The 144,179-nt window shown below is 40.9% G+C and overlaps 2 protein-coding genes across 6 annotated transcripts; one reads left to right on the forward strand and one right to left on the reverse strand.

Annotated features, from left to right (window-relative positions):
• Positions 1–4,090: 4,090 nt before the first annotated feature.
• dok7b (docking protein 7b) lies at positions 4,091–53,278 on the forward strand. 5 transcript variants are annotated; one of them, XM_072677100.1, is made up of 14 exons: positions 4,091–4,293; positions 4,430–4,475; positions 7,302–7,529; positions 13,887–14,087; positions 28,471–28,590; positions 38,075–38,182; positions 39,281–40,149; positions 44,648–44,696; positions 44,822–44,895; positions 49,943–50,012; positions 50,088–50,156; positions 50,370–50,450; positions 51,342–51,509; positions 52,243–53,278. In XM_072677100.1, exons 1-14 carry the CDS (start codon positions 4,240–4,242, stop codon positions 52,377–52,379), a joined length of 2,274 nt encoding a protein of 757 aa, XP_072533201.1. In that variant the 5' UTR covers positions 4,091–4,239; the 3' UTR covers positions 52,380–53,278. The 5 variants fall into 5 exon arrangements, with proteins under 5 accessions (XP_072533201.1, XP_072533203.1, XP_072533202.1 ...); XM_072677102.1 differs by having other exon boundaries at positions 52,253–53,278; XM_072677101.1 differs by having other exon boundaries at positions 50,373–50,450.
• A 2,281-nt stretch (positions 53,279–55,559) lies between these two features.
• On the reverse strand, positions 55,560–62,387 carry lrpap1 (low density lipoprotein receptor-related protein associated protein 1). The gene is made up of 8 exons (XM_072677105.1): positions 62,131–62,387; positions 61,159–61,303; positions 60,699–60,829; positions 58,589–58,709; positions 58,272–58,427; positions 58,069–58,151; positions 56,953–57,129; positions 55,560–56,140 (listed from the first exon to the last, which is right to left on the reverse strand). The coding sequence occupies exons 1-8, from the start codon at positions 62,290–62,292 to the stop codon at positions 56,072–56,074; spliced, it is 1,044 nt and encodes a 347-aa protein (XP_072533206.1). The 5' UTR covers positions 62,293–62,387; the 3' UTR covers positions 55,560–56,071.
• Positions 62,388–144,179: the final 81,792 nt, after the last annotated feature.

Genomic DNA, 144,179 nt, shown 5'->3' on the forward strand with positions numbered 1-144,179 from the left:
GATAACATGTCTGAAAATATGACGTGGTGCAGCAGGTAGTGTATCTGAGTCACACAGTTTTCGAAGGCTTGAGGTTGTGGGTTAGGTTCTTGCTGTGGTCTGTGTCTCTGAGCTGTGCTCTCTGGGTACTCCGGTTTCCTCCCACCTCCCAAAATCACACAGTAGGTGAATTGGCTATGCTAAATTGCACCTAGTTGTGTGTGTGTGTGTGTGTGTGTGTGTGTGTGTGTGTGTGTGTGTGTGTGTGTGTGTGCGCACGTGTGTGTGTGCGTGTATAAATGAGTGTGTGTGTGTGGTACCCTGCTATGGACTGGTGCCCTGTCCAAGGGGTTGTCATTCATTGTGCCTGATGATTCCAAGTAGGCTCCAGACCTACCCTGACCCTGAAGAAGTGAATCAGATGGATGGATGGATGTTACAATGGAACATTTCTATGTAGCATGGTGGTGCAGGGTGTAAGGGGTGTGTCACACAGCTGCAGGGGTCAGGGGTGGTGGGTTTGACCCTCGCTCTAGTCACTGTCTATGGTCTTAGTGGGTTTTTCGTCCGGGTGCACTGGTTTCTTCCCACCTCCCAAAAAACACACATGGTAGATGAACTGACTATGTTAAATTGTCCCTAGTAATAAGTGAGCGTGTGTGGTACCCTGCGATGGACTGGGGCTCTGTCCAGGGGATATTCCTGCATTGCACCCCATGATTTTGGGTAAGTTCTAGACCAACTGCGACTCAGAAAAACAAGCAATAACTGCAACATCTAAGGGTTGAACTGGAGATCTCATGCTTTGCTTGAATACCTTTCCTCACCAGCTTCATAGCAGAAGAGCAGAGGGACTGTCCAGCTTTGTTTGGCTTACCTAAACTGCCCTGGACCCTGGAAATTCTCTCCAAGCACACACACACACACACTCACATACTTCACAGAGACAATGATGGAGCACCCTTTTACAGCATCCGTAATGCTCATGGACACCCCGGTGATATCTCAGTGTGGTTCCATTGAGCCAGGTGTCACACTTTATCTGTGTTAATAAACGCCTATGAATTACTGTCTCTCTCACTGACTCTGGCCTGGGTTTGCTCACCAACTGAGGTCACTCCTGCCGCCGCCTGGGTTTTCATCGACTCCCTTTATTCGCACAGTTTCCACTGTAATAGCTGCTGAGCTGCAGTTACGCCTCGGTCACATCTCATTGAGCCGTGGACAAGAAGGTACCGCAGTCTGCCAGGACTTATAACGGGGGTAATTGAGAGACAGGGGTTAGAGAGAGGGAGGAAATAATGGTGGGAGTATGCAGAGGGAGCGTATGGACGGAATAACAGGATATCGGTGAGGGAAAGTGCAGATGGGGTAAAAGAAGAAAAGTGGTGAAAAATGCTGAAGGAGATAGGAGGAAGTGCTACCCTGTACATTTCTGTTCTCAGCAGTGCTTTGTCAGGTCTGCATGAGTAATGCACTAGCAGCTCGTTGTCCATAAATGGCCTTTTAGGCTCTGTTCTGCAACAGCACACTCTAACAGATGCTCTTACCCATAATAAATGAAGATAAAGTTCTTGAACCTTTGGAGAAACATTATGCTTAAACATGCTTTGTGAAATATAATAATATATACTCTTAAAATAAAAGGTGCTTCAAGGGGTTCTTTGAGTGATGCCATAGATGGACTGGCACCCAGTACTTCCAGGTAGGCTCCCGACTCGCCACAAGAAGTGTGTAGCCCAACATAGAACTGGAAGTTGGGTAGGCCCGCAATGTTGTATGCATGCCCAGAGAACATGCCCGTGTGGGGCCTGTATGGGTAGCCTAACTGGGAAGCAGAAAGTTTTGTCCATGGGTTGGCCCCACATATGGATGCCCAACAGGGTCCCACCAGGGTCAGTGATGGGACTAGAAGGGGTTAAACATGGGCCCCATATGGGTTGTACACTGTACATAGGGCCTAAATGGGACCCATGTGAGATTACGGTGGGCTGTAACGATGGTGCCCCTTTAGGAAGCCTAACTGGGTCCCAGTAATACATGTCCACATGTAAAAACGCATGTTCAAACCCACTCAGAGCCCCACATGAGCATGTTGGATGAGAGACAGCATGGGAGAGACTGTGTCGGGTGGGTGAGGGAGAATGTCAATGGTTATTTACAAAACCTGGGTACACTGTACATAGGGCCTAGATGGGACCCATTTGAGATCAAGGGGAGGCTGTACCGATGGGGCCTTTTTGGGAAGTTCAACTGGGTCCCAATAACAACACATGTACAAACCCACCTGAAACCCACCTAGCCCACTTTCCACCCATGTGAGACCCCCACATAAAGTACGTTGGCTGGATGTCATTAGTCATTACATGTCGAGATACTTTACCACATAATTGTGGTAATTAATGTCCATTCACAACATTACAACAGTGACATTAAATATGACTTACCATTAAATATGTATCTTTTTATGCAAAAACAAACAAATAAATAAATAAATATACAATAAAATACAAATTAGCTGATGGCTATTGTGTCTTTAAGGAAAGAGCCTAACCCCACTGCCCTCCAAGGGAACTTTTCCTGCAGTCAGTTATTGTAAGTTACTTTGGGCAAAAGTGTCAAATAAATGTAACTTCTAACTGGTTCTACTGAGGAGAAATCCAGAATTGCCCTCTGTAGTGGGCACTGATGCCTGCGGGACTAAAGTGAGACATCAGGGAGAGAAACTAATTTCCCCAGTGAGAGGTAGCGCTCTGTTAAGCCTCAGGGGCAAATTATTCAATAAAACCAGATGATTCTGCTGCATACGTGAACAGGTCTTCTCAGAGTCCTCTTAAAATTGCAGGTCACGTGGAGCCAGGAGACAGCAGCGCAGAGCAAGGTGTTGTAAAAGAGTGACCATCAACCAGTTTTTAGTAACGTCAGCCATATACAATACACTATCTGTCCAAATGTTTGTGGACACCCCTTCTAATGAATGCATTCAGCTACTTTAAGTTGCTCCCATTGCTGGCACAGATGTGCAAATGCACACACAGACACATGGTATTTCCAGTCCCTGTGAAGAGAAGCACTGCTAATAGAATAGGACGCACCGGAGCAGATAAACATGAACCGATCATATGCCTAATGCCAGGCGTGGGCTAGAGGGGTATAAAGCCCCTCAGGAATTCAGCTGTAGAGCAGTGGAATGATGGTGGTGCTCAATCCAACACTTTTTGGTGATCATCCAACATCCATTTATATTACATTTACATTTGTGGCATTTAGCTGACGCTCTTCTCCAGAGCAACTTAATAAAGTTACTCGTATTACAGAGGTGCAGTGTTAGGAGTCTTTCCCAAGGACCTGTTTTTGTGTAGCGCAACCTTGTAGCCCAGCCAAAATGGGAATCGAACCCTGGTCTTCCACATGGTGTAATAGCTCACTGGCAGCTAGTGGTTCTATCTGTTGCGCCACATTATTATTATGATGATGATGATGATGATGATGATTATTATTATTATTATTATTATTAGCAGTAGTATTATTATTAGTAGTAGTAGTAGTATTACTACATTTGTTATAATAATAACACAGTTACTGTGGGTCAGCAATTATGGGGGTCTTTTATTATAGTATCCCAGTTTTATCTACTAGGGAAATTCCTACTATAATAAAAGTCAAAGAAAATAATAAAGAGTTATTCTTAAAAATAATTAAAGACATTTATAGATATTATTACAACAAAAGCATGTTTTTTTTTTATTTAAGAATAAATATTTAACCAGTAAATACACACATTAAATCAGAAACAATGACAGACAGGCTCGTTCATACTGGCTCCCAAACACACCTCTGTCTGAAAACCTGGCCCAGTCAGTTCAGCGCATTCATATGAGAGCAGTGTCCTGCCCCTGGACTCCAATGTCTAGGAGCTTCTGGAATGTTCCCACTAATGGCTTTTCAGACTAAACACGGTGAAGCGTTTTTAATTTAATTTGCACTTTATAAACAGCCACCCTGACCACCCTGACCCCCGTCAACAACTGCGCAAACGTCTGGTGCCGTCGCCCTGCTGGGTGCGCGTGTGTGGGCGGCACATAGAGAGGGGCAGACACAGAGGTTAGCGGGTTAGCTAGCTAGCACACACGAGAGGACTATTAAAGCTATTTTGAAAGTGACCCTGCAGTAAGACCCTCACTCCCTCACTCTCTCTCACACACACACACACACACACACACTCGACTCGCGCACAGCTGTCGGGAACCATGACAGAAGATGACGGATACGGTTGTCGTAGAGGGCCAAGTGAGACTCCGAGAAGGGAAAAAGGTTTCTATGAGCTTCTTTTCACATATTCGAGTGTGTGTGTGTGTGTGTGTGTGTGTTGTGAAGTTCACCTTTGGGGAAGTGTCGCTGCTGGTGTCTGGAAGCGCTCAGTAGACTCTGTTGCTTTCTGCTCCCACAGTGGAAGAGCAGATGGGTGCTTCTTCGGAAACCGTCGCCGGTAGCAGGTGAGTTAGCTCGCCCACTTCAAACGCCAGGAAAGCGGCTCTTTTCAAACACTTCTGAACTTTGATGTCTGTGACGCCGGCGTTCTGTTCGCTGTCGTCACAATGCCTGAGATTCTGGAATCCTCGTGATGTCATAATGCCCCTAGATATACGCATATCGCTGCTCGCCAATGAAACACATGCGTCTCCATTTCTGTCCATGTGTAGTTTGTAGCTGCTCTGTACCCTGTGTGAATAATTCTGACTGGCAGAATAGAATAAATGATCTAAATGACTTGGAATGAACTAACATTTTGCCTTCTACTGTAAACTCACCATTTTGGAGATACATGTTTTTCATTTGACAGCGATGATCACTCCAAGTCAATGTAGACGAATCATATTCCAGCTCATTCTGGAGCATTTCTGTTGCTCCGCTCATCATGAGCTGTCCTACAATGTAAAGAACAACTGTCTGATTTAAAAAATACAAAAGTGGAGATAAAAGGCTTATGTGTGGCAGTGACAGCATATATGTTTGTTTGAATCCTCATGATGTCATAATGCCCATAAATATACGCATATCACTGCTCGCCAATGAAAAACATGCATCTCCATTTTTGTTTATTCGTAGTTTTCTCCATGGTTAAAATCCTGTGGCTGCTTCTGTACCCTGTGTAAATAATTTGGAGTGAATGGGCCAATAGAAATGCTGTAAATGACTTGGAATAAACTCTTATTTTACACTGACTTCCATTCAAAATCACCATTTTGGAGATAAATGATTTTCATTGGACAGTGACGATAGATGCTAAGGGCAAGTCAATGTAGACGGATCATATTCCAGGTCATATTGGAGCATTTCTGTTGCTCTGGTCACGAAGCGGTCCAACAATGTAAAGAACAACTGCCTGATTCGAAAAGTGAAAAATTACAAAAATGGAGATACAAGGCTTCTATGTGACAGTGACAGCATATATGTATGTGCGGTATATCCATCACAGTGCAGCAGTCTTGCAGGTGTGTTAAAGGTGTGCAACATTTAGGCAAAAAACATAAACAACGTAAAAACAATTAATGTAAAATGTGCACTGAAGAATTTCTTTATGCTCATATCTTCTATACTTCTACTTATTTAGACACGCTGTGATTGCTTGTATTCAGGGAATGTATCATTGCTGCTGTCCAATGAAAAACAGGCATCTCCATTTTTGTCTGTTTTTAGTTTTCTCCATGGTTTGAATCCTGTAGCTGCTCTGTACACTTTGTCGATAATGCTGAATGAGCAGACCAATAGAAATGCTCTAAATTACATGGACTAAGCTCTTATTTTACATTGACATTCATTTGAAGTTCTAACATGCTTGCCTTCTTCTGTGAAGTTGCTATTTTGGAGATGCATGTTTTATGCCAGTATGTTCTAAAATATAACATCTATGCATATAATTAATGATGTCTTTCTTATAACTCTGTAGTTATAAGTTGTAATGTCCAATAAATAGCATTTAGCAGTTGAGGAACGAAATACATCCAACAGAAATATTCATAACACTTATATACACTGTTAAAAGACATGCATACAATGGTAGACGTCATGAAAAAATCCCAGTACATTCATTCTGAATGTATTGTCCACGTGTCGAGAACAGAGAACAACTGCATGTATTAATATTAATTATTACTTTTTTTAATGTACGTTCCCTCAACTAACTTTCTACTAAAGCCAATCAACAGTGAATTAAGCATGTTTTATAGTCACATGGATTTTCTTTCCCCCCCCTCTCTCTCTCTCTCTCTCTCTCTCTCTCTGACTCACCCCGTCTCCAGTTGTTCAGAGGGATCACTCTCTTTATGCAGTGTTTGTTATGACAGCTGCTAGTCCATCCACACATACCGGTCCTGGTGGCCAGGTGCTGTAGGGCTGTGGTGGAGCCCACACACTGTACTGCACACACACACACACACACACACACACACACACACACACACACACACACACACACACAGAAATAAACCCTCAGCCTCACAGTGAGTGACTCAGACTCCACAGTGCTGAGAGAAAGTATCTGCATGTGCTAGCATACACAACGCATTTGTGGTGATCAGACACAGCCAAATTGCTCTCTTGTTACTACCCACAGAACACCACAGCATCACTACTGCAGTATAATACCCTCCTTCTTATAACTCTGGGTCAGAATAGCTGTGATGTTCAGTAAAGAGCATTAACACATTCAGTAGTTCAGCAAAGTTCACCCCCTCCTAATGAATGCATTTAGGTACTTTAAGTTGCACCCATTGTTGACACAGTTGTGCAAATGCACACAAATGCAGCTTGTCTAGCCCCTGTAGAGAAGTACTGGCAATAGAATAGACTCTCTGGAGCAGATAAACATGAACATATTGGTGTATAAAGCCCCCCAGCATTGAGCTGTGGAGCGATGAAACTGTGTTCTCTGGAATGATGGATGGTGCTCCATCCAGTACTTTTGGGATGAGTTGGGAAGTTGGGGATGAGGTAGTAATCACCCAACATCCTGACCACACTAACTGTCTTGTTGCTGAATGCCATCAAATCCTCACAGCAATGCTCCTCCAAAATCTAGTAGAAAGCCTTCTTCCCTGGACAGTAAATACAGCTACTCCAACAAAAGCAGAATAAACTCTTTTTTGATTTTGGAAGAAACAATGAATGAGCAAGTGTCCCAATACTTTTGTCCATATCATGTAATCTAAGCCACATATATTAAGTCTATTGTTCAGTGTAAATGTGTGTATTTTCTTAGTTGAGCTATGCTGAAATGAGTGGAATTCCCATTGAATGATATGTGTCCCTGTCTCCATCAGACTGCCTGTCTCTGCTGGTGTATAAGGACCGTTCTGAGAGGAGCAAAGGTCGGGAGAGGAGTCAGGCCACTCTGGGGGATATCTGTGGACTGGAGGCTCTGCAGGGCTTTGAGGGAATGAGCTACACCCTCACCATTCTCTGCCTTTCCCAATCTGTTTTACTGGGCTTCGACAGCAGGGAAAACCTCCTGGCCTGGGACACCCGCATTCGCTATAGCCTGGGAGAGGGTGAGAGCTGTGTTTGTGTGAAGGATGAGAAACTGATTAAATACTATAATGTTTATGACTGATGTTTAGACTGTGCCTCCTCCCCCTCAATCTGTTTACAGTTAATATCAATCTTCAGGTTAGCTTTCCTCGTAGCACATGACGTTCCCAGACTGGGAGGCTTTGGAAAATTGAGCGCTGAGCTTTTGCTGGGATTTGAACTTCTCATCTACTCAGACTTGATGAGTGGCAGTTAGACTGTAGGGCCGGTCTAGAGCTGTAAAATTACGCCGCATAAAATCACAGAGTACATTTACCTTTCCGTTCTTTCTTGGACACAGGAATATACATGGCTTCTCAGCTATAGAGAGGCACAACTGTCTAACTGTCTGTTTGCAAAGTAAAGATCATAAGTTTGAATCCCATCAAACACACAGGTCAGAAGTCTGAGAACAGGAAAGCCCCCCATGTGAATAAACAGTGTATTTAAATGTATTTTGGACTAAACTGAGATGCAGAAGTAAAAAATGCGAGGTAGGAGAACTTACGACTAAACTAATTTAAACTCCTAAAATGTTCTGTAATCTATTTATTTATCATTTAAATCGGCCTGACTTTAATGTTTTCACAGTGTGGTTAAAGGATTCTTTGCATTGGTGGAAAACCTGTTGATAGTGTTTTGTTTGAGCTCTTTTAAAATGGTTGGGTATATATTATTGGGCTGCAACAAATGACTATTTTGATAGTCAAAAAATCTATTGATTGTTGAAACAAATAATGGATTATTCGGATTATGAATCACCAATATTTCTTATGTAGCTATCGGCTTTTAATATGTTTGCTAATTACCAAAGAAGACAATACAGATAAATACCTTATTCAAATATTCACTTTTTCAATAAACTTTCTTGCTCAAATAAAAGATAATAAATCTCCAATATCTTTTTTCTGTCAAAATTATAAAGCAATAATGTGCAAATATCAGCATTAAAATATCACATTTCCCATCATTTTTCAGATCAGCAAAACAGGCCTTAGAACTGGCCTTTGTATTTCAACCAGTGACCAGATTTCTCTGCCTGTCTCCATACACTCAGCCCATCTCCATATGAGACTCTCACGCCTCACACTAATAGAACTCTGCTCTCCATTCGCACACCAGAGTGATGTTGTTCATGTGTGCCTGTGTTGCCTTATGGCTCTGATGGTTTTTCCACATGCTCCGTTCCTGTGACGGACAGACAGCTGTTGTCTGTGTGTAACCATTCCTAGTTAGTGCAAGAAACATGTGTGATGATATCACAAACCAATTGACTATTAGTTGATTAGTCGTTGCACCCCTAATATATCAACAAACAGGGTTATGCTGTTGTTACAATTCAAAGGACCCATTTACAGTACTGTATAAAACCATTACTGTACCATATGATTTGCAGATTACTTTAGCATGGACTGAAACCCTGGGCCTGGTTGCATAAAATAGCTTAAGGGAAGATTTCCTATCAGTGTGTTGCATAAAATCCCTCAGATGTTTCATTTATCTTAAAAGGAAACAGTGAGAGTTTTACTACAGTACCTAAGGGGGTGTTGCAGTAAAATTCCATTTCATCTCACAGCAGCAAAATGCAGCATTATCTGGAGCTGTAAAATTGCAGGTAAAGTGTGGTTATAATGTGTGGAATGGCCAAGGTTATCTTCCAGCTTGCCAACGATTTCAGAAATCAATGTCAAATCCATACTCTCTCTATAACTGTTCATCACAGACGGTCTCAGAAAACGTGTTTTTCTCCCCAGCACCCTTTAATTTAGGAATTATTTAATAGTAATCTCAAGGGATAATTCCACTTAAGGTCTTTCATTCAGCTGGGCACTGTCCCTGAGCTACTGCATGCCTGTTAAGGCTGCAAACAGAAAACACACACATAGGCCCTCTTACATACACAGCAAATATCAGACGTCGTGACGGCAGTGAGGTCCGTCTCAAGTCACACTCCTGAATGCCAGGCAAGGTTGGGTGTGATGCAACCACATCCTTCCGTGAAATGCTGGAGTTAAATATGGCCTCCTGAGGTGTCAGAAATCCAGTAGGAGCCCTAAAGCTTTTCCAGAACGTGCTTCCATCAGCCACTGTTTGATCAAGATGGCACGCTAGGTCTTATTCTTTTACACAGTGACAATCTGGACTTTCTTAAAGCCTCTAGGCACCAAGATGAAATGGTCGAGTGAGCATCACATTAAAAACTCACTCTACCATTTAGGATTATTTTAATTGCATGAAGCTTTTGGGAAACTGGGCATTGTTAGCTTATCCATAAGTCTGAGTCTGCTCGGTTCAAGTTTAAAGGGTCAAAAATGTGCATTTTCCTTGTATTTCCTGAAGGTCAGAAATAACTCCTTTCATTTGTTTTGATTAAATGGTGTGTTGCCTTTAAGGCTGATACACTATATAGCCAAAACTATGCAGACACCCATATTATTAATTGATTTCAGTTGTTTTAGCCACACTTGTTACTAAAAAGTGTATAAATCAAGCTCATTGGCTTTAAACTTGGCACTGCCACCTTTCCCAGTAGTCTGTTTGTGAAATACCATCGTGGTTAGAGCTGCCCTGGTCAACTGTAAGTGCTGCTATTGTGAACTGGAAGCATCTAGAAGCAACTGCAGCTTAGCCACAAAGTGGTAGACCACCCGAGCCGGCAGAGCAAGACAGGCCAAATGCCGAAGTGCATTAAAATGTTTTGTTCTTAGTTTCATCATTCAATACAGAGTTCCAAACTGCCTGTGGAAGAAACATCAGCACAAAAACTGTGATTTAAGAGCTTCGGCTTTCTATGACCAAGCAGACGAACACAAGCCGAAAGTCACTGCGCAGTGCCATGTGTTGAAAGGAGTGGGGTAAAGCTTGCTGGTACTGGATTCTGAAGCAGTGGGGCTGTCTTCTCTGGACTGGTTAATCATGCCTCACTGTCTGTCGGTCTGATGGACACATGTGGGATAAGTGGAAGCCAGGAGAACACTGCCTACCTGACTGCGCAGTAAAGTATGATGGAGGAAGGATAATTGTCTGGGGCTGTTTTTGAGGGTTGAACTTCCAACTCTGTGGCAACGGTTTGGGCAAAGAACCTTTACTGTTCCAGCATGACCATGCTCTTCTGCACAAAGCAAGGTTCACGTGTCCTGCACAGAGCCCTGACCTTAACTCCACTGAACCCTTTTGGAGGAACTGGAACGTCAAACGCAAGCCAGGCCTTCTTGTCCACCATCAGTACTTACGAATTCCCATAGACACTCTCAAAAACGGAATTCAACAGCATTTAACTCATTTGTGCAGGGAACACACTCTTACACTAGTGATTAGGGCAGATAGAACACACATCTGAAGCAATGGGAAGCCACCTCAGCTCCCGGGGAACAGTTGTGGGTTAGTTGCCTTGCTCAAGGGAACCTCAGCCATCAATGCCAGTCCTGGGGTTAGAAGTGACCTGCTAACCTTTAGGCCACGGCTGACCCCCAGTTGTTTTGTATCGTTTGGGATTTTGGCCAAAAGCTACTTTTCCACATGCTCCTAATTTTCCACAAATGTCCTGTCTGAGTCACTCTATATCGCAGCTTGGATGTTTCCGAGACCTGCTCGGAGTTACTCTACATTGCGGCATGGATGTTTCAGTGGAATACCTTGGGAATTACTCTACATTGCGGCTTGGATGTTTTCCCAAGCCTGCCATCGGAATTACTCTTCTTCATGACTTGTCATCTCAGTTTGGATGTTTTCCCAGGTCCATCTCCGGAGTGCCTTTATAACGCTGTTTGGATGTTTTTCACCACCTGAGTAACTCCTTATCCTGGCTTGGATGTTTCAGAGGCCTGCTGTTGAAGTTCCCCTACATCGTGGCTTGGATATTTCACAGGCACACCACTGCAGTAACTCTACATTGTGATTCGCATGTTTTCCTAGGCCCGTCTCTGGAGTGACTACATCGTGACTCGTGTTTTTTTAACTAGGCCCGCCTCTACAGTGACTCTTCATCGTGGCTTTATTAGTATTCCCAGCTGAGTGGAGGCGGTTATAACAGCAAAAAGGGCTTTACTCTGAATGGTTTTGAAATTTGGATGTCCAACAAGCTAATATTGGTGGGATTGTGTATCCTTATTTTTGGCCATATTGTGTACAATAAAAAGTGTACATTCTGATATCTCTAAAGTCAGTTGAGTTTAGTGCAGTTTGACACTAAGCTGAAAATGAGAATTGAGAGTTCAGTGAAATTGAACTTTGCTTCATGCAATATAATAAAATATGAGCTTTGTCTTAGTCTCAGCCCATTCTGACTATAAATGTCAGATACGCTCTCCTTCTCTGTTCCCGTTTGTGTGTGTCTTTGTTTGTGTTTTCCGCAGAGGCGGTGCTGGTAATCAGGGTGATAATAGATTGAGTTCTGCGAAGCACAGTGAAAATTCCCCACCCTGCTCGATCGCTCTCATCAGTCACTCGTCCTCCCGTGCGCTCTCTCTCTCTATGGGACAGTTTGCTAAGTCGCCTCAGATTGAGCTTGATTGATGAGTCAGTCACTATAGGATACTTCCGCTCATCTGTCTGTGCATGGGTGATAGTGGGTGAATGAATTTTGTGTGTGTGTGTTTGTGTGTGTGTGTGTGTGTGTGTGTGTGTGTGTGTGTGTTTGTGTATGTATTTGTGGAATGACAGACATGGGAATCCTTAAGAAATTAGGTTCATCATTGATTTGTGACTGCTGATAATGTCGCTTTCAAAGACTTCACATATTGATCATGCTTGGCTGATATTGACTGCTTGTCCCGAGTGTGATAAAAGCATCTCGAATCCTTCCAGGGCAGCGTTTACTTCTTTGCTCATCATTTCCATTAATGATTTATCCCGCTGTACTTACGAGAACTCATTAGTTTTTCATGCCTCTGGCTGCAGTTGGGCCTCTGGCTGCACATTCCTTTGTTCATCTCTTTATTTCATTACATTTCTGACAGTGCAGTTTATTCAACCCTGCTAAATATTAGCCTGCACACAGTTCACACCTTTGTAAATCTATCATTGGAGTTCAGTAATTATGTATATAAGCATAGGGTGCATTAGAGGTGGGCAGTGCGCTGATAGTTTAGCATTTTCATGATAAGTTAAATGCTTTTTGGAGCAACTGCATGTTTTATTACAAAGAGCATTTTACAATTACTTGGATGTAGCAAATTCTAAATAGGAAAAAAATTACTTTGAGGTTATGACATGATTTTTAATTATTATTTTTATGTATTTTCTGACCCTGTCAATGAATTTCATTTTTGTTTTAAATAATAATAATAATTATTATTATTATTTACACCAGACCACACTGTCATCTCACAAAAAGACCCACTGATCGAAATATCAACTGGATATTTAAATTTTTTTTTTAATAACTTTTTTAACTGAAAGTATTGAAGTCATTTAGTTGGAACCATGAAATGATTGAATTTCAAAACTCAGCTCTTAATAGAACTGTCCTGTAAACTGTTTCCTTAATGTCCACGTATGATTACTACAAAATGAATATATAATTACTCATGTTTGTGTGGCTTTATGTTCCAAAAGCAGTCATTATTCATATTCTTCACTGTTTAAGTTCCTACTTGTATTAAATATGTATGAGATCTGACCACCTCCGAATCTGGTTCGAGTGATCCGATCTCAGTGCGCCTTGGTGGTGTTTACACTTGGCTTTTCATGCGAACAAGTGAAATCGGAACGTGATCCGATCACCGAAAGCGTTGTTAATTCCAGGTGTAAACAGACTGTTTCTGTTACTTCAGCTTAAAGACAAGTATACGATAAGTGAGCTCTCTTGTGATTGGCTGTACTTTATTGTGCTCCATTCAGAAAGCACTCAGAGCTGAAACACTCCTGAGAACTGCAGCATTAGTTTGTTTTTTTTTACGCTAAATGATTTTGTCATTTTATGCCACTGATATAATGCTAATATGATATCATAATAAAGCAATTACATTCATTTAAAGAGCAATGAACTTGCTTGATCATTAAGAATATTTTATTAATGTAAAAAATCTTTGAAAATGTTTAATTATCCTAAATAAATTAAACATAAATTTTAAAAACATACTGGCTCAGTCATGGTAAAGGGCTATCCTTGCTAAATAAACACAACAGGCAATATTAAGGTCATATCCATGTATTGTACGATAAGTCCATAACATAATTATAGTTACAGGCCTATATGCATATTATCTTAAACTTTATTTCAATAAAACAGAAAATTCCATTTTAGAGTCCCTTTATAGAATCACTCAATCTACAGAAAAGATCATCAGTACAGGACCACACTGTCAGAGCTTGACTAAAAGTGGCTTCTCTCTCAGTCCACAGGTTTAATGTGAACATCCAGCCTGGCACCAAGCTAGAGAGTGGCCCAGCCATACTCCATTTGTGCAATAACCTGCTGGCCATCACCAGGGACGTCCATCCTTCAATTATGGGCCAGTGGAGACTGTCGGACCTAAGGCGGTACGGGGCAGTGCCCAATGGATTTGTCTTCGAGGGAGGGACTCGCTGTGGCTACTGTGAGTCCTTTTAAGTGTTTTCACTGAATCACTGCAGAACTGAATCAGGTATAGTAAGGATTACTGAACAGCTGAGTCCTGTGTGGTCTGTTATCAGATCAGAAAACTCATGCATAGAGTAGCCTGAACCTGCACTTTATGGGGAATTGGTATTTTTTGGCCCTGGGCTCCCAGGTATAACATTCATGAGGAACTTTTGGATGTTTTTTTAGGGTGAAACTGTGAAGGAACCTCTTAAGGTGCTTTGAGGAACCTTCAAGGAATGTTTTTCTTCAAAAACCCCATTGAAGATTCCTTAATGCACCATAGTTTCAAATTGAAGAACCTCCAAAAGTTCCTCGATAATCTGGTACTTTTAACAGAGTACATTCGGAAAGTGTAATTCACTGGAGCTGATAAACATGAACCTTTTGGCACCATGCTGCCTAATGCCAGGTGTGGGCTAGAGGGGTATAAAGCCCCCAGCATTGAGCTGTGGAGCAGTGAAAGAACTGTGTTCTCTAGAATGATGGATGGTGGTGCTTTCTCCAAAACTTTTGAGATGAGTTAGGGAGTTGGGGGTGATGAGGTGGGGTTGGTGATCATCCAACATCCTGACCTCACTAACGCTCTTGTCCCTGAATACAATCAAGTCCTCACAGCAAAGCTCCAAAATCTAATAGCAAGCCTTCTTACCTGGACAGTAGAGACAGTTACTCCAACAAAAGCAGAATGAACTCTTTTTAATTCCATTGATTTTGGAAGAAACAATAAATGAGCAGGCGTCCCAATACTTTTGCCCATATGGTGTTTGACAAAGGGGGCAGATGTGAAGGATATAGTCTCCTCACCACTCTCTCTTTTCCACTTGGTGTTAGTGACATTCCAAGTAGTGGAAGTAGCAGGAGGTGTGTGCCAATATTCAATGTGAAAATTAGACACCCTTCTCCACACACATGCACCCCCCCCCCTTGCTTTCACTGTAATCACACACACACACACACACACACACACAGTGTTTGATAATGTGTGATAGGGTACAGTGCAAAATCATTGCGTTAGCACTAGCAAAGCCCACCAGCTGCCTTTTTGGCATAACTGCCTGCAGCTGTTTCCTGTAGCCACAGTGGTCCCAAAAACGGACTTATATAAGCTGTGTCTCCCCTCCGCACCCAGCTGTTACACCGAGAACAATAGAATTTCCTTTTGATGAATCTTCTTAATTAATATGTTGCTGCTTATGAAGGTGGTATCTGACACATTTGGAGAATGCTCAGCTGTTGGAGGTGGCTATGCAGGGAACTCAGGGCAGTTTTATATGTTCAGGGTGTGTGTGGGTGTGTGTGCCTGGGTGTTAAGGGCAGCGAGCCAAATGGAGACTCTGGAACATGGAGCGAGAGGCAAATCGCACAGGGCGCCAAACACACGGCCTCGCAATGTGGTCAGGGACATGGTGAAGTCTTAGCGATGGCGTGACCATGGTTTCTCATTAAAACTGTAATAATAATATTATTATTAATAATAATAATACTAATAATTGTGCAGCCTCTTTCTGCAGGCTATTCTGTAAATGGAATGGAAATTGACTGACTGGCTGTTATTTTACTGGTTTAAATCTGCTAACAGTGGAGTTACAGCACAGTGGTGAAAGAGAAGCTTATAATGGTGTACAGTTTTGTGAAATTTTGGACACCCGATGAAAACCTTCGTTTTTTAAACATATTTAAATAATCAACATGTGATCTTCATTTGAACAGTTTAGAGAGATGGAGGTAATATAATTTTTGACAGCAAGGGTCTTCTCCCTGCACACTTTCCATAAAAATGAAACATGTGCAGTCTCTTTCTGATGGTAGATGCTGTGCTTTGTTTCTGCCCTTGGGCCAAACTTGGTAGGATGGCCAGACCTGGCCCTGCGGGCAGTTGTGTCACTTGTTTATACAGAAGTTTAGATACATTAAAAAAGACAACCTTTTCACGGGTTGTCCTCATTTTATCACATGACTGTAGAATCAGAGCTTTCTATGAGCTACCATGTTTCTATCAAGGCGTATATGAGCCACAAGGTTGATGAAATAGTCAGCATTTATTTAACCATTATTTGTTTAAAGTTAAATTTCTGATTTTGTCTAATTTTCTCCCCAATTTGGATCACCAACTACCCAACTCCCATCAAAAATAAACTTAAAACTGGAAAAACATGAAACATACCAAACCAGTGTCAAAGCCTCCATAAGGGCAGCATTGACGGCAATGTAAGTTGCCCATCTGTGGTAGGATTTTACACAAATATGACCCATATTGCAGGCAGTGGAGCATCAGCATGACTTTAAGATGCTATTTTAAGGTGAACATGCTACGTAATGTTTAAACTGGTGATCATATTTGTGGTTAATTGATGTACAGGCTACCAACCCCATGTTTAGAAGGTTACACAGATCAGTAGCTTGTGGCCTTGTAGTCCTTAGTGCTGCTAATGACGTTGTGTGGTTTGTGGACATATGAAAAAAGTCTGGAAATTAGTACTTTGTGTGAAATTACATTTTAATGCTGATCATTAGATTTCAGACACTAGTTTAGTAGAACATGTGGTTTTCTTCAGATACTCATTTACAGCTGAATGCAGCTGTGTGGACGTGCTCAGGGAGCATGTGCTGTTTCTTCACCAGGGACATTAATTAGATGAAATTAAAGGCAATAAAAAGCTCAAACAACAAATACAAACGCAAACTTTCAGGAATATTTATGACCGTGATTCTACTTTGCTTATATCTGCAGTCCTACAGACATCATTTTTCTCCATAACCAGTCAATCGGTGGCCTTCTTCATTGGCGCTTCTGTGACCTGATTGACGGAGGCAGGGTCGATGGCTGTGTCTTATTTCGTTCATTAGGACACAGTGAGCGGCAGATTGCTTTGGGCTGGGGACGGTGTATTAAAATGGAAATGTACCTGTGTTTCTGCTCCACTGAGGAAACACAAACTCACTGTCGCTGCTCAAAGCCCTGTCACAACCCATACTGATGGTGTCATTAGCGAGTGTGTCAGCTGTCGTGTTTGATTTGGAGAGTGAGGCGGGCTGAGGTTTGCTTGGCAGTGTGTGAGCAGCCTCTGTACTGAGAAATTCCTTTCTGTCAGAGAAGGGAACTGTATGGAGGTGAAAATGTTACGATGGCAGTATTTGGTTATGGGGAGAGTGAGGAGAGCCTTTATAACTACACTATCCTTCCAAACTATCATATTAGACTCATACACATCTTTTATACATGTGTAAAAGTGTAGAAATCTACAACTTGCACACAAATTGAGTTTGTTTGTGTCATATACCGACTACACCCTGCCCTTAAGCCTGCCACGATAATTAAGTACTCATAATTGCACTTACTGTACAATATATGGACATGACCTCAATCATATTACTTCGATATTGCCCAAAAGCTGGTATGTTGACTTTTGAAAACAGTGTTTTTAATTTCTTTATATTAGTATTATTTTATTATATGGAATATTTATTTGGGGTATTCGCACATTTTTAACAAATATGTGAATTTCAAAATTGGAATATTCTCAGTAATAAAAGTTCACAGCTCGTAAAAATGATGCATTTGCATTATTATACTTTTATATAATCATTAGATCAGTGGCATAAAATGGTGTTAAAGTGACAGCAATATTGATAATCACAGTTATTCCTGTGAAAATTTTGTGATTAATACTGTGATTGTGACAGGCCTACCTGCCCCACAAGTGGATGGGTTCAAGCCCATCAAAGTATAGAAAGTAATAGAAAACACACCTACCTTTTTTTAATAAATCAGTTATTCATGTACATTCTGTGTCGTTCCGTCTAGCAGAGCCCTGTACTTCAATCTGGCAGTTGAGCAAGGATCTGCAGTGAAAACACATCTGCAAGTGAAAACACTTCCTTGAATGTTCCTCAAAGCACCATAAGAGGTTCCCTCACAGTTTCACACTGAAAACCTCCATAAAATCCCTCAAGGGTCTTATACTTTTAACAGTCAACAGTGCACATGGCCCTGTTTGAGCCAAACATCAAAGATGCTGTACAGTTGTCCGTCTCTCTGTGTGTAGTCTTTTCAATCTCTCTCTCCGTCAGACACACAAACACACACAGCGACAAACTGCTGTGCAGAGAGACACAAGACAGCAGGCAGATGTTTTTGCCAACTTCCAGTGCACTCTTGGTGTCTTTCCAAACGTCTTCCTCCACAGAGTCATTCGCTGACCCTTTAATTCCTACAGCCGAGTGAGACTGCTGTCATTCAAGGCATCCTCACTGAGATGAGCTTATTAGCATTCTGCTACTCACTAGGTTTGTTTGTTTGCTTCGAACTGGATTAGAGCGCAGCGGTGTGTCCATGAAGGTCGGGGTGCTAAACTGTTAAAAGCTCAGAGCTTTGCATTTCAGCTTTGCATTTCCAACTTTTGTTTTGTTTTCACTCGAACCGCGCGAGAGGGCATGAAAACACATGTCATCAGAGTTTTCCAGAGGCCAGTATCTCAGGCGCCTTTCGCATAGATCTCCCTGACACGGCTGCATTAACCCTGATGACAGTGAATCTCTCGGAGCATCAGCGATCTTTGATATATTTCAGGGCTTGAGTGCGGAGACGAGAGGAGGGGACATGCTGTTGAAAAGGCGTCCCTCATATTTATAGACTCTGTTGATGTATTATGAAACCCACTCTGGTTATTTTTGTAAAGGCCTCTTGCTCCTATAGCCTTGCCCTCGCAGTCTCCATGGCGACGGCGCGGGATTTGGCATAGCTATATTTACCACCATCAAAGAGTGCCGGAGGCTGAGGATTCGTTAGGCTGAAGGGAGAGAGAAGCGCAGCGGCGTAATCACACCGTGCGTCTACCCAGCACAACTTTCTGTTCCCTCCCTGTAAAGTTTTCTCTCATTAATGTCAGACGGATGGGACCTCCATTGTAACTTGCAGCCAGTGTTCTGTTCTGTTCTGTTCTGTTCTGACAGGTTTTGTAGATAATCCGACTGATTGATCGGCTTTGGTAAGGAACACAGTGCCCAGGGAAGATGCTGTAAACAGCAAACAGGAGTGTTGGAAAAATGAGGTGGTAATGCAGCCTTTGACCAGTTCTTGACCAGTCACTAGAGCTGTGTATTGGCAAGAACCTGGCAACAGAATACGCATCCCAAACAGGGATAGTGATTCAGTATACTGCGGAATATTATAGGGATGGATCAAGTGGTGGGATGAGGGGCCGATCGAGGCATTTTTAATAGATCAGGTATCAGCATTTACGGTTCCAATCCGCTTTTGATTCTTAAGTTTGATGTATCAAATCAAATCAAATCCAATCTAATTTATTTGTATATCACTTTTTGCAACTGTCATCGTAATTACAGTAATTAGTAAAAGACACACACAAAAAAAATTAATAACATAAAGAGACATGAAACAGCCAAAGGCGACAGTGGCAAGGAAACACTCCCTCAGAGCTGGAGGAAGAAACCTTGGGAGGAACCAAGACTCACAAGAGGGACCCAACCTGACCCATCCTTCTCTGATCAGAACTATTTCTAAATGATTGATAAAAGTCACCAAACCATCTTTACTATTGTACTGCTAAGATGAGCAACATATTCTTAATCATAATATAATAATCACGGTGTAGTATAACTTAATAGAGTCATGGCAGTGATGGTCAGAGTAATGCGAGTAGTGATGGTTAATAGTGGTAATATTTAGTGTGTAGCAAAGTGCCATCTGCCGTCCCCTAGGTGTGAATAATAGGCACGATCCTCAGCTGCTGCAGACAAATGTCAAATTTTTCCGAAAAGTACCCCAGACAGACTACCCCAGTTCATCTGTGACTTTATTTCAGTGAGGAAAACTAAGCAGAGCTTTATGAGAACTGATAAGTGTGGTGACGTTACCAGTTAGCAGCCAAAACAAAAGTGAAAGTGCACTTCTAATGCTAACTCTCCATTCCACCTTAAATAGTGCCGCAGTTACAGTGAGTACAGTTCAACAGCAGAGTGGAACGGCTGCATTATTTAAGGTGGAACGGAAAGTTCGGGGAAACTTTAGCTTACCGTTAGCTCAGGGCCTCGCTGTAACCGTGACGCAGCAAAGAACAAATGGCTCCAAGAGCAGCAGGTCAAGAGTCTGTTAGTTAATCTGTCAGAAGAGGAGGAGTTCAACTCCTCACTGTCTATTTTCCACCCAGTTTGGTTGTAGTTGAGCAACAACAAAGATATTCTATTCCATTTTCTCCACTTGGAAAGATTTAACGTTACTACCATCCCGTCTTTACTCCTGATTTACATCTGAATAGATCCCAGACTATGGTGGAAATGGTGGGCTCTGTTTTACCCACGACAGAACCACAGTTCTTTTCCGAGGAGCCGAGGAGGAAGCTAATGCTAATGCTAATGCTAATGCTAATGCACATACTCTAAGTAATTAGACTGCTTAGTTGTAAAGGAACTGGGAGCTGAATGGTCAGGTAGGTCAGTCAGACTGGTCTGTAAGATGTGGTGGTTGGTGTAGCACAACAGATAGCACCACTACCTACCAGTGAGCTCCATGTGGGAGACTGGGGTTTGATTCCCAGTCTGGGGGACTATGCTGCACTACACCAATAAGAGTCCTTGGGCAAAACTGCTAACACTACATTGTCTCACCTCTGTAATACGAGTAACCTTGTAAGTCATTCTGGATAAGAGCGTCAGCTAAATGTAATGTAAATATTAAACACTGTAGAGGTTAAAAGAAAGTAAATCAGTTAGAATTTAGTCGGATTTTAACAGTTACTAAAAAAGTGATTTTACTGGATTGTTTAATGCGGTGTATTAGCACCTCTTAGTTGTGGGGCTGTATTATTTATAGAAACACAAAGATCAGATCGGGATCGACCGATAGTCAGCATTAAGAGGCTTGGATAGGATGGGGTAAAAAAACTTGATTAGGATCCCCAACATATTGTCATACTGTAAGCTAAATTATCTATTACTATTATAATTAAATTGTCTCCCCAATTGCCGACCCTATGCATATTCTCCCCTTATTACACGCCTTCTCCGACACATAACCAGCCAGCCAGCACCTCTTTTTCTCGGAACTGCCGCCGATGCAACATTACTGGGCAACCAACGTACTCTGAGGAAAGCAATGTGTACCCGGCTCTGACGCCAGTGCCAGGTCAGCGTTACACTGGAGTGATGTGGGGGGGGGAGCTTTGGAGCCACCCTGGAGAGAGCAAGGCCAATTGTGCTCCCCCAGGACCCTGGCTGCCAATGGCTAGCAGCAAGACCATAGTGCCAGGGCCTTATTCCACTGGGCCACTCGGCCCATTGTATAATTGTATAATTAGTCATAGTGTAAAAACATAATTTGCAGAAAATCTGAGTAAAATACAAATGTACTTTTTCTGTAATCAGAAAAGTGCTATCAGACAGAACTGCTGTCAGGTGGTCAGGGTTTAAACACAACACAAACCACTGCCTGACACTAATCTTTACATACAAACTATTCATTAAAAATCAGTACTATTTTTGAGAATCGATACAGTACTGCAAAACATAATATCACCATACCTTCACATATCAATATTTTCTTATACCCCTATTAGTTGTGATAGCTGCTGCAGGAGACCAATCGTGCAGTTTTATTTCACTGATAAGATCTGGTCATCTCTGTAGCCCTTGGATTACTAGTCTGTAAGTGACCTCTACTACCCCAATCCATCCTTTAGTAATAGTCAAAAGTCTGGACACGCCCACACCTTGAAATGCTTGTCAAATCTAGCCTGAAATAGCACACACTCACACTGTGTGGTGTCGTCTTGTACAAGCTGTGTATGTCTTTCTGTGGGGAAGCTGGTCATCGTAATTAAGGTGCTCTGATTAAAACAGTACATTTTAAAACTAGTTCTTAAATATAAAGTGCATTTTTCCTCTGATAAGTGCAGTATGTCTTGGTTGACTGGGCTGTGAAAAAGAGTGGCCCCTACTGCCCCAGTCCCTCCTACAATAATAGTCAAAGTCTAGGCACACCTACTCTTTGCAGCGTTTGTCAAATCTAGCCTGAAATAGCTCACACTCACACTGTGTGATGTTGCGTGTTTTAGAAGATCATCTTAGGTGAAGTGCTTTAGCTGGAAACTGTACATTTGCTAGTTGGGACCATGCCCTCAGCATATGGTGATTTTAGAGGAGACTGGAGAGGGCTGGAGGGGATTCTGATTATGGTAGGGAGCCAGCCCCCACACTCTGATAGGGATTGAGAGATGGCAGGGTTAAAAAAGAAGGTGGTGGGGTGGTGGAGGGTTGCGAACACATTATTGTAGAACATGATTAAAGTAAAAATGGCATTTATAGGACATTATATTACAAATTCTTCTTATGTCATCATGTCAATTTTAAAAAATGTATGTAAATGTATGTAAATGTAAGTAGAGTGCACTGATAATCCATAAGATTAGTACCACTGACAGGTGAAGTGAAAAACATTGATTATGTGGTTGGTGTGGCGCAACAGATAACACCACTGCCTATCACTGAGCTACCACACCATGTGGGAGACTGGGGTTCGATTCCTGGTCTGGGTGACTATGTTGCGCTACACCAATAAGAGTCTTTGGGCAAGACTCCTAACACTACGTTGAGCCACTTCTGTAATATGAGTAACCCTGGAAGTCGCTCTGGATAAGATAAATGTAAATGTAAATTATCTTCACCTACATTGATGGAAAGGCATATTAGGCAACAAGTGAAGAAAGTTCTTGAAGGTGATGTTTGTGTTAAAAGCAGGAAAAATAGGCAATCATAAGAATCTGAGCCACTTTGACAAGAGCTAGTTTTTGATGGCTAGGCGGCTGGGTCAGAACATCTCCAAAACATTTGGGTTTTATGGTATGCAGCGGTCAGTTCCTACCAAAAGTGCTCCAAGAAGGCACCTAAGGCTCGCTGATGGGATTTATGAAGGCCTACCTTACAGCCTACAGGACTTGCTGAAACTGCTGCTAACGCTTGGTGCCAGACACCCCATGGTGCCTTCAAAGGTCTTGTGGAGTTCATGCCTCAAATAGTCAGATCTGTGGTGGCGGCACAAGGGGGTCCTACTCAATATTAGACAGGTGGTTCTAATGTTATGGCAGACTGGCTTATGTCTTGGATGACTAATCTCTGACTAAACTGAACAGTCCTATTTATGTAATTTCCCCTTTCTGTATTTTATTGTCTGTGTATTATTTCTCCATAATTTCTCCATCCGTCTTTTTATGTGGATTTTCTATGTGAGCGGACAGCTGTAGTGTGTGAAACTGTGTGTGTGACAAAATTTGACTGGATTAAATTTGATTTGATTTGATAATTGTGGCAGAGTGACAGAGATGCTGTGAAACACTGTGACCTTTTCGGCAGTTCCAGGGCGCTTTTAGGAGCTTTTTTCATCTTCTTGGGTTCGATCTGTTCTGACAGATGAACTTTCTGTCTAAACTTGGGTCTGCACCAAACAGCTGAGCCATGGTCTGCCAAAAATCACAGATCTTGGTCCTGGTCTCTTGCTCCAACTGAATCCAGATTCAGTTCACTGCTGGTGGGAAAGCTTTTTTTTCTTCCTTTTTTTTTCACAACCGTTTGCATCAAACAAGTGAACATCACGTCAGAGCATGACTTCCTCTTCTTCTAGATTCTCATCAGCTTTATAGTGTCCACATAATTTGCCTGCTTTAACATTTGACTCTTCACAGAGATTTATATCACTCATGTCGATTCACAGCGTGAGCTGCTGAGAGATGAAATAATAATGAAGCATTGTGTTTGATTTTGGAACCAAATTGAAAGTGATTTGCATTTTTGGCCAAGTATCAGTGCTCAGATTGGTTCGATTTATTTGACATAACAAGGTTTGATTAATCAATCATAAGGAGCAGAGTATGGCCAGGATAATGTGAATGGGTGAAATTAGAAATATAATATGGATGTGTGGGATAAGATATCCATGCATACGCACACATATACAGTGCATCCGGAAAGTATTCACAGCGCTTCACTTTTTCCACATTTTGTTAGGTTACAGCCTTATTCCAAATTGTATTAAATTAATCTCTTTCCTCAAAATTCTACACAAAATACCCCATTATGACCATGTGAAAAAAGTTTTCTTGAGAGTTCTGAAAATTTATTAAAAATAAAAAACAAAGAAATCATATTTACATAAGTATTCACAGCCTTTGCTTAATACTTTGTAGAACCACCCTTGGCAGCAACTACAGCCTCAAGTCTTTTTGAATATGATGCCACAAGCTTGGCACACCTCTCTTTAGGCAGTTTTGCCCATTCTTCTTTGCAGTACCTCTGAAGCTCCATCAGGTTGGATGGGAGACGTCTGTGCACAGCCATTTTCAGATCTCTCCAGAGATGTTCAATCAGATTCAAGTCTGGGCTCTGGCTGGGCCACTCCAGGACATTCACAGAGTGGTCCTGAAGCCACTCCTTTGAGATCTTGGCTGTGTGCTTCGGATCGTTGTCCTGCTGAAAAATGAACCGTCGCCCCAGTCTGAGGTCAAGAGCGCTATGGAGTAGGTTTTCATCCAGGATGTCTCTGTACATTGCTGCATTCATCTTTCCCTCTATCCTGACTAGTCTGGCAGTTCCTGCTGCTGAAAAACATCCCCATAGCATGATGCTGCCACCACCATGCTTGACTGTAGGGATGGTATTGGCCTCGTGATGAGCAGTGCCTGGTTTCCTCCAAACATGACGCCTGGCATTCACACCAAAGAGTTCAATCTTTGTCTCATCAGACCAGAGAATTTTGTTTCTCATGGTCTGAGAGTCCTTCAGGTGCCTTTTGGCAAATTCCAGACGGGCTGCCTTGTGCCTTTTACTAAGGAGTGGCTTTTGCCTGGCCACTCTGCCATACAGGCCTGATTGGTGGATTGCTGCAGAGATGGTTGTCCTTCTGCAAGGTTCTCCTCTCTCCACGGAGGAACGCTGGAGCTCTGACAGAGTGACCATCGGGTTCTTGGTCACCTCCCTGACCAAGGCCCTTCTCCCCCGATCGCTCAATTTAGATGGCCGGCCAGCTCTAGGAAGAGTCCTGGTGGTTCCAAACTTCTTCCATTTACGGATGATGGAGGCCACTGTGCTCATTGGGACCTTCAAAGCAGCAGAAATTTTTCTGTATCCTTCCCCAGATTTGTGCCTCGAGACTATTTTGTCTCGGAGGTCTACAGACAATTCCTTTGACTTCATGCTTGGTGTTTGCGCTCTGACATGCAGTCAACTGTGGGACCTTATATAGACAGGTGTGTGCCTTTCCAAATCATGTCCAATCAACTGGATTTACCACAGGGGGACTCCATTTAAGCTGTAGAAACATCTCAAGGATGATCAGTGGAAACAGGATGCACCTGAGCTCAATTTTGAGCTTCATGGCGAAGGCTGTGAATACTTACGTAAATGTGATTTCTTAGTTTTTTTATTTTTAATAAATTTTCAGAACTCTCAAGAAAACTTTTTTCACATGGTCATAATGGGGTATTTTGTGTAGAATTTTGAGGAAAGAGATTAATTTAATACAATTTGGAATAAGGCTGTAACCTAACAAAATGATGAAAAAGTGAAGCGCTGTGAATACTTTCCGGATGCACTGTATACACTGTGTGCAGAATTATTAGGCAAATGAGTATTTTGATCACATCATCCTTTTTATACATGTTGTCCTACTCCAAGCTCTATAGGCTTGAAAGCCAACTACCAATCAAGTAAATCAGGTGATGTGCATCTCTGTAATGAGAAGGGTGATCACCGAACAATCAAGCGTTTTATGGCAAGTAGCCAAAACGGTCGCAAGAAACGTGTTGGGGGGGGAGGCGCAAAATAACTGTCCATGAATTGAGGAAAATCAAGCGTGAAGCTGCCATTTGCCACCAGTTTTGCTTTATTTCAGAGCTGCAACGTTACTGGAGTATCAAAAAGCACAAGGTGTGCGAAACTCAGGGACATGGCCAAGGTAAGGAAGGCTGAAAAACAACCACTTTTGAACAAGAAACATAAGATAAAACTTCAAGACTGGGCCAAGAAATATCTTGAGTCTTTTTAATCTTAAGAGATTTTTTTATGGACTGATGAAATGCGAGTGACTCTTGATGGGCCAGATGGATGGGCCCGAGGCTGGATCAGTAAAGGGCAGAGAGCTTCACTCCAACTCAGATGCCAGCAAGGTGGAGGTGGGGTACTGGTATGGGCTGGTATCATCAAAGATGAACTTGTGGGACCTTTTTGGGTTAAGGATGGAGTGAAGCTCAACTCTCAGACCTACTGCCAGTTTCTGGAAGACCCCTTCTTCAAGCAGTGGTACAGAAAGAAGTCGGTATCGTTCAGGAAAAACATGATTTTCATGCAGGACAATGCTCCATCACATGCATCCAAATACTCCATAGCGTGGCTGGCCAGTAAGGGTCTAAAAGAAGAAAAAATGATGACATGGCCCCCTTGTTCACCTGATCTGAACCCCATAGAGAACCTGTGGTCCCTCATGAAATGAGATCTACAGGGAGGGAAAACGGTCCACCTCTCTGAACAGTGTCTGGGAGGCTGTGGTGTCTGCTGCATGCAATGTTGATCATAAACAGATCAAGCAACTGACAGAATCTATGGATGGAAGGCTTTTGAGTGTCATCGTAAAGAAAGGTGGCTATATTGGTCACTGATTTGTTTTTGGTTTAGTTTTTGAATGTCAGAAATGTTTATTTTTACATTTTGTGTTATATTGGTTTACCTGGTGAAAATGTGAGATGGGTATATATTTGTTTTTTATTAAGTTGCCTAATAATTCTGCACAGTAATAGTTACCTGCACAAACAGATATCCTCCTAAGATAGCCAAATCTAAAAAAAAAACCCACTCCAACTTCCAAAAATATTAAGCTTTGATATTTGAGTCTTTTGGGTTGATTGAGAACATAGTTGTTCAATAATAAAAAGAATCCTCTCAAATACAACTTGCCTAATAATTCTGCACACACTGTATACGTCTTAAAAAAGAGACATTTTTATTTTTTGACATGATGTGAATCTGGCAGTTATCCTTTACACTGTTCAAATTTTATTTGAATGGCCCAATAGAAATGCTCCTAAATAATTTGGGAGTAAAATCTTTTCACACTGAAAGTTATCCATTGAAAGTCATCTACATTTGGTGAAAGAAGCTTTTGCGTGATTGCAGTGATATTCTGTTTAGTTTCTGTTCAGTGAAGTGAAAGATCAAAAGGTCATTTTAGTTGAAATTGTAAGGGGTCAGTGTGTGTTCCTGCTTACCAGCAGAGGGCGAAGGCAGTGAGGCACTGCTGCCCAAGAGGACTCCAATTCCCAGAACCCCTAGGGGTAATTAGTGCCAAACAGACACACCTGGTGATCACAGTATTTAAGACTGTGACAAACGGCAGTTTTCTGTCACACCTTTGGAGAGGGGTGACCAGTATGGTATGGACTGGTATGGTAAGAAAAGTGTAAAAAGAGGGAAGTTTTAAAAAAAGAAAAAGGATAAGAACGGAACAGAGCTGGGAAAGAAAAAAGCTGAATAGATCAAGAAAGCTTTGGTTATTTGTTTTATTAAGGGGTGCAGTGCCACCCTTTACCTGTGCTTGCTGGTGTTGCAGTGGTCAGGGGCTGGACCTCCATTGATGGGGTTTCTGGGTCAAATCTGGCTGGGAGCAAATTTCTTTCCACAATCACATTCTCATTTACATTCCTCACCTCACTTAAGACCTGTCTGTACAGGTGTTCCTCTCTACATTTGTGTCCTCTCCCTGACCATCCTGTAACTGAAATTGTGGCCAATAGAGGTTGTGTACTTATCTGTACTTATGCAGTGTGTGCAGTGTTTTCTGTTTTGACTGTGAAAGGGGAGATGGGAATGAGGTGGGGTGGTGATCATCATTATTTATATATATATATATATATATATATATATATATATATATATATATATATATATATAAATAATTTATTATTATTGTTTTGGAGAAAACCATGAATGTGTAAGTGTCCCAATACTTTTGTCCATATCTGACTTGGTATTTGTTTATTAATGCTCATATAAATGCATTATTTATTCTTCCTGTTATTGATGATCCAAACCTGTGAGAGAACGGTGTCAGAGGAATTGTCTACATGCAGGCAGTAAAACGGAAAGGCTCGTCATTGGCTGAGGATTACTCTCATTAGAGATTACCTGAGGAGAATTATTGCACCATCTAAATGAAACTGATCTCCTTCTGAAAGGCGATTAATGGTGCCGGTCAATTAATGTCCTTGTAGTTGTAATATGTTTTGAATGGAGTATTATCTATAGAGGAAACGTGGTTTCAGGCATTGATCTATCTCTGTCTCTACCCCCTGTTGCAGGGACTGGTGTCTTCTTTCTGGCCTGTACAGAGGGGGAACAGATCAGCTTTCTGTTCGACTGTATTGCTCGAGGCATCTCTCCAAGCAAAGCACCGTTTGGATTGCGGCCAAACCTACCAGGTTAATACTGTGTGTGTGTGTGTGTGTGTGTGTGTGTGTGTGTGTGTGTGTGTGTGTGTGTGTGTGTCTTTCTCTCTGTGTGGTACAGGGCGAGTGTTTTTCATTCCCACACCCTGCTGTCTTTCTCTCTCGCTCTCTCTCTTTTCTCATTCTTTCTCTTTTAGTAAGTTGCTGCAAATTGAGGTTATTAATTACATTAATTAAAGTTTGCCAAAGCTCACGCAGAGTACAGAGAGACTCGCCGCCTCACAGAGCCATGAAAATTATGAGCTTGCACATTATTTGCTCTAACAAACCCAGTTCCTCCTAAAAGAGAGGGAGAGAATCAAGCTACATTTGCACTTCGGTGACAAACTCACCAAACAAATTAAACATAAAATGCCACTTTTAATGACGAATGCAGGCTCAGAATTCTCCACCCCCTGAACAGATTCCTCCATAAGAGCAAATATTTGCTATTCAGGTGGCAAATCAAGGGTTTCATTAGCTGCATCAGGTGTGCTGGAGATAAAACACTTCAGATAGCTGGACTGGCTCTAGGGGGTTTGTTGATTGTGACGTTCGACTGCATGTTAGAAATCTGGCTAAGTCAAGAGATTTATCCAAAAAGGTCTTAGAAGAGATAACTGCTTTTACAAACAAGGGAAAGGATACACAAAGAGAGCAAGGCACTGAATGTTCTTAGAGATGCGGTTCAGCGGAAAGTTGGGGGTACACTGGCTACACTACCTGGATGAGGCAGAAGGAGGAAGCTGTCATCAGCTGTCATCAGATTCCTGAGGAAGCAGGTGCTCCAAAACTCCTCGAGTGACGGCAAAAGATTTGTGGCATCAGGCTCTGAGGTTTGGCCTTTCAGTGTTTACAGTGAAGCGCATACTAAACGCTAAAGGTCTCCAGGTCTGTACATCCGTACTGACCCAAAAGCACAGGAGGGGTCAGCTCCAGTCTGCTCAAGACCAAATAAATAAGCTACAGAGGTTTTGGAAATGTTCCTAGGAGAGAGAAAGAGGTGGAAGGGGAGAGAAGAGAAGGTTATTGTTTTTAATGTCTCTTCTACAAATGGGGAGAATGTGTGTTTTGAGGAAACAGTAAAAGCGCTGTCCAGCACCTTGTTTAAGAGCCATGACCCATTTATTTTCAGTGTATTTATGCTCACCTTAATACAGCTCAGTCCACAGATCAGTCAGGAACTGTTTCTTTTCCCTCTCACACATCTGCCACTCATCACCTGTCTTACCTTAATGCCTTTCAATAATACCCACCTACAGTAGTGTTACCATACTTTTCACATGAAACCTCAAACGAGTTTGTAGATGGCAGCTTGTGACCCTTTGTAGTGTGTACATACTATTCATCAAACTGTGATAACTGATTAAGTTCAGCGTGTGTGTGTATGTATATATATATGTGTATATGTGTGTGTGTGTGTGTGTGTATATGTATGTATATATATATATATATATATATATATATATATATATATATATATATATATATATATATATATATATATATATATATATATTTATATTTATATGTATTATGTATGTATATGTATGTATATATATGTATGTGTATATATATGTATATGTACGTAGGCACTTGGTATTACAGTATATTCATACAGTACCATGAATACATTCAATTCTCCGCAATGCTTAGCTAGCGCTAGCCCTTTATATACCTCAGCCTCAGGTGAAACGTGTTAACAGAACAATGAACATGAATGAAGTACACCTGACATTAACCAGAGTAGGTGAAGTTAGACATGAACATGAATATCAGAATAAGAGTCCTCATGAGAGCCTGCGGGCCGCGGCTCGGGACCACCCCCGGGGCGGGTTCGGCGACGCAGACCTGGCAGAAGCGAAACCTGAAATGGTCTTCTGCTGTAGCCCATCTTCCTAAAAATGTTGAATGTCTTGTATTCTGAGCTGCTTTTCTGTTTTTGTCAGTGGAATAGGATTTGCCCATTCAGTATTAAGATTTGACTAATTCTTATATATTTGTTTCCATATGGGAAGATATTTTTGAGCTTTAAAAAAAACAGTAAAAGAGACTCTGCATACAGGCTGTCGTGCGGATTTGTGGAATATTGAGACAGACAGCAGCTTGTATTTCTGTTTAAAATTAGCTCTTATGGTCTGTTAGATTCTGTAGTCTTATTTTTTTATTTCAGTTGAAACTTTAAAATCACTTCTTCAGCAGTATCAACGTACTTCTTTATTTCTCTTAAAACAAAATTTTGAATTATTTTAGATAAAGAGAGAAATAGTAGGCCAGACAGAAATTTGTGGCATAGACAGCTTTAAAATAATCATGTATATGTTTTTAGTGAGGTTATTAGGCAACTATACATCTAAATAAATGTCATGAAGGGGTTTGATAATCCTGAGACTGCAGTTGTCATTAAAAGTGGCATTCTGTGTTGAATTTGGAGAAAGCACTTGTTCAGTAGTTGTGTTGAGATATTTAAATAAGTCTTTTTTGTTTGTTTGTTTTTTATTGCAAACTTCTGAAAGTTTGTACTTTTTGCTTATTAGCCTAATTTGCAATGGGGGTTGAATTCTTTCAATTGCAACTGTAATCTGCCCAGATAACTGTAGAATGGCCATCTGTACCATATACCGTTTCTAGTGGTTTGCTGTGTTGTTGATTGTTGAATGGTCAGCGAATTCTTGCAGACAGAGCTTACGTTTAAGTTTGTTAGGATTCTCCTTCAAAAATGCCTCCATACTCCAGACCGTTTCTGAAACTAGCCTAACTGAACTCCCCTCAGCTTCTCAGCTTCAGCCTGCCTCAACAGTAAACCACCAGCACTTGCTGCTGCCACAGATTTTCTTTTAGCAAGCTAGTCAGACTCTCATAGAATATTAATATATATTTATGATTCCCATTATTTATAATTTGTCATTAAAATATTCTTGACTTTAAGAATCTCTGACTGACTTTCATGGGGCAGCCTTGTTTTTTCACAGTGATATGACAGCACTGGTAGTTTTAAAGGCATTGGTTTCCCAGCTTTAAAACTCTAGGCGAAACACTTTAGATTATACATAAAATGTAATGAAAGTTGGAATGAGTTGGAGCTCACTGATTCTGCATGTTGCTCTTGAGATGATTGAAAAGTACAGAGAGAAATTTAGCATTCGTATCCTCCACATTCCTCCTCCAAAAAAATCCCCCTCCATTTGTGTCTATTTTTTCTAGCCTCTTGCATATTGCATGATATCACCAAAAAAACAACACATAAACACACACACACACACCTTGATACCTCGTGTTCTGGATAAAGCAAATGCTCAAGTCCTATGCAGATGTCTCAGCATGCACATTAGCACAGTGGATGTCACTGTTAAAGTTCTGCTCACAGAATGAAATCCAGCGGGCGAAGGTTTGAACGCTTGACAAGTTAATGGAGGAGCTATAATGGAGTGTCTGTGCAAATGAAGGAGCCGAGAACGAGGGGCAGTACGGGACTTCATGTGGGTGGTGTTTTCACGTCTTTTAATGTCCGTATTTCTTCATATTTTTTCCTTTTTTTCCAAAATGAGAAGATCAGTAACAAAGAAAAGAAAGGCTTCGTTTCTGCTGCCGGACAAAATGAGTGCCTTCACTCGCGTTCCTCGATGTGTATCATTAGGTAGACCCCCAGGGTGAACCAACAGCAAACTTGTTTTTCTCGCCACACTTAATAGCTTGTGCAATTACAGTTTTATTGAACTTGGCAGCGGTGGGCCGTTCGCATCAAGCAGCTGCAGTGGCTCTCTTGACCATGTTCTGTTAATTCACATTAATTATCATTAACGAGCGCTAATGAACAGTGATTAAATGATTTATAGAGACTTGTCCTGGCTTCCTCTGACTCAGAATATGACTCATGCTCTGCTCGCAGTGCGCAGCCTCTATGGCATGTGACACTGTGCTTAGTTAACACTGAACTAGACACCTCGCAGATCGATTGACGGGTCACCTCTCAAAGATCGACCTGCTCAGGATTGATTTTCCACATTAGTCACCTTAATAACGTATTAAAAATGTAATGGGTTGTGTAATTCTCTTTATTAATTCAGCCGCTACGTGCTAGACCTCTTTGATTTGAGAGTCCCTCTGAGTGAGGAAGCTGCAAATACTGAATTTAGTTAGGGAGAGTAATTTACCTTGGCGTGGGGACCGTACATTGTGTTCTTGGTGATGTGTAAATGGGGAGTAAATGAGCTTTGGCACTGTTGCTGTTTAAAACTGAGCATTTGCAGAGAATTCAGGGCTAAAATTAGCGCTGGCGTTGCCTTCAGTGAAGCACCGCATAGGCAGAGAAGGAGTATGCAGAGGAACCTGGCTAGATAGTATTTTTGTGTGTGTTTGTTTTTGTATATTTTCCAGAAACGGCTGTCCAGACTGTAGGAAACCAGAGAAAACCAGGGCTACCATTCAGGACCACCAAAGGCCTCTTTTTCCACTGCAGGGCTGAATGGTCGCTTTTGTGCTGCAAGATCCTGGGTCTTTATATTTTCAGGACGGATGATGACGGAGACTGCATCTAAAAAGCTGTTACAGTTTAGCACTCTAAATGGCACTGTAGCATAATGAAGGTTAGCGTTCTTGAGTCGGCTAGGAACATCAGTACCTCAGTGTTCTGATTTCCGGATTTTGAGAAGTGTTTAGGATCGTTATCCTGCTGGAGAAGCCATCCTAGTTCCATCTTTTTATCACAGACATTGTGATGTTTGCTTGCAGAATTTGCTGTTATTATTGAGTGAAATTATTCTTCACCCGACCAGTGAAATGTTCCCTGTGCCACTGGCTGCAACACAAACTTAAATCATGAACAGTTGGAAAGGGGTTCTTTTCATGAAAATCTGCACCCTTTTTTCCCCTCTAAATATTGGGCATACAAAATGATACAAACTGAAAGAAATACCCTCCACCAGTCTTGCTTTAAATGTTGAAGGTCTTAACTTTATATTTATGCCTTGAGACTTATGAGAAATATTCACAGTAACCGACACTTTGACCAGCTAAAACCTTTGCATGCCACTGAATATTTAGTGTCTCCCATACGTGCTTGAGACCTTCTTATTTTCTTAGCAGATTAGCAGATTCATCAGCAGTTTTATGTGTTAATGTCTGACCGGCAGTGGAGGAATTTTGGCCTCTGGCCACCAGTTCTATTGGTGTAACCGTATCCCTTGGCAGTTACAGCGCGGCAGTCACAACCTCATCTCGATAACTTGCATAGTTGTGACTTCTGCATTTGGATCAGGTGTCTAATGACACAGCCAGAGCCAGCCAACTGCTGTCCAAAGGTGAGCAGGGGTTTGTATTGGAGAGTCTATGGTGAGAGAAATTGGGCAATCTGTCAAGATGAAGAGAAGATGCCTCCTCTTCATGACTTGAGCTGGTTTCAGGATGTCTTTGATTAGATTCCAGTATGAAAGAGGTCTTTTATAGAACCGGACGTTTTGATGCTGACAGTTTTGCACTGATCCTCGAACACCTTCAGAAAGTTGTTTATAGCTGGCCTTTGCGGCACCGTTCCCTTCACCCTCAGTCTTTGTCGGATGTCAAGCGACTACATTTTCAGGGGTTTGCATCATGTTAAGAGTTTTCTGTTAAAGACAGTGACCCAGACAGAGCAAGCTGTTCTTTCTATTTCCACAACCTTAAAAAAGACATGAATATATCAAGCCTGCCTTAACAGTGTCTTTTAGCAAAGATGAATGACCAGGTAGAAGAAATATCTAGTGGCGTCTTTAAGTAAAACCTGTACTAAACACTTATTAGGGTTCAGTACTTGGTGGTTTGCCTGTTAAGGAGTTCATTGTTATGATGCTGATAGCTAATAGAAATATTAATTTACGCTTTTCCAGGCTACAACTGTCCAGTTTCAGTCAGCCTGTGTCCACTGCGGCCTCAGCCATGTAGCTCCCCTGCTGCGTTCTCTCTTCACTGGCTTCCTGTAGCTGCTGCCCGCATCAGATTCAAAACCCTGACCCTGGCCTACAAAGCCAAGACTGATCAGCCCCTCAATACTTGATAGCAATGCTCAAAAGCTGATCTGTACCAAGAGCCCTTCCAGCTTCAAGTACGTCTCGGCTCGACCCGCCATCCTTCAAAATGCAGAAGGGAAGCGTCCAGGCTTTTTTCTGTCCTGCACCAAAGTGATGGAACAAACTTCCCCTGGTCGTCCGAACGGCAGAGTCCAACGCTCGCTGTCTTTAAACCCGGACTGAAGACCCTCCTCTTCTGAGAGTACTTGGGCGAAGTGTAGTGCCGTGTGGTGTGGTCTCCAGACTGACTTTTGTATTTAGTAGTATGCAAGCTTTGCGTACCATCTGGATCCTAGTCTATACAAGCTAGCTAAGGGTATTTTCTGAGTAAACAGTGAAGTCGCCCTGGATATGAGTGTCTGCTAAAGGCCTTAAATCACCACAGTTTTACATTGTGGTTATCTGAGTTACTGTTGCCTTTTGGCAGCTCGAACCAGTCTGCCCATTCACCGTTGACCTTTCCATCCTCAGAACCGCCGTCCACTGAATGTACCACTGAGTAACACTAGAAACTGTCTAGTCAGCAGATCTAGAGCCCATCTGCCACCAACAGTTATATGACACTCAAAATCACTCAGTTTTTCTCTAGTCTGACAGTTGATGTAATGTTAGCTGAAGCTGCTGGCCCGCAATTTCTCTGCTGCCACACGATTGGCTGATTAGATAAGCGCATGAATGATTAGGAGTACAGGTATTCTTAAAGAATTGCTGGGTGAGTTGGAATCCAGGACTAAGGTTGAAAATCACTGACCTGGAGTATTGCTTAGGTTGCATCTTGCTACACCACTGACCACACTGCATTAGCTTTAGCCTTTAGCTTTTTCTGTTTTTCTTTATTTAACTTCTATAGTTCTTATTTTTCCTTTTGTTTGTAGTTTTAGTTCTTGTGTTGAAAATAGTGTCAGTAAACCCAGAGTGTTTTTGTGACAATACAGCGCTCAAAAATGTGCTTGCAGTCTTGCTATAAGTAGTTACACTCTATAGACAAAAGTATTGGGACACTTGCTCATTGATTATTTCATCTGAAATCAAGGAGAAAAATAGTAGAGTATAGAGTATATAGTGCTTTTGTCAGAGTAACTGTCTCTACTGTGCAGAGAAGAAAGCTTTCGCATTTAAGATTTTGGAGCATTGCTGTGAGGATTTGATTGCATTCAGCAGTGTATGAAATACTCCCATGCTGTAGTGTGGCCTCATTTACAAACTTACTCGCAAAGTAGCCGCAAAATAACATTGAGTTCAAAATTTTAAACATTTTCATGGTTCTGAGGATTCAAGATGTCCTAAAGGTAAACATAGTGGTCCAATTTTCCTCTCAGAGCAAAGCCTCAGCAGTTTAAAGCCCATAAAGGTCTCTCCACCACACAAACCTCCGCTACTTGACGACTGTGGCTCAGTTTAATGTGCTTTTGAGCCACTACAGCAGAGCTGGAAGGATAAGGAGTTGAATGATCATGACCATAATGATCAGATTTAGTGTGTGTTCACCACATCAGGTCTTGTCTAACAAGCAAATAGTGATTAGCCTGTGCCACCATTTCTTCTATCACACTCTCCACAGGGTTTTTGGCCCATTCCTCCAGATCGTTTTGTCAGGTTCGTAGGCCTACTTGCTCGCACATGCTTCTTCAGTTCTGCCCATAGTTCTGTCAAATCTTTTGAACTTTACATGTGACAAATATGCACATGTATCTAGAAGAACTTGAGGGCAAATACTTTCTCATACCGCTGAATCCCAGTGCAGTAAAGGCCCCAGCACCAGATACAATCTGCAAGAGAAGCCATAGCATGTGCCTGAGGAGTATCCACTGTCCTTCACACCTCCTCTGGCAGTCAGTAGACACGAAAGAGGACCACCAGTGAAGGTCCAGTTAATCCCTACTTTCCGGCCTGTGTTTCTATGTGTTGGCCAGAAACATCGCCACATCTCTTGCATCTCGCTTCAGATTTTATGCCTCTGTTGCTTCTCTAGCTCTTGCTTGTTTTTTTTTGTACCTGGTTTCTGTCTCTCAGCGGCACTTTTTTTATCTCCAGCAGAGATAATGGTTTTATTCTCGTCTGAATTTGCTTATCTTATCAGAGCTGTTTGGGAACAGCATCTTGGGCTTATTCTACAGAGAGTGACTACTGCCGTTTTCCAGCCTGACTCACACTCCCTTCATTCAGGTGTGTGTGTGTGTGTGTGTGTGTGTGTGTGTGTGTGTGTGTGTGTGTGTGTGTGTGATTCTCTCAGAACAGATAGTGGGATGCAGATGTGTTATATGGGGTATGTACACTAGCATTAAATATTATCTATCATTTTAATATGTTTGTCTAATCTAGATAGCCAAAGGCACTTTTATATGTGGTACTCAAAAAGTTCCCTATTTTGGACAACAGAGCGCAGACATTCATTAGTTAATGATTTACAGTAATTTTGTGAGTCTGCTAGTCTATTTGTAATCCTCTACATCTCTGATCACTCTTCTGGGCCCATTTAATATTTCCTCTGCATTATTATTTTATTAATTCTTATGTTTTCTGTCTTCTTTTTGTCTTATTTGCAGCTTCCTGGTGATTTTTTTTTTGCAAGTGTATAAATATGGAAAGTTCTGATGCCTGTGATGCAAAAATCTTTTATCTTCAAAATGGCAACTTTACAGAAGGAAGGAAAAAAATCTTAACTTTTAATGAAGTTGAAAGTAAAAAGATTTTATTCAAAGTCATTCTGGAGCATTTCCGGGCTCTGAGTGGTCCAGCGGACTAAGGCGCTGCCACTGTCTAAATAATCTCGACACAAAACTGTTAAGGCTAGACAACTGGGTCAGAACATCTCCAAAACATCAGGCAGGTCTTGTGGGGGTTTATCTGGTGTGTGTTTGTCAGTACCTGCCAAATGTGCTCCAAGAAAAGGCCAACCTGTGAACTGTCAACAGGGCCATGGGCATCTACGGTTCATTGACGTGATCCAGGGAGGTCCTACCCACCTCCCAACTTACAGGATCTACTGCTAATACATTGGTGTCAGATACCACAGGACATCAGTGGTCTTGTGGATTCTATGCCTTGAATGGTCAGATCTGTTGTGGCACCACAAGGGGGACCTGCTCAATAGTCGGCAGGTGGTGTTTATTAGGTCTGACCATGTATAATTGACCGTTTTAATCTTTTTCCTTCAACTGAAGCTCATCAGGGGCTTGATTATGTTTATTAAAATAGTCTTTTATTGTTATACCCATAATATAATTAGTCATTTAACAATTTGAATTAATTGAGACAGTAAAAATATGCAAAAATAGAAGCAGCTTCACTAGTAGTCTCAGACCTTTGGACCCCAAACTGTTGAACATGTGTGTCTCAGAAGGAGAGACTGTGTAATGGAGAAAGGGGAACAGGGAATAACAGTTAATTTGCTCATTAGGTCAAAAGATAATCGAATGGTTTTGTCTTTTTAGACCCTTGCGCTAACCCATGCTCTGTGGAGGAGAGGATTAGTCAAGAGGCCAGTGAGCTGGAGAAACGCCTCAGCCTGCTGTCCGTCAGCAGCCGCCACAGCAGCTCAGGTAACGCACACAGACCTGCATACAGACCCTCAGAGGACCTGTGGTTAACACTGTAATTTGATGGTCCACTGTAGAGGACAGGGTTTTTTAACTACTGATATACTTGGCTTAATCCAGTGCTGTGAGAAAGCATTCGCCCCCTTCCCAGTTCAGATTTCTACATTTACATGTAGAAGATCATCCAAAAAAATTTAATACAACATATGAGTGTGTAAAAATGAGTAAACACACAGTGCAGCTTTTATAGCTTTTTTTTGGTATTTCTTGCTCCTGGGCTCCCCCTACAGTCTGAAAGGCTTAGCACATGCATTTTTGGACAAGCTGACATTGAAAGCATGTGGACTGAGACGGTAAAATAATAATATATGGTTTACACTAATATGACTCGACTTACACTGCATAACGCAGGTCTCACGAGCACTGTCTTGTTCGCTTGACCGAGAGTTATATAGTGCAGTATCATTGTGTCGAGTCTGGAGACCCAATTTACACAGTTTTCCAATGTTTGTGGACACCCCTTCTAATAAATACAATCAGCTATTCTAACTAGCATCCATTGCTGACACAGATGTGCAAATGCACACACACAGCTTGTCTAGTCCCTGTGGCGAAGTAATGCCAATGGAATAGGACTGTATGGAGCAGATAAACATGAACCTATTGGCACCATATCTAACGCCAGGCGTGGGCTAGAGGGATATACAGCCCCCAGCGTTGAGCTGTGGAGCAGTGGAACTGTGTTCTCTGGAATGATGGATGGTTCTCCATCTAATACTTTTGGGATGAGTTGGGGATAATGAGGTGGGGTGGTTATCATCCAACATCCTAGCCTCACTAACGCTCTTGACGCTGAATGCAATCAAATCCTCACTGCAATTATCCCCTAAAATCTAGTAGAAAGCCGGCTTCTCTGGACAGTAGAGACTTCAACAAAAGCAGTATACATTTTTTTTAATACCCTTGATTCAGGAGAAACAGTTAATGAGCAAGTGTCCCAATACTTTTGTCCACATTGTGTAGCTGTGACTATCACGTTAATGACTTTTTACTGCACTCACAGACACAATGACCTTTCCGTTCTCTCTTCTGATTCGCCAGCCTCACACTCTAGCTATGGCACCTCCCTGGCTGGAGACGACTGCAGCGTGTCCAGCTCCTCCTCCGAGACCAGTCGTTCGGACACCAGCAGTCGTCTGGCAGCTTGGCCCGACCCTTTCAGACACCCCACCCCTTTAGAATCCTCACCATCACTGTCAGGAGCCAAAGGGCCAAAGCCCCTGAGCGTGTCAGTCAGCACATCCAGCGAGGAGCGCCTGTGTGGCCCAACAGTGGTGGGGCTCCGCCCTCCCTCTAAACCTCCGCCTCCCAGAGGGCTTCAGGAGGCAGGGCGTCAGAGCTCGACCGACAGCGGCATCGCCACAGCCAGCCACTCGTCATATTCCGGAAGCTTCTCGTCCTACACGGGTAGCTTAGATACAGGGCAGGGAGAAGCAGATGAGTTTGGGTCCCTGTTCAGCCTCGTTTCAAACCTCAACCCAAACCTGAGTGCTAGCACAAATCCCAGCCTTCACACAGCCCACAGACTCCTGCCACAGCTCCAGAACATTAACCCCTTTTCCAGTGCACCATCAAGCACCTCGTCTCTGGTACCAGAACACAGGCCAGTGTGTGTTTGCCCCGTTATCGGGACGTCCCCAAAGCAGGAATCGGAGTACCAGGTCCCTGGGCATGTCCTGCAGCACTATGACTCTCCCCGCAAGGTCCTCCAGCTTAACCCCTCGTCCCTGGACACAGGGATTCCAGTGATGCCTGAGCCTGTTCTATGGGGTTCATCAGGACCTCCTGCAGAAGCTGCTTCCAAACTGGGAGCATCAATGAGATTAACTGGGAGTAGTGAAGGAGTAGCACCCCCTGGAGGTTCCACCACACCACGTCATATAATCTGTCCTACATGTGGAGGACTGAAGGTAATTTTTTAAAGATCTTTAATTATTTAACTTATTTCTAAAATTAATGTATTTTAGAGCCTCGCCCCATTTTATGGTTCCATAGAATAGAATATGTAAGCTCAACGTGAACATATTTCAAACGTGAATATTGTCACTGTCCTGCAAAATCCTTGTATCTCCATTTTTCCATCTCCTGTAAAATTGCAGTTTTTAAGATGCTAGGTTTTGTGACATACGGCAGCAGTGTTTTAGTATTGCATTTCTACAGAATCTGCAGAACCTAAAGTAGATATTGGATACATTTGCACATCGCCTGGATCTAGCATAACACCCTTTCTAATGATAGAAATTAAAAAAAGTAATTTTCTACATCTCATAAAATATAAACTCATCAAAGATGGAAATCTCCTGAAACACACCATCTATACGTGGCCAAGGGTCTATGTATAAGATGCAAGATTCAGCAGGATTAGGCAGTTTGACAATTTGACAATCAACTGCTGTGTTCTTCCCTTTAGCTGTTGGATCCAAAGCAATGCTGCTGATGAAGTAAAACACACAAGTTCATTCGCTGATCTCAGTAATCGCCAAATATGCCAAAAAACCAGTTGAACTGTGCAGATGTTTAAGGAGCCAGTGTTTCCTAGTTTTGTGTTCACTGTTGAAGGTCCATCTGCAGGGGCCTGAAGTTACTACCACCGCCACCATGTCTGTTGGTGACTGTTTTTGTCCAGGGAGCTTAACTAGCATTTATCCAGCTAAGATTAATATGCTATAGTAAGACATCCTTCGATATATCCTTCAGATATAGATTAGGAATTAATTGAGAGTTTGGTGTACGGTGATCTGGTGATCTGGGTACCGAGAAGTTTGGTTCTGAAGGTAGAGAAAAGCAGATTTTTAGACTATTTTTCAACTTTCAATTTCCTCTCTCTTTACCCCTTACCAGCGCTGACATTATTGCCTCAACCGTTGCCTTTGCAATATCTAGAGCTGGGCAATATGACGATATTTTATCATATTGTGATAACAATAGGCTTTTCTAAGCATATAGAGGAGACTGTTAGTGAGTAATAAACACTGATCAGCTGCAGGTCTCATTAGAGACAGTGTAATTAGACTGGAGATTAGACTTAATTAGATGAAGAGCAGCAGATGTTGAATAAAAATCACTGTATTCAGTTTCGGAGAGGATCTGAATAGCAGTTTTAATCTGTCACTACTGATGTTTTTAGTCTGTGATTACATGTATTGTTATAAATATCATGTATTGCAAAAAAGGTATTTAAATACCGTGATATAGTATTTTTACCATATCGCCCAGTCCTAGCAATATCACCCCCTACATGTCCTGTAATGTACTGCAGTCTGTCAGTTTGATGATTTTGTATGACTTTGACGTTGTATGAACGTAATGGAGCATTACAGAGTGAGTTCATATTTAAAATGATTCTCAATCTTTTCTTTTTCATCATCACTGACAACTTTGTTAACTAATCACTGCAGCCTTAGGTGTTTTTTTCCACTCTTCTTTCCCCTGCATATTCTCTTTCTGTACGAAACCTTTACTCTGAGCCAGTTACGTTACGTGTTCTGACGCATATATAAAAAGCTCTCAGAGATCAGAACATTGTAAAGCTTAAAGTATAGCTTTTTACAACTGTTGTTGTCACAAAGCAGCTTTCCATAATTAGTAATTAGTAAAAGACAGAGACAAAAAATAAGAAATAACGTAAGACATGAGCAGCCAGCAGCGACAGTGGCAAGGAAAATCCCCCTAAGAGCTGGAGGAAGAAACCTTGAGAGGAACCAAGACTCACAAGGGGGACCCGACCCATCCTCCTCTGGTCAGAGCTATTTAAACATTAATGATAAAAATGACCAAACCAGATACAACAGATAGTTAATAGTGGTGATATTAATAGTGGCAGATAGTTGCGAGTCCATTTAGGTTTTAACATGGTCATTAAACAGGTAGCAGGGGTAGGAGGATGTGCCGCTGGTCTGGTATGGGTAGTGGTGGGTGGGGGCCTGATGGTCGGACTGGTAAGTGGCAGCTGGGCTGACGCAGGTAGAGGTGACCTCAGAGTGCAATCTTCCAGCAGGTCGGGCTGGGTGGCCATTTGCTTGGGGAGGGTAAAAAGAGAGAGCGTTAGTTCTAAGAGGATTTTGTGGAGAGCAGAGAATGTTGAGCAGTATCAGTGTCATCCTGAATAATAAAAATGTTCTGTAATGATTGAGAAGACTCTTTGTGCAGCACTGCCTTTAATAAGAACTGCACTTTAAAGCTGTTTTTATGCAGATACTTTGTTTCCTAGTTAAACTGTCACTTTACCTGAGTTTCTGTGTGCTGTAAATGCACTCCAGAGAGAGCGAGAGTGTGAGAAAGAGTAAGAAAGAAATCATACAAAGCCTTAAAGCCATTTTTCCATGGAGCATCAGGCTTTACCGTTCTCTCTCTATCTTAAAACCCCCACGCTCCAGCTTTGTCTTGCCTCAGATCAGTTAGCCGTCTGTTTCGGACCTGCTCCGCCATCACCCGCGAGCATGAGGAGGGAAGTGGGCTTGCTGTGTGAATTTAAATGCGTTTGTCATCTCGCCTTTGCCTGCCGGCACCGCACTAATCCGAGTGTGTGGTAATTACCATCGAAAAGGTTTCGGCAGCTCGTCTCGGCGCAAACAAGCGGCCCAACTTTTACCTCATCTAATCATTATTTCACTGCATGTCACACATGCAAACTGAGTTCAGAGAAGAGATTACTGTGAGCATCGCTGATTTGCAATGCCTCTCAGTGTCCTTCAGGCTTTAACTTGCTTCACTGTCAGCTGGTCATAATGGTCTTGTGGTCAATATTGATGTTTGCCTGCCCTTGGTTGCTTGTCTGAATTTCCTATGAGGGTCAGTTAGTTTTGGACGGAAGGTAATATAGAAATAATATGAATAAAAACAAAGTCATATCCAGCTTCTGCTATGCTGTGAATGTCTTTATGCCCGAAGTACATAGAGTGTGAAGTGTTACTTACAAGTAGAACACAGCGCTGATGCCAACAACACCACTACTCAGTAAGGTTAGAGCAATAAACTGACCAAATAAAAGTCGCAGTAAAGTGAAAAGCTCGAGCTCTTCTCTTATTAAAAAAAAAGTTTTTTATTTCATCTCATTTCAAAAGTTTTATCACAATTAACTACACTAAATAATTTATGTAATTTAGGTATTTTTCTAAAATCAACACCAGGGTCAAAAATACACAAAGACGCCCTTAGGTTATTAATTCAGAGGTGCTGAAAGTGTCGATGTCTTTTAACTTACCATGCCAATACCCAGGCCTCTCAACATCCTGCTAGTGATCATGAATGACTACAGCTGGTAGCTTCTCTGTTCCCACATAGAGTTAATTTGACTGTTTAAATAATGAAGAAGGAGGACTACCTCAGAATTCTTCACCCAGGCGGTTGAAACACAGTTAGGTGACTCCAATCACACATCACAGGTGGTTGAGGAATGGATAAAGCAGGCTAACATTAGGCTTTTGGAATGGCCTTCCCAAAGTCCGGACCTCGGCCCTATCAAGAATCTGTGGATGGTACTAAAAAGTCCGGTCCTTACCAGGACACTGACAGATTTAATTATCTGAATTTCACTAATTCTGCTAAGAGGAGTGATCAAATATCAAACCAGAATTCTGCCAGAAGCTTGTTAATGGCTAGCAAAAGCATCTGGTTAATATGCCACCTGCCAAGGGACGTTGTTCCAAGATTTATATATTATTTATTTATTTGTATTAATTTATGTATTAAATTAGGATGTGTGCCGACACTCATTCAACCCCAGTAAAAGAACACATGGAAATCATTAAAAGCACAGTATTGCCATAGCATAGTCTGAGGAGTGTATGTGCATTTTTAACAGTAGATCACATACATTGTGTTCATTATTAAACATATCATTATTATTATTATTATTATTATTAATAATAATAATAATAATAATAATAAACATTAACAGTAAAACATTATACAACCACATTGACCATTTGTGACGGACACAGCTTTTATCCCATCCATGCAGTGAACACACACATACACACCAGTGAGCACACTGCACCTGGGGAGTAGAGAGGGTAAAGGGCCTGGCTCAAGGGCCCAACAGTGGCAGCTTGCCGAGCCCGGGTATCGAACCCACAACCCTGTCATCAATAGCCCGGAGCTCTAACCACTGAGCCACCACTACCCCAATTATTATTATTATTATTATTATTATTATTATTATTATTAATAATAATAATAATAATAATAATAATAATTTAAAAAAAGCATATCATGTAAAATCTGTATCCTGGTTTGTCAGTACTGTATAGGTCAGCACTGTTTATGCAGTACACACTGTGCTACTAATATAGACAATACATCACACAGCACTGCATCTTACAGCACTGTACCTGTACTGCCATACTCTCTAGATAGAGTGCTCTTATTAGGCCCAGCTAAAATCCTGTGATTGTTCTTTCTGTGCAGGTAATGCCTTCTACACCTATGGGCTTTTCCTCCATATCTGCTCCACCAGGTAAGGCCTTGGTTTCTGTTCTGGTTTATGGCTTTTCTTTATAAAAAACCCCCCCGAAAAAACAGCCATTTGAGTAAAAGCTCTCTGATTTACAGCTGTTTGTCTGTTTGTGTTCTTTTTACCAGACAAACCAAAGCAGGAGATGAGCAGCAGTGCCATGACTGCAGGTGCGGAGGGGATGAGTATGGACATCACAGGGGTAAATGGTTCCCATATGTTTCTCTTTGTTCAGGTGAATTCTAAGACTCTGAGACGAGTTTCCAGGAATCACCTATAAGCAGCTTTAACATCGTCTCTAGACTTCAAACTACAACATATAGTATATAATAGACCATTTTCACACTTCCATGTTCATTAATGCGGAAGGGTGAGTAGTAGGCCTCCGGTCGTGTGCCTTTCCTAAATACACCCATATTTCAACCTAACACACCTACCAGAGTTTCCACTCTATCACGTCTAACAGTGTTCAACTCCACTTGAAAAACTCCTCTCATCTCATCATGTCATTTTTTAATGATGCAACCAATAAAATGAGAGTTAATCTAAACTGGAGAGGCAGGGCTGGACGGTGGGACAGATTTACTCATGTTTGTGATTAAAAATGCTAATTGGTTCCACTTGAGAACCTTGAGAAACAGAGCCCTCAGCACTGTGTTTTGGTAAGGAGTTTACTGTAGAAATGTGATGCTGCGGCTCTTTGCTAGTTGTGGTGTTCAGGGCGCTCGCTAATGCTGCTAGTGTTCACATGGGCTGATGGGAGGAGTTAAGCCTGCTGGATTTTTCCTCCCCCAGAATGAAGCTCAGTAAGTGCTCGTCTTCAGTCTGTCCATTCAGAGACGTGATGTGGTGGGACACTTTGCTTCCCTAGCGGATCCGACTCATGATATGCTCTGCCGTCTGAACGTAGCGCACTGCAGCAGTAAACAGGGTACTACGGCAGACTTGCAGTGTCATTGGTTACAATTACACACGTGATTAATTGCCCATCTTCTCGTAGCTGTCATACTTATATGCCAGAATAAATCACAGGATTTGTCACAGGATATTTACTGATCATTACTAAGACATTTTTATCTGGATAAAGTGTCGCTATTTAACTTTTATTTAAATGTATTAAATGTGAATCACCTATCAGCAAGTTCAACAATATAGTACAGTTGATGCTACCCTGGCATATAAAGCCGACACCACCAGGTAAAGCTAGCTTGCTATTATTAATATTTACTTTATCAAATGGAAACCACATATTACCAAATTCAGTCGCTCCGTTTGCAAAATACAGCATTAAATATGTCCTAGTAAGCCATTTCTTTGGGCTGTCGCTCACTGTATTGGGTCCTAAATAGTCTTTCTGTAAGATGACGTCAGAGGGGATAGGATGTGTCACAACACCGACACAAGTGTTGACTATAAAAGACGGACCAGTTCTGCTGTGTTTGGATTCTAACGTTGCCAGCTAACGTTATCTGGCCTTAGATAAGTTAGCTAGCTAGCAGACTGAACAACACAGCACAGGCCGACTTCCAGCTAACTCAGGTTTAAATCACACAGGTTTAGAGGATAAAGCCTCATACCTGAGAGTCGAGTGGTGGGTGTCCTAACTTTTCCCTTACAAGAAAATTACATTTCTTGTAGTTTTATGTAATTTTACAGATTAAAAAAACAAACTTCAGTTTCCATCTGTGTTGTTCAAATATGGACCAAATGCCCACGTGTTTTTATATGTTAAAGCAGCCGTCCTTAAGATTTTTTCATTTTAATTGTAAGCAGGATCTATCTAAGTGGGGTGGGTAAAAAATATTGTAATAAATGGTGTCAATGTGCTGCACAATCATCCCTGCAAGAACCTAATATATTCTTTCTAAAAACAGGTAGTGGTCTGGTAGGTTTTCGTGGGTTTTACGTACGTACGTCACATGCACAGAAAGAGGATCTAGCAACCGTGGCACTGCCAATGGCGCTGATGCAAACGGAACGGCTACTGCGAACATGGAGATATGAGAACGACAAACCCAGTCTTCATCTGCTCATTCACCTTGCAATAAAGTAAACTTGCAATGTGTAGATTCACCCGCTCTGAAAGGAGAGCACAGTGCACCTGTTAAAGTACTCTCCCAACATGCTCTGTGTAATTACATTCTTACCAGAGAGGTCTCTAAGCCCTAAAATCCCAAAACTTTTGGGGTCCTATATTAGCTATCTTTTTTTAGGCGATCCGGCACAGCATGATTTATGGCATTGGTGTGTCTTTGCTATCGCAGCGACTGGAAAAAATTGTGCGTCTTGCGCGTCTCGAAATGCACAAAAAGGCATGTACGAAGTCTCTTAATTAATCATGGGTGTGTTTTGGCCATAACATGCAATAAACCAATCACCGCGTCACTCGCCATTCCCTTTAAGAGCCAGGTGGGGTTTGACAATGGGGGGGGATGTACAAGAGTTGGACTGCATGTGCCTATGTGGACAATTGACTGCCAAGATGGCAACGAACATCTGACTGTTGTCGTCTACCTAGGTTTTCAGTCAATAGAGCTCCTGTGTTTTCCGTTGCCAAGACAGCAATACGCCAGAAATTGACCTAAACACACCTCATTTTGAGACCACCACGTCCATCTGCATAGATATATTCAAAGCACTGTTGCTGTTTAAACAACGCTGAAAATAGAGCAATGAGCATCACAAACACCTTGTGCTGGGTGTAAGATAGGGCCATGGACTGTTGTTTTAACAAAGACAAAGGTTTTCATGGGATGCCCTGAAAACAGGATAATTCATTTATACATTTTTCAGTTGTTCCCAAACTAGTCCCTTATTAATAGCTTTAGGGAGTATTTTTTTCTTTCTAAAATGCCCCTTCTGCCGTTTTCATTATAGACCTAATAATAACTGAGAACTGGTTTGACCTGGTATTCATCATCCTTAGACACAACCCCCGGAATATACATGTACAACATGTCACTCTTCTTGGGAACTTGCCATCTGGACACAGAAGCTCCCGGAAAGTCTCAGGGCCCATAGCAGTGTAAGCGTAGAGAAATGGTTAATTTAATAATTGAAAAGACTCGCTGCCCACCTGGTTTACTGTTCTAAGGTATACTTTTTTCCATATGAAATATCTCTTCCACAATCTCTAGCTAGTGGCTGGGTTTGGGGGTTTACTCATAAGCCCTTTTCGTAATGACCTTGGTGATAGCTGTGAGAAATGCTTTGGCCTGGTGTCTATTGTCCTTTGACACACCGATGAAATATTACTCCTTTGGGAAACTCTAGAAAGAAGAGTCATTGCTTTAGGGCACACTGAGTGATCGTAGCCTAAACTGTTTCTCATGAGACTTCTGATTAAGTGACGGGGCGTAAAATCTGGTCATTTCAATGTCACAATCTTGTGTCAGCAAAACAAATTATCCCTGAGGCATCAGAAATGTGTTACTTCCTTTTTTCTTTTTTTTTTTTCTTTTTAGAACAGCAGCGGCTTTTTATACCCTGTGTAACATTTCATGATAAATGGACAGTACTAGTGATCCAGACGTTCATTATTTGTGCATTTACATGAATGCACAGTACTCTGATTCAGGTTCATTATCTATGAAGATGTACATGTGGTCAGTTAGCATTTGTTTGTTAACAAAACACAAACACAACAAATAAACAGTATATTGTGATCAACCTTTTCCAAAGCTCTTCTTGAGAAAAGCAGATATTCCCAGTTACCATCCAACATCTGATAAGCCCTTCATTAAAGTAATCAGGTGAGCCCCTGGTGAATCTGAAGAAACTTGTAAACCCAAACCTGTTCTTCTAACCAAGACATCAACAACTGTACTGAGCAGCAGCACACCCTGACTACTGTATTTAGGTTTATTGTTATGTATTCCTTTGCATTGTGTAACATATGGCAGGTTGAGGAAGGATGCAAGTGCGAGTGGTCTTCAGTAATCCTTTTAATATCATCCCTGACAGAGGTCATAGAATTAAAAAGAACTGAAATATCAATAAGCATTAAGAAACAAAATCCACAATAAGGGAAAAAATAACAAACCAAGTAAACCAAACCAGTATCAATAATGCTATACAAGCAACAAAAAAACACAGGTTTAAGAGCATCAGACACAAGCAGGAACACCAGAAGAAGATAGCGAGAGGGCAGGGCTACAAAGGAGACACAGGTGGGAACACTAATGATAAGGCGGGGCTAGGGCAGAGACAAGAACATAAACAGACAAACAGAGCCATGTGCTGATGTGCTGACATGGCAGTGCAAAACAGAGACACAGAACAGGAAGGGAATCCACAGGGGCCAGACAAAGACACCTTTATCTTTTCCTTATTAGAGTAAATGGTCGCCTACTTATACAGCCCGCTGCTGTAAAACTGCTGGAAAACTCCCCGCTGGAGTTCCCTCTACCTGCGTCAGACCAGCTGCCACCTACTAGTCCAACCAGCAGGCCCCCCACCACCACAACCACCCATCCCAGACCAGTGGCACACCTTTCTACCACTGCTACTGTTCTACTACACCATGATGATTATATTATGATTATGAAAATGTTGCACACCTGAGCAGTACAACAGTTTAGATGGTTTGGCGATTTTTATCAATAATGTTTAAATAGTTCTGATCAGAGGAGGATGGGTCGGGTCCCCCTTGTGAGACTTGGTTCTACCCAAGGTTTCTTCCTCCAGCTCTGAGGGAGTTTTTCCTTGCCACTGTCGCCGTTGGCTGCTCACTGGGGATCTCAGATTTTTCATGTTTTTTATGTTATTGATTTAATTTTTTCTGCCTTTTACTAATTACTTATTGTGTAAAGCTGCTTTGTGACGACAACAGCTGTAAAAAAACACTATACAAATAAATCTGACTTGATTTGACTTGACACCGGTTACAACTGGCGAAACACACTTACTGCTGAGACACGTACTTTGAACCCATGCAAGACTCTTGCACCATACTGTTAATTGATATCTTTGCCCATCGTTGCAGTTTTGTTTTTCACTTTTTTACAGAATGTAAATCTGCTGGTTGTACTTTACATTGTGTAAAATTTCATGATGAACAGACCAATAGAAATGCTCCGAAATGACTTCGAAAAAAAATCTTTTACATTTACTTCCATTGAAAGTTAAGAAGGTTTTTTTTCATGGTGCCATTTTGGAGATACAAGATTAAAGCAGTGATACTTATCTTTACTATTTTGACTTTTCTATCAGTTTGCCTTAAATGTCGCTCTTATCTCTTATCGTTACAGGCAGAGGAGAGGAGCAGGTATGAGCTGATGAGTAGCTATGGGCAGCAGAGGTCAATGTGGGAGTCTGAGGGTGAGTTTGTTTACTCTACAATGTAATTAATTCCACTCTGCATGGGATAACCATCCCTTACCCATCTCTCAACAGGACGTGCATCAGCAACGCCTACATTTCCCATGAGGTCTCTGGGCCCATTCAGACAATCCTCTTTCTCAGGTAATAAGCAGTCTTCAAGGCCGTCTGGCTTGTTGTTTGTTGATGTGTTAAGAGAGTGTGTGTTGTTGATTGATCAGAAACAATGAAAAAAATCTAATGAGGTCAGCGTTCACAAATGAACTGGACCGTGAGCTTCATGGTGAAGAGGCAGCGGACTGTTCTAACATTCTAACCAGGGTCTGTAAATGACTGACCTTGTCTTGTTCTGCCTAGCAGATCCAAAAGGCAGCTATGTGTGCATGGCGTTCAGCATGGAGCCGTCCAGGGGAAGAAAGGGCAGTGCTAGAAAATATGGTCAGTCTTATGATCAGATACACTGTTGTAAGGTCTACAGTCATTCCCTTCATGCTCATGATGACTGGTATAGGGCTGTATGGTACAGTGATAGATGTAGGCTTATTAGTATTTATGTAATGTAGGGCTGTTGCTATCAGTGATATTAGTAATTGAGTAATTAATCAATTATGTTTAATAAATAAGGCAAATTGGACAATTAAAAATATCAATTATAAATCAAGCTAATGTCCAGCTAATCACTGGCAATTAAGTAAGAGGGTATGAACCCTGCTTGTTATATCAGCTCCACTTTCCATATAGGAGCACTATACTATAGAACTGCTATGTGATATGGTGAGTGGAGCTTATATTAGTGTGTGTGTGTGTGTGTGTGTGTGTGTGTGTGTGTGTGTGTGTGTGTGTGTGTGTGTGTGTGTGTGTGTGTGTGAGAGCCTCTTTGTATCATGTTTTACTTTAGAAGTGCTGGTGCTGTTGTTTGCATGTAGCTTTGCACAAGAAATAATCATTTTGCTTATCGTCGCTGTGATGCAAAAACCTTGTATCTCCAAAATGGCAACTTTTACAAGAGAACCTTCATAACTTGCAATGGAAGTCGCTGTAAAATGTTTTATTCCAGGTCATTTTGCAGCATTTCCATTGTTCCATTCATCATTAAATTATGACACAGTGTAAAGAACAACTGTCAGACTCTCATTATGTGAAAAAGTGACAAACAGTAAATAATGGAGATAGGAAGTTGTGGCATGACGGCGACCATATGTTTTCTATTAGATTTTGTAAGACATTTAATATACAGTAAATTCTATTGAGGAATCCTTGCTAATGTCCAGTACAGTCAAGGTAATGTCTGGTAATCTAAAGGAAAGAGGTGCTTGTGTTGTGTGACAGGGAGGTCATTCACTTTACCTCTTGAGGCTGGGTCCACAGTTCCTAACCGGCTGCAGGGGGATTCTGCTAATTACGTCAACATCCCAGTTAGCCCCACATCTAAAAGACAGCTGCATTATATGGAGTTGGACCTGCAGGACGTACCGGAGACTGGCCACGCTGTTAGAGGTGACTGTGTTCTCCTATCCTGATTTTCTACAATTTTCTTTCAAATTTCTTTTACCATCCCTGAAGAGCTTTCTGCCTTTCTGTTTACCGCCAGACTTCTGAGGCTGGAATTCTTAAAAGAGCCTCAAGAATATCAAATCTTCTAAAGTTGACTTTTTCTGTGACCTTAGACTTGAGAAAAACAGCGTAATTGATCTTCAAGAGGTCCCTTTTCCTGCTGTTGTGTTTTGATGTTTAATTGTTTTATGTTATGAAGGACAGTAACTATGCATTAAGATGTGCTGAGAATATCTGATATTGAATTTGGCCAAGGGTGCCCAAACTTTCACACACAACTATGTGCATGTACTTCATTTAGACATTAAGGAATACTGTGATACCACTTTTCTGGAGTTGCTCCTGTATATTACAGCAGTTACCTTCGCACTGAATTGCTCGAGCAGCACCTAATCAATAATTAGATACTGTCGGTCATGATCATTTTACTTGCTATTTATATACCTGCAGAAAGGGGAGCACTAAAGTGTGTGTGTGTGTGTGTGTGTGTGTGTGTGTGTGTGTGTGTGTGTGTGTGTGTGTGTGTGTGTGTGTGTGTGTGTGTGTGTGTGTGTGTGTGTGTGTGTGTGTGTGTGTGTGTGTGTGTGTGTGTGTGTGTGTGTGTGTGTGTGTGTGTGTGTGTGTGTGTGTGTGTGTGTGTGTGTGTGTGTGTGTGTGTGTGTGTGTACGTACACAGGGGCATCCAGCACTAAATATGCCCACATTGACATCGCCGCAACTGAGATGGCACAGAGAGTTGGAGCCCTGCATGCTCAGGGCAGAGAGGAGAGACTTCAGGAGCTAGAGCAGAGAAGAAGAGGAACGCTCAACTGATGAAGCAACGCTCAACCCCACATGGAGGGGAAGAAAATCATGACATTCAGCAGCACATAGGATATTCACTTTTATCATTTATATTGTAAAGAACAAAAGAACGAAACCACCAGGTTTGAGTCCGTATGACATAGCCCTAGTACATCCAGCTCTGGGAAAAATTAAGAGACCACCCTACATAATCAGTGTCTCTGGTTTTACTGTTTATAGGCAATGTGTTCAGGGAAATTAACATTCTCATTGTATTTCATAAACCCTTAAATTCCCAAAAATGTTGTTAGAACATTCATTTGCAGAAATGACAACTGCTCAAATAATGCAAAGAAATTCTTAGAATAATTATAATGCAAAGAAGTCATTATACAATTTAAACAACACAGTACTAAGATTTGATCTTTGAGACCATTCAGAAATCACTATCACAGCTCTCGTGTCTTGGCCGGCTCTCCACTAGTCTTTCACATTGCTGTTGGGACTTTATGCCAGTCATAGTCTGCAAATTCAGGTAACTCAGCTTTGTTTGGTGAAATGCCTGGAAAAAAACATATGCCATACATGTAGAGATGCAAATTTAAGAAAAAAATGAAGTGGTCTCTTAATGTTTTCCAGAGCTGTATCTCCATATAGAAACGTTGGACTAGTATAAAGGATATTCTTTAGCATATTCATTTGACTTTGTTGTCTTGTTGTTGACATTAATATGCAGACACATATTAATTGTATTGTACTATAGATATACATATTGTAGAAAAAGAATAAGTATTAAGTAGCTTGTTAACATCATGACTGTTGATAAACTGTAAATAGTCAACATGCTTTCAAATGACCAACTCAGAGTTGTACATTTACTGTTACAAGATGTGCACATGGTGAGAAATACATGCCGTATTTTTTTAATACATTGTTTTCTGATGTTTCTGTCTTTAGTACAATAAACAGTAGCTTCAGTGATTCTCAACCACACGAAAAAGACAAAGACGACCACAATCATCATTTGTGTTGGACACAGATGGAATTTGGCCTCTGCCTTTAATTCATCCCTTCAGGGAATACACACACACAGTGAGGCAGTGAGCACACATGCTGAGAGCACTGGGCAGCGATCGCTGCAACGCCCGGGGAGCAGAGAGGGTTAAGAGCCTTGCCCAGGGACCCAACAGTGGCGGCTTGGGGAACACAGGTATCGACCCACAACCCTGTCATCAGTAACTCTGTGCTCTAGGCTTCTGGTATTATTGGTGAGGTAGGTCCCGAGGCCTTCAGGGCTGGGCTTCCCAAAAGCATCTTAGCAGAAAGATGATTCTTTAGTGATGAATGATGACGAGTGAGCATCACTTGTCATCGTCTTCAATGTCCCTAAATTCAGCCATGTCGCTCCACTGCTGCATTCTCTCTTCACTGGCTTCCTGTAGCTGCTGCCCGCATCAGATTCAAAACCCTGATGCTGGCCTACAAATCCAAGAACAGACCAGCCCCTCCGTACTTGATGGCAGTGGTCAAAAGCCGATCCGCACCTAGAGCCCTTCGAGCTTCAAGTACGGCTCGGCTTGACCAGCCATCCCTCAAAATCCACGGAAGACAAGCGTCCAGGCTCTTTTCTGTCCTGCACCAAAGTGGTGGAACGAACTTCCCCTGGGTGTCCGAACGGCCGAGTCGCTCGCTGTCTTCAAACCCAGACTGAAGACCCTCTCTTCAGAGAGTACTTGTACGAATAGCAGAGTACTATGGTCACCTTACTGACTTGTGTTTAGTAATGTCTAAACTTAGAGGATCTTTGAACTATTAGTCTATTCTAACTAGCTGAGGTTTTTCTTGGGTAAACAGCAAAGCACTTTTGTAAGTTGCTCTGGATAAGAGCGTCTGCTAAATGCCGAATGTAAATGTAAATCACTCATAACCCTCTCGCTCAGGTAGGGTGATTTTGAACACCAAGGCTACATCCACATTACGTGAGGTAACATAAGGATCAAATCAGATTTTTTGCCTTAATGTGACAGATCAGATGGGTGATCCGATCACGGACAAGTGCTAAAACACATCATTGTCACTGGAGGAGGGGAATGGCCCACATTAATGCCATCACTGTCCTGCCACTTTTGGTTTGACACCGTAATGGCTGATCACATGGTCTGTTAGTCCAATTTACGGATCACTGGGAATAGAGTTACATGTTATCCAGCTTGGACAGTGGCACGGTTGATGCGGGCGGTGCATTGCTGTCAGGGATGCATTGAGAATCTTTAGCGTTCACACTACGAGAATAACGGTCATGCATCTTTGATCACCTGCGAATGTGGTCTGAGTGATCGGATTACAATGACCCCTTGAGACATGTTGTACCCCACTCACACACGTACTTTGTGCTGGCCACTTATGATCGGATCACCCAGGACGCATGTTAATGCCAGGTGTGAACAGGGCCCAGAAAAGTTTTTCAGTTCCTCAAATTACATTTATATTTACGGCATTTAGCAGACGCTCTTATCCAGAGCAGCTTACAAAAGTACTTTGCTATTTACCCAAGAAAAACCTCAGCTAGTTTGAATAGGCTACAAATTCAAAGATACCTCTAAGTTTAGACATTACTAAACACAAGTCAATAAGGTGACCACTCTACTATTCGCCCAAGTACTCTCAGAAGAGGAGGGTCTTCAGTCTGGGTTTGAAGACAGCGAGCGTTAGACTCTGCTGTTCGGACGCCCAGGGGAAGTTCGTTCCACCACTTCGGTGCCAGGACAGAAAAAAGCCTGGACGCTCGTCTTCCGTGGATTTTGAGGGATGGTGGGTCGAGCCGAGCCGTACTTGAAACTCGAAGGGCTCTTGGTGCGGATCAGCTTTTGACCATTGCCATCAAGTACGGAGGGGCTGGTCCGTTCTTGGCTTTGTAGGGCAGAGTGAAGGTTCTGAATGAAATTAACAACATATTGTAGAGAACCTTGAGAAAACCTGATCTCTCCATTGTTGTTGATTTCCATTTCACCATATAATCTGAAAACACAAGCTATCTTTTAGATTTTCATAATTACATAATAAATGGATGGTTAAAATGGTCCAAAATGAATTGGATTAAAAATAAGACGCAACAAAGACCCTGAGTTGCAGTGTTGGTGGACAGCAACAGTACATTCTCACTGATCTGAGATGTCTAACAAACCTAATAAAAAGAAGTTTGATTCTGAATTTGGACTTTATGACCAAAACAAGCTTTTTATTTACAGATATCACCTTAAACAGATGGTGTGTAGGACTTTATGAAGTTAAATCAGTGTTAACACATTTAAATAACTCAAAGCTGCTTCTTAGTAAAACAGTCTGATATCCAGTACTTCAGTGTTCAGCCCACCCAACAAAGCCTCTGTTAACTCTATTAGCAGTCAAGCCCCATAAACTGAGGGTAATGGGTTTGGGTGTAAAATGTAACACAGGTAACATACAAATGCAGTCGTACCAAAAACAATTCCACTTACAGTGAATCCAGTAGAACTGATCATACAAAATATTAAAAAACATAATCAACACCAATTCGGTGCTCAGCAAGGTCCTCATGTCTGAAATTGATCCTTTAATAAAACTGTAGAAATCGACAGAACACCCTATGTGCTGATCAGTGAGCGCTGGAGGGACCAGAGGAATGTGACCAGCGCATGTTGATCAGGCTGGTCTGTCGCCATGGCGAGAAGACGAGGTAGTGCTCAGAGTTCATTGTGTTGGAGTCCGTTTTGCGAGAGCTTATTGGTTATGTCCTGCAGATGCTTCTTCATCTGAAAAATTAAGAAAAAGAAGGTTGTAAGACTGCATCTTCATTACTTTCCATTTAAGAAGAGGCAATCCGTTTTAATCAGGGGCCGTCATGATTCAGTATAAATGCACTTAGAGGGGATATCCAATTAAATGGATTAGGATTGTGGCAGATCCAGGCATATTTTAATGGAAATCAACCATCAACAGGTATCAACTATTTGAATCCTAATCCAGTCCTTCTTTTTAAAACCATAGTGTTCAGAGCACCATCAGGTGTCCTAAAGGCGCCATTAATGGACATTAATTGCCCAGTCGGCAGTGGTGTGGACGTTTTCAGTAGGTAAATAAGAGTCGAAAGTCTGCAGTGTGGAGCTGTTTTACAATGGAACATAAAAAAACAACCATAACCAGCGACTTGTATGTTATTTGTTTATTTATATATTTATTTATATATATTACACACACACTGTCTTTACTGTGCAGTTAAGGCTTTCTTCTAGACTCTGAAGCATTGCTGTGGGGATTTTATGGCATTCAGTGACAAGAGTTAGTAAAGCCACAGCTCAATGCTGGGGGGCGGGTGGGAAGGGCTTTATACCTCTTTAGTCCATTCTCTAGGCATTAGGCATGGTGCCAATAGATTCATGTTTATCTGCTCCAGAGAGTCCTACTCTATTGGCAATACTTCTCTAAAGAAACTAGACAAGCTGTGCATGTGTTTTTGTGTCAGCAATGGGTACAACTTAAAGTAGCTGAATGCATTTAGAATGCACTTTTAGAAGGGGTGTCCACAAACATTTGGACAGTGCTATGATCCAACTCGCAGCCCTACCTTGTATCCCATCTCTCTGGCTTTCTCTGCGAGGTTGTTGTATTTCTCCTTGTGTCTCATGATGTGCTCCTCGTCTCCGAGAGCTTCTACATGCTGCAGTTTCTGGTGCGAATACTCCAGCTGCTCCTGGTAGTGCTGGTGCTTCTCCACCTTTGTCTCAAAGTGCTTCAGCTCTTCCTGAACCACAAAACATCCAAAAACAAATCTGAGTAAAACCAGCACAGCTACTGAACACACAGCTACACTGAGCCATTTTTTAAATCTAGTCCCGGAGCTCTGCTTTAATGCACAACACTGTGTTCTCTCGTACTTTCACACCAGACTCCACTCCAGATGGACCCGATCATTAGCTAATGATGTGTCTCAGGCAAAGCAAAAACAAAATGTCAGCACAGGCATTCCAGACACATTCCCAAGCGGAATACCTTCTTAACTGCGGCTGAGACACATTTATGGCATGGTATAAATTATTCAACTTGTGATATAGAAAAGTTGCAGCTCTCAGCTGGCCAGCCTGCCTTCATTTCTCAGCCATTTCCATTTTGTCCTTCAAAGCTTTCAAAACTACATTTCCTCTGGCCAAGTACCAAGTCGATACCCAAATTCTAAAAACATGGCGCTACTAGATTTGTATGGTACTTAAAGGAGCCAAAACTACAGAAACAGTCATAGAGTCATGAGACCATGATTTCTCTAGCACTGACGGAGGCAGCATAATAAGCCTACATGTGAGGAGGGGAAAAAGAAGGAGGAGGAGGAGAAGGAAGGTAACCCTAGCATCAACACGCGGAATGGCGTAGAAAGTGGTGTGGGATGATCAGGGATCAGTATGCAAATTGTGTCACCGAGCATTTGGAACAAGGAGGAAAGGAGAAACAGACACACCACCAGATCTGTACACAGATTTCAAGGTGATCAAATTTTACCAAAACTTTCATAACCGGAAACAGTTATTGTTGCTATTGATGCTAGGGTTACCTTCCTTCTCTGAGATCCTTCAAGGCTGACTATAAACTCCAAGCTTTATGCTCATCCTGCTCAACTCAAAGTCTAGAAAGCTGTTGTGTGTGTGTGTGTGTGTGTGTGTGTGTGTGTGTGAGATGAAAAACACCTTACTTTGAGAGAGTCAAGCTCATCCTCACTGAGGTTGGACCGTCTTGCCATCTCCCAGAGCTCAATGACCCTGGGCTCTTTAAACTCTAAACAGAAAGAAAACAAAAGAAGAAAGTGTTTATAAAAAAAATCTCTCTACAGCAATACAGAATAGTGTAACAGCATGTAAGCATTGTTATAAATCACACAGCACAACAAAAGCACACCGTTGTCACTGCTGAAGCCTTCGTGAGTGATTCTGCGGAGGCGTTCGAAGCCCTGGTTCAGATTCCTCATCCTTTGCTTCAGGTCTGAGTGTTTCTCATGGAGGGCAGACTGCTTCTCCTCTCCCTCCATAGGAGAGATCACATTCTTATGGATCTCTAAATGAGATAGGAAGTAATGTTTTACACATAAGACTAAGGTTCGACACTAATGTTACAGTCTGTGTTTGTGTCAGGGTCGAGGTCAAGGTCAGTTCCCAAAAACAAGCTATACACAACCTTATTTAAGCCCCTTAGTAAAGCAGCTCCACTCAGCTCACCTTCAGTCCTGCTGACTGTATCCATGACTATGTTGTACTCATGGATCTTGTCCTTGTGGTGCTGGAATTCTCTGCGTAGGCTCTGTAGCTCCTCCTCTGAGAACTTTCCAGAAACCTTGGCCTAGGAATAAACAACAGGAGGAAGGTTAGACAGTCGTCCTGGAACTGAGCGAACAGTCCACCAAGGTGGGAATTCTGGGCCGCTGCATACATTCAGTATTTTCAGGCACACAGACTTCTGTAGATTTCACCACGTAAAGATGGATTAGCATGACAATGCAATGTGATATTTATTTATATTGGATTAAAAGATACAGATTAATGAATAAATAAAATGCAGATATTTCAGTCCAGTGTCATTGAAACATTCAAAGTACATGAAGAAATACATAAAATAAAATACATTTTTGCATTTTTTCCAAGGCTTTCACTACTGCTTTACCAGCACAGCATGTGGGTGCATTTTCAGAAAGAAAGAGCCATGACTATTTAGAGGTAGCCCCCAACTTACACACAGCAGACCCTCTCATTGGTCATTGGTGGCTCCATTCTACGATACCTCGTTCAGCACAGCAGGTAGCGTGGCAATGCCACAAAAGCTGCTTAAATTAGGGGGTGTTTCTATATTAGGAACCCTGGAAGCCAACTTACCCCTAGTTTATGGTTTGGTAGCTCTTGCTGTAGGATTAATAAATCACTCCTTATTAATATTAAATGTAAAGCTTATTATAAGAAATCAGCCTCTAGGGTCAGTCTTATTATAGTTATACTTTACTGTTACAGTAGCCTGTTAGTATTAGGCTATAAATAACAGAACTAGGCTTTGATTTTTTTACCAAAATACTAACTGTGATACACAATTCGATATACAACATCTATGTCAAAATGTTTGTGGACACGCCTTCCAATAAATGCACTGAGGTACTTCAGGCTGAACCCACTGCTGACACAGATGTGCAAATGCACACACACATCCTGTCTAGTTTCTGTAAAACAATGCATGCAATCACAGAACATGCAATCAAATCCTTACAGTAATCTTCCAAAATCTAGTAGAAAGCCATTGCTGGACAGCAGAGACAGTTACTCCAACAAAAGGAGGAAAAGCTCTATTTTTTTTTAATAATATATATATACACATACACCTTTGATTTCTGAATGAGCAGGTGTCCCAATACTTTTGACCATTTGTCATATTATGCCACAGTTAGTTTAGACTTGACAATCTGACTGGCTGAGAGACGTTCTATGAGTGATCATATCACACAATAACAGCACTCTCAATGCATCTCTTTAAAATATCTGTCTGACTTACTTGGCTGTAACCTAGCAACAGCCAGGAAGTCGTTAAAGAGTACTGGCCAAGCATGAGCCACAAGTCATCGCCATGAGTAACGAGCCTGTCTAAAAAAAAGGGCAATGAACTATCAAAGTACTACCTTGTCTTTAAAACAAGCAACGCGAGGAGGCAGCAACCACCAACCACCAGCAACCAACCCAAATCTGGTGGTATGATATTCTTGGCGTATTATTACAATCGACAGTAACCGAAATAGAGTGGATTAAGTTGGATTTGTTAGCAGCTATTGCTCACTTTTACTGAAATTTCTGCAATTAATAGAGAAGAGGAGGGAAGAGTTTGGATGGCCACTGCAGCGAGGCAGGAGGGTGAATTTTCTGTACTTGCCCAGCCACTGAGAGACACAGAGGAGGAGGAATTGCAGGTAGATTGGATTAGTTATGTGTAACCATTTTTCTCACATCAGCTAACGAACAATCACTGACCGTTTAAGACCGCTGTGTGTATGTGTGTTATGCTATGTGGCAGCGAAGGCAGAAATACAGGACTATCAAGTGGATCAGTTGTAGCGGTAATGTGTACTTACACCTCTGGGGACAGGTACGGCATAGGGCAGCGCACTATGTGTAGATACTCTGCAGAAGCATAAACTGTCCTTCAAGTGTTGGTATTTTACATCAAACTGACGTCGGCATTAGACGTTGTCCCAACACTGAATTTGGGTCACCCAATGTTGCAACCTACATTCAACCAGATAACCACATCCATCAGAAAGCCATCAGAGCCATCATTTAAGCCATCAGAACTCACTTTGTTCCACAGCTTGTCAAGTCTGGGGTCATCGAACATGTCTCCCTCTCTGGCGTCATGGTCTTTTAAGGTGTTGCTGTCCAAGGCACGATTGTCCTTTTTGCCGTCCATTCCATACTTGGCAAGAATGACTATAAAAGAGAGAAACAGGCCACATCAATGACATACATGCTCAAGGCTGCATCCTTGGTGCCTCATTTGCATAGTGTAGACAAGAGTGAGTGACTTTAATCTGGTAGGTGGGTGCACTAAGGTCATTTCTGAAGATCCTGCGCTGCTGTGTAAGGTGGTGTGAGTAAGTAACTGATTAATCAGCCCACATGAGAAAGATGACCCTTGAGGATTACAGCGACAGTTAGAGAATTATACACTAGGTTAACCAAGCTAACTCCTGCAACACGAACAGGTCATGGGACTCTGCAGGACTCCTTCACTGAAAAGCTTCAACTCTGCAGCTTACTGTTGAAGTTCCGTCTGAGCTTGGCCTCTCTCTCCCCGGCCTCATCCAGGCCCTCAGCCTTCAGTTTCTTCCACTGAAGCTCGTCCTTCTCCTGGATCTTCAAGTCACTGTGAAGCTCTGACAGACGCACCGGGGCAAGCTGCATCTGAGGGAAGAGCACAGCAGAGATAAAGGCAGCAATTAAAGTCCTCAGCTGAATTAGATTTTTAATGAATAGTATCTTCACTCCTTAAACATCTTGTGAGTCCACTAGTTTTCTAGACCATTTTAAAAGGTGATTAGAACATGGTTAGAGAGGATTTTGGAGGAGTCCAAAGTTCACCATGGTGAGATCCGAAGAGCTCTCTGAGGCCTTCAGAAAGAAGGCTGTAGATAAATGGGTCTAAACGTATTTAGGGTATTTTGGGTTTACCAAAGATCTCAGAACAACGAGAAATCAGCTGTTCTACTGTCCACTAGATCATTTCAAGGAATGAACCTGGCCAGGTCAGGCCATCCTAGCAAGTTCACCCCAAATGCAGACTGCAAGATGCATAAAGAAGAAGCCTCCAAGGTTCCCTAAATGTGATCATGGGATCTACAGGTGGCTCTTGCCACAAATTACAGCATCTACCATCAGAAATGACTGGAAGACTCAAGCTGAACTATTATTTTCAACATGTTAAACCAGATTAGTGTATTATTTTATTATTGTATGATCTTTAGAGTGAAAGGTTTGGTCAACAAGATATTTGAGCTCTCAGATAACCTTAACCCTTAAGTCTCAGACCCTACTGAGCTTTTTAGGGTCATGTATGGCTTGTTTACCATCACTGTTCAGCCTCCAGCCTGCAGTGGAAACACAGACCAGTGGCCGGGTAATGGTACTGGGATGTCCCATTACTGGGAAGGTAAAGGGGGCAACACAAAATAAACGGCTCTGCAGCATTAAAGGGAGCAAGCATTGCTTGTGTCCCAGCCCCGGTCTCTTACCCTGTTCGCTTTCTCCCAGACCTGGTTCAGTTTAGAGATCCTGAACTCCACCGCCGCTTTTCCCTCATTAGAAACCTTCTGCTCGTTCACTTCTCTGGAGTATTTCCCCGCCATCACTCCGACACTGAGGCAAACACTCAGAAACACGCAGTGAACGTTCATGTTTGCAGTAAAAACACACACTACAAACACAGCGAACCTGAGCCTTACTAAGCCTCCCACAGCCGCCGCGTCCAGGAAACCGCAACGATCACATGCCGCGACCGGCCTCCTGCCATGCACGCTGGGATGTGTAGTTTACAGTCTCGTGCCGCTTCGTTCTCTTCCACTAGGCGAAGAGGAGGAAAGACTTCAAGTCCCAGAGCTGTCCGCTCTGTTACTACTTCAGTAACGGAGAGCAGAGATTTTGGGCAAATGGGATGAGTCCACGCACTGCAGGTAACGGGAAACAGCGGAGATTCACTCTCAGAAAGAAACCATCAAAAACAGTATTATTATTATTTTTATTTTGTATTTCATTTCTATACTACCCTTGTATGAACATATAAACGTACAAATGTCATATATGTATATATATAAATATGATTAAAATAGTATTTTTTTTATAAAGATAGCTATATAAAACAATGAACCAATGAATGACTGAATTTGTCAAATAAATAAATAATCAAATATTCATAGATAGGTAGATGCATAGATAAATAGACAGGTGATTTTATATATAGTATGAATATGATTAAAATATTAGTTTTGTATAGCTATGTAAACCATTAAACACGTTTGATAGTACTGAATAACCTAAATACATAAGCAAATAACCATAGATAGAAATATAGATATATAGATATATAGATATACAGATGGATTTATGGATAGAAAGATAGATAGATGGATGGATGGATGCATGGATGGAAGTATATATAAATAGATAGATAGATAGATAGATAGATAGATAGATAGATAGATCTATCTATCTATCTATCTATCCATTTATATATCTATTCATACACAGTTTATATATATACAGTATATATACATATATATATATGTATATATATATATATATATAGAGAGAGAGAGAGAGAGAGAGAGAAAGAGGGAGAGAGAGAGAGATAGATAGATAGATAGATAGATAGATAGCTGGATAGATAGATAATATAGTTCATATAATAACAATAACAAAACATTCCATTAAACAGCAGTTATGACAACAATTATCTTTTAAACTAGTTTGATAATCATACAATAAACGCAGATAGTATAATATGATCAAATGTCAGTATTTCCCATGGAGACAGACATAAACATTGTGTTTTGTGATAAGGTTAATGAACAGGGGGACCTACCCCATGTACACTTTGAGGAAAATGGTGCCCAGGGGAGTGTAGAAACCAGTGGACAGAGGATAACAGATGGCAGTGGGCAGAGGAGTATGGGGGACAGTGGATGGAGGAGGACAGAGGATAGTGGACAGAGGCCCAGGATACGCACAAGTAGAAGAAGCAGCTACTTACTGGTGAGTGAATTTGCTTTAAGGTCATTCAAATCCAGGCCACAACATATCCCAGTTCCAGGGGCAGCCATATAAATAAACTTTGATTATCTGGTTTAATTGGCACCTGTCTGTGGGTGGGGTATATCAGGTCTGCAAGTGAACAGTCTGTTCTTGAAGGTTAGACAACTGGTTCAGAGCATCTCCAAAACATTAAGCAGGTCTTCCTGGTATGCAGTGGTCAGTACCTAGCTACCAAAAGCGCACCATCAAAGGACATCTGCAACATGGTCATGGGCTCCCTGATGTGATCCATGGAGGCCCCACCACAACTCACAGGAACTGCTTACAAGGCCTAAGACCTTTAGAGGCCCATTTCTGGATGAGTTAGAACTGTTTTGCTGGCACGAGGAGGACCTAATCAGTATTGTAGGCAGGTGGTTTTAATGTCATGGCTGACTGGTGTATATACAGTCATGCCCGAAAGTATTCATACCCCTGGCAAAGTTTGACTTAAATTTACTTTTATTTAACCAGAAGTTATATTTTTGCCTTGAAACGACACAGGCATCTCCCAGGAGATAACACAATGATGTACAAGAGGCATCATTGTGGGAAAAAGTATTTCTCAGCTTTTATACACATTTGAACAAAAAGTGGCTTGTCCAAAATTATTCATACCCTTTGAAAACTGTCACAGTATATGGGAAAATCCAAAGTTCTATACCATTCCAAATAGTCCAAGCTGTTTTAAAGCATCCTAATTACCCTGATTCATTGGGAACAGCTGTTTTAATCAACTCAACAGGAGAAAAACAGCAGCTCTCTGCAGTTGGTTTGTGGACAGTCATGGCTAAGACAAAGGAGCTCACTAAGGACCTGCGGCTGTGCATTGTGGCCGCTCACAAGTCAGGAAAGGGCTATAAAGCCATATGTTTTCAAGTTCCAGTGGCTACAGTGCAAAGTATTATTAAAAAATACAAGAAGTTCCGCACTGTGGAAAATCTCAGAAGATGTGGTCGGAAGCCAAAAGTGACACCTGTGCTGGCCAGGAGAATAGTGAGAGAGGTGAAGAAAAATCCAAGGATCACCACCAAGGCCATCCTGGTGAATCTGGACTCTGCTGGTGGCGACATCTCAAGGCAGACAGTTCAACGGACACTGCACACTGCTGGGTTCCACGGACGCAGGCCAAGGAGGACACCACTTCTCCAGAAAAGGCACACACTAGCCCGCTTGATCTTTGCAAATGCTCATCTGGACAAAGAAGAAGACTTCTGGTGTTCTGTTTTATGGTCAGATGAAACAAAAATTGAATTGTTTGGCCACAATGATGTGTGCACCATTTGGCGTGAAAAAGGAGAAGCCTTCAACCCTAAGAACACTATCCCCACTGTCAAACATGGTGGTGGGAACCTAATGTTTTGGGGGTGTTTTTCAGCCAATGGACCAGGGAACTTGATCGCAGTAAATGGCACCATGAAAAAAGAGCAATAGATCAAGATTCTCAACAACAACATCAGGCAGTCTGCAGAGAAACTTGGCCTTGGGAACCGGTGGACATTTCAGCACGACAACGACCCAAAACACACAGCCAAAGTGGTGAAGAAATGGTTAGCAGACAAAAACATTAATGTTTTGCAGTGGCCCGGCCAGAGTCCTGACTTGAATCCAATTGATATTTATTTATTTATTTTAATTATAAATAAATTTATTATAAATAAATAAATAAATAAATAAACTGACCTCATAAACAAAACATTGTTCTAGTAGCGTAGAAGATTTCAGAGTCAGAGAATGTTGGTGTGATTCAGTCTTGTGAAATCCGGCTTCAGAGTTGTCCAAAGCAAAAAAGGGGAACAGCAGAAGCACTACTTCTCAAATGACCTTGAAAGCACCTCCTAAACTTCTTCTACAAGAACTCTTGTCTCAACCTGGTCTCTTATTCAAAATGATTAACTCATTGAATCAAGTACCGCGGCTGCCTCTGTCATCAGTAAAGTCTGTACTGCAGCTGCTCTGAGGATGAAGACCTTGATTTGACTGTTCCAGTCAGTCGTCTTTGAAACCTCTCTACTGATGTAACGTCTCACAGCTACATTTGAAGGAGCAGCAGCCCTGGCCTAAATCCTTAACTTAGTTTGCTCCTTTGTTTGAGATAATACACATACAACAACATCAGTATCCCATGTTGTAAATGTGGCAGATTTAGCCAAATGGCTCATTTCCATCTGCAGTTGGATTTCCATTAAACAGTTTACCTTGAAATGCTTCAAGGTCATTTTGGAGCATTTCTATTGGCCTATTCATCATGAAACTTTATATTCCACACAATATAAAGAACAACTGCCAGATTTACCCAAATTAAAAAAAGAAAAATGACAAAAAAGGAGTTGCAAAGGAGTTGTTTTGTGTGACAGCAACAGTACCATGTATGACATTATGGAGAATAGTGATAGCAAAATACAGGGCAAGCCAGGGGCAAGCAGCACTCGACAGCTGCCCAGTTTGTGAAGCACTTCTTAATGACGTTCTTGGATGTTTCCTGACCTTTGCAGAGTGTCTGATCCTGTTAACACGCTGTGTGATGTTCAGAGCTTCTTCTGCTGGTGTTCTGAGTCTTAATGAATGCGTTCAGTCACAGACAACAGGGACAAACAGTGTCATTAAGGCCACAAACAGCACACTTAACGCCACTGTCACCAACCCATTCGTCTTCATTTAAACAGTTGGGGGCAGCCTTTGGCCTGTCTGCTTCTGTTCATAGCACCCTTAACCGAGTGATGAAGGTCCAAACACAATGCATGTCAATTAGCATCAACATACAGTACTCTACAAAAGCCAGAGGCCAGCCTTCGTTTGTTTAGCTTAACCATTAAGTAGGGATACTCGTTTTTACAGCATGAGGAAAAAGCACGTTTGCACATAATAACCAAATCTAATAGCAGAGTGTTTAGAGCTCCACCCTTTACCTACAGTACCTCACATTTTTTGTTTCTGCAGAGATCTGCAGGGAGATCTCTCCACACTTCCACGCTCCCGTCCAGCATGTTTTGCTTTTCACCGTCCAAGTCATCCCAAACACATTTGAGGTTTAACTGATGTTGAGGTCTGGACTCTGGACACCTGTGGGTGTTTTCAGATTTGAAAGCTATCAACCTATCTTCAACCCACCTGCATGGATAGGTTGAAGGCCATATTCTGTCTGTGTCCAACGCAAATGGTGAATATGGGTCTTGTGTTGAAGTAGTGTGACATTGTTCACCTCTGATACAACATTAAGAATGATCTCATTCAGTTTATCAGGAAATGTCTGAAACAGTTAACAGTGATTCATGTAAACCCAATGTCTGAATATTATTGATCAAATTTTATCTATGGTAAAATTACTGTGGCACACAGAATCTTTCTGGCCTATAGGCTTTGTAAATCAAGGGCAAAAATTACAAGATAAAACATTACAGTCCTCACAAGCATTTTCCTGCCCCCATCACCTAAGTTACATACTGAGTTTGTGCTGCGTTGAGCCGGGAGTAGCAGCAATACTGTGAGTCTGCTTTTTCATGCCTTCTGCCTGTGTCGTTTAAATAACAGTGGTGCATATTTGAATATATCTACACAGGTTATGCGTGGTGGTCTCGAAATGAGGTGGTCTCGTAACTCGGTCATGCAGTTTTCTCCTGTACAACATCCAGAGAATTCGACCCTTCCTCTCTAGAGAGTCGCCCAGGTGCTTGTTCAGTCTCTCATCACTTCAAGACTTGACTACTGCAGCTCTCTTCTGGCTGGTCTCCCTCTGCGCACCATCAGCAACTCAACCAGAATGCAGCGGCACGGGTCGTCTTCAACATTTCTAAGTTCAGCCATGTCACGCCTCTGCTGCGTTCTCTCTTAACTGGCTTCGTGTAGCTGCTGCCCTCATCAGATTCAGAACCCTGACTCTGGCCTACAAAGCCAAGAACAGACCAGCCCCTCCATACTTGATGGCAATGGTCAAAAGCCGATCTGCACCAGAAGCCCTTCCAGCTTCAAGTACGGCTCGGCTCCACCCACCATCTCTCAAAATCCACGTAGGACATGCGTCCAGGCTTTTTTCTTACCTGCACCAAAGTGGTGGAACGAACTTCCCCTGGGTGTCCGAACAGCAGAGTCGCTCGCTGTCTTTAAACCCAGACTGAAGACCCACCTCTTTCGAGAGTACTTGGGCGAATAGTGAAGTGGTCTCCCTATTGACTTGTGTTTAGTAGAGTCTAAACTTAGAGGTATCTCTGAATTATTAGTCTATTCAAACTAGCTGAGGTTTTTCTTGAGTAAACAGTGAAGCACTTCGCTCTGTAAGTCGCTCTGGATAGGAGCATCTGCTAAATGCCTTAAATGTAAATGTCAATACTTTTGATAACAATCCTTAGATTGTTAACCTGTTGTCCTTTCAGGTCATACGTGGTATTTTGCCAAAGATTAGAACTGCATAATCATACAAATATGTGTGGTAGTATGTGTGTGTGTGCATTTTACAACACCTTTAACATGGCTCGGCCAATCAGATTTTAGTGTAGTGAACCTACCAGATATCTGTTAGGGACTACATTAATCATTTTCTCCCTTATTCCTTTAGGTCTATGCTTCTTCAAGGTCACAGGAGATCCTGAGCCAGTCGTCCAGCAACAGTAGGAGCAGGACCAGAAGATTCCTGAGATTGAATAAAAGCTGGCATTTTCCCATATGGAGCAGGAAAGGGAGCTCTACTCAGACAGGTCGATTTCTCCCGGTTGCAAAGGAAACCATCTTGCACGATATGCTGTCTGATAACCCTCGCTACTGCAGCATCTCCCAGGAGAAGCCCATGGAGTACTGGCGGAAAGCTGCAGCCACACTGCCCAACTATAGAGGGCCATGGCAACCTCCCTCTCCCCCCTCCCCCTCCAAGAGAGTAAGAATTGCTGAGATAAATCTCCTCACTGCGATATACTGAGTATTAATAAAAGTCTCTCACCACGATCTGTCAGTAATATTTTTTCTTTGAGGGAGATATAAAATGACCCATTTATGCATCCCATTAGCCTTCAGAGTCCACATCTTGCCCACAGATCACTTCCTCACTCTATAAAACATATCAGTATCGTAGCAGTTAAATAGGAACTTAATATTTAACCTCCTTCCAAAGCTCAATCTTAAAGGGCCCATATCACAGAAAAAATCATGTTCCTCTGCTTTTTTGTGATAAAAGAGTTTAAGATAAGATAGTCCTTTATTAGTCCCGCAGTGGGGAAATTCACAATGTAGTATGTAAACATATCACACACTTCCAACTCCATACAGTCCCTATGTGGAGACTAAGCTGTAAAAAAATGTCTCATTTCGAATTTATTATGTTCGTGATGTCACATAGTCTAATGCATTTACATATATCAGCCCAACCTGCTTTTTAAGTGAGATACAATACAGGGCAGCCAATCAGAACACAGGTCAATTACATATGTGAACTTTAAAGCAACATTATGTGAAAATTGGTATTTCTTGCTCCTAGGCTCCCCCTACAGTCAGGAAGTGGAATTCACATTTGGGCCGCTACTAAAGAACACACTTTATACATGCATTTTACAATGGCTGAGAGATACAGAAGTGGCACTGAAGGTGAAAGAAGCATGTGGACTGAGGCGGTGGAGTAACACCAACAACAGGATTTTATACCAATATGACTTAAGTTAATGCAGTTAATGCAGGAAAGCATTTTCCTGCCCACATCACCTGTGTTACAAACGGCAGTTTCTGCCGTGCTGAGCCCAGTTTAGCAACAATACTAGCGCTACTGTACTCTCACTATTACAGGTCAACAGAGCATCACCATCAAATGTATTTTAATTAATTTAATTAAATCTATATTTTAATTAATTTAATTAAATCTATTTTTTCATGCCCTCTGCCTGTATCGTTTAAATAGTGCTGTTGCTTGTGAATATATCCATGCCAATGGGCCTGGTGGTCTCGAAATGAGGTGTGTTCAGGTAAATTTCTGGTGTATTGCTATGTTAGCAATGGAAAACACAGGAGCGTCACTGACTGAAAACAACCTAGGCAGATGTTCTTTGCTATCTTGGCAGTGACTTGTCAACACAGTGTGCATACAACCCCGCTTTGCCCCATTAAAATAGCAATCTGCCAAAGTCAGACTGCACCCGGCTCCTAAAGGGAATGGCATGTTATGCCCAAAACACACCCATGAAAAATTAGTACAAGCCATTTTACTTAGTACATGCCTTTTGCGTGTTTGGAGCCGTGCAAGGTGTACTTTTACGCCCCGTCGTTGTGATAGCAAAGATAAACTGACACGCCCTAAATCAAGCTGTGCGGTGCGTGGTTGACGGCTCACCTAAAGATCCCTAAAATAGGGCCCTTAGTCATATAATGTTGGGAAATGTAGTTGCTACAAATGAGATCACAGCTGTTTTTGGTTAAACCAACGTCACACAATGAAAAAATATACAATGCAGAAAATATGAACATGGGCCCTTTAAGGCTTTCAGGCAGTAAGTACTACTAAACTAAGACGTTTAAAGACCTAACTCAGCATTTATCAACCAATCCTCTATTTGACACCTCTGTAGTGTGTGACTGATTGCCACACACAATTGCCCACTCAAAACTCACTTATTAAAGAAGCCACTGGGTAGTTGCTGCACTCCACTGATAAATGTTTATGCAAGTCTTGTGCTTCAGGACAATGCTCTTACGAATTCTTCAGTCATTTGTAAAAGCTGTAAGTCAGCAATTAGACTTGAAAGAACTTGGAAGAACTTACGGTAATACATTACCAATAAAGCTCAGAGTCAATTCCAAAAAGAGCTGAGGAATTCTGGAACCAACAGTCAACTGCAAAGCTACAGCCCCGATTCCTCTCAGATATGAATATCAAATTTGTCCGCACCTGTGCAGTGTGAGGTGTTCTGCTGTGACTGTCTAGACAGCCTGTCTGAAAAAAGGTGTCCTTCCATAACACACACACACACACACATCAAATGCCTGGCTGTAGTTTACTCTGCCCGAAGTGAAGAACAGTGTGGGATGTAACCATTGTAACAAAAAGTGGCCTAAAATCAACCAACATTGCCAGTGCTGATCCATCTGTACATCTAAAGGAGCTGACAGAGGAGAATGGCGTACAGTTTAGCTCGACCCTATTAGTCAGCTACGTTATTTAGTTAACGTTAGCACTTCAGAATGCCTGGCAATGTAAGTGTAATTAAATATGGTGTTGCTGAAGATCTAAACAGCACATTATGTCAATATGTCAAGATATCAATTCATAACATTAATAACAATAGTATATAATCCAACCAACCATCCATCTTCTGATCTTCCACTTCTGCCTGGTCAGGGTTGCGGTGGGTAGCAAAGCCTACCCAGAATTAATTTGGTGCGAGGTAGGATTACCCCTGGACAAGGTGTCAATCTATATAGTACAGTATAATGTTACAACTACATGTGTAAAATGTAATGGTATATTTATTGTATTATCAATAATATGTTGTGCCAGGGCCCATATTGACATTTTCTTAGAGTAGGAAGGTTGATCTAGGACAGAGATGTTATAAATGTCGAGACAGGCCACTGGCTAAAATATGGTGCCGCTCAACATGGTGTCTGTTTACAGATAAAGTCCCGCCCTTCAACAAAAAGCACCAGTCAGCTGGCTGGTAACGCTGTGAGCGGAGGAGGGTCAACATGCCCCCCTCGACATGGAGATCCGTTCAAGCGCAGTAGCCAGAATAATCAGGTCCTTTGTGCATTATTGAGCCGAACTCTACAAACTATTCCCAAGGCTTTGATCAGATTTTATCAATGATCTAAAATATGATATTGAAAGTAGTTGACCTTCAGTTTCCTGGATTTTGATCTTTCCCCACTAAGAGGGATGGAAGCATGGTCTTGTGTGACTGGGAATGAGCAAAGATGGGCGCAGAGGAAACAGACTTGCCTGTAAAGACGTTGTCTTGGATCAGAATCCTCTCATCTGTACAAGGAATTTACAAACAGGAACAGATTCTAGATCAATCAATATTTAGATCGGATCAGATAAGTTTTGAGGAAATGGACCCAGATCAAGCGACTCTTGAAACTGACTCCATCAATTTCCATCGTTTAGAACCAGAATTCAGTCCAAATTTTCTGCAATTGAGAAGATCTAATTACCAGTGTAAGTAGATATGAATAGATGTGATTAGACATGTTTCATCGTATTGCTAGTGTGCAGTGATTGTAGCTTCAGTGTGTATTCATGTATATCTCACTAAATTCAGCAAACCCTGTGGCTCCTATTGAGAGTGTCTTTTGAGTCGATGGGTTTTCCACTACAGTGAAATTGGTCAAAGCTTCAAGGAGTAAATGCTGTATTCTGCATTCTATATATTTATGAGAAAGTAAACTCTTATCTGTGGTTCTACTGACCTTATGGTCTGACCGCATACTTGGCCTCTGTACTTTTATTCCTTGTTTTATTCGTGGGCACCTGTAGATGGTGCTGAAGTGGCCTGTAAAGTCAAAGGACTGAAAGAACGGTGTAAAGAATGAATTACATCTGGTAGACAGATGCACTCTTGTGAAGACACCGGCACCCCCTTGTCCATGAGTGATAAAGTCAATTACAGGTGTCTAGTGGGCCATCACTCTTTCCTTTTCTCTCTCTCTCTTTCACTGACAGACACACAATCACACCTACACACACTTGGACACATGGACACACTCCTACATCCCCGCTTTAAACCTAAATCCATTTTCTCCTCAGTAGCTGATGCAATAAAGTGTAGTGCCCCAAGGTTCTTTACATTTTAAATAATTCCAATAACACGAAGTTCCAGTCCCCCAGTTTCCCAGTACACCTGCACGGACTGATTTCCGATGGCACTGCTATTGTCGTCTACAGGGAGTGAGGAGAAGTTGGCGGCAGGCCTGAAGGGCTTTGTAAATGGTCTTCTGTTCAATATTCATTCAATAGTCTCCTCCACCAATGACCTTTACGTTTACCTCCTCCCCTCGGCTGGCGACGCCTCTGCGCTCCCTGATTCAATAACAACAGCTAATTTTCCCCCGAACAGCTCATAAAGCCCCCGGCGTGTGTCGCTTACGAGGAGTAGAACAATTGTGTTTAAACAATGCTGCTCTTTTCAGACCTGGAGAAAAAAAAAATATTTAAAAAAGAAAAAAAGAAAAAATATACATCAGAAATAAAGCAATTACTCATTGTTGTCAAACTGGCAGTGTGTTAAAACGTCATGCTTCAAGTGATGATCAATAAGAGGCTGACAGCAACAGAGGGAAAAAACACACAAAGAGAAGAGAAACAAAGGTCAGCGAGAGAGAGAGAGAGAGAGAGAGAGAGAGAGAGAGAGAGAGAATTAGAGAGAGAGAAATAGAAATAGACAGAGAAATAGAGCGACAGAAATAATAGACAGGAAAAAAGGGAGAGAAAAAAAGACATGGACAAAAGTATTGGGACACCTGCTCTTTCACTGTTTCTTCCAAAATCAAAGGTATTTAACAAAAGAGTTTATCCTGCTTTTGTTAGAGTGACTGTCTCTACTGTCCAGGAAAGAAGGCTTTCTTCCCCAAAAGCATTGCTGTAAGAATTTGATTGCATTCAGAATTAGTGAATGCTAGAGCATTAGTGAGGTCAGGATGCTGGATGATCGCCACCCTACCTCATTCTCAACTCCGCAACTCCCATCCCAAAAGTATTGAATGGAGCACCAACCATCATTCCAGAGAACACTGAGAACAGAGTTCCACTGCTCCACAGCTCAATGCTGGGGGGCGTTATACCCCTCTAGCCCATGCATTTGGCATGGTGCCAATAAGTCCATGTTTATCTGTTCTGGAGAGTCCTATTCCCTTGGCAATACTTCTCCACAGGGACTAGATGAGCTGTATGAGTATGCATTTGCACATCTGTGTCAGCAATGGGTACAATGTAAAGTAGCTGATTGCATTCATGAGAAGGGGTGTCCACAAACATTTGGACATGTAGTGTACTTGCATGTAAGGTAAAGGTGTCCTCTATGGGGTCATTATATTTATGTAATGATTTCAGAGGGGAGGACACCCCATAATATCAGGTACCACTGTTTTTCCCGAAGGCCCAGAGATGCAGTACCAGTCACTGCTTTGACCAGTGAATGCTTCCTTGGACTCTCCTGCACTTCTGTGACCCATGACCTCTTAAAAGTTTTCTGTCAGACATGCTTCTGAAACTAGACAGTGTATATAAATGCATATGTAATGCCCCTGTGATTTCCCTTCAAGCCTGTGTGATCTCAGTGCACTGACACAGCACACAAGGTCTGTGATAGCACAGCTTGCTGCAGCATTGGTGGTGAAGGCCTGAGGCGCATCATTTATGGATTTGTTGACGCCGCAGTGGAATAAGCTCAACCCACACAGAAATCCAACATATGGCAATAAATAGATTTCAAATACACTATATGGACAAAAGTATTGGGACACTTACTCATTACAGCTAAAGGAGCTTTTGTGATATCCCATTGTAAACTCATAGCCATATGGAGTTAGTTCCCCTTTGCAGCTCTAACAGCAGGTCTGGAGCTCTGCAGTTATTGAGTCAGCAGAGCGTTGGAGACTTTTCTGCACTATGCTCTGAGCTCAGCACTCAGCCGTGACCCTGCTCTGTAAGTTTACGTGGTCTGACACGTGGCTGAGTTGCTGTTGCTTCTACTTTCCAATAATACTCACTCTCACAGTTGTATTTACCCCCATGTACATTTACATAAGCAGATTCAAAATCCTGAATCTACCATAAATTACAGGATGAAAACTCAATTTTTGAAAAAAATTCAGATGTCTGCTGAGACACAGTCAGAGAACTTGTCAACCAAAGCGATTCTAATATTTCAGACACAGATATTAACCCATTAAACAGCCTGTGGCCCACCAGCAGACCAAACGTGTTATTAAAACCCCAAATTACCAAAGAATAGCCCCACCAGTCTGTACAGAAGTCCCTGTGGTTACTGAGTATTACGCCTTAGTGTGGAATAAGCCTTTCTGCATTAAGGGGTTAATGGGTTCGCTTATTTTGCAAGCATTTCCACTTTCAACCACTTGTCATTTAGTGGTCCTGTATCAGCATAACCAGGGGACATCCGAACATGAGCATAGCTGTGGCACTGATTGGGTACTCAAACATAATGTGCAGCATGTACTTTTAGTGTCCATGTGTGTGTGTGCAAATGCTGAGACAGGAGATGTGTGTAAATAAGTGACATGTCAGGTCTTTGCCTTGGGTCATCTTAAACTTGTCAAGAATCTCACTTTGAGAGAGGCCCTTGAGAAACCACAATGTCACACATACGCACTGTCCTTATGACCTTCTAGACCTTGCTTACAGAGCAGACACTCAAGACACATTTTATGCAGCATGCAGTCCATAAAATAATAATACAGACAAAAGTATTGGGACACCTAAACATTACACCTGCAGGAGAGCTTGTATGTCATCCAATTTTAAATCAATAGTTTAAATCAATAATTTTTTAGGGTGTCTGTGGGAAGGTTTGCCCATTCACCCAGATCATTTGTGCTAATGCATACGCACACAGCTTATCTAGTCCCTGATTTATATAGAACTATATGAATGTTGCAGCTTTATTAAGATCCATGTCCGAGCCTCTTTTCAGCAAGCTAAAGACGATGACAACGGCAAGGAATAACTCCCTCACACCAAGAGGAAGAATTTACATAGAACTGGAAAAGGGGGTCTTTGACTTGACTTGTAACAATAGTGAAATCTTTTTTTGGTGCTCTATAGAACCCATTTTTATAATGGTTCTATAAAAAAAACATCTACAGTATTTTTCCACCAGTGCAAAGAACACTTTAACCAGGCAGAGATCTGAGGCCTTTGAAGACCCTTTCAGAGTTAAGAGTGTACAGAATGAGGGACAAAAGTATTGGGACACTTAAACATTACACCTGCAGGAGAGCTTGTATGTCATCCAATTTTAAATCAATAGGCATTCATAAATTAGTCCCACCTTTGCAGCTCCACTCACAATTTTTGAGGGTGTCTGTGGGAAGGTTTGCCCATTCACCCAGATCATTTGTGAGGTCAGATGACAGGGCCTGGCTCAAAGTCTCCATTCTTACTCATAACAAAAGTGTTTAATGGACAGTTGATGGTGGAATATGTAGAAGGGAAGAAATGATTTCACTAATGTGTGTAAAGGCAGGTTGCATGGCTAGGTGTTTAACTTTAAACACCTGTGGAAATGGGACTGTATGAAACGCCTGTATTCAATGATTAAGGGGTGTGTCCCAAAACTTTTGTACCTTATTTTAGTAAATACATATGAAATTCAAAACATATGTGGAGTGAATGTAAGGTGTGTCAATAAGGAACATCCCAATCTGATCCATATTTCAGTGGATCGGGTATCAGCTATTTTAATACCAATCCCAATCCAGTTCTGAGTCCACGGTGTTCAGAGCGACATCTGGTGTCCTCAAAGCGCCATTAACAGAAACTATAGCTCAGCCGGCAGTAGTGCGGGCGTTCTCAGAACAGACCATAATATCTGAACCTTTAGTTTATATATATATAACTCTCACTGAAATGCTCTGTTTTACCAGCGGGAGAACTGGAGAACCGCTCGCCTTACTCAGTTCTTAAACCAGCACTGAAGAACCCATTTAGAACCAAGTGGAGGCTAATGCTAATGCTAATACACACATATTTGCTATAGAAACCCCAATCACACACCCACTATAAACCAGTTATTACACACCAGTAGACCAACACCAACAGATACCAGTCCAGAGTGTGTCCCACTACACAAACACACACAGGAAGTGATTAGACTGCAGTGTAGTAAAGGAGCTGGGAGCTGATTGGTCAGCTAGGAGAGTCAGACTGGATTATAAGATATTAAACACTATAAAACAGTAATTTTAAGAAAAGTCTTGACTAAACTCAGTCAACTCAGTCAACTGATACTAAAAATAAAGGGATTTTACTGACTAGATTAATCAGCAGTGTCAATACAAAGCAAGTACCAAACAAAATGCTAAATATGTTATGTGAATGTGTGTGTATTGCGTGTGTGTATTGCATGTGTTCAACATTTTTATGTGCTAGATTATATGCTATAATTACTTTCAGATATCAAACACCACAATGGAAACTATTCAAGTCTTGTCTTGTATTGTGTTGTCTTTGATAGACAGCCTGAGGTCAAGCTAAACTAATCTATCAGCTGCACTACAGGCAACAATTCAATTCCATTCCATTTCATTTGATTTATATAGAACTATATGAATGTTGCAGCTTTATAAAGATCCAGGTCTGAGCCTCTTTTCAGCAAGCTAAAGACAATGACAACGGCAAGGAATAACTCCCTCACACAGAGAGGAAGAAACCTTAAGAGGAAACATAACTTTTATATAGAACTGGAAAAGGGGGTCTTTGACTTGACTTGTAACAATAGTGAAATCTTTTTTTGGTGCTCTATAGAACCCATTTCTGTAAGGGTTCAATAAAAAAACATCTACAGTATGTTTCCACCAGTGCAAAGAACACTTTAACCAGGCAGAGATCTGAGGCCTTTGAAGACCCTTTCAGAGTTAAGAGTGTACAGAATGAAATTAACTGGATTTATATTATATAATAATGTTTATATCTCAGACAACACACTCATGCTGTTTGCAGGGGTGGAACATACACCATATGGACAAAGGGGGACCCATCTCTTAATCACTGAATTCAGGTGTTTTATTCAGTCTCATTACAGGTGTATAGAATCAAGCACCTAGCCATACAGTCTGCCTTTCCATCGAATAGTGAGAGAATGGGTCCTTCTAAAGAGCTCACTGAATTCCAGCGTGGTTCTGTAATAGGAGCCTCCTCCTAGATATCCCACCATCAGCTTAGGTGCAATGTTGATTTTGTGTTTAGAAGCATCTAAGCTTAGAGGTATCTTTTGGATCCTAGCCGATACAAACTAGCTAAGGGTATTTTCTCAGTGAACAGTGAAGTCAAGTCATGTCAAGTCAAGTCAAGTCAAGTCAAGTCAAGTCAAGTCAAATTAATTTGTATAGCTTTTTACAACTGTTGTCGTCACAAAGCAGCTTTACATAATTAGTAATTAATAAAAGACAGAGACAAAAAAGAAATAACGTAAGAAGACATGAAGAATCAAAGACCCCCCGCAGCCAACGGCGACAGTGGCAAGGAAAAACTCCCTCAGAGCTGGAGGAAGAAACCTTGGGAGGAACCAAGTCTCACAAGGGGGTCCCGACCCGTCCTCCTCTGATCAGAACTATTTAAACATTATTGATAAAAATTAGCAAACCAGATGCAACAGATAGTTAATAGTGGTGATGATAGTTAATAGTGGTGATATGAAGCACTTTTGTTAGTTGCTCTGGATAAGAGCGTCGGCTAAATGCCTTAAATGTAAATGCAGTAAAAGCTATGAGTGATCAATTGTGTTGATGTGCATTTGAAATTATTTTTGTATTTAATATTTAATTAACTAAAATAGATGTCATTGTAAAATGAAATGAAACTAATTCTAGTGTCATTTATCTCAATGCGTGCTCCCATTAGTCACTAACACAACACACAGCACACCAACACAACACACATCACCATAACACACACCACCAAAAAAGAAAAGCATGTGTTAATCTGTTATAACATTTACTTTCAGCTTTGTTGATTTCATTGTTTAAATGCAGACCCTTTTCTACTTTAGCTCCACTAGGTTTTTGCTTATGCTTCCATGCACCTTCCTTTGAGCTCATTTAATTAACTTTTGCTCAAGTACAGTTTCTGTGGTCTTCTCACACCCCTGTGCACTGGTCACGCTCCAACCGCTGGTCCAATTGACCAAGCTGACCTGTATGATGGTGATCAGAGCACACCATGAACCCGAATACACTGCTGTGTTTGTGCACTGTGTTGTTGTGTGGTGAGATAAGAAAGAGGACTGGAGAAGCTAGGGGATCCTCGCTTACCTCATCAATACTATTAATTGGGTGATGTGATGGTCCTTCACAGCCAATGGAACAGAAGGATAACGCTAGAAGGAAGTCGGTGACGTTCCACCAGGGGAAAAAGCAGGGCCATGTGCCAGCAGCTAATCTATCAGCTTTAAGACACACTGTCTGCACACAGGCCTTAGAAAGGCTGGTTGGGGCCAAACACTGACTTTGTGATAGTTAACTTTCTGTAGGAAAGTGAGTGCAGTTGAAGTCTTGCAGTTCAGTTTACACGTCTTCACTTTACTGGAAGTCAGATTTGCTGGTTAGAAAACAGTCTGGTATTACATTCTGACCTTTAAAAAGAAATTCCACCAATTTTTCTAAATCCTGCATAATTCAGCCAGTTATTGACTGTTACTGAATAAATAAAGTCTTTCAGAGTGGCTTGATGTGAAATGGTTCATTGTAGAGTAATGTGCAAGGTGCCTCGTTCATCTGTACAAACATTTATACGCAAGTACCGCTCAGGAAGGAGACAGGTTCTGTGTCTGAGATGAATGTGCTTTGGTCCGAAATATACCCAAATCAACCCAAGAACAAAAGCTAAAGACCTTGTGGAGATGCTGGCTGAAGCTGGTAAGAGTGTGTCATTATGCAGTGAAATGAGTGGCTGATAGGCCACTCTGCCAGGAAGAGGCCTTTAGTCTAAAAGAAACAGAAAAAAGCCAGGTTAATGTTTGCAAATGCACACAGGGACAAAGACCTTCATTTCTGGAGACATGTCCTGTGGTCTGATGAAACTGAGATTGAACTGTTTGGCCATAATGAGCATCGTTACGTTTGGAGGAAAAAGGGGGAAGGTTGCAAGCCTGAGAACACCATCCCAACTGTGAAACACGGGGGTGGTGGCATCATGTTGTGGGTTGTTTTGCTGCAGGAGGGAATGGTGAACTCAGCCCCTCCTGACATCAGCCAGGAAGTTAAAGCTTGGGCACAAATGGGTCTTCCAAATGAACAATGACCCGAAACATACTGCCAAACTGGTTACAAAGTGGCTTAAGGAGAACAAAGTCAATGTTTTGTGGCCACGACAAAGCCCTGATCTCAATCCTATTGAAAATTTAAGGGCAAATATAAAAAGGCATGTGCGAGCAGGGCGGCCTACAAACATGGCTCAGTTACACCAGTTCTGTCAGGAGGAACTATTGTGAGAAGCTTGTGAAAGGATATCCAAAACCAAGAGTCCAAAAGTTCAGATGTACAGGATGTACAGTATGTGTAAATAGTGCAGATTCAATCTATGATTAAACATAAGACATAAGAGCAGCTGTAGAGCAAAGCAGGAGAATCTATCTATCTATCTATCTATCTATCTATATATATATATATATATATATATATATATATATATATATTAGAGTTGTCCTGCTTTTATTGGAGTAACTGTCTTTCTTTCTACTAGATTATGGAGCATCGCTGCAAGGATTTGATTGCATTCAGTGACAAGAGCGTTAAGATGTTGGATGATCACCACCCCACCTTATCCCCAACTACCCAACTCCACCCCAAAGTACTGGATGGGGAACCATCATTCCAGAGAACACAGGTCCAAAAGGCTTTTTACCCCTCTAGCCCACACCTGACATTAGTCATGGTGCCAACAAGTTCATGTTTACCTGCTTCAAAAAGTCCCAAAGGTAGGATTTAAACATGAAACGCTGTTTATGCCAGAACAGTCCGCTTCATATGTGTGCGAGTCCTGTGGAGGAGCCTTTATATAACACTGTTAAAAAGGTCTGGCCTACCTCGGCTGCAGTCTAGAACTGGAGATGCATCTCTTTCAATTTTAAAAACTACACATTGTGCATCTCTGCAGTGCTGTGTGTCAAACAATTGCTAATTAGCTCTCTAGCAGTGTTGTAGGTAGGACAGTCCAAACACTATGCACAAGCCAGAGCCAACAAAAGTTCATAAATAGAGGAGTTTGAGGACTGGCTAACTGATGAATTACAGCATTACACATCATTATTTATAGGGCCTGTTCCCCAAGTATTACATAACTATTACATAAAAACATGTAAGCATTTTTACCCCCCTAGTTGACACATTTACCTACTGTGCAGGTACACTACATGTCCAAATGTTTGTGGACACCCAGCTTGTCTTGTCCCCTTAGAGAAATAATGCAAATAGAATAGGGCTCTCTGGAGCAGAACCTATAAACATGAACCTATTGGTACCATGCTGCCTAATGTCAGGTGTGTGCTAGAGGGGTACAAAGCCCTCGAGCATTGAGCTGTGGAGCAGTGGAACTGTGTTCTCTGGGATGATAGTTGGTGCTCCATCCAATACTTTTGGGATGAGTTGGAGAGCGGCACAGCAGTGATTCAAAATCTAGTAGAAAGTCTTCTTCCCTGGACAGTAGAGACAGTTACTCCAACAAAAGCAGGATAAACTCTTTTAAATACCCTTGATTTTAAAACAAACAGTGAACGCATGAGCAGTTGTCCCAATACCTTTGTCCATATAGATTTCACTATTTTTTTACTCAAACTTTTCTGTAGAACACCAACATTTCATTCTTTTTTTGAGATCTTAACAACTTAATTATGCAAATTATTTTAAATTAAAATTCCCAAGAAATGAAAAGTTAAAATTCATGAAATGACTTGCTCTGACTAGATCCTATCAGAATCCTCTCCAGAAACGATGTGTTACATCAGAAGCCGCATTTCATCACCAGTGCATTTACATTCAAACAGATAAGACCAATATGATCAAAGCCCGTTACTGTGTTCAACCAGTAGCAAATCTATGTGTCTATTTTCTATATAACAGTGTGTCAGACAGTGTCAGAAACCTCTATTTAAGATTACTAAACATGCAATTTCAGTATAGTGACATAGGTGTGCAGTTTGTACTCTCTTAAAAAAGGCAATAGCATAGCTCTATTTATAATACTGTAGGAAGTAGTGGTTGGTGTGGCGCAACAGATAACACCACCACCTGCCATTGAGTTACAACAACACCATGTTGGAGACCAGGGTTCGATTCCCGGTCTGGGTGACTATGCTGCGCTACACCAATATAAGAGTCCTTGGGCATGACTCCTAACACTACATTGGTCCACCTCTATAATACGAGTAACCTTGTAAGTCGCTCTGGATAAGAGCGTCTGCTAAATGCCGTAAATGTAAATGTAAGAACATGGTAACTACCCACCTGAACAAACCCAGCTCAAGACCAGGAAAGCTGGAAATCTAGGCAAAAATATACCCTATACTACAAAGCTATCTGGGTCACCAGCCCTAGTTTTGTAATTACTTCTAAGTCTTAAATTTTGCTGAGATGTTGGTCGGCTATGGTTAGCCTAGCACAAATACTTGCAACACTTCTCAGAGGGGTCTTTTCCCTGACCGCAGTTCTCAGAATGATGTTTCCAAAGCAGTGCATTTCCCAGCAGCGCCTATCTGATGAGCCTTCCACCTTCCATGGCTATGCTTCCTTAAGCCAGGGTTAGTTTCTAGCCTAGCACATAAACCCTAAAAGTTCCCCCGGCTGACCTGCACCCCTCGGCTTTACAAGTGTATGTAAATTGATTGTAAATTTGAAGGTTGTAAATATAATGAGGGGCATGATACATGGACAGCTCTGGGGTTTTGGAATGCTCTGTTTCAGATATGCTGGGCTTTCATTTCAGTGAAAAGACAGCAGTGTTAGAGGTTCATGGTTTGTTTGTCACCAAACACTTGTCCAAACACTTATTATTCAGCTATGCCAAGGGCAATACAGTTTCCATTCTAGGGTACCTTTATATGGTTCTTTGCATTGTTAAAGTTTTTTCTATTGTTGGATAACTTTTTGTAGGTGGTCCTATAAAGAACCTTTTAAAAATGGTTCTGTATAGCCCCAACAAGCGTCCATTATTGTCAAATAATCCCTTATCAGTACTATGTGGAACCCTTTTTGCTTAGAGAGTATGATGCTAAGGGATTAAGCTTCCATTACTTGCTTACGGCATTAGCCTCATTTTATCCAGTGCAGAACTAAAGAAGCAAACTTCAGACACCAAACAGTCTAACAAAGCTAACTGGCTGCATTTTAGAGGAAGGGGAAGGTTGTGTCAATTTAATTTCTGACCAGATCATTGCTTTAAACTGAGGAATAGAATTGTCCAAGGCTAAAGACTAGTTGCAAACTTCACGACATATAACAAGCACCCTGGTGAATATCGAGCGCTTCTGGTCATCTAGATCATTCCACAGTAATGAACTGCTCCTCATCTATTTCTTCACCATGCTCCCTACAGCCCTCAATTAACATTTTTATCACCCAGATGATGAGTAATGCAACCAAACCCAGCCAAAATAGCCCTGAAAGACGATCAAGGCCTTCATAGGGATTTCTGACGATGCTTACTGCATGTGAATGAGTGAATGTATTTTTCTATCTTAATGATAAAGATGACTGTCATAGTGCTAAAGGTTAGAGCCCAGACTAATGACCTGTTGAAGGCAGGTATTGTGAGCTCCCCTTGAGTATCTGAATGTATGCATACAAAGCCATCTGCAGCTGCAGGGTCTGTCATGTTAATGAGATGTGATGGGGCAACCATGATGGTTTTTTTTAAACAAGGTTCTGAGAAAGAGGCCAGCAGAGTTGTTAGAATTGGAGTTCATTTGTCCTTTGCCTACTAAACCAAGCCTGCTTATAAAGTCTAGATGATAATGACACAGATGGAGCCACTGCTGTTGGAAGGACAGGAAGCTGATATCAAAGGTTTTCCTATGGTTTTGGATCTGTAGCCCACTCGCTAAGTTAGCCTTTGCTTAACTCGCTCGGATACAGATGCACAGAGTATCAGACAGCTCTGATAACTAACAGCTGAGCTACAGACACAAGTGTTGATGACACACACAGTCGAGCGACTGGTGTTGTGGTGTGGTGGCAAAATGAGACCAGTTCTGCTGTGTCTGGACTCGTAGCAGGCTGAACACCACAGCACAAACTGTGTTTCAGTGAACTGAGGCTCAAATCAGACCTGTTTATAGAGTATAAAGCCTCTAAAGTCCAGTGAATGGTCTTGAGTGTTTTGACTGTTTTCAGGCACATTTAGTAGACTGGTTCATCCAATCAGTCAAATTCAGCATGTTGCATGCAATTATGGTGCTATTGTTTTTTTCCCCCACCTGTTTTTAGAGCTTGACACCACCCATCAATGAGTTCCCACAGCGCCCCCTTCATAGGCTCTCTTAACTACACTACATAACTACTTCTGTACAAACTGGTAGGGCTATTCTTTGGTAATAGAGGTTTGTAATAACACTTTTGGGCCGCCAGTGGGCCGCCACATGGGGGAGCGAGCTTATTTGGCCGTGTACTAGATAGATACGGAACAGAAATTAGACACATCAGACACATCATAACTTTAAATACCACCTTCATATTAAGATACTGCCAACATTTTGAAATGCTGCGGTATACAGTATTATATCGACCAACCCTACTGTTACATACCAGCTATGCAGAACATAGTTATTCTTATAGATACTCAGTAATATCAGCTAAGCTTGTTATTAGCAATGATATAGTATTTAAATTAGAATCAGTTAAAGTATAGGCTATAGGGCAAAGCTTGATAAGGCCTTTATTTATTGCCACGATTCTGCAGACCCTAATAACTAGTCTAAATTTACATTATCACCCAGGGTTAGTGAGTAATACATCTGAAATAAAAAACCCAAAATGCTAAACTAAAACACATGACTGACAAATACAGGCCATCAGTTATCAAATGACTAGGAGCACTACTGTTTAAAATTAAACGCTAAATCTTACTAAATCATCCACATACACTTATGCTATACATTTATGCTGCGTTCACACGGCAGGTAAATTAGCCCAATTCTTAATCTTTTTTTTCATAGGCTTTTCACACAATCACTTTAATGTGACCTATATTCAATGCACAAAATAGCAATGCTTCACATGGCCCATTTCACATGACCCATTTTCCCTCCTCAGCATGCATTTATGATGACCGTTGAGTTGAACTGATGGAAAAGTCACATAAGTTCAGATCTGTCTGTTTAGACTGGAGATGTCATATTCAGTGTGTGTTTTGATATCTGTGTCACATATGATGAAAATTTGGGCGGATTTGGGCCGTATTTTTTACCCACTGTTTGAACACAGCCTTACTTTGCTCGTCTGATTATCTGGCACATTAGCTGTCTTTTACACTTTTTCCTCTAATGACCCAAAGATAAACCTACTCTTATCTCTCAGCCCACAAAAGTCTAATCTCCCTTAAAGTGTAAATGTGTTTCCTGAGAAGCACAAAATCAAGACTAGCCCAACATTCCACCCATTAAGACCAAGCCAGGCCTGCGATGACCCTGGAAACTTTTCCTTGCAGTTTTAATTAACCTTAAAAGACAGGAGGACCAAAATATCATGGTTTTGTAATTGGTCCCATTTCAATTATTTAAAAGTCGTCCAGGCAACAAAGATCTAAAGCGCGGTGAGCATGTACAGAACGAAGCTCCTCCAGAGGGTTTGGTGGCGGTAATTATGCTAACCATTCTGTCTGGCAAGAGACAGGGTCACTGTGCTATGGGCACACACTGTGAGAGAGAAAGAGAGCGAGAGAGAGTGGGAGAGAGAGAGAAGGAGACAACAGCTCATGTATTATTCAACTCCATCACACACAGTGCCAGTCAGCGGGCCATCTCAAACAGACAGGTCCAGGTGGATTAAAAAAATGGCCCAAATGTGTAAAACAGAGAGAGGAATGAAACTGATGATGGATCGAATCACGGACACAGACGGGTTGTAAAGACTACGTGGCCTTAATGCATGTGGCGCTGTTTGCTAACATGAAAGAATGTGTTTGCGATAGCGAAGGGAGGAGCTAGGTCACAGGTGCCGCTGTTCAAAGTGAGAAATGAGAGAGAAAAACACCATTAGTCTGAATAGCGGCACATTTCAGAAACAAATCTGCCCTTCCAGGTTTAGCGAGCGCGTGACTCTGTTCAGTGTTCCAGCAAATTCCATCATTTCCCTTTCCTCCACTACGCTGTGTTCACTGCTCGTTGAATGGATGTAGTTTGTGCTGCTTTCTCCAGGACATCTGCTCAGAACAGCTTGCCTATCAAAAACTTGCTTCCACTTTCAAATAGTATGTTAGCTAACATGTCCATATGGGGCCTGTATGGTTAGGCCTGGGAACTGGAAGGTTTTTGTCCTGGGGTTCCACGCGCCTATGTTGACAGTTTATTGCAAATAAAGTTATATACAAATAACAAAATTACTAAAATATTCATTTCAGTCCAGAGACTAAGAATAAAATAATCAAAATAACCTGCCAAAATGAACACACAGTTTATATGGCACATTTAAATGTGCATTAAATCATGATACTCTGAGATGTTCAGATCACAGAGATACAGAGAATTCTAAATATATTCACATCTTAGGACGTCTTCTTACTCACATTTATTTGTAGGCCCCTCTTTTACAAACTTTGCCATCATTATTACCATCGTGTCATCTTAACTTCAGCGGTATAGGCCTTAATAAGGGTTTAGGACATAATATAGATCCACTTGCCCATAATGAGCAGGACAGAAATGGAAAGATGACCTTTATTCACAGAAAATGCTAATTTCAGCATCTGGGGAAAGGCTGTACTCCCTAAGCACCCCGAGTGAGACTGCACAGAGGTGTTAAAGTAGGTACAGCTTCATACATTTGTAGTGTAGAGCTTACATTTACACACAACTCACAGGAGCATGTTACTAAATCAAGTACTACAGGTTTGTGTGAGGAGCAGATTTATGAATTCCCACAGTCAATAAAAAGAGCTTCTAAGGGTTTGTGTGTTCTATAAGGGGTGTGCTATTCTGGAATAAAGCCAGTGAAAGATGAAAAACCATTTCGCTTGCTGAATTGTTCCTTTGAGGTCTGTGCAGAGAAGGAACAGTGCCAGCAGTAATTAAAGAAGCATAATATGCGGCAGTGATGTTCAATCAAGTGATAACATTGATGTTGCTATTCCCATTCCATCATCATGAAATGTCTGTCATATAATGAACATATTTGTGTATATATGCATATGTATATACACTGCTCAAAAAAAATAAAGGGAACACTCAAATAACACATCCTAGATCTGAATTAATGAAATATTCTTATTGAATACTTTGTTCTGTACAAAGTTGAATGTGCTGACAACAAAATCACACAAAAATCTTCAATGGAAATCAAATTTATTAACCAATTGAGGCCTGGATTTGAAGTCACACACAAAATTAAAGTGGAAAAACACACTACAGGCTGATCCAACTTTGATGTAATGTCCTTAAAACAAGTCAAAATGAGGCTCAGTATTGTGTGTGGCCTCCACGTGCCTGTATGACCTCCCCACAACGCTTGGGCATGCTCCTGATGAGGATCTCCTCCCAGACCTGGACTAAAGCATCCGCCAGCTCCTGGACAGTCTGTGGTGCAACGTGACGTTGGTGGATGGAGCGAGACATGATGTCCCAGATGTGCTCAATCAGATTCAGGTCTGGGGAATGGGCGAGCCAGTCCATAACTTCAATGCCTTCATCTTGCAGGAACTGCTGACACACTCCAGCCACATGGGGTCTAGCATTGTCCTGCATTGGGAGGAACCCAGAGCCAACCGCACCAGCATATGGTCTCACAAGGGGTCTGAGGATCTCATCTCGGTACCTAATGGCAGTCAGGCTACCTCTGGCGAGCACATGGAGGGCTGTGCGACCCTCCAAAGAAATGCCTCCCCACACCATTACTGACCCACTGCCAAACCGGTCATGCTAAAGGATGTTTCAGGCAGCAGCATTCTCCACGGCATCTGCAGACTCACACTTTTCTGTACTTTTTCTGTAAATGTTTATATAATAATTTTTTCTGTAAATGTTTATATAATTATATATGTGCATAAAAGTATTTTTTACAGCTCTTTATTAATTTTAGTACTTTTTAAACATATTATTCTTATTCTATTTATTGTTTAGTGTATGTTTTTATCTCATAGTCTAATTTTAACAGTTTGTTCGTTACATGTCATACTTGTGTTGCTCACACCAAGTAAAATACCTTGTATGTGTAAAATTCATGGTGAAATAAGGAGATTCCGATTCTGATTTATCTCACTGTGTACTCTGTATACAGCTGAAAGCCTCTTGACTTGACTTGACCTGACTTAAACAACATCTGAGGTGGATTTTTACTCTTTGGACTTGAATTCCGTCTCTAATAATATGTCCAGTTTTCTCAGTCAAAGTTGCAATGGCAAAAAAGAAAAATTATTATTATTATTGCAGTATGTATTTAATTATGCATGCCAAGAAGAGAGAGAGAGAAAGAGAGAGAGAGAGAGAGAGAAACAGAAAATAAACTCACACAGCTGAGAGGGCTTCATTTCCACTCAGTCCACACAGCGGGACATGTGTCTTTCTACACAGGGAGACATGTACGACATGTGTCCTTCCCACCTCTTTTCTAATGAGCTGTTCGGTTTGGAGAGCCGGAGCCTGCTGGGTTCATGGAGCTCATAAAGGTTGCATTTATTGTGTTGGTAGGCGCTCTTATCATTCTTGTTAAGTCTGATTGTGTGATTCGGGCTTTTATACAGTCAATTGATTGGATATACGGTTTCCGTGTAACAACACACTGATTTTTTTTTTTTTACAGAATTCTGACCGCAGGACTGAATTCATTGTGCACCTAATATAAATATCAGCAAGCATGCAGTATGCAGTAACCCAACCAACCAGAACATCTGCTTGGCAACACCCTAGCAACCACCTGAGACACTACAGCAACCCTTTGGGATACCATAGCAACTGCCTAGAAACCACCCTAGCACCCACCTGAAATACTACAGCAACTTAGCAACACTACCTCGCCATACTACAGCAACCACTTAACAACATCATAGGAACCCATCTGCAAAGGCTTAGCAACCAGCTAGCAACACCACAGCAACCACTTGTAACAGCAGCCTACCAACTGCCTGGTAGTGGGAACCACTAAAGCTGAATGACCATTCTGGCCACATAAGCAACCCGAATGTAGCGCTGGTAACTTTGCTCAAGGGCTGTCATTGGTATAGCACAGTGTGCCTAGCAATCATCTGGCAACACCCTAGCAACCACCTGAAATACTATAGCAACATCACAACAATCACTTAGCAGCCTTATTGAGCATGTAACTTAAGCTGAATGACTCATTCTGTGACCTGGGTACCACTAGTTTTCTTTTCAATCTGACACACCTTTAATAATATGTCAAAGATGCAATGCTAATAAATAAATAAATAAATAAATACACATTATGCATGTGCAAAAAAAGAGATAGACAAAGAAAGAGAGAGAGAGAGAGAGAGAGAGAGAGAGAGAGAGAGAGAGAGAGGTAGGACTCTTTCTACTGATGCTGTTGGTTTCTCACGATGCCGCCAGCAAAGTAAGTTAAAAAGCAGATGACTCTGCTGGATGCTGCCGTAACTTCAGAGGACAACAGGCCCAAAATAAACTCACACACAGCCGAAAGGGCTTCATTTTCACTCAGTCCACACAGGGGGACATGTGTCTTTCCACGCAGGGGGACATGTACAACATGTGTCTTCCCCACCTCTTTTCTAATGAGCTGAGGAGATAGAAGATGGTTCCTCAGCAGGCTGTTCAGTTTGGGGAGCCGGTACCTGCTGGGTTTACGGAGCTCAATAACACACATCTACTGCGCTTTCCCTTTCCCAAGCCCACAAAGCACAGCAGCAATCAGACTGATACCTGATCAGACCTGTTCACAAATCAGCCTCATTTACCAAAGCTCTATTTTCAATAATGTTCAGATTGCAGAATTCAGAAAGGAGTGAATGAATCTCGAGGCCGATAACCTGACAAGAAATAGGTTAATTATAGTTGCCTGTTGGTGTTAAGTAGGTAACATCATCTCCCTCCATATGGCAGATGGGGGTTGGATTAGCCAGCCAGGACAAGCACACTAAACAGCACCAATAAGAGTTCTAATACTACAGTGTCCTACCTGTGTAACATGGTTCAAATGTAAATCGCTCTGGATATTATTTACAATCATTAAGGCTGCGTTCAGACTGTGGGCAAATCGGATTTCTTTCCGAATTCACTGTCTGTGACCACACTGTTATTTGCAAGTGATCAGATCGGATTTGCGTGTCCGGACATCACAAACCTGCATGGGTTGCTGTGATAATGACGAAGGCGTCAGTAACTAACCTGTGACGATTTTTTCTTGGATCCATAACCTTCCATCAACTCTGGATTTGATGTGGTTGTTGTCTGTCGCATTAGCGAGTGGAGCAAAAGACAGTTTTGAAATCCGATTTGAGCATCCAGAGCATCAGACTGAGACACATCTGTATGAATCCAATTGTAATCGCATTTCAAACCACCTCCAAATGTGATTTGGATCTGATTCGCAAGAATTGGATTTCATGTGTTTTTTGTTGTTTTTTTTTGCTCTCCAGACGATCAAAATTCAATGTGGATACAAAGCCAAAAATCAGATTTTGGGCTGGCAGTCTGAACATAGCCTTAATAAACATCTGATCATCAGGTCTGTTATATATATATATATATATATATCATGTATATCATGTTCAACTCAAGTTTGTATAGTATAGCCCAATTATAGCCCAAATAATCCAATTATTAATACAATAAGTGCACTGCTTATATCTAGACAATACTGGAAATCCGTGATCATTCACTGGAAGATTATAATGTTATACTATTCTGAAAATTCATATAAATGTAAATATGTTGACTGGATTTCACATTATTGGTTAAATGTTAAGATTGCATGTATTGTGTTTGGTAGACACTCGTCTTGTTCAGTCTGATTGTGATTTGGACTTGTTTACAGTTTTTCATTGGATATACGATCGTTTCACACAGTTCTGTTTGTAGCACCATAATCCCCCCAAGGCTTGACATCAAGCTCCAGGATCTGGGTCTGAACAGCTCTCTGTGCATCTGGATCCTGAACTTCCTGATGGGCCAACAGCAGGTGGTAAGGATGGGCAGCATCATGTCCTCCTCACTGACCCTCAACCCAAGCCACCACCTGTTCTCACGGCTGCCCAGTGGCAGGAGGTACAGAGGCATGAAGACCAGAACCAGCCGGTTTCGTTTCATCTTCTACCCCCAAGCAATTAGGCTGCTGAACAGCCAGTAGTACAGTGTATCAGTCCAGTCTGTCAAAAAGCTACCTCACTGGTCACAGCACATCTCCATCCCATACGAACACATTCTGCACCCTGCATCTACTTATTTACTGGAACTGTGACCAACTGCTCAGTCCCACTGCACCCACCAAAGACCCCAATTACCCTACATTTGAATACACATTTTGTCCACATTTGTGTCTTTATGTAAATAGTAATGTAGACATTTCAGATTATATATTAATACCTGTAGAATTTAAACAGTGTGTTAATGTATGTGTAGTGTGAAGTTAGTTATGTTAGTGTTGATTTGATTTGCAAGAAAAGCACTGAATACGAATCCATCTGGACACCAGTAATTACCGTCCTTCAACAATGACCATTCCAACAAATCAACTACAGTAGAACAACAGATCCACTATCCAATTTCAAATCACTCTATACATAACTAACATAACTAACTCTGCAATTACAACTCTCTTAGGTGCTAGCTCGCACACACACACACACACACACACACACACACACACACACACACACAAACAAAGGTCCCTATGCAACATTCCCAATCATACAGTACAAATCACAGAAATACCTGGTGTTATTTTTTCATTTTCATGAAGTCCTTTATTTGTTTATTTATTTTAAATCTATAATTTCTGTCATCAGTTATTATTTCTTTTTCTTTTTTCTTGACATGTCTGCTGGTCTGTCCGTTTGTTTGTTTATCCTTCCTCATCAATAATACATTACAAATAAAACTAAAGTTTTATCCACAAGGGAGTGTGTGTGGGGGGGGACTATATATATATATATATATATATATATATATATATATATATATATATATATATATATATATATATATATATTACAGTGTATTTTCTTATACTAACTTTTGTTTAGGCTCAGGCAGAAGTGGACTAAAATGACAAGTATTTACAGCGAACTAACAAAATAAAAAGAACTACTTCCACTTAACGTTCGATAATGATGTAATAATCCTGAAAGCAAAATGCACCGTCCACATATTTTATTATTTTATTTTCAGTTTGGAGCTCATCAATCTCAGCAATCTATATAGCACCCTCCACAATTATTGGCACCCCTGGTTAAGTTGTGTTAAAAGCCTTAAAATAAAATTCTATTTTAATTGCAGATGTATAAATTGGGAAAGTGGGAAAAATGTAACCTTGCCAATAATTGTGGCACACATGATATAAAAAGAATTATTTCTTAATGTGGGACTCCCCACTAAATACATGAATTTGAATTAAAGGTTGGATTATATTTTTTGCATTGCTGTCCAATATTATTAAAAAAAGAATTTATTAGAAGCCTAAGAACACATCTTTATGAGGGGTGCCAGTAATTGTGGACAGCGCTTAATATATATATATATATATATATATATATATATATATATATATATATATATATGTGAACATTAAGGCATAATACCACACAGTCGTTTGTGCTTTACCTTCGGCAAAAAGTGGTAATTTACTTCTGGTCCTGTGGGATATTGGCAATTATGCTGGGTAGCAAGCATAAGGACTTCCGGCCCAAAAGCAGCCGCCTGTGGAAGAGGAGGTGGATCTTAAAGCGGGAAAATGCCCCTCTACCCCAAACACATCATTACACAAGTGGCTACAGGGAATAGGCAAGCAAACAAATCTGTGATTGCTGCTGCACGCTGCAGCTAAATGAAAAATGGAGATTCATATTACAAAAACATGCCTGATCGCAGCTGGAATCATCTGGTGAGCGCGGCCCACGCGCTTGAGGGCAATTCACATTTATAAGGCTGTACACTCGAGGAAATTAAGGGAGGCTGCTGCTAAATTTCCTAAGCTTTTTTTTTTTTTAACAATTCGTGATGGACACCAGCTTGATTGGATACCATACAGCATTCAGAAGCTGCCTGCTGTTTAGCAGCTCCTCTAAGTCTTATTCATCTCTTCACACCTCAGATAATCCTACCGCATGAAAAAAACGCTGGACTTGTTACACTGGTGGAATGGGGGAACGGAGGTGTTTATGAGTCTGTCATGTTTCCGCTATTCAATCTGGATTTGATCACCTCATTCAGCTGGAAACAAACAGCTGGACTAGTATTAAAAATAAACGCTCCCTCTGAAAATGATTCGTTGTAGGTTGGACAGTAAATCTGACCAGTCCCATCAGCTATGATTGGAGAATCGAGCTATGAAATCTCTAGAGCACAATGGGGAGTGTCTGCTTTCAATTTGTCAAAAGATAAGGAAATTCACATCGCGGTTGGATGGAAATTGCTTTTTTGTGACTCTGGCAATTTGCAAGACTTGTGAACGCTACTGTATTTGATTACAATATGAGTCTTTTTGGGTGTTTTTCTTTCTTATGGATCTTAAAGTAAATGGCAAGTCAGGTTTATTCATGTAGCACTTTAACAGTAGATGTTGTCATTTTATAGAGAACCAACCTTTATAAAAAGTCACATATAGTTTTACATGTGAAATGGTCAAAAATAGGGATGTCTCGATACAGTATTTTTGCCCCCCAATCCAAGTATCCTAATGCTCAGGATATCTACATGCCAATAAGCTGTTTGGGAGGAATGCTTGGAAAAAGCCTTTTCTCACTTACAGGTATGAATGTAAATGTCTGGAGTTCGCTAAGCTGTATGGGACTTCAACCGGGACCATGTGCTTTGGTATAGGGAAGGATCGGTAATGCTGTGGGCCTGTTTCCCTTCCAAAGGTGCCAGGAATCTTGTTAGGGTGCTTGGCATCATGAACTGTTTGAAACACCAGGACATTTTAAATCAAAATCTGCTGGTGTCTGCCCAAAAGCTGAAGATGGGGAATATCTCGATCCAGTTTTTTTTTTTTGCCACAATCTGAGTATCCTAATTCTCAGTATAGCCAATAATGATCCTGTTGTGAATCACTTTGACTGAACATTTGACAGTGGTGGAATGACCACACCAACTAAAGACTTGACTAAGCTTTCAACCTAGTCTTAAACACTGACTGGAAGATTATTCCAAAAGTGTGGGCTTTGTATGAAAAGCCATCTTCTGTAGCTTTCATAATTCTCAGTACTAATACATGGTGAGCATCTTGTGAAAGAAAACATTAAAAAGTGGACAGGATATAATGCCCGCAAATTTAATTAGATATTGTTTGAATTTCTTAGTGATTTTAATTCTGTCTAAAAGCACCATGGCAGTCGTTTTTTGCATTTTGTGCTCCCGTGCTTGTGCTTACCTTCTATAAAACAATTTCTCAGGGAACTTTCATGTTTGTGTTTCCTTCTGGATCTTCTGGACATAATGCCCTCAAATTTGATTACATATTTAAAGGTGGGCATTCCAAAATCAACATAGAAGCAGAGCTGGACACTAGCGTAATAGTACTAGAGAATAAGGAGGAGGAAAATTAGTGGGACTGAAAAAAACAACAGATTTTATAATATTATTGGTTAATATTCATTTTTCCATCCATGTTGCTTCTGACTTAGAAATGCCAACAGTCCGAAAATTGCAGAGGAACAAGAATGACCTGTTTTGAGTGATATGAGATGATGCATCATGCGTCATAAGAGAAAAGACATTAACTACCAAAGTAGAAAAAGTTCCACTTTAATGCTGAGAGTGCAGAATGAAAGTCCTGCTGGAGATGAGGGGCCTGGCTGGGTCCAAATCCATCTCAGCAATATGCTGAAGTATCTGCTCCAGAACCCTCAGCAGCAGGGTACTGCACACACAGTACTGACGTGAGTGCCAGAGAGAGAGAGAAAGAACGAGAGAGAGAGAGAGAGAGAGAGAGAGAGAGAGAGAGAGAATGAATATAAGGGAAGAAGAAAAGCGCATTACCTAGCAGCATGGTATCAGACATACATCAAACTTGGAGAACTATCTGTGCACTTTGAAAAAGGTAGTGACTAAGCTGAAAGTTTTCAAAATCCAACGTTCTTGAAATGTCGGTGCCAAAAAATTCTACCACCATTTAATATGACTTCATGGATCACCAAAATGAACAGCAGTTGAATTGGAAATGTATGAAACCACAGGGATATCTGTTAATAGGTATAACTATGGCTTACATACATACAATAAAAGGAGTTGCCTACACAGATCAAGGACTCAAATTCCATCTCAAAATCCTTGACATGAAACAGTGTAAATGTAGACATATCTTCGAAAAGTGAAAAAGCCTTGATTTTGGGCTCTTGAGACAAGCCACAACATCTAGATTCAACAACGGCATGCAGAATATTGTCTCAGAACACATCACTTTCTGGTGGCTAAAAGCCATTTCAGGAGGTCTGTGCAGTCAGTGAAGAATAAGAAAGGCCATCTGCAGTGGAGCAGCAAAACTGAAGCATTCAGGAGTAGCCTGAGGTTCCTTTAGCATCACACCAATGTAAGAGTAAGAATACGAAAGGTTAAGCAGCAATGGGGTTCATGGAGCCGCCCAGTTTGGTGTCAACAACACAGGAACTGAACCGGAGCTGGGATCTCATCCGTCTACTTTTGTCTGAAGAACAAAGAAGAAGCTTTAAAAGGTTGCTTGATGGTTAGGCTCTAACTCTCCCAGTGTAAAACAGCCACAGAATTCATCCAAGTAGCAACGAGAAGCTGCTGGGCTTTAAAGATCTCTCTGGAACCTTGCTGTGTGTTTGCTATAAACAGGTCCAGTACATTCAGTCGAGCTGGCGCCCATCCTGTCAGTCTCCTGCTGCCCCTCAGTGCTGCTCCAAACTAAAAAGCTAAAGGTGCTTTCCATCACTTGGACAGAGTGTGTTTGGCAGTGTTTGAGCCAGCCGTGCAGCCTGGGGCTTAGAGCGGTTCTTTCTGCACTGTCAGCTGTCCGCTTGCATGTGTGTGTGTGTGTGTGTGTGTGTATGTATATGTGTTGGCAGCATCTCAAAGGTCTCCCCTACAGGTGTTTGTAAGTCAGACTGTGGGTCAGCATAACATAGTGGCACTGCCTGTTCAGTCTGGCCCTGGCAGAAAAAGACCATAGTCACACACACACACACACACACATGCACACACACAAATTATTGTGTATATTCTGTATTTTTTGTCTATGTCCGTCTGCATTGCTGCCACTAAATGCTCCAGTGCTTAGCTCAGAAACTAAAAGCCAATATCTGACTTTTTTAAACCTTGAATTTATGTATTTATTTGTTATTTATGTATTTATTGGCTGGCAATCATTCACTGTTTCATTCACAGTTTCCTTACAATATCAAAATATTGTTTTGATTATTGTATTATTTCCTGTCATCCGAGTCCTCAAAAGCCAAACACATGCTTATGCAAAAAAGATACAGGCAGAAATTTTGCATTTCATCATTTTTGGGATTTTGAATACATTTTTAATGCAGATTTGTGGGAGAATTGATATTTTCTGCTCTTGGGCTCCCCCTAAAGTCAGTAATTCACGCTTTCAGAACCCCTGAGGAACACATGCTTTACACATGCATTTCTGGACAGGCTGAGAGAGACATAACTGTCACTGAAAGTGAAAGAAGCACGGGACTGAGGTGGTAACTCACAAATACAGAATTTTTCACAAATTTGACTCACAACTTTAGTTCTAAAGTGCTACGCAGTTCTCGCTAGTGTTTTCCTGCCTGCTTCACCAGTGTTGCACATAGTGCTGTAATGCTCCAGACAAAGTCAGACGCTCGCAGATGTAAAAGGCGAAGGAGGCTTTACTAACAGATCAAAATCTAACAAAATCCAAAAACACAAGCAAAGTTCAGTTCCAGAATGTAAGCCAACAAAATCCCAAAAGACATATAATCCAACAAGGGTGAAGCGAAGATGTAGTCGAAAATACAAGTAAAGGGTCGAAATCCGAAATCCAATACACCAGTAAATAGTCCAACAAGAAAGACAAAGAGGGTAAGTCAAAATACAAATGCAGGAGTCATACACGATAGATAACGCTCAGTAGATCAACAAAAGAGTGACGCAATACTTCACACCAGACTACTTTACAGTCCGGGCTTAAATACTAAATGGACGTGATATGATCAACAACACAGTTGACAAAGCTTAGAATTATGGAGAACGTGAACGTAGATGGGAGCTTGGAGTCACGTGAGCAGTCAGGTGATCTCCCAGGAGAGTCTGGGAGATTGAGTCCGATGGGGCAACAGACTGAGGCGTGACAAGTACAGGTAGCAGCGCATCTGGGCTAGCAATGACAGAGACACTGTAAAATTGACACTATAAAAACTATATTCACCAACAATCTGTTCATTTCAGTATGTTTTCATCAATTAGAGAGCTTTCCCTTGTGTTTTCCAAAAGCTCAACAAAACTGTCAGACCTGCCAGCAGGCCATCGCTAGAAACTCTATTCCCCACTGCAAGTAACAGAGGATGAGTGTATGAGAACACATTATTCAAAATGAACAGGTAATCAGTTCTAATCAGATACAAACACAGGTATGAATAGCAGGGACACTATTATTTATTTAGTTATTTAGTTTAGTTTAGTTATTTTAACTGTAGGTACCATGTTTTTTTGTTTGTTTGTTTTTTTACCAGAAATGATGGAGATTCAATCTGCTTGCTTGTTAAACTTCACTCGCTCATACCCAGATATCCTCCAACTTCCTTTCAAGTTTGCTTTCCTTGATTCTGCTGATCTGCATCTCAGGCCCTCAATAAATGTGTGCTTATGGATCCACATGGCTACCAGATCAGCAGAAGTTTTAGCAAAGTTTCTGGACACTCCGGACGTCGGTCGCTCCACACATTCCATGCGTTGCTAAATCCTTCTGCTATGATAAAATGCCTCTTAACGGACCTATTAAATGGTAAGCCCCAGGTTTAGGCCACACCCACTTTTGCTGATGCAGTCCCAGTCAGATTCAGGAACAGGCATTGTGCCCCTTCCCTAATTCAGACATTCAGAGAAGAGAAGTTGAGATGATTCCACTGTGCTTTGGAGAGTTGTAGAGTTGTTCTGGCAACCTTTCTCTGCTGTGAAGTGTGATCCTGTGTGGACTCAGATGAAGCACCTGGTCCCTGATCTGCGGCGTGAGTGAGATTTGAGTGTGTGTGTGTGTGTTGCTGCTGGTCGCAGAGTCATATGGCATTTCAGCTCCTCATGGCTTGTGTTCACACACCATGCGGGTGCTGTGGCACGAGTGCAAAGGAGCAGAAGGCCCAGTCAGCACGAGGGCCCATGCCCAGGTCTGTGTGTTTTGCACAGAACAGAACATACAGAGCAGGTACTGCAGTTTACCCTTTAAACGGTCCTAGAATGGACTTTTTAGAATGACATTGTAGAATAAAGAGAGGTCGGTGCATGGAAATGACACACCAAAAACCTTAAGCACTATTGTGACCTTGTCAGGGTTGGGTTAGGTTGGATAATTAGTGAAAAAAAGTATTTAGATTACAGGTCTATTTGAGCAAGCGTGTTTGTGAGATGCTGCTGCTGATGTGCTCCGTTGTGACTTTTTCCTTCTTAATAAACAGGTGGACCTACTCAACATTAGCCAGATGTTACTGTAATGTTATGGCTGATCGGTGTATATTTCTTGTTTCATACAATATGTATTGCGCAGCTTTTCTCTGGTTACATGGAGTTGCAGTTCAAGGAATACAACTGGTGAAATTGCTGTTTTTATTTGACACGTAACCTTGAATTAATGAGCATGGGCAAAGTCAATGATGCAAGCGCTAAGCTAGTAGCAGAGGCAATGGACTGCAGTGAACATGTGCCACTGCTTGACAGGAAAAATGTGAAATATGTGACATACAGCTATTAGTTGGGTTAGGTACCACACATCTTGCATGTACAGTAGTGGTTGGTGTGGCGCAACAGATAACACCACCACCTACCATTGTGTTACAACAACACCATGTGGGAGACCAGGGTTCGATTCCCGGTCTGGGTGACTATGCTGCGCTACACCAATAAGAGTCCCTGGGCAAGACTCCTAACACTACATTGGCCCACCTCTGTAATACGAGTAACCTTGTAAGTAAGTCGCTCTGGATAAGAGCGTCTGCTAACTGCCATAAATGTAAATGTACACACACACACAGATGTACATGCCTGTGCATAGCCCTATGTACATTGCTCTAGTCCAGGACCAAGCTCACCTCTAAAGATTTAGGCTTCACACTGAGGTGGCAGACTGAATAAAGAGAGAGCAAGAGAGAGCAAACTACTGGAAACAGGGGGTAAAATTGCTGTTTGAAAGGGCATGTTTTAAATCATTGATGAAATCTGACAAAGACACAAAACACGTGATTTTTCAGCTTGTTCTGTTATAGAGGGAAATTTTCCACACTTGCATGTCGACCCTCCTTCACTTGCAGCGTAACCAGCAAGCTGACTGCCTGTTTTTGTTTAAGGGCGGGACCTTATCTGTAAACAGATGCTATAATGAGCTTGTTCTGGCATTTGAGGGGCACTTCCCCCACTAGCATGTAGACCACCCTTCGCTTACAGTGTAACCAGCCAGCTGATTGGCTCTTTTTTGTTGGAGGGCGGGACTTTGTAAACAGATGCCATGTTGAGCTTGTTCTAGCTGTCAAGGGGGGCTTTCCCCACTAGCACGTAAGTCCTCCTTCGCTTACAGTGTAACCAGCCAGCTGATTGGCTCTTTTTTGTTGGAGGGCGGGACTTTGTAAACAGATGCCATGTTGAGCTTGTTCTGGCTGTCAAGGGGGGCTTTCCCCACTAGCACGTAAGTCCTCCTTCACTCGCAGCATGATCAGCCAGCTGATTGGCTCTTTTTTGTTAGAAGGGCGAGATTTTGTAAAGAGAAGCCATGTTGAACTTGTTCTGGCTGTCAAGAGGGATTTTTCACATTAGCATGTCAACCCTCCTTCACTCGCAGTGTAACCAGCCAGCTGATTGGCTCTTTTTGTTGAAGGCCGGGACTATTCGTAAACAGATCCGTAAACTTCAACCTTCAAGTGTCCTCATTTATAATGTCTCTGATGACACACAACATCTTTCTTGACATGCTAGATCCATAGATGGCGATATTTCCCAAGACCCTTTGGGGCAATGATATTGCCAGTCCAGTCAGCGATAGTGAGGGGAAGTCATTTGAAAAACTTAATTATCTACAAAAAAGATTCACCCTTAAACCACCCCCCACTCCGCCTGTGACACAAACACACACACACACAAACAGGCACACACACACATTCTGCAGAAATAAACACCACCTCTTTAAGAAACCAGTGTGGTAAGTCATCTTTTTTGATTGGTTTTGAACAGTAGGTTTGTGTTGGTACTAGTTTTTGATTTAGCTGTTCTCAGATCAGTGTAAAAGACAAATGTCCACCCACACCACAAAAATAAAAAACAACAACAACAAGTACACACACTGCTTTCTCACAGCGCACATTATTCCACACATCATCCCCTCATTATTCAGTGGCCCTGGGACAAGTCACAACACAAAGCTCTAATAAATTTGGGCTTAAGCAGAGGTTGGGCCTCCACTGGAAATAAAGATTTAGACGGCTGCCCACTGAGTTCAGAGAAGTTTTTAATTAGTTTAGCAGAGTGTGTAAATTGGGAGCTGTGCTTGGCTCGCCCTGTGGCTTTGCACTGGCCGTTAGTTTCTGATCTGCGTCCTGGGCAAACAATTGTGCAGTTTTTCCCTCTCTCTCTGTGCAGTGATTAGGAGCTGATTTATTCTAGCCTGCTCTTACACTCTGAGCCTAATAATGGAGCTTCAACGCACCCATGACAGCTAATTCCGCGACCAATCTGAGAGCTTTGCAGAAGAGCTGATACATTGGCTTACTTTTCGGTAAAAATCAAAAAATCTTCTTTTATCTTACAGGAGCTCTTCTGTCATGCAGTTTTCTTCCATTTGTTTCTCAGATGTCCAGAACAAATAGTGAATATGGGTGTTTTTGTGTTATTGTCTTTGTCTTGGTTACAAAATATGTGGAAAAGACAGGAATCCGCCATCTGCCATCACCAACCCAGTGATCAACACTGCACAGGGTAATCTCATTTATATACATCAATACCTGTATACTACAGGTTAGGAATTCCAGTCCCAGAGGGCCATACTCCAGCACTGTTTGGTGGTTTTCCTGCCCCAGCAGATCTGATTCAACTTAGCTGTTAATAAGATAAGATAAGATAATAATTTATTAGTTCCACAGTGGGGAAATTCACAGTGTCACAGCAGCAAAAGGATAGCAAGACATTCAGATGCAAAAAACGTAGAAAAATTCCCAGTATATACACAACATAATTAATAGAAGTCAAAAACTCTAGGAATCACCAGATTTGGTTGGTAGGCTAGTGCAGGGAAATCCCCAAATGGTGACCCCTCAGTTCCCTACCCCTGTGGGTGATACTCAAGTGAGACATAATAGTACTTCATGGCAATATTGCATGAAGTCTTGGTTCCAAAATGCATAGAAAGGACAGGACTCTCTCTACCATCACCAGACCAGTGATTAAAATTGTGCAGGGCATTCCAATTAATTTTCACTAAAACACACCTGTATGATACATGCAGTTTACATATGTGCACCTATGAATTATTAGATGCATGGTAAAGCCCACTGATCCTTGTCTTCAGAAAGACAAGGATGAATTTCTTTGTTGCAAAATGTGTAGTAAGATGGTGAAATCAGCAAGACTGCATGCCGTCACTAGCTAATTTGCTTGGGCTAAGCATAATGTGTTGTATGCCTGATTCTCAATGAGCATAGTCTTGAAATTGTGACAGATGTATCTTGTATGAGACCAATTATAATGTCCTTATAAATCTCTTATTAATAACAAGACAGTGGTTGGTAATTAAATGGTAAATAAATTATCACTATTCATTTATTTACTTAGGGCTGAGTACTTTTATTTGTGTTTTATATGGTTTTGTAGTACTGGAGTCTGTGGTCACAAGACCACCAATGAATAAATTGTAAATGGTCAGAATCTTGATAAAGGTGATTAATTGTAACCTTTTCTCCAGTGGAGTACATAGCTTCTTTTATTTATTATTATTATTTTTGCATGCAGCTGTGAAAAGTAGAATCCACTTTAGTAGCTCTATTAAAAGTCCATTTAAAAGTTGCCTCTTGAGTCCTGTACAAAATACACTTTCACATCACAGAAAATACTTCCGGTGTAAAACAGACCTTTGTTAGGTAACATTGTGCTGTTGGATGTTTTATGTTCTGTGATGCACATTGTGCAGTAAAGTTTTCGTTAATTTGGTAGTGTAGCCAGATAAGCTCTAATAAAGTGTTATTACTATCTTCTAGTACCAGAGAATAGCCCCACCAGTTTGTACAGAAGTCCCTGTAGTTAAGTAATACACCTTAGTGTGTAATAAGCCTTGGAGTGTTAAGGGGTTAATTGGAAGATATTGGCTGTATGTCGTTACTGTCACACAAAAACCTGGTAACTCCATTTTTGCAGTTTTTAACTTTTTGACATAATGTGAACCTGGCAGTTGGACCAATAGAAATGATTAAATCTTTTTACATTGACTTAGTTAAGAAGTGTTTTTTCTTATCCTTTTGCCATTTTGGAGATACAAGGTTTTTGACAACTTGACAACTTGAAAAGTCTTGCTCGTCCCCTAATCGGTTCACTATGTTGCAAATTCTGCATAGTGAATAGTGAACAAATTAACCAGTGAATTATTCCGATCACAGCTCGGGGCTGAGTTTTGGAATGAGCCGCAGGCTGAGGCTAGTGGTGAACCCCAGGTGAGGGGCAGAGTATAGCCAAAGCCCACTTCCTGTGGAAGTCAGGAGGTGGAGCCATTACGAATGACACATAAAGCAACATTATGTAGCATTTACCTTAAAATAACAGCTTCAAAATCATTGTGACTGACTGCAAAAGGGAGAATGGCCTCCCTGTCATTGCCACTCTAGGCTGGAGTGCACTATGCCCTAATGCACTATGTGCTGTTGAAAGTACAAGTTCCTTGATGAACTTTTAGACCCTCCATGGGACCTTAAGGAAAGCTTTTTCTCTCTAAACATTTTCTTGAAAGTTCCTCCACAGTTTCAAGTTGAAGAACCTCCAAAACGTTGTTTAAGGTGGAGCTACTGTGTTAGTCCACGTCCAAGTATTTCACTTCAGATGCTTATGTGCCATATCTGGAACATACTCCATGCTCTGGAAAATACATGTAGTTCACTCCAGTTACTGTTTAATAATGTAGTAAGTAGCACCTCCTCCTTCACAGGCTCCTGCCATTGCAGTCTAATTCTGTTTTAGTTAGTTTTCTTTTGGCTTTCTAATCATACCTACCTCACTTAAAGCACAGCAGATCTGTATCCGTATCAGCAGCCTTGGCCCAAATGCATCCACAGCCAGCTCAATTTCGAACTCCACCTGTGATTCAGGCCCTGTTATTCCAAGATTCACGTCCAGTAAAACGTGCTTGTACTGCCAAACCTCTTGTAGTCTAGTGTGACAGTGTGGTGTTTCCTTGTTCTCATTAAAATGCCCATGAGATGAAAATAGCTGTGGACACAGCTGATATAAGAGGAGTCTGATGCAATCAAAGGAAGCGGGAATTAACATATTCAAATATTTTTGGGGGATTTAACCGAATCTGTTTGATTTCAGTAAAGATTAGAGAAACACAAAAGCCGAATGAGCTCCATGCAATTGGTTTCAGACGCAGATCAGTCATCAGTGACAGTCAAAAAAAAGAGCTGGAGCCTCTACACTAGCCTCTATCAGTGCTAGCTAATACCAAGCAGTAGAACTGGTCTTCTTTCTCTCACCCTCTCATTTTCTCCCTTTTGTTCTCTAGCGCGCTCTCTCTCTTCGTATTTCCATACTCTAGGCTTCCCCTAATACCTCCCAGAGGAAGGTGACAGCTTCAGTGTGCTCTATCTGTCAGTGAGGATGAACCCCATCAGAATACAAAGCACCCCGTCTGAGGCATAATGACCAAGGGAATGAGTGCAGCGCTCCAGTGAGGCTTCCTTACTGATGGAAGGGCATTTCTGTCCTCTCCTGCAATGCCCCAGCCTAATCTGGACATAGAAAGTCCAGAGAAAGCACTGTGAGTGTGTCTGTGCACCTCGGCACAAACTTATGAAAGTTGAAAGTAAAAAAGATGCATCCAAAAGACTTATTCATGACAGAATAACATCAAAGCAGCACTGGCACTCGCTGGACTTTCCCCAGGTCAAACCTAAGGTCTTCCTCTACCACTGAAACTTTTCTTACTGTCCATCTGATTCAACTTCATTTCTCTGTAGACTAGAAAAAAAAGTGTTAGCGCTTGTATATACTGAGAAAACAGGCTACTGTGCGGTGCATGGCCATGTACATAAAAACAGGCCGACACTGTTCTGTAACAGTCATGACCTTTTATATAAATGCCCACTATTATATTTACATACACCAGCCCACTAGCTAGAAGCTAAATACAACGGCTGCTTGGTAATATAAGTAAGACGAAAGGCCAATGCTAATCAACCAGGTGAAGCACTACTTGTAGTAGAGTTGTGGGGAAGCGGTGAAACTAGCCATTTGCTACACCTAGCTGGGAAGAGCAAGCCAGCCAGCCTGCGAGCCCCACACTCATTCAGGATTTTGGGTCCCATGAAAAGATATTACACTGGGCCCCTCAACTCTAACAGTTCTGCCCAAATACTCAGTTAATACCTGTGAGTGACAGGCCCTTGAAACTGTCCTAACGTTTCCCACCCATGTGGTGCCCCTGGCCTCACACGATGGCTTATAGTACCGCATTACAGAATTACAGCGTCTTTTTCATTTACAAAAGCCATTGTTGGCAGCCAGGTGAGCGGCTAAACGGATGAAAGCTAATGCTAGGCTGACCAGAGAAGGAATAATGGCAGACTGGGTACAATTTCTTCAGTTAGCTGACCACACACTTTGGAAAAAATTACAAAAAGGGAGTTGCTCTTGTTACAGTGTTACAAGCTAGGCTAAGCTAGGCTAAGCTATGCTCTGCTATGTGGCTGTGGGCTGTCACAGTGATGTAAACCTGCCAGTAAAAGCAGAGCTCATGATTTTCTTACATTCACTCACCGTGAAGGGAAAATCAGCATGTTTCATTATGAAGCTACATAACAGGGTTGTAAAATGAATAAATACTCTTGTAAAACAACAAGGCAATGGATAAGTGAAAATCAGGGGCTTTCTCAGGAACAGCTTTGGAAAACATAAAATCTATCACACTCACATCAGACCACAATATACAATCTATCTTGACAAAAGTATTGGGACGCTCAATAATTCTTTCTTCTGAAATCAAGGGTAAGTTTACCCTGCTTTTGTTTGAGTAACTGTCACTTCTGTCCAGGAAAGAAGACTTTCTACTATGATTTTGGAGCATTGCTGTAAGGATCTGATTGCACTTAGTGACTAGAGCATTAGTTAGGTCAGGAAGTTGGATGATCACCACCCCTCACCTCATCCACAATGAATGGAGCACCAACCCTCACAGTTTCACCGCTCCACAGCTCAATGGTGCCTTTATACCCCTCTAGCCCTTACTTAGTATTAGACATGGTGCCAATAGGTTAATGTTTACCTGCTCCAGGGAGTCCTATTCTTGTGGCAGTACCTCTCTATAGAGACTGCCACAATTTGCAGATCTGTGTCGGCAGTGTGTAAAGTAGCTGAATGCGTTCATTAGAATTTGGACATATAGTGTATTACATTACTCTTTTTATTGTATTTATTAAGAGCTGAGTTGATTTAACTGAGTGACCGTAGCTGAGTATGTGTAATCTGTAGGATATGGAGAAGAACAGATCCCCATGTTCATTATGATGCTTTATACATTGTTGGCTAATTCTTCAAAGTGCATGAGATAAACCAGATCGAACATGGTGAATATTTAACAGCCTTTCTCCTGTTTTTCATCTGATAATACACACATTCTCACGCACACACACACACACATAAAAGACCATTCTGAACGTTCAAAGACAAACCTGCTGTTGAGATTCCAGAATTAGCACAGCTTGAATGTCTAGACTTGATTCCTAGTGCTGTTCTGTTCATGCTAGCGTCTTCGTGCCAATCATGAGTTTTAGATAACCTCTTCTCTAAGGTTTCTGACATTAGCATTGGTTTCCATGGGTTAATTTGAATGTTTCATGATGTCTCATGATTAGGTTCTTTATTCATTATTCACTACTGCATATTCATTAGCCATTTCTCTATTTATCATTCTTGTTGCTCTTGCTGTGTTATTGTTTTGCTATCCAGGGTCGACCAGACAAGGATGGGTTTTTCATCTGAGTTCCTCTCAAGGTTTCTTCTTCTTGTTTTTCTTTTACCTTAATTTTTTGTAAAACTGCTTGGTGAACACCCGTTGTAAAAAGCATCTGAAGTTTTGCCATTTTACCAATTTCCAAATAAATGGTAGACCAGACTAAGGTATATATTAATACAGTATACCACGGTATTTATAAATGTTGATGGTATCTAAAAATGTGGATTTACAACATATTTAAAAATGTGTGAAATTTTTGGTGTTTATCTAGTAGACGACCAAATAAGCTCATTCCCCCATGTACATATAAGAGAGTCACAATGTGGTGGCGCTGTGGTTGCTCCCTGATTGGTGCAGTGGTGGCTCAGCGGTTAGAGCGCCGGGCTATCGACAACAGGGTTTGTGGGTTCGATTCCCGGGCTGTTGGGCCCTTGAGCAAGGCACTTTACCCTCTCTGCTCCCCGGGCGCTGGAGTTGGCTGCCCACCGTTCTTGGTGTGTGTGTACTCACTGGCCCTAGTTCACTAGTGTGTGTGTGTGTGTGTGTGTTCACTACCACAGATGGGTTAAATGTGGAGGACACATTTCACTGTACAGTGACAAATACGTGCACCTTTACCTGATTGGTGATGTCATACTCTGAAAACCATGGCTTGCTCACCGGGGGTCTTTATGTTTATGATATGTTGATCTCTTGTCCGATTATTGATTTCCATGACAATGTGACAATGTCAGTTGTGAACAGTTTTAGACCAATAAAACTGATTTAATTTGATTTGATTTTAATATTAAAACCAATGATACATCTAGAGTTCAAGGGTTTTAGATGTAACAAATAAACTTCCATTTACTCTCTTCCAGTTCAAATCCAAATACAGATATTTGTAGCATTTAACAGAAACAAATACATTGCATTACACCCCCTAGTTTATAATCTGTCCCCCCTGCTCAGAGCCTCAGTCTCAAAGTCATGCTGCATGTCGCTTTGAACTAGCCGTGGTCAGAATTTGTGGCACTGACAGTCTTTTCCCTGAGCGTTTCTAAGGTTGCTCTGGTGCTTCATCATCGGTCCTTGAGGCTGTCACACTGAACGACCACAAAGACTGCAGCATCATTTACAACCTGCAAATTGTCAACAGAATTTGTCTGCGAGAGTAAAATCATGACAGAGATAAAAAGCTGACATCATGCAGTGTGACTCAGTGATTAATATTTAAGAGATGTATTTTTCTGCAGTAATGCTAACACCTCTCTCTCTCTCTCTCTCTCTCTCTCTCTCTCTCTCTCTCTCTCTCTCTCTCTGACACTCTCTCACACACACACAAAACTAAGCCCTCAACTTCTTTTCCACTTCTTAACCTTACCTTCAGGCCTTAAACGTCTCATTTCTGATACATTGCTGACGCAACCACAAGGTACCGCAGAACTACGTTGCCTTAAGTAAGTAAAGATAGTAGACTGTAGACTAGAAAAAAAGTGTTAGCGCTTGTATATACTGAGAAAACAGGCTACTGTGCGGTGCATGGCCATGTACATAAAAACAGGCCGACACTGTTCTGTAACAGTCATGATCTTTTATATAAATGCCCACTATTATATTTACATACACCAGCCCACTAGCTAGAAGCTAAATACAACGGCTGCTTGGTAATATAAGTAAGGCTAAAAGCCAGTGCTAATCAACCAGGTGAAGCACTACTTGTAGTAGAGTTGTGGGGAAGCTGTGAAACTAGCCATTTGCTACACCTAGCTGGGAAGAGCAAGCCAGCCAGCCTGCGAGCCCCACACTCATTCAGGATTTTGGGTCCCATGAAAAGATATTACACAACCACAAGGTACCGCAGAACTATGTTGCCTTAAGTAAGTAAAGATAGTAAATACGAATGCATGATCTGACATGTGCATAGGAGAGCATATACCACCTCATATTCATTATGGCACACTACTATATGTCCAAATAGTTGTGGACACCCATTCTAACTAAGGCATTCAGCTTCTTTAAGTTGCACTCATTGCTACACACATACAGCTTTTCTAGTCCCTGTAGAGATGTACTGCCAATTGAATAGGACTCCCTGAAGGCGGATAAACATGAATCTATTGGCACAATGCTGCCTAATTCCAGGCGTGGGATAGAGGGGTATAAAGCCCCCCAGCATTGAGCTGTGGAGCAGTGGAAGAACTAGTCAGAGTTACCCACTACTTCACTTTATTTGGCTGTTTATTCTGCTATTTGCTTGGTTCCCTTTTTAAGTCTTGATTCCTCAAGGTTTCTTCCTCTTGATCTGAGGGAACGTTTCCTCACCACTGTTGTCTTTGGCTTGCTCACTTCAGGCTCTCTGTAAAACTGCTTTGCCACAAGATACACAGCTACATAAATACACTTTATGTCCAAATAATTTTGGACACCCCTTCTAATGAATACATTCAGCTACTTTAAGTTGCACCTATTGCTGATACAGATGTGCAAATGCTCGCACACAGCTTGTCAAGTCCCTGTAGAGACATACTGTCAAGAACAAACATGATAACAGATAAACATGAAGCTATTGGCACCATGCTGTGGTGTGGGCTAGAGGGGTATAAAGCCCCCAAGCATTGAGTTGTGGAGCAGTGGAGGAACTGTGTTAAATTAAACTTTACATTTACATTGGTCATTGAATTCATTTAGAACAGGTAAATTAGTTGTAGAATCACTTCAATATAAATACATGAATGAATCAGCAGGTGTCCCAATACTTTTGCCAGGACAGTAAAGAGCTTTGCATGGTATTGACATGAGCATGTTGTCAATTTGGTGGGTCGCCTTTCCTGGAAAAATTATGTGTTCTCTGGAATGATGAATGGTGCTCCATTCAATACATTTGGAATGAATTGGTGAGTTAGGGATTAGGTGGGGTGGTGATCATCCAACATCCAGACCACACTAACATGTTAGTCGCTAAAAGCAATCAAATCCTCACAACAATGCTCCAGAATCTAGTGCAAAGACTTCCCTGGACAGTAGAGACAGTTACTCCAACAAAAGCAAGATAAGATCTTTCTTAATACCCTTGAATTCATAGACAGAACAATGAATTAGCAGGTGTCCCAATACTTGTGTCCATATAGTGTACATTTGAATTGGTCATTGGTAATTTAGAACAGGTCATTTACAGGTAGAATTCAATACATGGCAATGAATTGCTTTGTGCTTAAACCGAGGTAAAATACTTATACTAAACATTTTACAATGGCCTTAAATAGCTGTCAATCATTTTTTAGAAATGGGGATGAATCTGATGACATGTAGTGACATGTCTGTTAACCCCTTAAACCCTATATACCTTGTATGTAGGCTCACATTTCATTAATATTATAGTTTACATCACTTTCAAAGGCCCTAAAATAGAACCCTGTGGCACTCCATAAAAACTGGAAACTATACAGCTATACAGTGGGTTTCACTTTAGGGATAATACCTTAGGAGCTAAGGGGTTAAAGAGTAAAGTACAATACAGTAAAATAACAGGTCATTTAGATGACATTAAAAAGAGGAGTGTAACGAACATGTCCCTTTCCACAATGTTTCAGTTTTGCATGGAGTGTTGTGTGGGTGTGACATTAAATATTCACAAGATTGCCTGGCTCTGAGCTGCATGGGCGAGACATCTCTCCGTCTGTTACCAAAACAAACACAGCTTGCTGAAAGACAGACTGAGTGTCCCAATAGCCCCATAGTGTCACATTCCCTCATCCTCATCACCTTACGACACAGAAGTATTTTCTAATTCCACCGTGTTAAGTGCTGTCCGAGTTGTCAAAGAGACAAGTGAAAGATGCTAAAAATCCCCTGATAGCTCCTCCAGCTAGGATTTGGGCGGCCTAAAAGGAGTGGGAGGACTTAATATTGATGTTTGCTTTTTAATAACTGTATCCCAGTGTCTTCTTACTGAGTGTTGAGAGGAGACTGAGATAACAGGAAGAGGAGATTAGGAAATGAGGGAAGGTGGTGTGCACACACTCTCAGATATTAATAACATTATCACTGCAGTTAAAACATGCTTACTTTAAATTTGTCTGGTAAACTGCACTAAACTGCCTAAAACTGGCTGCCTAAATCATTATTTAATCATAATCGTTCATCTTACTGAACATACACTTTAAATCAATAGTTTGGAATCTTATAATATTTTTTACCATATTTGTTGCAGAAAAAAAATCTCATTATCTGATTATTCACAGGTTTGAAAAATCCGTATGATGCTGTGATCCTCCTTTCACCCTGTTCTTCAATGTTCAGGAGCCTACAGATTATTTGGGTGGTGGGTCCATTCTCAGCACAGCAGTAACACTGATTGGCCTGTATTGTTGTGTATGTTGGGCTGGTATGAGTGGATCCGACTCAGCAGTGCTGCTGGAGTGTTTAAACATTGTGTCTGTTCCACTCACTGTTCACTATGACAGAAGCTCTCTGATCTGTTGCTGGACCTTCATCAGTGCTCACAGGATGCTGCTGCCCATAGGACGCTGTTGGCTGCATATTTCTAGTTGGTGGACTATTCTTAGTCCATCAGTGACACTGAGCGGTTTAAACACTCCAGCAGCACTGCTGTGTCTGATCCAGTGGTACCAGCCCAACACACACTACTAACACACCACCACCATGTCAGTGTCACTGCAGTGCTGAGAATGACCGACCACCCAAATAGTGCTTGCTCTGTAATGGTCAGTTCTGTGGGGTCCTGACAATCGAAGAACAGAGACTATAAAGTGGTCCTGTATATATAAAATGTAGAGGAGCCACAGAATGTTAATGTCCCCAACTGTAAGCATAGTACAAACATCAGTTTTATTTATTTATTTTTGTTAAATAATTTTTTATAATTATTTTGTATTAATATAACAGATTTATGAGACCTTACATATCAACCTTTAATGTTCAAGGGCTTTAAGTGCTGAACAAGAAAACCTATATTCTGCTACATAATCTAAGGTTTTACCACAGTGGCATCAAAAGTAACAAATACAGCAGGGCACTGAGAACCATTTTGGGGTTAATATATCCTCTATCAAAGGCCACGTCGATTCCCTCCTTATGGTGCCACTATTCTTCCTTGATAAAGCTGGTTTTCAAGGTTGTAGATAAGTTCCTCTCTCAGAAGAACACCAATAAATGTGGCTAATCTTTATGTGGCTAAGTCGTAATGGTGTTCCAGCAGATCTGAACCTTCAGGTCACAAGAATACTCTCCAACATCTCTAAACGTACAAAAAAGCCTATGTTGTCAGGATTGGGCTGGTTCTCCATCTGTCAGCAATACATTCTCTGTGACCTCAAAAACAGCTCTTAAACCTGCTTAGCAGGAACCAGAAAATTGAGAAAGAGATTAAAAAGGAATTGAGGAGTGTCCAGGGCAAAATGGCTCACCATTGACAAGAGGTTCAGTGAACATGCAGAGAACATTTACCTTGAATATGAAATTATAACCTGTAGAATTAGCACAGAATACACCCTCTGGCCACTGAAAGCTGGCCTAGGAGTTAGAATGAAACTATGGGCTTTTGAACCAGAGGCGCAGATGAGAGTAATGTGTTTATAGCCTGTAGGATACTACTTACAACCTGGAGGCAATGACCAAAGTTTTGATTCTCTGCTTCCAGGCATTTGGCATCACTAGCTGAGTCCAAAGCTTTGGATTTGACTCCACACAGAGATGCACCCTCATGCACACAGAGTGTAAGATATTCTTCTGTCACTGTCTTCTGTCTAGCCTGTCAGAAAAATGTGTCCTTCCACAATGTACACATCAGTAGTCTTGCTGTATTGCACTTTGGACAAAGCGAAAAACAAACTATATGGAATTAAAAATGGCCTACAATCAAACAATATTGCCAATGCTGAAAAATCTACTTGCCTGAAGTTCACAGTCAGGTGCAGTGTAGCTCGACCCGAAAACTACTTTGTTGAGGTCAAACAAGTCATAATTAAACTGGTTCCCATATTTCAATTGTTATACCAGCATCATGGTGCATAAATGGCATCAAATCCTCACAGCAGTGTTCCAAAATCTAGCAAAAAAGCCCTTTTCCCCCGACAGTAGAGACAGTTCCAACCAAACCCCGACAAAAGCAGGATGAACTCTTTTTTAATACCCTTGATCTCAAAAGAATCCAGTGCCAGTGCACTAAAGAACTTTGCATGGTATTGATATCAGCATGTCAATTTGGTGGGTCGCCTTTCCTGGACCAAAACAATGAACACATCAATTTTGTTGCCACTATACTGTTGTGCAACTGACTGTACAAACAGATCCAATAGGAATTCAGAGCTTACTTTTATAGATTAAAGAAAGCGAAATATAAGAGAAACTAAAAAATCGCTCTGGAATCAGGTGGGAAAAAACAAGCCCAGTGTAGCTGCAAATTTAGTGACATGCTAAATTCAAGTAAGAGGGAAAGCAAGCAAACCTGGATGAGCCAGTCTACTAAATGTGTCTGAAAACAGCAGAAAACACTCCTAAGACCATTCCCTGGACTCTGTACTCTTAGATAAGAGGTTTTATCCTCTAAACAGGTGTGATTTGAGCCTCAGTTAGCTGGATGTTCCTGGCTACACATCGCTGTCCATGTCCAATTGGACGAATCGGAGTCGAGTCCAACTTTAACTTGAGCAGGTAATGGCTTCTTTTATTCCCGGTTTGGTCATTTTCCCTAAAAAATGCTGCAGCCGTGCTGCAATTTAGTCTGACTAAGTGGGAATGTGACGTCACTATTGGTCTGAAAGTCCGAACCATCCAAAGAACCCTTTTTTTTTGGTTTGGATTGGGTTAAGGTGAAAGCTCCAGACCAGCTCCAGACCAAACAAGGTAGGTGTGAAAGCTAATTCTTTGTCTGGTGGGATAATACGCAATTATTTCTAATTAGACATTAACCGGACCGCCGATGGACCAAAGTATTATTACAAACTTAATTTACCAAAGAACGGCCCCTCCAGTTTGTAATACACCTCAGTGTGGAATAAGCCTTAAGGGGTTAATAGTATCTGTGTAGTAATTTCATTCTTGGCCCTGTTGAGTGTGTCATCAATGTCCTGCTTCTTTAGCTGTGATAACTGCTTCACTGTTCACTGCGTTTCTTTTCCACCACGCATTCTACCCGACACACAGGCTGCATATATTCTTGTTATTATTGTTTTGTTTGTCATGGGACAGAAGTTTCACATCTGCTGTCTGTCTGTCCTCCATTGTCTTGATGCACAATCGACAACAGAGAGACAAGCACTCACCGAGGCACGCACCAGTGAACCATTAACCAAAACAACAATTTGGTTTCATTCAATGGCTTCCAACTCATAGCTAAAACTGCTTTTATCTCATTAAGTCATTCTGAGCTGATGAGAGAGCTCAGACTGAGATTAATGAGATGGGGGAACGATGGTAAAAGGACGGTTTTCCGGGCGAAGGTCCAATGTCAGTTCTGCCCGATTCATTTCTCTCTAATGGGCTCGGGTGAGCCTGGGCTGCCGTCTGTGTGATTTAGTGAACACAAAAACAGCTCGATCCATTCTGCTCTCCTCTTTTTTTTTAAAAAAGGCAGCTTGACATCAACACTATATTATAAAGTAAGGCAGAGGCCTACACAATGGATATTTATGAGCCAATACTACTGATATAAAGTGATGGTGGATTTTCTGTGCTTTATTTTCATCACATACTAATCTGGCTGCTTCAACCTTTCTGACTCAATGGCCAGAAGCTTGAGAACTCCAAGAAAGTCTCCGCCTCAAAACGTGAAAAACAAAGACTGAGCACCTTTAGATTTGAAGTGCAGGCTGAAAGTATGGAAGTTGTGACTGAATTATAGTCATAAATTGCCATTTCTGCTTTAGGGGGAGGGATGATTGGTGCAAAAGGAAAGCCTCTACATTTAAAATATACTTTAGGAGGAGTTCAGAGCAGATCTGATGCTTTAGTTAAACTCTTAAAAATAAAGGTGCTACAACAGGTTCTCTGAGAGATTCCATAGAAAAATCATTTTTAGTTCTATTAAGAAACATTTTTGAAGAGATAAGAGTGTGAAAAACACTTGTTACTGAATGCAATCAAATCCTCACAGCAATGCTGCTCTAAAATCTAGTAGAACGCATTCTTTCCTGGACAGTAGAGACAGTTAATTGTCAATTAACTTTTAATGTAACTTTTGATGCCCTTAATTTTGAAGAAACAATGAATGAGTGGGTGTCCCAATACTTTTGTCTACATATTATATTTCTCCTAAAATATTATATGATTGCTAAAGCCGTTTCTATATGTTTTTACTGGTTTTAAGGAACTGTCTTAATCTAGACAGCAGATCATATTGCTTGTATACAAACCTAAATGTTTTAAGAAATATGCAGATTATTTGCCAAAACAATAAGATCATTTTTTAATTTAAATTAAAGGAAGTTAAATTACTTTAGAATAAAGAATAGAAGTACTCATTACTCATCTTGAAAGAACTGTCAGATTATTATGTATAAAGTATTATAATACTCATATTAGAATAGAAAATGAGAACTATAGACTTCATTACCTAGATTTTAGACCATAATCATCGGTGTAGTTCCCACTCTCCAATTCTCCTGTATACTAAAATGTTCATTTATACTCTTGACCTTCCTTCAGAAACATTATTTTGCCTCCAGAAGGCCCTCATTAATAATTGAATGTACGGATGGTCAGCAGTGTGACATGCATAAAGCAGGGCTTTTACAGCAGTAAGGACCCACAGTGGTAGAGGGAGCAGTGTTATAGAAAAGGGAAAACAATGGAGATGCACCATCATGATCTCAACTACCATGACTGCATTATCTGAGTCATACTGACTATTACGGCATGGTGGTTTGGGGCCATTTCAGAGAGCTGGTGCAGGCCCTCTGTATGAGTGTGTGATTACATTAGTGCTGTAAAATCAAAGAAGCTGGGCTGAGTGACAGAGCTGTTCCTTAGGATGTTGGACATTGTTATTGGGCTCTTGTTGGGCTCTGAATGCTTTTAATACGATGGGGATTCCACAATACCTGTTAACCCTCTTTTGTTGACAGCCTTTAATAGACTTCTAAAGTCAGTCAATTTCTGGGAAGTGTCAGTTTCAGTCTCATGAGCCTTGTTTGTTCCAGTTCGGGCCAGAAGAGGATAATTTAAGCCTTGGGTCTGCTCAGTGTTTCTCCTTATGCTCGTAGAGAGTCTTGGTCCCTCTCTGAGCTTCTCTTAATGAGGTTTCTTAGGAAGGTTTCCTGACAGTTTTCTCTTACTGGGGCCCCCCTTTTTGGTAGGACCATGCTTGACAAAACACTGTAGTAATTGGAGTTTCTATTCAAATGTTTATCACGCAAATTGTGGCCTTTGTGGGAGTAGCTGTGGCCTAAAAGTTAGATAAGTGTTTTTAGGACTGTAAGGTTGCTGGTTTGATCCCCTGGACCAGCAGGGATTCTCTTGCCTAATAATTCATGGCTAAGGTGTCTTTGAGCAAGGCTTCTAATACCCAGAGGTGTCTGCCCACTGCTCCAGGTGTATGTGCTCACTGCCCTTAGTAATTATTTGTGTATTAATCTTAATCCACACACATCTACACTGACATACACTATAGGGACAAAAGTATTGGGACACCTGCTAATTTGTTGTGTCTTTCGTTATCAAGGGTATTAAAAAGAGTTTGTCCTGCTTTTGTTGGTAGTAATTGTCCAGAAAAGAAAGGCTTTCTACTAGATTTTGGAGCATTGCTGTGAGGATTTGATTGCATTCAGTGATAAGAGCATTATTAAGGTCAGGGAAGATCTCATAACTCTCACCTCATGCTCCAACTTCTCAACTCATCCTAACAGTATTAGATGGAGCACCATCCATTATTCCAGAGAACACAGTTCCATTGTAAATTTTGAGGGACTTTATACCCCTCTAGCCCACACCTGGCACTTGGCATGGTGTCAACAGGTTCATGTTGATCTGCTTCAGAGACTCCTATTCTATTGCCAGTACTTCTCTACAGGGCCTTGACAAGTTGTGTGTCTGTATCTGTGTCAGCAAAGGGTTCACATTAAAGTAGCTGATTGTATTTATTAGAAAGAGTGTCCACAGACATTTGGGCATACTGTATAGTGTAGCATACACCTACACATCTACACCTACAATTACTGTAGTCCAGACTACATCAGTTTGCAGGCTGTAATCCCTGCTGGGGTCTTGTCAACCTCCGCTGTCAGCTCACTAGCCAACCTTCCCTCTCGTCGTGAATGATTACACAGCTAAAAGAACAGGTAGGCCTCAAGAGCACAGCCTGCTGCTTATCCCCTTGTTCATCTGTGATGTCTGAGTGCTGCTGAATGGATGGAGAGGAGCGGAGCAGGAGGGAGAGTGGAGAGAGAACAAAAGCGAATCAGTGAGAGGGCAGCACCAAACAGTGTGGCAGAAACAGGCTGAACATGCTGGGAGAGTTATAAGTTATTAAGAACACAGCAAAGAAGCGGACACAAGCTGAGCGCTGTTCTGAAAAGGGCTGCTAGAAGGCTCGATTGCACCTCTCTCCGAAAAATCCTTTCGGCTTCAGAGAGCAGAATAAGTCGCACACGTGCTCTGCGCTGTGACAGTGGAGTGCATTGTAACACACTGTGGGTCATACTGTGTTAAATATGTGCTAAAATAAGAGAGAAAGTATAACACAATTGTCCAGCACATCATGTATTAAATTATCGACCAATCACGCTGCAGACAGGCTAGTTCTGTTCATGGCAAGCTCACAACCCTCTCATCTGAAAATCAGCAAGTTCTATTATTGTAATGTTGCTCTTTGAGAAAATGCTTGTTGTGGAACAGTAACAGTGATGTAATGCAGGTATGATAATTAATATTAGTCATAATAATAATAATAATAATAATAATAATAATAATAATAATAGTAATAATAGTCAGAATCAAGCACAAAGTACACAGACACAAATATATGTCAGTCTATGTTTAGACACTAAGGCTTATTCAGAAACTAAGGGGACTTCTGTGCAAGCTGGTGGGTCTATTCCTTGGTAATAGGATTGTGTAACAACACTTTTGGCCATTGGCCATTTATGTGGTTAACCGGTGACTGGAATATCCAGACAGGTGTCTTTATACACTTGAGACACATTCACTGCACTTAGGTGATCTCCATTTCACAAATTGTGACACTACTAGCACCAGTTGCCTGGACCTCTGTTGAATTGGGCAAGTCTCTTTAAATGAACATTACTTTGATATTAAATGTTTTTATTTGTAAATAAAATAATTTGCAAAACAAACTAAAAAATGTAGTTCTGTCCATGGCAAGCTCAAAACCCTTTTTGTATTTGGTATATGGTCAAGTTATCTTCTGTATCGTTGCTTTTTGAGGAAATGCTTGTTGTGAAACAGTAACAGTGATGTAATGCAGGTATAATAACTAATATTAGTTTGATAATAGTCAAAGTATAGCACAAACTACACAGACACAAACAGTCAGTCTACGTTTAGGCACATATACATAGTGGTCTATTTACACCATACAATATTACAACATACACATATAATATTTACTTAATAGGAAATGCTCCTTTATTATGAATTATTAGATCTTTATTAGACCCATTAGTACATTAAAGATTTTCTAGGCTGATGATTTCTGTGAATTAAAAAAAAAAAAAAAAGCAATTTTATGCAAAAAATAATGCTTGTATTCAAACTAGGAAAATTACAAAAACAGGATTATTTAATTGTGAACAATTAAGAGTTGCGTTTCTGAAACGGCCAATGTAAAACTGTCCAATCAGATTTTTTCTAAGTAGATGCAGCTGGAAGAATTAATATCTTCATATTCCAGATAAAATACTAATATAATTAGGTTGTGACAGCATAATTTCTGTTTGTGTGTAATTTAACATATCCTATTTTTAAAAAATATATATACTAATGCAGTGCCTATAAAAGGTAATCACCCCCTTAGATATTTTCCACTTTTTTTTTTCCACTTTCATTTTATAAATGCATTAAAAGCCTCCCTCACTAGTCTCCTTCTTTCACAGTCACTCTGCTTGTGAGGACAGCCTGCTCTAGGCAGATTTACACATGTGCCATATTCCTCCAATTTCATAATGATGAATTTCACTCCAGGAGATTTGAATTGAATTGATTCAATGACTTGTTTTTTTGTACCCATCCCTGACTTATACTCTATAATTACCTTTGAGTTGTATTGACTGTTCTTCATGGTGTATTTGTAGTCAGAAATACTAATCAGTCCAGTGGGTGCTGGTGCCTACCCTCATCCAGACAGGTGTTTTCATACACTAACATTTGAGACACATTTACTGCACTACACTGAACTCAAATTGTGAGACTAATTGCCTGGACCACTGCTGAATTAAGGTCACTTTAAAGAGGCTGAATATATATATATATATATATATATATATTTTTTTTTTTTTTTTTTTTACATGTAAATATTTTTTATTTTTATTAAACTGGCATTACTGTGTAGAAATCTGTAAATAAAATACGTTTAAGTATAAAATATGTTTAAAATTGGTTCCTGTACATAAGTTATTCCCTTATTTTCACTTACAACTAACAAAAACATGTCATTTAACCAGGGGTGCCTGTAATATAATTCTGCTTATATGCAAATGATTAAGTCTGACTAAAGGGTTCACTTATTGAAATGGCAAATGTGTCAGATGAACTACTAATATACTTAGGGAGTGACAATGGAATCATTCAAATCATCTGATGTACAAGGAGTGAGACCAGGTTCATGTAAAAAAAACACTCTCAATCATCACTCTTGGCCTGAGAAACAGCAGGAGCAGCTGTGTTACAGGCCTCTTTTTAAAAAATCATCATTAAACTGCTAAACACAAGCTTCTAAATAACACATGGTTGTCCATGTTTAATCTAGCAGGACCAAAATGATCGAATGCATTTCAGTTAGCATGGTGCTAACATACTACTAGAATTGCACTGGGAAGGACAGGGTTTGCAGAAAATGGCATTAACAGTAGATGATAGAGTTTCCTTATTTGACAGTTTTGACGCATATGTACTGAATGCCCAGGTCTAATAGTCATGGTTTGCAACAAAAGAAAGCCATAACATTTATCTGCCCAGGGGTGGGATCTACATATTTGGCAGCAAGTGAACAGTCAGTTCTTGAAGGTGATGAAGGTGTTAAAAGCAGGACAAATGGGCAAGCGTAAGAATCTGAGCCACTTTGACAAGAACCAATTTTTGGTGGCTAGATGACTGGTCATCAACATCAAGCAGGCCTTATGAGGTTTTCCTAGTATGCAGTGGTCAGTACTGCACACCAGTACCAGCAACAGGGTCATGGGCACCTCAGGATCATAGATATGACAACTTACAGACTTAAAGGATCTCCTGCTAACATCTTGGTGCCAGATACCACAGGATGTCATCGGAGGTCTTGTGGAGTCCATGCCTTAATATGTGTTGTGGCTGCACAAGGGGGACCTACTCAATATTAGGCAGGTGGTGCTAATGCTGTTATGTTAATTTTGCAGTATATTAATGACCTGCTGCTGTTACACTACAGTTTCACTCTCCTGACACTGTGGCTCCCGGTAATAACATTTTATCTATAGTTTTATTACCTCATATCTCCAATCATGCAATAATACATATGCTGCTTTTGTATATGCTTTTTATTTCCCTTAATATTTTTATTAGTGCAATATCCACCATGGCTGCTCCGGCATGTGTCGAGTTATATACTCTCTATATATTTACATGTACCCTTTTTCACTTTATATTCACTGGCTCTTCAGTAACGACCCTCCCCCCTGCACCGGATTAATGTATGTACACAATTCTAGTACATACTTCATATATCCATACTGACCCTGCTTACTTTTATTTACTGTTTGTTGTTACTAGCTCTATCTATTCTGACAATGTATGTCTTCCCGTGTGCATGTACAGACAGTACAGTGCACAGTACAGTAACACTGCAATTTCCTTCAGGATCAATAAAGTGTTGGCTTATCTTTACGCAATTGATCATTTCCTTTAATATTCAGTAATATTCTGTCAGGATGTTACCATTTTTGTTTCTGGAGGGTTGTTTTATAGTGAATGAGTCACATTAGCTAATATGATCATATTAGCAAATGTGCTAAAGGAAGAATGAGTGAATGATTGAAGTTATTAATGACTAAAAAACAAAGAACAGACACCTGAAGAAAAAAAAGACGAATTGTTGGCAGTCACAAAGCACTAGGCCATCTGCTGAGGATCTGAGTAACTGAATTAGATCTAATTATAATTAAATGGCACTTTTGTTTGTGAGCGCAATGAGTCAGACATTTGTGTGGGATTCCATTTGCGGATGCACACGCTCTGCTACGCACAAGTAAGCTCATTTATTCATCACAACACACACGGCCGCCTACTACTGTAGGCCTGTACTATGGATTTAAAAGCATATCCATTCAGTCCTGCACACAGTGCTGCCTTTCCTTACAAAGTGCACTAGATTTAACCTCATGACTCAATTTACTTGCACCAAGTTTAGCCTCTCTACATAACTGATTGTATTATATATGAGCCTTCTTTTTCACAGAATAAACCACAGCCAGCAAAGGCCGCCATTCTAATGTGACACTGAGCATGGACCATTAATCTTGCCTGTGCCGCTGATACCACTAATCAAAGACATCTAGGACTTTCTAGAGCAGATTATGCCCAATAGTGGGGAAATAATGAATCATATTACACTAACAATATTACCGTTTCCATCTGCAAACCCACAATCTGATGATGCATTACCCTCATCTTCCAGTGACAGCAGGGGGATTTAGGAGGGATCTGGCGTCCACAGCCCCAGTCTGGGCTTGGGGGGTCAGTACAGTGGGCGCCGTGACACAGACAGCAAGATCAATAAACCTCTAACCCTGACAGAGCTCGAGGAGGATATGACAGCAGAGCACCACTGTGGCTAAGTGTGGTCATGGACAGGTGGAGGAGAATTTCCAAATTAAAAATGCCCCCTGATGTCAAAGTGCTGTATAATAACAGAAAATCTGATCAACTGGACTTTTTTAGCCTTCATCGATAATTTGTTGGTCCTCCTTGACAGGATCTGTCAAGCGCAACATTACCACCCTGTCACATATGAAGAAGACATTGAAAATAGTGCTTTGGCACCCCTTTGTAATGAATGCATCCGGCTACTTTAAGTTGCATAGACAGTTTAGTTTAATCCCTGTAGAGAAGTACTGCCAATAGAATAGGACTGAGCCTATTGGCACCATGCTGCCTAATGCCAGGCGTGGGCTAGAGGGGTACAAAGCCCCCAGTATTGAACTATGCTCTCTGGAATGAAACATCCTGACCTCAGTACGCCACACTCTTGTTGCTAAAAACAATCAAATTCTCACAGCAATCCTCCTCATAAATCTAGAAAGCCTTCTTCCCTGGACAGTAGATACAATTACTCCAACAAAAGCAGGATAAACTTGTTTAATACCCTTGATTTAAGAAAAAACGATGAATGAGCAGGCATCCCAATACGCAGCCAATAAGATAATGTAAGTACTAGGCTGGTATGGCAGCCTGCAAGCTTTGCTGTGCTGAAGCATTTAGTCATGCTTCCTTTGTTACTACTGATAGTGCTGACTGTAGCTGTGTCTGAAACTGAAGGCAGCTGCCTTGATATCTTGCTGTCTTATAAGTCAGTGCCTTAGAAGGCAGTGTAGTGATTAGGATTCTATACCTGAATCATGAAGGCAATAAGAAATCATGACATTGCTGTATAGCCGTGTCAGTGTTAGCTGTGAGCACGTTTTCATCCAATACAATTTTAAGGAGGCTACGATACTGAACTTCAGTTAATGACTGGGTGCCTTCCTGCCTCAGAACACTCTCTGAGTAGAACGCTTCTCAGTGGCAAATTTGCAAAGCCATAGCTAACGCTAAGGCTTCCCCACCCAAGCATCACTCACCTCTGATTCATGTGTCCAACAGGCTTACCCTACTCAGTAAGCAGACTAACCCAGACAAACACAAACATTTGGTTGGTGTGCTGTACTTGTGTTCAGCTGTTGGGAGAACAATGTTCCCAATGTTTTCTCCTCATTCACTCATTGTCCTCATCCTCTCCCCTGGCTCCTCTGGCTCCAGGCAAACAGCTAACTTCGACTGTTGCCCCTAATGGCCAGATGACACCGACCAGACAAACAGAAATGAACTGTCAAATGAATGAAGATCTCATTGCCACCCCCACAGGCCACAGTAACATACTCTACCCTCATGTATGTAGCAGAGGTGTAGGCATACCTAACATTTACACAAATCTGTAAAATCTGAGTTTATTCATGTGTATCCATCCTGGACTCAATTGGTTTTACTCAAAATATGATGGGGCCTACTCATTATCACAACCCCAGTCTGTACTTAATGCTGACCCTTAGAAGTTCATTTCCTCCATGCTATCGTGTCAAGCATATTATGACATCCTTTGTGGCTAGTAGTTTTATTGATGGTCTCCCAGGTTCATCACCTTTAATCAGCTCTCCATCAGATCTCTCAGAACTGGAAATTATAGCTGATGGGCTAGTGAATACCTTTGACCATACTAGACCGTTATTACCAAGACTACATTGACTGCCAGTCAAATTCCATATTGATTATAAAATTCTGCTTTTGACACATAAAGCTCTAAAGGAACCTGGCCTCTCAGTACCTAAGTGTCCTCAGGTATACAAAGCCTCCCAGCATTTTTGTTTAGCCAAAATCTTCCCAGTTAGGTAAAAGGAGCATATCTGGAGGTTCATGGACATGGAGATGTTTATTTAAGTGAGATGTTGGTGCTGTCGTCCCACTAGTCTCCTGCGCTTTTAACCCCTCTAGTGCACACCTGGCATTAGGCAGTGGGTTCATAATTATCTACTCCAGAGAGTCCTATTCTATTGCTAATGCTTCTCTACAGACACTAGACATGCTGTATGCATTTGCACATCTGTGTCAGCAATGGGTGCAGCTTAAAGAAGCTGCATTTATTAGAATGTCCACGAACATTTGTTTAGTGTAGTTGCTGGCAAACCAGGGCCAAGGCCAAGCAGAAGATGAACTGTCAATACCGACCATGTTCTAAATGCCTGGAGACACCATTTAGATTACCCTCTAATAAATAAATAAATACATAAATAAATAAATAAATAATCTTTATTTCTTAATGATTCTGTGGTGTAATGAAATGGATATGATCCCCTTTTTAGTACTGGTTCCTCTCAAGGTGTCTTCCTCTGGAATATTTTTGAAACAGTTATTTGAAACAGTATAATAGAAAAAGAAAAACATAAACCTTCAATTATATTTTTCAATTTTTTATCACACTTCATTTCAGGTTGAAAGTCCTAAAATAAGAAAAGAAATGCCCACTGGTCTCATTTTAAAATCCATAAGCCCATAGTCCTTTCTTTTAATTTTTTTCTATTTTACTCAGTTTATGAACATGATTTGTTGATTAATCGCCATTGTACTTCTTGTTGTCTGTAGTTTAATTTAACTAAACACATAACGGGCCAATCTTTGTCTTTTTATGATTCTAAAAGGGTTTCCACTGTCACCGCTGGCCTGCTCACTTAGGGGCTCAGACCTGAATCTCTGCAAAGCTGCTTTGTGACCCACTCCCCTTGTTAAAAGTGCTTTTTAAATATAAATAAATAAAATTGAGAAATAAATTTGACTTTATAAAGCACTTTGTTTTTTTTTAAAAGAGCAATATATTAAATTTAATTGAATATAGGAGCGATAAAAAACAGAGATCTCTTGACTTAAAATAAAATTTTAAAAACTTAAATCTAATTAGCATGTGCATGGCTGTTTATGTGCACCAAATACAAAACAGGGGCAGCAAATCAAAGCAGTTGCAGACAAGTTTTCTTTTTAAAAGTTACAGGATAAATTTGCCATTGAGCTGAGCTCAGGCCAGACTGACCCAGCCACACTAACTGTCTTCCAGGCTTGACACTGAGGAGCCAGCCCTCCGAACGAGCCCCAGTAAGAGGCCTCTACTGTGCAGAAACTGCCTAAATGATTCATTCTCTAAATCACTCTTCAGATCAGAGAGAGCGAGTGGGAGGGCGAGAGAGAGAGAGAGAGAGAGAGAGAGAGAGAGAGAGAGAGAGAGAGAGAGAGAGCACCAATAGTGTAAGTGAAAGAGACTTATCTTGGCAAACTTCAAGTCTCATATTAAAATGGATCGACAAGACAGAAACAACTTTATAAGCATTCTCTGCTGAACTCTGTGACACCCACATCCGTGTGGGATTAGCTGTGGTATTAAAGCTTTCCTTTTAAACTAATCTGCAAAACACTCACTTTGTTGGTTGAGTGACACCACATAACCTCATTAGAGAAGGGCGTGAAGAGCAAAGAGATATAGATTTCCCCAGAAATTCAACTAAATCACATTCTACACAACTTGAACTTAGAACTTCTAAGGGTCTGTGACTCATAACAACAGCAGAACCCTCTTACAACCAAAGTTTGTAGGTGTTTCTTTAAATAATTATATTTAACTGGCTCTCCATCAGAAAAAGGACCATTTAAAAGTGCCATAGATTGGGAAAAAAAAAAAAAAAAAAAAAAAAATGTATATATATATATGTTAAACACTGTTGTCTCCTCATGGAAAAGAGAATCTGTCAGGTCCCAATTTTAGAAAGCCAATTACCTAACCAACCACCTAAGCAAACCCAGCTATTACAAGTAAGACTCCCAAGACTGAGAGGATGATGTCTCCTCCAAAGCCTCCTCGGATAAATGAACAACCAGCCGCTGCATCTTCTCAAACTGACATTAATGCAACATCACTGGGCAGCCAACATGCTCAGCGTGCTCTCTTTGGCTCTGGCTGCTGATGGCAAGCAGCATGACCTGGGATCTCCTGCTAGACCTCCTAGTCAAAGATGCAAAGTGAACAGGGGTAATAGCCACTTTGGGAGAGTACAGTGTCATTGTCACTCGCAGACAGTTTTCTGAGACAGTCTTGCCCCAGGACGTCATTTTAGCACTAGTCTACTGCTAGTAGTACTACAGCTTTACCTGGGCCAGTGCCAGTGGAAGAGTAGATCAAATTCACTGAACTAGGAAGCTAAAGCCGAAATAGCTAGCAACTGCTGGATAAAAGCTAAACCTAGCTTGAAGAGTCGCCATTTAGAGAATTCTAGCCGACAGCTGGGAAAAGCACCATTTGGAGAGGCACAGCCAACCTCCATGAAAGGCACCCATCAGGGAAAGTGCCACTGGTATCAGCTAAAAGCTAAACTCTAGTCAATGGGGTCATCTCTTCAGTAACACTGTGCAGTCAGACTTGAGAACAATTATTAAACATTATATTCTTCTTACAAAAAAAAAACAAAAACATATGCTATGTTGCTGTGAGCTGTCTTGGTGATGGAAACCAGCCAATTAAAGCTTGGTAAATAGGCCACCCTGTTATTTTATGGATCAGACCAATTTTTGCCCCAACCAAAGTCACATACTTACTATTTATACATTAAGTACCTTTCCTAAAAGACAAAGATGAACAGCCTTCCAGTCTACATCTACACACCAAAGATTAACAGATACCTAGAAAGATTACATATGGCTGTATAACAGTTGGCAATTTATTCTTTAATTGACTATTAATACTAATATACTATTCACATGTGTTGTAAATCCAAACCTTATGTCAAGCCAGGTTTCTGAAAGTCTGAAATCCAAAATACCATATGAGTCATGTTTATGGGTCTATTCTTTCCTTCATGAAATGCTAATGTAATATTTATACTGAGGTCAGCACATCATGTCTCAATTTTAATCTCCATACTTTAAGCTGCTTTAAGTGACACAATATATTAACTGTCATCTGCAGAGAAATGCATTTATCATTTTTCCTTTTTCTGCACAACTTTGTGATTCATGCCCAGCATATAATAACATAGGTCCTAGTACAGATCCCTAAGGCACTCTGTTCATCACAGAGTCAAATAAGGGACAATTGTATTTCTTTTCATTTGTCTAAAAACATGGTGTAAAGCATATAGAAGAAGGTCTGTGACAGAGATAACAATCTGAATGAAATGAATAATGAGTAACTGTCAAATGTCCTTGGAAGATGTATAATAAAAGCAAAAGAATTCTGCATCTCTTTAGAACACAGACAGTTCTCAAGATATGGAGCAGTAAATATGCTTAATATTCTGAAGTTACTGCCAGACTGGGAAGTTTAGAAGCTGGGCAGCAGTTCCTAAAGTCATTAATGTCGATACTGTTACACAGAGGAACAGCTTGAATGAGTCTCTTTCCAGAGTTTTGAGACCAAACTATATCCAGCACACAGGATAAGGGCTCCCCAACTGTGTGTGCTGTAAGGTGTGATAGCCCTGTCTCCAACCTCATAAACCTGTTTTCTCATTTCATTATACAGAGTTCATGTTTTACAATAGGTTTTGTGCAGCTTTCTATCGTTAATTAGCGCTATAGGGAGAGAAAGAGAGGGAGAGAGAGAGAACGAGAGAGAGAGAGAGAAAGAGAGAGACAAAGACAGATAGACAGGATGTATGGTATATATAGGATATTAAATGTGGCATCTTTAATTATATAACCCATTGAAAACAGCTTTATTATTCAGATATTAATCCCAATGCAGAATTCATTAGTACAGTCCCACAGGGGTCTGTTTTAGGGCATATGAAGTTCTCATTAATTATGAGAGTAATGTAGCTGTAAGAGTGTAGTAATGAAGTGTGGGCTTATGTACAAGATGGAAAGAGTTCAAATCAAGCACAAACAAGAAACATTTACTGTGTGTGAGCATGTGTCTGACAAGGGATGAGCACGCCACATATATTAAACTGTCACACTGTTTTACCCCAATTACACATTGTGGAGGAATGACAGCATACAAACTTTACTAATTATTACACACTTGCAACTTAACACCGCCACACAAACACATGCAGCCCACAGGCCTGTGGCACTTAATTGACATGCGGAAGGAAAAATGATGTGACATATGAACTGACATCAGACTGACACATAGAGCTTCATTAACAAGAGACACGCAAGCTGACCAAGCCCATGGACAAACAACAGCAGTGCTTACAGCAGTGAAGAGAAGTCTGTGTGTGTTTAGGAGCTTCTGTGCCTGCCTGCCTGTGATGAGCATTTGCAATTCTGTGGGTGCCTGGGTCTGTGATGGGCTTTACCATTCACAGACCCAGGCAGCCATAGAATTACAAATTCTTGCAGTGTGATACATGAGTTGAAGGGGAGAGAAACTGCAGTAGTACCCTGAATACTATGAGTTTTGTTATATCTATCTAAGTCCATGTATATCTAAGTCTTAATTGAGCTAATTATCTAATATCTAATTTTACTTGTGGGAGGTGGGGTCATTTGAGTGATTACTGATGGGATTCATGTATGAATCTGTTTAGTCCAGTCTGTCTGTAGTTTTGCAAGTCTGCCAAGTAATCATTTTTGATTGGCTTACCTGAATTCTGAGCTCTCTCAGCTATACCAGTTTTGTTCAAATAGACCTTACAGTAATGTTATAACAAAACCTGCTAACAGACAATGGCACCTGTATTTTGCTAATTTCTGCTAAAACATAGCTTTAATTGGCACAGATCATTTATCCTCATGTGAGTTCTGTAATTTGCAAACCTTTTTTTCAATTCTATGTAGAAATGAGTATATCATCTTGTTAAGAGGAATTTGATTAACTAAATGAGCTTACATTACTATTCAGACACTATTTTTAAGCCCTGAAAGTTTCATTTTTCCAGTTTAAATCAGCTTAGTGTCAGCCTTAGTGCTGTGGCTATGGCATTTCAATCTGAGCTACCTAAGGTGATTTATGGAATTTATCCCATCAATCAAATCACTTACAAATGACATTACTGGACCTTTCATGTTAAAATGGCTTCAAGTAATATGAGAGGATTATTATTTCTTGCTCCTGAGTTCCCCCTACAGTCAGAAAGTGTAATTTGAGCCCACTTCACCAAAGTTACATAGTGCAGTTAGCAGTGTGCCGAGCCCAGAGTAGCAATGACAGACCCTCTATTCTCCACTATTCACGCTTAGTGCAGCATCAACATGATTCAGCTTTTTTTTCAAGTAAAAATGCTACATAATGTTGCTATAAGAGTCATTATTATTCAGTAATTACATGACAAAGAATGCAAACTGGCAAACTGAGTTATTCTTATGGAATGGGTCATGCTAATGCTAATGTCATTTACTACTCTAAGGGCCGGACCTTAGAGTAGCACAAAAAGTACACCTTTTTCAGCCTCATCTGAAGCATATAGGTGATTAGCTCAGAAAAGCATTCCCCTGTGCAGAAAAGCTGTTCATTAAAAACAGCTCATAACCGAGGTCAATGGGTATGTGAGTGAGGAACGCAAGCCTGGGACCACTGGTGGTTCAGTGGAACATCACAGGACAAATGGCATGTGCTGGGGTGAAAACTATACACTATCACATATTTAAACACGTCATTGGCCTACTGTATCCCTAGCATGTAGCCCTCAGCCAATCACACACATGCTGTTGCCCTCGGTACAAACTGTACATGACTACTGCCAATTATTTATTATTTATTATTCTCTGTCTGTACTGTGTTGTGTTGTCTGTCCGCACTTGTTTGTTTGTGTTGCACTTGTGTTTTGTATGCACTGTCTATGTTGCACCATGGTCCTGGAGGAACGTTGTTTCATTTCACTGTGTACTCTGTATGTAGTTGAAATGACAATAAAACCCACTTGACTTGACAACAACCAGGAAGGTGAACCATGGAGAAGAACCAGAGGAACAGAGATGCATAAAAGCCTCCAATCCGTGATACTGAACAAAACATGCGGGTGTTGCACTGGTCTAGACAAATGTCCAGGACTGAGTCCAGAGCTACATGTGTTGCTGGTCTTGATATTGTTTTTATTTTAGTTTGTGAACTCGTCCTCTTTTATTGTGCCATTCTACTGGCAGTGTTTTTCTGTGGAGATTATACAAGCTTTGTGTGGACAACTGAACACTGCTGTCAGCAGTGGGTACACCTTAAAGTAACTGAATTAACTGATTAGATGGGATGTCTGAACTGCGTCAGAACATCACCAAAACATCAGACAGATTTTTTTTTTTCTGGTATGCAATTGTCAGTTCCTATCAGAAGAGCTCCCAGAAAGGAGGACCGGTGACCAGGTCATGGGCACCTAATGTTCATTGATGTGATCCATGGAGGCCTTATCTTAACTAGCAGGACTTGCAACAGGATCTGCTGCTAATGTCTTGGTATCACATTCTACAAAACACCATGCTCAGAAGAATTTGTTGTGGCAGAGTTTGAATTATCTTATTAGATGGGGTGTCTGGATACTTCTGGACACATATGCTATGAGATATGCATGTATAATGCATACTTTTTAATGTAATATTGATTCTAATTATATTTTATTATAAATTAATTATAATTTTCACATATAATCAAGAGGCAATTAGTGCACATCATTTGCCATTGGTGAAAGTTGCAGAACTAAATGGTTTACGGCTCCTTTTAGTCAATTATGCATGAACAGAAACTGAACTGAACAGAGTATTGATTAAAGAAAGTACACTGCATTAGGTAGTGCAATGTTAGGGTTATAATGATATTATAGTGCCATATGATAATGCATTATATTACAATGCTAACATGCTAAAGAAAGTAAAATCATGACAAATATCACAACTTTACCACATCTGGAGGCAGACAAGTCATATATTTTTTTGTTTTGTGGTTGGACCTTTTCTCAGCAGAATATTCATCATCTACAACACAACATTATCTACCAACCCTGGCCCTGCAGGGCCCCTTGACCAGCACTTTTTAGTGTTTGCCTGCCCTAACACATCAGTTTTGATTCAGGAAAGGCTTGTTCATTAAGCTTTATTTTAGTTTTCAGATCAGGTCCTTTGGGAGCGAGCTAAAGGCTAAAACACTAAAATATGTTCTACACTGACCTACAACATCTACAAATAAAATATGATGCACAGAGCCGTGGTTGCAAGCTGAATACAAACATGCCAGTGTTGCTGCCTATACTCAGTCTTGTACTTTTGCTTTCAGTATTGTCATGCAAATGCAGCAGTGTGTAATTGCTGTCACCTTCTTGTATCACCTTGTATCCCTGTTTTTGCCATTTTTGTAAGATTTTGATAGAATTTGAATCTGGCAGTTGTTCTTTACACATTCCACGATGCATGGACCAATAGAAATGCTCCAAAATTACTTTTATTACATTGACTTCCATTGAAAGTTGTTGTTGATGTTTTTTTTCTTTTCCTTTAAAGCTGCTATTTTGGAGCTTTTGGAGTTATTGTGCAAAAGTGCCAAAATAACATACAGTTATCAGCTATAACAAGAATACCACTGAAAGAAGAAGTGAAAAACATTGATTATCTTCATCTACAGTGGCATCTGTGAAGGGGGGTGATGTATTAGGCAGCATGTGAACAGTCAGGTGTTGAAGGTGATGTGCTAAAAACAAATCATAAGACCAAAGTGTAACAATCTGAGCCACTTTGAGCCACAAGCATCAAACTGTGATGGCAGAACATCACCAAAACATCAGACAGATCTTGTGGGTTATATTTTCTGGTATGCAGTGGTCAGTTTCTACCAAAAGAGCTCCCAGAAAGGAGAACCGGTGACAGGGTCATGGCCACCTAAGGCTCATCGACGAAATCCATGGAGGCCTCATCTCACAACTTACAGGACTTAAAGGGTTTGCTGCTAATGTATTGGTGTCAGATACTTCCGGACACCCACCATGCTCAAAAAAACTCTGGTTTTCTCAAGGTCTGTTGTGGCAGCACAAGGGGGACCTACCCAATATTAGATGGGAGGTGCTAAGGTTATGGCTGATTGGTGCATACACCATAGACAGGGATCGACTTACCGAAGACGCATGCTGATGTCAGGGCCGGACCGTATCACGGTAAAGTGCACAATTTTGCTTTGCTCTCAGCAGTAGATCTCTTTGATTCTGCTCTGAAAGGAACCACTTTTCGTTTTTCAACCAAACCTTTTTCAGCCTCAACTGAAGCATATGGGCAACTGCCTCAGACAATAATTCCCCTGTACTTAGAAAAGAACAGAAAAGCTGTTCATTAAAAGCAGCTCATAACAGAGGTCAATGGGTATCAGCGTCCGCTATAAACGTGCGAATGGGCTTTCTGTTCTTTTACTAAGTACAGAGAAATGCATTACTAAAATGACTCTCTATGATAACTGACAGCATGCTACAGATGCAGCATATGGACATTTGGCTGAAAAACACATGAGTATTCATTTAACTACAACACTGGTGCAAGACTGCTCATGGTCCTCTTGAAAATGTGTTAGGAAAATGTGCAGTCTGAAATACAGTGGGTAAATATGCTAGCCTTCAGTTATTACAGCTTCTCACAAGAGACCCTCAACCCACTAGGGACATCCTTTAATAAGCACAGATGCTCGGTCTCTTCCACAGTGTAATATTGCAATGAGATATTATGTAAATGAAGTATCATAATAGAAGCCATTTCCCAGTTGTTTTTCAGTCCTGCATACTGCTCCAAATTTCCCCTTCAGCCTCTTTAGGGGGGCTGGCTGAAGATTTACAAAGATGCCAAGAAGGGCATGAGGTAGGACTGTTATTAAAATATTCTATGCAAAAGCAACAAGTTGAATATGATTCTCATCCACAGTGGGTCTTAATTAGCCATGAATTTTATACACAGTTGCATCCAAGAGAAGAAAACAATTATTCTACAGAGAAATCTGCAGAAAGAAAATAATAAAAAAAAAATCACAACACAACACAACACTAAATTGATGCTGACCCCTGCGTTCAAATCAGACCTAAGCACACTGAATCTTTTTAACCTTTATAGTATTGAATAAAGGTAAAAAAATCTGAAATCACCATACTGAAATTACAACTCCAGCTGCCACAATATATAGTAGTGTAGACATTTCAATTTCATACAGTACTGAAGAAATTCCATCTACAACAGCTATAGTATTGTATTAACTGCTTTACCTAGCATCTAGTACTCTAGTAGTGTGGAAATTCTGACTTCAACTACTATATACTGCTAAAATTACAACTCCAGCTCCTACAATAAGCAATATTGTGAAAATTCCGATTTCAATTACTGCATAGTACTAAGGACATTACAACTGTAGCTACTATTCAATATTGTGGAAAATCCTGCTACAGTTACTAAAGGCTACAAAATGCCAAATACAGCTACTAGCATTGAAATTACAACTCTAGATATTATACAGTACTGAAAATACAACTCCAGAATGATACAGTATTATGGAACTTACAACTACTGCTACTATATTGTCCTGCTGAAATTACAACTATAGCTACTCGTACCACAGCCACTATGATGTTAAACAATTTGGACAAAAGTATTGGGACACTTGCTCATTCATTGTTTCTTCTAAAATTAAGAGTACTAAAAAATAGTGTGTGTTTTTCCAGGAGTAACTGCCTCTACTGCACAAGGAAGGATTTCTGCTAGATTTCAGAATCAGCAACAAGAGAGACAACCCCACCTCATCCATAACTCTCAAACTCAGCCAAAAAGTAATGGATAGAGCACCATTTTGTCAGGAACAGAATTCCACTGGTCCACAGCTCAGTGCAGATTTATACCCCTCTATCCCACATCTGGCATTAGGTGTGGTGCAAATAGATTGATATTGATCTGCTCCAGAGAGTCCTATTCTATTGGCAATACTTCTCTACAGGGACTTGGCCAGCTGTGTATGTGCATGTGCACATTGGTGTCAGCAATGGGTGCAACTTGAAGTAGCTGAATGAAAACATTCACTTTTTTTAAGAAGGGGTGTCCATAAATATTTGGACATATTGTGTTTATAATACTGTAGTACTTAAACGTCAAATTATAGCTACCATAGCTACCATATGATAATGTCAAGTATAAATACTAAACAGAACTATGAATATTCATCTGCATAGAGGCTAGTGAATGAATTATTTTTTTCTTACCAGTTTTTCATGATTAAATCTTAAATTATAACACAAAGACATTGGAATACATATATAAATATAAACAACATATCTACAGTCATCACTTCCACTGATCTGTAACTAAAACCAGGTCTAAGGCAGACAATTGAAGTTGAAGACATTGGAATACATGTTTAAAGCTCACATATCTCTGAAACTAACATTTCACTCAAAAATTAAAACGTTCTCACAGAGAACTAGACTAAAGAAGATTCATAGTCTGTCCTTCACACTGATGATGCTCATTAGATGTGACTGTAATGATGGATTGACATGCTAAAAGAAAGCCGCCTCAGGTCAGTGGTCTACACTCATGTTGGGAAGATGAACAGCAGCAGTGAGATGTTGCAATGCTTTTGATTTTGTATTTTGAGAGAGGTGGAACTCTTGGTTGGCATTACAATTTCGTATTACTGGCAGCAGCACTGAGTACTCTGACTTCTATAACTTCTGTAACTTTAGAGAAGTTGGTAATTAGCCACAGATTTAGGTTGTTGTAAACCCTTTGAGGCATTTACATTATTTAAGAAACAGAGCACCAATTAATTTGAATCCAAAAGTGAAGAGGAAAAACATTTCGATGTTCAGTCACTCAGTGATCGCACGTATCTTTGGATTATTTATTACAGGAAATTAAATGATCCATTGGTACCAACATGCAGAAACTACTGCTTCCCCTCTGGATGAACACAGGAAGCAAAGTCATACAGTCTTCCAGTATAAGGAAGCTAAGCAGCTCTGTATGAAAGGATTAAGACTAAGGAGGCAGGCTGGTCGTAACATGAACTCTTCTGTGGCGATGCTTTAAAATAGCAATTCATTTAATAAAAAATACCTTTTGGTAAAATGTACTAGATGTTTTACACAGTGAGAGGAGTATAAAAACATCCCTCACATATAGGTTCACAGATGTCTACATCTTGTCACGTCTGCCCCTTTGTTTGGTCTCGTTTGTTGGTCTTGTTTGTCAGTCCTAGCCCCGCCTGTTCGTCAGTGTTCCCAACTGTGCCTCCTCACTAGCCACGCCCCCCTGTTAGTTCCAGGTGTTCCTTGTGTGTCCCTGTGTATAAGTACCCTTTGTTTCAACCGTCCCTTGTCTTGTCTTGTGCATTGTTCATGTTGGTTTTACGGTTTGTTGACCTGGCCTGTTTGGTTGTTTTCTATATTGTTTGATTTGGTAATATTAGTGATTGTTTGGTTTCTGTTTGTTTTATTAGTTAATCTCTGCTCTGTTGTTTAACCTGTTTGTTTTAGTCTGTTTCTTTTGTTAGTCTCTTCATTGATGTTTGATGAATCTCTTTTTTTCTGTTTCTGTTTGCTTCCTTGGTTAGTTTCAGTGCTTGGCAGGTTGGTTTACCTGTTGGTTCTGTTTTTATTTGTTAATTTTGTTAGTCTGTGTTTAGATTATTCCCTTTAAGCCAGTTTGTTCTGTTTTTGTTTTCTATTAATAAATATCCTGTGTGTCTGTCCACCTCCGCCTCCAAGCTCCACCAAACCGTGACACATCTCTTGTCTTACAGCCTCCCAACTTGGTAATGTTATGTATTAGAGGGTCTATGATCTAGGTAGCATGTGGAAATTCACTATTAGAAAAGGTAGGATACAAGATAATGCTACAGTTTCCACCACATCCCATCCTAAAACATACAGTCCACCACCACATACAAGTCTCCTTTGCTTATCTAATCAACAGTGTATGTCTTTGTGCTCTTATTAGTTTGACCTTGTTTGCTGGACATAAATTTCTAACTCTAGTCCTGGGATGGTTTCACATTGATTAAAAAGTGTATAACATAATGCATTCTTTATGTTTATTAATCAGAAAGTAGTCCAAGACTTTAAGTGACAGAATATAACACTCACTTGAGCTTTTTAGGAGTTTCAAATGATGTAAGTGCTATTGAATGAGGAGTCGTTTGGGAGCTGAGTCAGCCCGTACTGCTGAGCTAAGTCGATTATTGTGACTCTTTAAAAAGAGCCAAAACCACTAGTGCACAGCTCTGATGATCTTTACAGAACAACTACTAACTCTAAAAAAGACATTGTCATTAGATTTAAGTTCAGAATGCCGCCTAAATGTCACCAAGCAAATTCAATATACCTGGCTGGGACAACACAAGAGCCTCTGACTAACAGTTTTCAACTAAGTCATTGATTTAGATAGATTTGACAACTATGCAGGTTTGTAATTTTGCAGGTTAGCTCTGACATGTGCAATGAGCCAAGTAGGCTAATTTTCTCTTCATGGCCTGTCAAGATGGTAGCATTCCTGTTTTCCAGAGGCACTGCTGAAAACAAAGCTGCACATTTCAATTCACACATAATTGATATGCATAATGAAGTGGTAGGCGACTCAGGTCAACATTTGTTCTTGCAGTGCTGCTCCTAAATCCATTCCAACATAATCTCACATTGAAATGTTCATTTAGGTTAATTGTTCTAGTCTAAAAATACAACCAATTTAGTTGTTTCTTCACCCGTACTCTGGTAGCACTGTTGAGTAAAATACACACAAATACACACACAACCTGTCTGTTATGTGTAAAGAAGAATAAAAAACATAATGTTGGAGAAAATCCTGCTGTTTATGTACTTTTGGCTTACAAAAGAGAAATGAATGGGCCGACATCAATGAAGAAACAGTAAGAATTCCTCATTTCACTATGGTTAAGGTTAGATTTAGGTGCAGATTAAAGTGTAGGTTAAGTTTAGGTTTAGATGTAGATTAAGGTAGATTAAGGTTGCTTTTCCTCTGATTCTAGCAATGGGTTTTGCAAGACGATAAACGACCAACGTGAACATTACCAGATCAGGCTGCTAAATTCTCTTTGCATTAAAAAAAAAAAATCAAACACAAGTGTTTGCTTGCACTGTGGAACCAATTAATTAGAACTTTAGGGAGTACATTTACACTGCATCTTCGTACAACAACATTGATTCCACTACAAATTTTAAATTCTTGTCATGTTGCTTCAAACCTTTAGGAAATGTCATAAAATTGCAATTACAAAACTTTGCATAGGGCTTTTAATTTGAAATGACGGACACGGGTCGATTCTCAATCTGAAGTCTCATCTGTACTCTGTTCATAAAGTACATTTAGAATGCCTGGATGTGTTTTTGCTCCGCTCATGTTATCAAAGGTGCATCAGTACATGACTTGGTACAGCCAAATATCCCAGTATGTATAGTGTTCTCCCTTCCTCAGGAGTTTGTACTCGCAAGTCAAACTTGCCAAGTCAGTACTACCAAGTACACCAGTCGGAACTTGGTGTATTTTGTATTGAGAATCTCCAGAAAGTGGACCCAGTCTTCTTGTCTCTATGCACCCGACAAGAGGGAGGGACAAATAAAGATAGGGACACGAAACAAGAGAGGAAGGTAGATGAAACTAGCTAATGTTAAGTTGCAATGAATCGTAAAACCTGTCGCATACAGGACAAGATCTGCTGCATCATGTCCATGAATTTGAAACCATTGTTTGTAATGGAGAGGTATAAAATCCAATAGGAAACACTGAGCAAGCCAATCTGCCATTTTAGCCTTGGTCATTATTTTGCAGCCAGCACAACAAATTCAGTACTGCTTAGCTCAAACCAAAGTGTTAGCTGGACATTTATCTGACTAGGCTGCTCACACAGCAACAGTACTGCAGTCTCTAGACACCGGGTACATACAAAAAAAATTACCACTTGGAGAAGAGCCTTCTCCTTGATATGGTACCATTGCTGTTTTAGACAGTGTCCTGCTAAGAACTATTTTCAGCACAGTACTCTGTCAAAAAGCTTTTAAAAAACAGTAGCAACTAAATTATACTGTAAATAATGTCTAGGTTAGTAACCTCTTATTAGTTCCACACAGTGTCCCACACCTTGACACATCCCAGTATGGTGTCAGCAGTCATTTCTCTGTCATGGTAGGTGCTTAGTACGTCTCAGCAGTAAGACTTGTTTGTGGTTTGTGTCTTTTTTTGTGTCTGGATACCCCTGTTGACAACCTTATCTCTACTGCCCGGTGTTTCAGGATCAGCTCACAGCAGTGTGTATCCAGGACATAGGCTTGGAGCCCATGAAAGAGACTGTTGAAGGTTCTTCTGTTAAATGGCACGATAACACTGTCAATGTGCCTTCAGGGAGATCCTCAAAAGGGATCTTTTAACAGTCTGTGACTTTGCTGATTCTGTTAAGTCTGAGTCTGTTTCTCAAGCAGTGTGGGAATAATACCACCTATATAGACTAAATGGGACACTGACAATAACTGACTCAAATTTTGTTCAATCTTTAGTTATGGACGATGACAAAGTATCAGCTTGAGATGACTAAGACTTGATAGTTCAAAACACCCCCCCTCACTTATACTAGGCCAGATTCATGAAACCCAATACTAATTGTGCTACACCATGCAGAAAGTGTGACATGATATTAAATTTTGATATTGATATTGAATTTCCATGTGACACCCAAACAAAACCAACATGGTAATAATAAGCTAATGTGTATTACAGACCAACTCCCAAACTTTTGCAAAAGCCACACTACAGATTTTATTTTTATGTGAACGACTGCACTCGTATGCATTGTGTGCATACTGTCTGTCTGCACTTATTCTGTGTTGTACTTGTGTTTATGTCTGCACTATGTTGTGAACACAAGATCCTCCTGTCTATCCTTGCCGGCCTTGGAATTACCGGCTCTACATGGCGATGGTTTGCATCATACCTGCAGGGACGCTCATACCAGGTAACATGGCAGGGCGACACGTCCGCTTCTTGTAGTCTCTCCACTGGCATTCCACAAGGCTCAGTTCTTAGTCCTCTTCTTTTCTCACTCTACACTCTTGGTAAAGTGATATCCTCTCATGGATTCTCTTACCACTGTTACGCTAATGACATTCAACTCATCCTTTCTTTCCCACCGTATGAGCACAGGTTTCTATCTGCATCTCAGCATGTCTCGGTGGATGGTGGCTCACCACCTCAAACTTAACCCCAGCAAGACAGAGCTGCTGTACATGCCAGGAACTGCTGGACCTCACAATAATCTTGCCATCATCTTTGAGAACTCGCTGGTCACTCCTTCTACAGAAGCTCGAAGCCTTGGTGTAGTTATGGATGATCAGTTCTCAGGTCATGTTGCAAATCTGACTCGGTCCTGCAGATTTCTCCTGTACAACATCCGGAGAATTCAACACTTCCTCTCTAGAAAGTCGCCCAGGTGCTCGTTCAGTCTCTCGTCACTTCAGGACTTGACTACTGCAACTCTCTTCTGGCTGGTCTCCCTTTGCGCACCATCAGACCCCTGCAACTTATCAAGATGAGATCTGCAAGACCAAGAAAACACTTGAAGAGAACTGCACTTATGCTTATACTGGCAAATCAAAACCTCCATTTTACTGTTAAATATGGTTGCAGTGGTATACCAGTTTTTGTTATGCCCAGGTACGAACATTTATGGTTATCATACAGTGTACATTTACTTAAACTGGTATTTGGAAAAAATGCAAACAAATCCCACCAATTACATTCTATTTTCAGAGTTTTAAAAACCAAATGATCAGTTGATTATAAACAGCAGATAAATATAAAAAATAATTATTAACTGGAAACAAAGTAGTTCAGAACAGCATTGAATTGCATTAACACAGAATTGCATTAACATTTAGGGAAGATTTTGCCTGTAAAGTCCCTCTGTAAAGTAATGATTTTGGAGATACCGGATTTTATTCTGACAGTAAAATCAGAATTCACTGAACAATGTGGTTGTCATCCATCCCTTTTCTCTGACATCATTTCATGTCTCTGCATACGTGTGAAACAGTGACATGGTCTGAGACGCATACTGCTTCCACAGCAAAGCACATTCTGAACATCTCATTCTGACTGAGAGCCGAAATAGTTTCATTCTGTTGGTATATATTCTTTCTGGCTGTGCTCATTGCTCATGGCTGCTGTCACTGTTAACGGACGTTTCTCAACAACACACCTTTAAGAGAATACCAGAAACATACTTGTGGTTTTTAAAAGCGAAGAAAAATCCATGCAAAACCCCGTGCAGTAACAGCCGATACTCTTTCGGGAAGACTTCATGAATTGGAACATTGCTTTGAGCATTGGAAACACAGCCACCAGAGCATTAGTGAGGTCAGGTACTAGTGCTGGATGATTAGAGGGCTTTAAACACTTCTGGCCAACCCCTGGAATTGTGCTCATGTAAAGTTGCTCCACAGTATCTTATTCTAATAGCAGTGCGTTTCTGTGGATAGTATACACAATTCCAATTGAACGCCTGTTGTCAACAGCTGAACTGACCAATTTTAAAGGTGATACTTTTTGAACGTACCACGGACGCTATCCTTTTAGCACTGCCTTTACAAGCAGTGTTTAATGAATGTAATTTAATTTATATTGGCCTTGATTATTGTTATATGTTGTGTTTTGATAATTTGATAAGGTCCTGGTGTTTGGAAGGACAATCATCACTAAATCAATGTTGAACTGAACTGAATTGAACTGAACTAGAATCAGACCTCACAATGAGTCAACGAGTCAAATTACTGAACTAATAAAAAGAGGAACAAGAGTCTATATAATGTGTGTGTGTGTTTGTCACCCACTTTAGCTGCCACTTCCGTGACAGAATCCTGATGGGAAATATCTCAAGTGTCATACATATAAACGAAGTGATGATGTTTGGAGATGTTTGAACTCTACATGTTTCTCATTTCACAGATAAACACTTCTGCTGTTCATAAGTTGAAGAAACTGCCTTCACATTCTGAAAGAGTCCAATCAGAGCAGGTTACTGGAGGCCTACTTAGTCAGCAATTTCAAACTCAACTTAATTCACCCACTCTGAGATGCTTGTTTTGAGATGCTGATCAGCTTGTTTTGGCAAGACAGCACCATTAAGAACACACTGCAGTCATACAATCAGTTGTTCCACGTGATATTATTTAAGGACACACAATTGAACTTACAAAAGAGAGAAAAGGTAAATGATAAAAGTCATTAACGGCATCTAATTTTGCTGTAAGCGGCTATTTTGAATTTGATACTATTCATTAGAGTCTAAGTATTAGCCCTCAAGCAGTGTAAAAGAAACCCTTTCTCAAAAATCAATTGAACTGGAGCTTAATGATCACCTCATGCACAATTAAAACTACACAACTATTGATTTTAAAATGGTTAGGCTCTTACTCATCTCTGCAGTGCTTTAATGAGGCGGTGATGTTTGATGGCGTCTAAATGAAGATTTAGTCTCTTGGTGAAGCTCATAATTGAATCATAACTTTCTCCAGAGTGTAATATAGCACACAGATTAAAACCCCATGCTTACTGAGGTCAATAAAAGTGGCTACAGCAAATGTATTAGTGATATTTGTCTCAGTTTTTGTGATTAAATGGGCTTTCTTGGCTACTGCTAAACTTTGAGGAGGCATTACTAGTTGAAGTGAAGCAAACTGAGAGAAAAACATTCTCCTGTGTGACATTTTCTGCATCAGATCCATACGAAAAGCTGGCAGATACAGGGCTAATAAGGCCATGTTTTTTCTGCATTAACTAGCCGGGCGTGAAAATGGAGAATGCATGTTTTCTTCTCATCTTGGACTTTATAAGGCCTTATTTTGGCCGTGGGATTTTTTTATTCTTTTTTATTTTTTTGGCCATACTGATGTTTTCTTTGCATGGTTATTAGCAGCCAGGATGTAAAGTGAGCTAGCATGATTCGTCTTCACATCCCATTTCACTGGCTGACAGCAAGCCTCCCATTTCGGAAGTGGCAAAACAAAATGTTGTGATACTTGTTCAAGAACAATAAATGCCATTCCCTTCCATTCAGAGCGGAGCTTCATATGAAGGGACAACCTGAACCGAAATGCCCTGCCATTTGAATAATTCATCATGGATTTAATTATTCATCCAGGCAGAACTTGTGTTTGGGGGAGGGGTTGAGCAGCAAGAGCAGGTCAAAATGGAGATGGATGAGGAAAGCTTTGATGGGTTTAACTGTTGGGGTTGTGCCTGTGAGGCTGAGTATAGTGGGCAAGTGTCAGCAGCTGATGGTAATGACCGCTGAATACCAACTAAGAGGCAAACTCAGATTTTCACACACAAAGACTTCATTATAAATTTATGATGAGACACAGTAGAGGAGGCTTGATTATGTGAGAGGTGTAAAAGCCATTTCTGTTACTTAATGGTCCATAACATTGAGCGGCTTTTAGCCCCTAATATTTTGAAGAAGCACTAATGACTATTTTGGAACTGTTTGGTTTCTACTTAGCAAATATTTAACCTGCAGGAAAATTACTTTTTGTAGAAAACTGAAGTTTAATTAAGGCTACAGAGGAAATACCAGCTGCAAAATAACATTGTGTAACAGCATAATTAAAAATTCCAATTACCTGGATTTATTGTATTTATTTTAGACTCCAAAAGTCGGCCATTAGGGAAATTGTCCTGCAGTGATTCTATAATGAAAAGGAACTTTCTTAGAGCAAACCCCAGCGTCTGCCTCTTCTGGTTCATGTTGTACTTTGAGTTGGTTTGTATGATTGTAAGACCCTCTGCCTTGAGAACTGCTATGCTATATGTCCAAATATTGGCGGACACCCCTTCCAATGAATGCATCCAGCTATTTTAACCTCTAATGCAGAAAGTCTTATTACACACTAAGGTGTATTATTCAGTGAAAACATCTGCTGAGTTTGCTTTGGTTTTACTCTGATTGCTGTTGCTCCTGACTCTGTTCAGTGCTCTTAGATCCAGTGTAGTGTCCATTCACTACACAAATGCTTACTGAATGCTTTTTCTTTATTCCACCATTCTGAGAAAACTCTAGAAACTGCTGTGCTGAAAATCTCAGGAGATCAGCAGTTCTAGAAATACCCAAACCACCACTTCTGGCACCAACAATCAAGTCATTCTAATGGGTGAACAATAACAAAGGCTGCTGGCCTGTATCTGCCTGGTTTCATGCCCTGCACTGCTGCTACAAGAAGTTACTTAAGTATAGTAAACTCAACTACTCTGCTTAATTAAGAATTTTTAATGTATCAGAAATGTGTATGATGAAACTTCAAATTAAGGTCTAGAACATTAACATGCCCTTAGAGACGTTATGGAGCTCACTTAAGGTTAACGGATCACATTAGATGTTTTATGCAAGGGGGCACTAGACATGATTGACTCAAACCTGGATATTCTGAGGCACCTTATCTTGGGAGAAAAGAACACAAGGGGAGACACCACACCTGTAAATCATTCAGCAGGCTCACACTGAAGCCACCCTGCCAGCAGTCCACGTGCATTGCCTGCAATTACAGTCCCTCTTAATTATTCATTCCTATAGTCGCCTAGCCTCATGCGTACACAATCAGGAGTTTGTGGGCTGCAATAGTTAGAGGTTTCCAAGAGGGAAGTTTGTCTGATGATAGAGACGCATTGAGCACAGGACTGCGGGAATAGTCGGAATGAAAGCACCGCTGTTGTTGGATAATCTGTTTTCTCACTGCTCCTGTTAGCCGCTGTTCATGCGCAAAGCATACAAGAAAGGAACCACAGAGCGTGTTAAGTCTGATAAAGGGAAATGTTTTCATGAACTGAAATGCCCTTATTTTCTTTGATAGTTGAACCTGAAGCAGCATGGGGACGGGCTACAGATTCCCTGATGCCAGTTGAGAAAAATACTCTCATCATGTTCTTCCCTACAAGAAAGAATTCTAATGATTCACAAGCATTATGCATGTGCCTTGAACACTGCTGAGCCCCTTCTCTAATTTGTAGGTTTTTCTCATTTTTATCATGTATCACTGCTCATTTGTTTCTGCCAGTCCTAGACATCTAGCATTGGTCTTTGGTTTACCTGACAGATCTCTCCTGTGTCTGATCTAAGTGCCTATAATCATGATTCATTGTTTCTCATAATTCTGATATCCACTGCAGGAGGATAGCTCTTCATGTTCAATCATGGTTCTTTTCATGGATTTTTTCCTTGGTGGTGCTCATAAGGGTTCTTGATCTTCATCTGTTTGGGGAATTTCTATAAAGACTAGACTACTTAAACTGATTTAGGTGGCACTCAGAAAAACAGACATCATATTTATAAAATCTGAATAAAAGAAAAGTCCACTGTTTATGCAGTCAGAACAGTGGGATTTGAAGACAGAGTACAACACTGTTATCTAACGGTCAGAATTTAAATACAACACAAATTGAACCACAATCTGACACCAATCTTTGCATGTAAATGATTCATTAACCCTCTGGACTCTATAAGGGCATTTCCCCATGTTTGCATATCGTCTTAAATTCGCCTTTAAAGGCACTTGCATATTAGATAATACTCACATGTTTTATATCAATATGTTCAGAACAGTCTCCGCTCTCTCTATGATGAGACCCCATATGGTCTAGACCACTGAGTGATGAGATACTTTGACCCTAATCCTAAAAATGTAACGTCAGATTTTAGAAAGTCTTCATATTTTCTGTTTAAACACACCTTTACTCATGTGGACGAATTGTCTTGGTCCTTGAAATTGGTTTACCAGAGTCTTATCTTTACAAAAGTAGTGGAATGCATGAATAATATAGTATATAAACGACAAGAGGCAGCAGATGACTACAGATGAGGAGCAGATGACAGACACATGAATCCACCAGTTAGACCCGGTGACAGGCAGAGACAACCCATCTTCACAGCCTCTTAACACTGGATGTGAGTCACGTACGTTCTGGCAATGAGGTGTAATGGAAAGGGTGGGTTCTACAGATTCAGAAATAGTTGAACCGAACTCTGTGCTTTACTATCACAAAGATACTGATATAAACATTGAGAAATATCAAATTTGATGCGTCAGTGCAATCAAAGACTCCAGATGGTGGTTAAAAGTGAATACTGTGTTGAATCGATATGGTATTGCAAAACATAACATTCTGATAATTCAATATGTCAATGTTTTCTTACACCCCTCGTTCCTTACCCTGCTTTTTAGGT

The sequence above is a fragment of the Salminus brasiliensis genome, chromosome 4 (genome assembly GCF_030463535.1).
Source record: "Salminus brasiliensis chromosome 4, fSalBra1.hap2, whole genome shotgun sequence".
Lineage (NCBI taxonomy): Eukaryota > Metazoa > Chordata > Actinopteri > Characiformes > Bryconidae > Salminus > Salminus brasiliensis.

Bases quoted from the DNA above. Each gene is read 5' to 3' on its own strand.
- dok7b (XM_072677100.1), top strand. From the start codon at position 4,240: ATGACGGATACGGTTGTCGTAGAGGGCCAAGTGAGACTCCGAGAAGGG. The intron at 7,530-13,886 runs GTGAGAGCTGTG...CTTCTCTCTCAG, and splicing joins TCGCTATAGCCTGGGAGAGG to TCCACAGGTTTAATGTGAAC. The intron at 50,451-51,341 runs GTCAGTCTTATG...GTTGTGTGACAG, and splicing joins GGGCAGTGCTAGAAAATATG to GGAGGTCATTCACTTTACCT.
- lrpap1 (XM_072677105.1), bottom strand. From the start codon at position 62,292: ATGAACGTTCACTGCGTGTTTCTGAGTGTTTGCCTCAGTGTCGGAGTG. The intron at 58,152-58,271 runs GTGTGCTTTTGT...CTTTCTGTTTAG, and splicing joins AGGCTTCAGCAGTGACAACG to AGTTTAAAGAGCCCAGGGTC. The intron at 56,141-56,952 runs GTAGGGCTGCGA...TTAATTTTTCAG, and splicing joins CCAGAGAGATGGGATACAAG to ATGAAGAAGCATCTGCAGGA.